This window comes from Miscanthus floridulus, chromosome 2 (assembly GCF_019320115.1).
Source record: "Miscanthus floridulus cultivar M001 chromosome 2, ASM1932011v1, whole genome shotgun sequence".
In the NCBI taxonomy this organism is placed as follows: Eukaryota; Viridiplantae; Streptophyta; class Magnoliopsida; order Poales; family Poaceae; genus Miscanthus; species Miscanthus floridulus.
In genome coordinates, this window is record NC_089581.1 from 162,253,226 (window position 1) to 162,391,824 (window position 138,599).

Below are 138,599 nucleotides of genomic sequence, written 5' to 3' on the forward strand. Positions count from 1 at the left end.
CCGTACACCACATCAGGGGCAGCCTGTGCTTCCTCGGCGTCCAGATGGTTGAGATGTCCATAGGTAGCAGATCACTTGAACTAAGACTTCTGAGCAGCTGAGTTCTGTGGGCACTCAGTGGCTTTATGACCTGGTTGGCCACAAGCGAAGTAGGTGAAAGGTGTACCGCCTGTAGGGGTTGGCGCGGGTGCCTTCTAGTTTCCAGTGCTTGGTGTAGAGCGGTTCTGTGCTGGGCGTTCATTCACAAAGCAAGGACGGTTGAAATGATCCTAAGTGTTGCGGTCCTGAGCATAACGGTCCCAGGTGTAACGATCCTAAGCAGGGCAGGAGTATTTAGCGGTGTAGCCCCCACTACCCCTACTCGATCCAGGGTTGTCATCCCTATTGTAGCGAGAGCGTTCCCTAGATGGTGCATCTCTGTGGAACCTCTTGCGATCACATCCATAGAAGGACTCCTCAGGCTTACACTTCCTCTCCCTGTACTCTTCTCCAGCTTCAGCATGGTCCTTTTCAATCTGGATGCAGTGATCCACCGAAGCACGCAATGTGTTGCTCTCAATACCGCCAAACTTCAACTTGATGTGCGAGTTAAGTCCCTTGCGGTAATAGTATAGCTTCTCCTTCTTAGAGTTCATAACATAGGAAGGTGCATAGCGCAGAAGGTTGGTGAAATGGGTAGTGTACTCAGTCACCTTGTCCTTTCCCATCTTGATGTTGCAGAACTCCTCGGCTTTGGCCTCCATGATACCCTTGGGAATGTGATACTCAGTGAATGCTTTGGTGAACTCTTCCCATGAGATGTTGGTAGGGTCCTCAAGGGAATCACTAAAACTATCCCACCAGGCACGTGCTGCTCCTATGAGCTAGTGTGCAGCTGCTCCAACACACTCATCATCAGTGAAAGTAGTGAGGTCAAGCTTCTTCTCCATCTCCTTATGCCAGTCAATGGCTACAAGCAGGTCAGGGTCGGTGCCATCATAGGTAGGTGGCCTTAGCTTCAGAAATCCTTCTAGCTTCCTTTGGAAGTCATTCTGCTGACCTCCTTGGCGACAGTTTGCTCCTTCAACAAGAGCTACAAGAAGCTGGGTCTGTTGTACCATCACTTCTGCTAGGTTCGGTGGTGGTGGTGGTGGAATGTTCTCCTCAGGTGGTAGAGTATTCTCCAGGTGGAAGGGTATCCCTCCATGTCCATGGCCATGGCCATGGCCACGGTTGTTGCCACCATGTCCCCCATTTGGTTCAACTGGTTCAGGGGTGGGTGCACGTCCATGGTTCATTAGGCGATTAGATCGGCGGTTCAGCATATGCATCATGGATCATAGTGAATTTAGTGCTTGTGCCATAAGTGCTTATAATTTAATATGATTACATGATTTTGACGATTTAAAGAAAAACATTTATACTACCCAACACTCATTACAAAGAAGCAATAAGATCCATAAAATGCAATAAGATCCAAAAACATTCATTATATGGGTTTTATTACATAGCATCATCTCCCGTAGCTACACTAGAAGATGTGCGAGAATCGTACTATGCATAATGTCTCAAAATACATCTCATAAGGGGTACATCATGGGGTACAACTTACGGAAGCTACTAACATGACTCATGACCACGCAGGGTCATTCTACTCTAACTCGTACACCATAGCTGGGATACGACTGTTCTCAATTTCGATCTCCTCATCAGACTTGTGAAGTCGGGACACGTATTTCAAGGCCTCAGCGAGCTCCTTAGTAGGCTTGGCTCCCAGTAAGGTAGGGCAGGCGTCTAGGTTAAGGCGAGTCGGGGCTAATTCAAACTCCTCTATCCTAGGCTTCATCTTGCTGTGAATCACATTGGGTAGTTGATCCCACATACCCTTCATCTCCCTGAGGCGCTTCTTGTCAGACTTCTGCCAAGCCTGCCATGTCCTTTCACACTTGTCCTGTAGGTACTCGGTCTACCTAAGTGCCTCAATCAGGTGACCCTAGTTACAAATGACCTTCTTCTTGAACTCCTCTAGCTCCTAAGTCAGGGTCTTGTTCTAAGATTGGATCTTCAGCATATCAATCCCCTTGGATCTCTCTCTGTCTCCTCTGCGGTTGAACTCGGCCTTCTTGTCATCCAACTCTCTCTACAACTCCAAGACCTTGCTGTTGAGGTAGTAGTTCCTGTTGCAAAGGTTGGCTATTTTGTCCTATAAGTCAGTGACCTTGGCTCTGTGGACTTCCTCACGACGGTTGAGCTCATCCTGTAGCTTGGCAACTGTCTCAAGTAGACTAGCTTGCTCCTATGCTCTCTGTGAGTCTCGCTCCTAGTACTCCCATCGGAGGGCCTGGTCCTAACGTCTCCTCTGCTCTAGCTGGGTCATGTACCTATCCTGCTCTAGTAGGTGGATAGCCAAGACATGAAGGCACCTATCCTCCTCGGTAAGGATAACTCTGCCGGCTATGAAACTTTGCTCACTAGGGGTAAGGCTAAGGTCGAGGACCTAGGGAAGTAGACGGAACTCTATCATCTTCAGGTGCTCGTAGTGGTCCCTCATCACTCTATGAAGTGCCTTGTGTGAGATAGCTCATAGTCCCTCCTCGACTATGTCCTCTATAGTCAACTCAGTGAAAGTTGGGATAGAAGGTACGGTAGTGCTAGCTGGGAACTCGACTGAGGTGACAATCGGTCCTTCAATTCCTCCTTCCTGAGCTGGCTTCCCAGTGCAGGTGACCTTGACAAGCTCGTTGGGGACTCCTAACATGACGAGAACTCGACAGAGGGTCTGTGCAAAACCCCTGAGCTCACGTAGGTCGAAGGTAAGCTTGGCGTGGTCCAGAGGTAGCGGTCCTAGAGGTGGCCAGTCGTCGTTCATTGCCATCTGCATGTTTTAAGGAATTAGGTGTTAGCAGGTCCATATTAGATAAGCCTTGCATAAAAGTAAATGCAGGGTCGGTATATAACCGAAAGAAGGGTTGTCCACGTCCTATTCTATTGTCCATTTCTAAGGGTTTCATCCTATGGTCAAGTATGGCTCTGATACCAACTAAAACGACCCCGAATTCCATGAAGAGAAATCCACAGCATCGAAGTGTAATAAGACCATTGTAGATCATATTACCCAAATTCTAGTCGAATATCACATCCATACAATGATGATATCATAGTACAAATAGTGCAGAATTACATAAATTATTACATCGCCTAATTGGTGGAATCAAAAGTAGCATTCATTCAGAACAGCTTGTAGATAAGATCGCCAAACTCGAGCGTAGGCACGAACCCCTCATCTATCAAACTCCTCGGAGCTATACTCCTCAGCAGAACCTGTGTGCCAAAATTTATCAATACGATTTGTACTAGCCACTCCCAACCCTATGAGCATTGCTTTGTGGAAATTGGATGCAAGTTGGATATATTCAAAGGAATCTATAAGGCTGGGGTTTCCTATGCAGTAGCATATCAAGTATATAATAATAGTTGATCAAGTGTTAACTCCATTCCCATACACGTTCCACCCCATTCCCTTCCTAGAGCCAGGTTTTGATCCTAGGATCGATATACCACTATCTCCACACCATCGCCATACCATAACCATACCCTCGCTCAGTCGATAGGCCAACTCCCTCTTGGCACTGTCTCAAGGCCCGTAGCCCTTGGCTACGACCGACACTCTCTCACGGGGGAAGAAGAGAATGACTCATCTCACTATCTAGTTTAAGCAAAACCCAAGAAAGGTCCATAGCCAACAAGTCGGCACATGTATCGATCGATCAACCATACACTCTATAGAGGTTTTACATAACCATAAGATCTGCCTTCCTTGCTGACCGTCATCAACTAGGCTGATTCCAGCCGCTTGCTCACCTAGGATAATGCCACTCTACCATTCAGCCCTGGTTCACCCCAAGTCTAGTCTGGGGTGGCTGAAACTGAGTCATGAGCCGGGTCCATAAGGTCTCCATGAAGTCTTGGAAGGGTGTGGGGGAAATCCTCTGCGCCTCATACCTCCTTACACTGTCCGCTATCAACCTAGCAGTAGTTGCAATATCCTACCAAGTAGTCTGGCTATCCCGCACCATATAGGGCGAGTGGTACGTAAGGCTTCCCGATGAATCTGAGTACTAGTAAGTCCTTAGGGATGACCAAGCCAGAATGTCTCCATCAGGGTTTCCATTTACCGTGCCACCACAGCACCTCCATCCTGGGCTCCACCCATCATAGGTTCACCCCCAGGTCCACCTTATATACCATTTTACCCACCACAGGTATCCATTCTAGGGGTGCCCAGGTAGCACCCCATGGCAAGACTTGCCCTAGGCTCATCGTATACTCCAACTTGGTTGACACAACCCTCACCCTTCACACACCCAAGTCACGCACGATGTACTCTCCCCACAGTTTAGTTATCACCCGTTTCCACCACGCATCAATGTAGTATAAGCATAGTAGAAGTGCAAGTAATGAAATGTAGCAGTAAGCATGTGTCTAGCCTAATAGCAGGGTATGCAGGGGTAAGGTTGCGTCAAGGTAAAGGCCATCAAATAAGCATTCTACCATGCAAATCCTATCATAGTATGATTATAACCGTAAAGTAAAGCAATAGCAGTTCTATATTAGCCATGCATAATAGGTGCTACGAGATTGGGTGGGATGTGGCACCTTCAGTTAGTCATCTCCGTTCTCCTCACGGTACTCACGGTACTCATCTGTCAGGTTCTCCTCTGAGTCTGCATCGTTCGCATTATAGTCGCGTTAGCGACGTCTATAGAATAGCACAAAGAAGCAATGGAAATTCAAAAGAGCCAAATGCACTGAAACATGGGTTCATTGCATAGAGCTTGATTTTAGATGAATTTTGGTCCTAGTCTCATATTTTTCCGAGGTCGTATGAATTAGTTATGAATTTCCGAAGTTTAAATCATTTCTAAAAATGAAAAAATGCTAAATTAATCCTGGGCTAACACGTGTCACGCTGTGATTGGTCCACGTGGCATGCTAACGTCAGCATGACATCATCGTCCCAAATCTGGTACTGACAGGTGGAGTTCAGCTGACGTCAGCATGACGTCATCAACATCGTCAGTTCCGACAGGTGGGTCCAGGGGCTATTGGGTCACCGACATGTGGGTCCGATCAAAGTCAACATTAGTCAATGGTGGGTCAACGGTCAACAGTTTTCGGTCAACGGTCAGGGTCACTGACGTGTGGGTACCGCGTGACGTCATCATAATGTCAACGTCTGACGTGTGGGTCCAGAGTGCCTGTGCCACTGACATGTGGGGCCAGGTCAACAGTCAACGTTGATCGGTCAATGGTCAATACGGGCCAGGTCTCAACTAGGCTTGGACAGGGCTAGATCTAGGCCGAGCTTGGCCCGCCATGTGGCAAGCTGTGACGCTACCATGTCATAGTCGTGGGCTTCTACTGGGCTTCATCCACATTGCTGGCTTACGGTGCGTGGTTCATGGTGGACGTAGGTTCATGGTCCATGGACCTAAGACAGGGTCCATGGTGGACCGAGTCCACCATCTTTTCTCATGGCTCAGCTCACGTGCACCGAGTGCAGGCGCAGACGGCCGGCGAGGGAAGTCTCCCCTATTTTCTCCTGTAGCTACGCTCCCACCAGCAGCATGCTCGCCGGTGAGCCTCCATGGTGGCACTGGTGTGCAATTGGCGCGGGTGGAAGCTCCACCGTGCCTTGGTGTCTTCATTGGTGGGGTTACCATGGTGTGTGGGGTCCCGTGGTGTGCTAGCCACGACGGCAGCCTTCTAGGCACGACGGCGGCGCTGGTGAGGTGGCTACGGCCACGGTGAAGTGCCCTGATGGGACGTGTAAGCTTCTACGGCTCCACAGGGACACGGCGTGGGTGTCCAGGGCTCAAGGCGGGGCTTCATGCTTCCAGGTGGCCGGTAGTGGCTCCTCGGCGGCCATGGCGACATGGTGACGACGGCGAGGCGCACGGTGAACTACGGGGCTCCAGCGAGGTGGTCACGGTGTGGTCATGGGTGTTTCCCGTGGCTCCGGTGAATAGGGCGGGCGAGTCAGGAAGGCGCCAGGCGCTCCCAGCGGTACTGGCCATGGTGGTCAGCGGCTCTGGCCGGTGGTCTGGTGCTCAGGCTAGTGGTCTGGTGCTCGGGCCGGTGGTCTAGTGCTCGGGCCGGTGGTCTGGTGCTCGGAGGTGGTCGGGTGCTCAAAGGTGGTCCAGTGCTCGGAGGTGGTCGAGTGCACCAGCGGTGGCCACGCCACGATGGTGGTGTTGCGAGCGCGGCGAGTGAGTGCTCTGCTTCAGTGTCCGTGGGGCTTGGGGGTCTACAGCGTCCAAGGGCTTGGAGGTGGTCGCGGTGCGCGCGTGAGTGTGCTGTGCTTGTGTGCCTTGAGACCGGAGATGGTCTTGGCCTACGCGCTCATGGTATGGAGCGCCATGGCCGGAGTAGCAAGGTCCGGCGGCGAGCAGGGGAAGGAACCGGGGGCTCACCGTAGGTGTTGTGGAAGAGGGGATGGTGGTGCAGTGACGTGTTATGGCCATGTAGCTCCAGAAGTCGTGCAGTGCTGACCCGCGACCGTGATGACGACGACAGCATCACCCTCGGCTCCGGCGACTTCGGTAGCGCGCGGGGGTTCCGATCCTCTTCTCATGATCTCCTTCTCGGCCCTCTACTCTCGGTACGGTGCAGCTGCTGGGCCACCAAGCGGCAGTGGAGGCTGAGGGAGAGGCTAAGGCGCCGGGCGTGAGCGGCGTGCGGGCTGGCTTTATAGCCGAGCACCATGCCTCTCATGGCGGCTAGCATCGTGTGGAGGAGGCGTGTGCATCGCATCAGACGGTGGTGTGGGGTTGCGTGGGCGCGGCGCAAGGGGGACAGGGTCATGCCCCGAGTGTGACCCCTAGGCCCGCCCCTGCCACCGCGGTCGGCTCTTGGTCGCGCGAGCGATTGAGCATGGCGTGGAGAAGATGAACAAGAGGGCTGACATGCGGGGCCTGCGTGGCAGTGGCAGCAGGCGAGCGGAGGGCGTGCGGGCTTGCTGGGCCGGCTCGTGGGCCACGCGCGTGTGCTGGAAGACAGAATGGGGTTGGCAGGCCAGTTGGGCTGGCTGGCTGGCGCGAGCCGAGTAGGCCGAGCCTGCGAGGCCTTCTTCTTCCCTTTTTCTTTTTCTATTTTCTTTTTCTTCTTCCTTGATTTGAATTCAAATTTGGTTTTTAAATTTGGATTCCAAATTAGTGCATCATATTCATTGGAGTTGTTAAGCATATCATAACTCAAATGGAAATCCAAATCACATTTTTAATCATCGATGTATGCAACACTTTATTTGTTAGAATTTAAATAAACACAATTAACTAATGACATGCCATGCTTATGTGTTAACTTTGGTTGGGGTTAGACCTAATGCATCTCTTAGGTTGGGTTACTATACATGACACTCATCATCGCATGGGAGTTTATAAGAAAAATTTTGTAGTTGGTATTTTTAGTGTGTGGATTTTTGGGTTGTTACAATTGTCATCCGAGCACCTAGGGTGGAAAACTTTAATGAAGAGCAGGCCGTAGCTGTTCGGATAGAGGCCGTCGATAGGGCTGAGGAGTTACGCCTAATCACCTACATCCACATAGCCAAGTATCTAGAAAGCTTGCGGAGGTACTACAACCGCAATATCAAAGGTCATTCATTTGCTGTCAGCGACCTCGTTCTCCGCCAAAAACAAAAAAACTAAAGGGATGCACAAGCTCTCCTCCCCTTGGGAAGGGCCTTACGTCGTCAAAGAAGTCACCCGACTAGGGTCTTATCGTCTATGTGACTTAGACAGAATCGATGTTCCTAACTCATGGCACATCGAGCACCTTATACGTTTCTATCCTTAAAACGCTCCAGATATGTACTCTCCACTTTATGTTGAACAAAGTTTTGATCTCCATAAATTATCTCCACTTTTTCTCCATTGTGGTTTAACCCCCATTTACGGTCGTTGAGCACTATGCTACACCATAATGAACTCCAATACGAAATAGACATAACTGCACCGACCACGATTCTCCAATGTTAGCGACGAACGGTTTCCTCCAATATCGCTGAATGATTTCTCCAAATTGTCGACACATTTTTGCCAAAAATAGCCAAATAAGTCTTCTCCAAATCGCCGAACACTTTGCTCCAACTCTCCAAGATATTTCGTCGATCAGTAAGCAGCATACTTTCTTTTCTGTTCTCTTTGGAAAAGACCCAGTCTCCGGTCTCTCCCTACACATGCCATGGGCTCTGTGCTCTGTGTTATGGGTGGTCGGCTGTGGTTCCTTGGTCATGCCTATTCATCCTACACATCCATGGGCTCCGCGCTCGATGTTATGGACTATGGGCTAGCCAAGGCCAAGAGTTTAGTACAGAGCTAATTGCTCGGTCGCCGCTTATACTATCTATATCTCCAAGTTATTTCAATAATTGCCAAGCAGCATGTGTTTCGCTCTATTCTCTATGGAGAAAACCCAGTCTCTGATCTCTCCCTACATGTGCTATGGGCTCCGTGCTCTACGTTACGGGTGGTCGGCTGTGGTTCCTTGGTCACGCCTATTCCTCCTACACAAGCATGGGCTCCGCGCTCGATGTTATGGACTATGGGCTAGCTGAGGCCATAGGGGTCAGTATCGAACTAACTGCTCGGACTCTACTTATACTCTGCATAAATACATCATGGTCAACACTACAAGGATTTTTTTTTCATCAAAAATACAAGCAAACTGCATATACATGCACCTCGCAACATTCCTCACATACATAAATGTTTTTGTGCTTTCATGCGTTCTAACTACACTATCAGGATATTACAGATGATGATCTTCGAGCAGATCACTGAGCTCCACCATCACCATTAGTCTCACTAAACATGTCTATGTTGCTGGCCAATTTCTTCGCAGAGTATTCTACCTGATCCTCTAGCTGCTGGGTCTCCGCATCGCTCAGTCCTTCAGTGAACCCACCCCCAATCGCCTGAAGGTTGATAGCCGGGTAATAGGACTGAACCACCGCAAGGATGTGAGTAGCGACAGATAGTATGGCATCGCGATTGAAGCTTTTGAAGTTCTCCCACGTTGTCTTGCACCTCTAGATGACGGTGTCCGATCATTGCTGCCTGTCGTCGAGCTGAATACCTGTTTCCAGGTCGACGCAGTCAAGCACTGGTTTAATTGTGGCGACTATAGCGTCGAAGTTCTCCCTTTGGGTCCTAGCTTCCTACACCAGCACATCAAACTGTGCCTTAGCTTTATGACGGAAGCTTGCAAGCGTTACAATGTTCCATCATACAAGGAAACTAATTCAACAGTAATTCCGACCAGGAGGTATTCACCTTTCAGTTCCTTGGCCAGTTTGTCTGCTCGCTCAGACTCCTTCGCCTTCTCCTGATGAAGTTGTTTGATGGCTTGGCATAGTTGGTTGAGCTCCACATCTTGCTCTACAGGCACAATAGTTACCACTAAAAATATGTCTACTCATCAATACCAAGTGCATTCGCCAATATAATCTACCTGCTTTCTGTTTGGATACACTTTTGAGCTCGGATTTCTGTTCCAACTGCTCAGAGATGCTCCTCAGTTGTCCGAAGACAATAGCCAGCTGCACGGGCTGGCTCTGCATCTATGCAGACTGGCTCCATAGTTGCTCGGACGCAGCCACCAACCGCTCAGATAGGACCCCCTTCTAGTATTCTAGGTCTCGCGCGTTGGACTCTGCAAGGTCTCATTCACGTCGGGTCCTCTAGATGTTTCTCTCCAAGATGTTCACCGCCTCTTTGAGTTTTTTGTTCTCCTCGGCAAGGGGCTCCATCCTCTTTATCAGCTGGCGGCGCTGCTCGGTAGTCCGTGTTATCTCCTACGAATGCATAATGATAATGTCGAAATACGGTTACAAAAGTCAAAGGGGAGCATTTTAGACGTTGTACTAACCTTGATTTGCTTCATCACCCCAGTAAGGGTAGTTTTTAGTCTCCTAAACTCCCTGGTAGTGTCCTCCTCTTTGATAATTACTATGTCATCACCGTGCTTTCGGAGGATTCAGATAGCTTGGGGTCGAGGCTCCTCACACTCAATCTCCTCCACCTCGTCCTCCTCTACTGCTGCTAGAGGCACCACCTAGGGACTCAGTGGTCAGATAGCAGGTCCAACCATTCCCTTCGACACCTTGCGGAGCGTCGTCTGCTCCTTTGGCACCGCAAGATTCTTCGCCCTAGATTCCGATGCGATGTTGGTAACTATAGTTTCTACTCCAGAGGGCCCAGCGGCATCTGCTATTGTTGAGGGCGCTGTCGCCAACTCGTTCACTATCGATGATAACTGTTCGCCGTCATCTAGTCTACCAACGGGGGCAATTGTCTCCCCGTGTGCTGATGAGTACCCAAGGACTCCAAGATGGGATCCATTGGCATTCCCTCCATCCCAGAGCCAGCCTTCGGCTGCTCGTTAGTTTGGATGGGCGGGATTGGATCCATCGTACAGCTTGCCCTGTATCAAGTCAGCTTGTTAGTCACAACAAAAGTTAAGAAACTCTAGCAAAGAAAATCCAATACAAGAATACTTACGGTTTGGTCTGCTAGCTCAATTTCTTGAACCGACGGTGCCTACCTGAGCCCCCAGGTGTAGTCGTGGGGTAGACTCCTATGCTCTATGGGGGAGGTCTCGGCTCCTCCACAGTCGACCTCTTTTCTGTCTGCTGCTCTAGGGCTCTCTCCGCCTGTTGCTCAGGGACTTCCATCACTTGCCCCATAGGGACTCCCATCGTCTACTGTACGAGGACTCCCATCACCTGCTGTATGAGAACTTCCCTTGTCCGCTGCTCGGGGACTTCCCTTATCTGTGGATCAAGGACTTCTTCACCTCCCCTTGATTGACTCCCCATGAGAGTGCTGCATGGAGGCTCCTTCATGCTCGGTGGAGGATCCCTTAGAACTTCGTTGTCATCCGACTAGTCGAACATAGCGGTCCTCCACGTTCGACTAGTCTGATCATCGCCAAGCGAGATGCCGCCTAGTTTGATGGAAGCAGAACCTGCTGTCTTCCCCCTCTTCTAGGCTGGCTCATCTGCCGCTGCCATCTTCCCTTGGGCTTTCTCTGACACCGGGGGAGAACTCTCATCCGACCAACAACCGTGCCTTCAGAGTCCGACGAGATATCGATGGCACTTCCTTCAGGTTAAGTTGGTGGTCATGCATCCACAGTGGGTGGCCAATTGCCCTTTGGCACACTTGAAAAGTACACCGCCATATCCTATGAATGGATCTTTGCATAGGTAAATCAGTCTGCTGCTCGGCAATGAAGAAGGATAAAATGCATTAGGAATACACAACTGAGATATTTACCTGAGGAGGCAGATTTTTGTAGTTGAAGGGCCTCATATACCCTAACATGTTAAAAGAGGAAAACGAAGTGAATAGTTCTATAGCCCGCTCTTCACAAACGTTCCTCGATAGCATCTCCGGCCTCTCCTGGGTACCGTCGGTTTCCCCCTTGAACTTGAATGCTAGATGCGCTCTCTCCTTACAAGGCTGCACGCGGTGTACTATAAAGCTTACCGCTACTAATCCACCATTGGTTCTCATGCCCTTTATCAAGGCAAGAAGCTCCTTCACTTGCTCCATGTCAGCGCTGTTCGGCATTTCTGACCAGCTCCTCTGGTTCTCCGGTCGGCATCGCAGCAGACGGCTAGGTGGCTCTGTTTCATATAGAACCACCTAGCGTTCCACCCATTCAAAGATGTGTTCAGTAGTATAGTAAGGTACTCGCTCGCCATCCCATCGCGCAGCTGAAGGTACACCCCGCCGACCACTTTAGAACCACCGCTGCCTCTCTTTTTCAGCCAAAACAAGTAACGGAAGAGATTGAAATAGGGAGGACACCGAGATATGCCTCACAAAAATGGATGAAGATTGAGATGTGTAGAATGGTATTGGGATGGAGGTTGCACAGACTAACCACCCAAAACTCCAATAGATCCCTCAGGAACGAGTGAACCAGAAATCCCAACCCGCGCTAGAAATAATCCTCGAATACCACCACTTCATTGGTATGCGAGGTTGGGAAGGACTCACCGAGGGCTGGCCACCATCCGACGATAGCACGATCAGGAAGAACGCCAGCCTCGACCAATATGTTAAGCTTCGCCTCTCCCATTCGCGATGGCACCCACTCTTCGTCCCGCCGGGCGCCAGCGCTCGCCTTCTTGGGGCTTGTTTTCTTTGCTTTGGTAGTTCCTTTCTTCGGCACCACCTCTCCGATGTGATTGGGGTTTAGCGGAGGACACAAATGTGGAAGCGAATCTAGAAACACGAGGATTGAGGATGAGGACGGGGTGGCAGAGTGGCAAAGGTATGAATGTGGGCTGCGGCGGCGTAGTTATAAAGCACTTTCCCCACCCTCTCGCATTCAAGGGTTTTTGGAAAACCATTCCCGTAGTTTGCGCCCTTCCAGCTTCTCCAACATAGATTAATGGGCCGCAGCCTAGGCTTTTGCATAACTGCAGCCCACGCTGCTCATTTATCACCGTTGTTGGTTATTACTCGCCGAATAATCGTCGACTTCTCTGCCATTTATTGAGGCTCAGTAACGATTACTGTATAGCCATTACTCTAGTTTTTTCTCCAGGGTGGAGTTTTTCAGAAATCTCCATACATGACTAATGGACTGGTTCCCTGCTCAGTCAATCTTTTTAATATTTTTCTATTTCTGACCCTAGCACCACGTGACTGCGTCACCTACTGTCAGGCTCAAGGACTACATGGGCACACTTCACCTTATGGTGAATATGCTTTATCTCATTTAAGGGTTGCGCTCAAGGACTGTCTGCCTGCTCAGCTAGTCTTTTGCTATTTTTTTACCTTGGACCCTGGCACCATATGACTACGTCATCTACTGTCAGGCTTGGGGACTAAGTGGGCACACTTCACCTTGTGGTGAATGTGCTTGCTTTATTCTGCAAGACTCTGCACCTCTCCATGCTGAGGAAGACTATCTCCCCTCCTTGTGGTCGGACTCTAAGTGGGCACACTTCATCCACTATGAAGAAATTTTCAATTCTGAACTTAAGCTCCTTACACCCTTATGGCAAGCCGTGCTTGGAATATGCTGCTCGGCTATGATTCATGCTGCTCGGAAATAGTACACGCTGATTGGCAACTCATCATGGTGGTTAGACCATGAGTTTGACTGCTCAGCTTTGTTTGCACCTGCTCGGACAAGCTCAAGACAGCATCGCACAACGGGTACAAGGCGCTTGGGGACTAGCTATGGGGGTATGATCCTAGATACCTATGGTAGACCACATGGGCTGCGCCCTCAGGGGTGGCCTAGCCCATAAGATGAAGCCTTGTGGGGGCATGACTCTGGTCGATGCCTTTCGCAAGACATCTAGAAGATATCCCAAAGATACTATAAGATCTATTAGGATATGTATGATCCCAAGATTCCTATAATCAATTATTACTTTCTGGTTATCTCTTAGATCTAACCGACTTATAACCCTGCTCCCTAGACTATATAAGGCGGGCAGGGACCCCCTCTAAAGATATGCAATATCATACGATAGCTAATACAAACCAATAGACCATAGGAGTAGGGTATTACGTTATACTGATGACCTGAACCTGTCTAACTCATGTGTCTCTATTGCCTTCTTGTTTTTGATCTCATGCTCCTCTACTGATCAATCTACCTTCGTGTGATACCCCTCGGAGGACTGCCGACGATATTCTGTCGACACCTTCTTTGCACTCCCTAAACTCGTGCAAGTGTTCTATTCTCACTTCATCTGGAATCGACGTTTACCTAGCTTGACAGGCGACAATAGGTTGTTTGGTATGCTCATCCAGTAGTAGGGATTATATAGGGTCATGTTCTATTAATTGACTGACAACATGAGGTGATTAATGTTGGCAATGGAAAAACTACCATCTCATGTTTAGAAAGTCTAAACGGTGGGCATACAACCAATCGAAAGCTATGTTGATTTAAAAAAAATCAGTGAGCTTCCCATGAGCACCACAGCCACAAACTAAACAGATCAAAATGATACTATGTAACACCTGAATCAACAACCTCAATCTGATAACACAATGCCATGGGTGACCATATGAAATACTACATGATCTAACTATCAAAGAATTAAACTATATTTGCATACACATAGTATTAAATACACTGAGTGTTAAATAATTATAATACAATGCCATGGGTGGTATTAGTTGTAAGAAAATAATCATAATAAGTACTTCCAAGTATTAAATACACATAGTGTTTGTTTTCTGCAAGTAATACAACTCTGCAGTGAAGGAAAAACTGAGGGATCTCGACTGCATTTGCATACAATGAATCAAGATAAAATAGATCAAAAAGCATCGCCCCTAGACGTGGTAAACCAGCACAAATAAATCATAAGAGAAACTAAGATTTTGCATACCTTCTTTTGTACAATAGCTGATGGATGTTTTTTTTAATGCTTGACTTTCAGAGTAAGTTGCTCAACTGTAAACAAAATATGGACATATCAGTTCTACATCTTATTATGGTTGTTAATCAAAGAGGCAAAACAAACTCAGTAAATTCAGCGAGTGCATGATAAAAATAATTACTTGACATCACCTTATGGCGTGGGGAAGGGATGAGAGATGGATGGATAGATAATGTTAAACACAATAAAAAATATCTAATGGTATAAAAGATGACTCCAGACATTTCACAACAACTAAGAAAAGAGAGAAGTATGCTAGAAACAGCCATTCCTGAAATTGGCATCATCTAATGGTATAAAACTATTATAAAAGCATAGTCTACCCCCTCCAGGCTTATGTAAACTCAAGAAAAACTACCGTAAAGAAGACAGAAGTCATGTTATAATACAAGAGATGCGAAAAGACCAAATATTTCATTTTATAAGAATGGTCAAGTATTAACACATGAACTGTGAGCTGTGACATGGATTAAAATCACTAATTAGTAAAATTACTCACTGTATGGCTCACTGTGCAGCAGCAGGGGGCAACCGAGCAAGGGCAGAACCGCAGAAGGGCTAGGCTGCAGCCTGCAGGGGGCACTGCTCGTCCGCTTGGTGGCTGGGCGCCTAACACTTGATGCTCTGGTTGACTGGGTCGCTGCAGGCTTGGTGCCTGACGCCCAAGCCAACTGAGGCACTACGGAGAATGGCGAGGGCAGCCACGGCGTGCGATGCCAAGAATGAGGGTGAGGGCAATGGTGCAGGTGTGATGGCGAGGACAAAGAACAGCGGCGCGCGAGGAGTGAGGCCAGTGGGAGAGAACATCGGAGGAAGACAAGTCCACCGCCCTGGTTGACTGGCTCCCCTCGGCTTGGCGAGAGCGGTCGCGACGCTCGACGGCGACGGCGTGGGTGTGAGGGCAAGTGCGGAGAACAGCGGCGCGCGAGGAGTGAGGCCGGTGGGCAATGGCGGCGCGACCTCTAGCTACCGAAGGGGAGGAGATATTGCGGCACGGGAAGGAAGGTTCTGGAGTGCGCGGAATGGGATTCGGGATTGCTGTGATTGAGGGCTTTCCTTTTCTGCTGGATGACACGGGAGCGAGCGATAGGCCGAGGGGAGCACCGGGCGGTCTCGCGTGCGAGACTGTGAGGGAGCCTGCGAAGCCGGGCGGTCATTCGAGCGAGCGAGTGATCAAGGTTTTGTTTCGCACGAAGGGAGCGGGGGCGAGTGATGATTTGTTTCGCACGCCTGTCAACGATTCTCTTATGAATATTTTAGTTGTAGAGATAAAAATATTATGACTTTTATTTTTTGCTTTTAATGTTTTGCTCTGATAGTGCAACAGCCTGAATCAAAGATTGATAACTAGAGCAATTTATATTCTAAAAGCAAAATAGTAATTTAAATTGACTAGCAATTTCAGTCGTATGGATATGACCATACATGGACATTTTGTAGAAACAAGGAGGGATAATATCGGACGGATTATATGTATATTATATATAAATTTTAAAAGTTACAAAGAGAAATAGTGAGCTCAATCTTGACATGTAGGTGTTGTGTTATCTCGTTAGTTTTATTTGGAACAAGTTAATTTCCATTACTTTCTAAATTGGAGAGCTCGGTTTGTTCTAAAAGAATGCTTTGATTTGAACTGACCAGGGGTTCTGACTTGGCATCTTGTGTGGAGTGGTGGTTTAGATATTCTGTTCGTCAACTGCAACAAAGAAGTAACATAATTTTAGAGCTTCTTCAGTGCATTTGATTAAGTACCTCAGTGAATTTGTGTGCAAATTTTACGCCTCCAGTTATTGGCTGTGTGGCTATGTTTTGTTGGTGAACTGAACAAGCTTTGGAAATATTGCTATTTGCTTCTTCTCAATTATTAATATGGAGAGAAATGGTTTATTGCCCTTGTGATGCATAAGAATTATTTGTTATATTAAATATATGTAGTTATGTACCATGCTCAAGTCACGGTTTATTCTATATATTTCCCTGAAATTAAACTATTTCTTTCCATTTCATTTTTCTAATATATGATAGAATCTATAAAATCAAGGTATTTTGAGATGTAACTTAGATGGTTAATATGAGAAATAATTCTATTATACTTTCTTATGCAAAAGTGTTTCCCGGATTGTATACATGCTCAAATACAATTGTGTAAAAGTTGAACTATGAAAAAAAATATTGATTATTTTCATGTGCATCCCTAAGATAAAACCGTGACGTTAGCACGGGCATTATACTAGTTACATAAATACATTTGTTTAGATTTCATTAGTCAATAATCTGACCAAGATTCTGGTTCAAAAAATAATTAGTTGTACCATTGACTAATCCATATTTTAATAAAAATAAGTTTTGTTTTTTATCAAAACTACATCAGATAGTATAAATCTTTCTCCTCATCAAAACTTAATGCGCAAACAAACATAATAAGTGCTGAAAATTAGGGGTTATGCACCGGGGCTTGCCTTAGGCAGGAACCGGACAGCGGAAAGTTAGTGAAGGCTTTGGAACATCGGCAACGAGGACATCCTCCTCATACTCCTCGGCCACCTCCGCGTATTTTGGGTCTACCTCTAGCACGTTTTCAGTCATCGCCGAACTTATATGCATGCAATATATGCAAGGATGATTTAATACACCTATAGACAAAGCACAATCTAACAAGATTCATAACATCTATGGATAGATCACATTTTTATGAAGCTAACAAAATTGGTTTAGAATTTTTCTATTTTTTCTATGATTTTTTGTGATTTTGGTGAGATCTATCTTTTTATAGAAAAAGAGAAAAATGAAAGAAAAGAAAAAGGCTTGCATGGGCTTGGTCCAGCCCACAACGAAGCCAGCCTATTTGCAAAGATTGGGTCCAAGTCAAAAAAAAAAGAAGCACACTCGAATTTGGACATTTTGCATTAGAAACCTCGATCTATTTCAAAAACTATTAAGACCCTCGTACCTTTCTTTCTCTCTGATATCTTTACATCTAAAACCCTGTATTTCTTTCTATTCTCTTTCCCACTCCTAATCCCTCCTAATCTTCGTTTGCAACCGATGAACCGACGTAGAAACGGATAAAAAATTTGATGGCAGAAATTTTGCATCTTTAGTATAGTCCAACCCACAACAAAGCCAGCCTAACTGTAAGGATTCGGCCCAAGTTAAAAAAGAAGCCCACTCGAATTTAGATATTTTGCATCAGGAATCCCGATCTATTTCAAAAACTATTTGTTTACACCAAAATTTAGAAGAAGATATTACAGGGATCCGAAAGCTTCCAAGATTATGTCACCAAGGAATCAATTACGTGCAGATCAGGACCAGCTGATTCAGATGCAGAAAATGAAATCGGCTTTCCACAGATAGCGCCAGCAGATAACAATAGAGGCTACGTTTGGCGCCAGGACGAAGCATGCCGAACTCTACAAAAAGAGAAAGATTAGAGTCCAAGTTATCTTAAATTAAGAATGTTTTCTCTAGAGTCAAAAATTATAATAAGTCGTGCTTAGACATGAGTCATGCACAGGGCCCGGGTATAAATACCAAACCCTAGCTATTGTAAAAAGGAATCAATCAATCCAAATACAAGTCAATTACTTTTTTCGGCTCTGGCCACCCCTTAGGAGTAGTAGAGTAGATCTCGGCAAGTTTTTCAGCGAGTACGGCTGCATCGATCCGGTCGACCTCCATTGCTTGTCTATAAGTACAGTCATAGTTTATACCTCTATTCGTATGGCTGCATCAATCCGGTTGACCCCCACTGCGGCTCTGGTATAAGCTAGTTATCGACTCTTGTTTAATTCAAGTATGGCCTGTGTGATTCTGCCTCACACCCTACTGCTTGAATTAGATCAAAGTCAAGTTATCGGCTCTACCTTAGAATGGTAGTCTTTGGTAGATTCATTAAGTTACCGATATTGCTTATTGCTTTTATTATTTATCTAATTACATCAATATTATTCTGCCCGATTGAGATTGATTTAGATCGACCTTATATCTTATTTGACCCATCGTTTGCTAACCTAAAACTGATCCAATCTACACCTTAAACGATGAGTTATGTCTTATCGGTTGTTTTACATCAATCTTGATCGTGCATAACGTGCGGTTAAGACATGTTGCGTCTTGAGTAGATCTATTGGCTAGAGAGAACCGTTCCATGTCCTGTTATCATGGTCTGTGTGATTCTGTCTCACACCCCACTGTTAGCACCGTGGAGTGGAGATCGATATTTAGTAGATCTATTCCTGGTAAGGCATGACTTTAACTGTGCGTTATGCCTGAATCGGTTGTTTTGGCCGATATTGAGCACTTTCACGAACAGTTCGCATCACAAGACCATTGAAGTAAAGATAGATTGAAAGATATGTTAGCCCCATGATCTTATTATTGTATTACGGCCTGCATGATTCTGCCTCATGTCCCACTGATATTAGTAATGAGTTAGGGTCATCGAGTCTATTGTTATTTCTACGGCCTGTATGATTCTGCCTCATGCCCCACTAATCATGATGATAGATGAGATCTAACATGTTCATTAGATTTATCTTTATTAAACGGTTAAGTGGTGTTGAATTGTTTCTTTATATAAAAAGGGGTTCGATTAATTATAATCATTGGCTCAGCACAAATCGATCATTATTGATATCTTATTGCCATTGATTAATATATGTTCGATCAATGATATTTATCCTGAGTGATAACCGATTCTTCTTACACAACCCCATGAGCTCTAATTGATTTATTCTCATGAATATACTGGAATCGACTATTTAGTCGATCTTCTTTCATATCGGCTCTCATAGCCGCATATTCGGGACTGTCTGGCAACACCGGCAAGTTTCGCTCTTAATTACTGATGAACTTTCTCTCCTTAACAATTGCAAGATCAAATTGACTGACACGTCTTAGGAGGATCGCGCAGGATCGACCATTCCTGCGCTGAAGCTAGACGAATCTGCTCCATCGAGCGGACCCTTTCGGCTTGCTGCGTGTGTCCTCGGCACGGAGCGAAAATTCTGTGTCGACACTATTAAGGCATTCCCACCTTATCTTTCTCTTTGATATCTTTACATCTAGAACCATGTATTTCTTTCTATTTTTTCGCTCCTAATCCCTCCTAATCTCCGCGGACCGACGTAGAAACGAATACGGGTGGACAGGGCTGGACGGAAAAAAAATGATGGCAGAAATTTTAGCTCTTTAGTATTAGGTATAGATTATTATTATTATTATTAGGTATAGGTATATATAGATTATTATTAGGTATATAGATATAGATACATATAGATATAGAAATCCCTATCTTCCACTAAAAAAAGTTGTAACCGGTGGACCTGTTCCTGGCTTTAATTTAGGGTCTGTTTGGTTCCAAATAAGTCACCTACTTATAAGTTAAAAAATAAAATAAGTGACTTATTTTGTCAAACACCATCAACTTATAAGTCAACCCTGCTTATAAGTTTTAAGTTGGTTCATCCCTGCTTAAAACTTATAAGTCACCCTTTTCTATATGAGGCCCACACCTTTAATAAGCTTATAAGTTATTAATTTTCAGTCACCTGACTTAATAAGTTATCTAACTTATAGAAAGCAAACAGCCCCTCAGGCAAACAAACGGGCCCTCGTGACCCAATCCAATCTCCACCTGCACTGCAGGAGTCGAAGGCCGACCCATCGACCCCTCCCTTCCCTCTCAGGCCTGCTCGCGGCTCTCACGTAGCAGTGTCGCCGCCTCGACGGGGACAACGGATATCGCGGCGCGGCACCCCGTTCCCGTCCTTGTCCGCTTGTCAGATCAGATCCCCATCTGGCCGTTGGTACCCCCCCTCTCACGCAGCCCAGCCGAGCTCGCACGCAGGCAGTGGCTGGGAGAACCGGACAAGTCGGAAATGTCCACGCGCGACCGCGACCGCGACCCGCAAGGCGGGCGAACCCACCGAGGCGGAAGGCGCCTCGAGATCTCCTCCGCGCGGCTCGCGGGTCAGAAGCAGCAAGTCGCATTTGTAAATTCACCATCGTCCCCGCCTGCAAAAAATCTGCCGTGGCCTCCTCGTTTGCCTTCCATGCTCTGAAATCCCAATTCGGCAGTGTCCCCAAATCGCACGCCCCCGCTGCTAGATTCCCCCTTCGCGCGCGCCCCCAGTTAACCCCGTCCGCGTCCGCGGGTTGACTCGCAATCGCAAGCGTCCAGGTCCGGCTTCCCACCTCCGATGACCACCGCGCAGAAAACAATTCCGGCCAAGGCGGAAACCCCGCGATAAAACGCTGTCCCCATCCTTTGCTGTCCCCCACACCACCGAATTCACCGGGGCTGGAGGAAGCGTCTGAAAGGTGAGAGAGTTTCTATCATCTGCTTTCTCTAGGGTTTTCGACCCGTTTCTGCTTCAGTGCAGGTACCAGAAGAACCCTAACTTGAGGCGACGCCACTGGCGCTTTGATGGACACCACTTGGGAGGTTTCTCGGCGACGCCTCCGTGGGTAGATGTGGTGCTAATCAATAATGTCCTGCCATGTTCAGGCTGCGCACGAAACTGCTACTATGCGAAGTGGCTGTCATTGGTCCTGACGGGATGCCCTCACCTAACAATTGACGTTTTCTTTTCTTCTGTCATGGCGGCGTTTAGTTCGTGCAGTGACTTCTTGCGCTAGCATACGACGCATGCTTCGGCGAGGTGGCTAACTAATTCCATTGTTTTTCTTTGTTTTTTTTTTTATAAACAGATTCGGCAACACTTCATGTGCCTGATTGGTTGGTTGCGCCGGCTCGCGAGGCCCTAGCACCGAGTTCAGGGAGCACTTCGTGAGCTTACAGTGACTTGTTCATTCGTCTTGAGGTGCTGGAGCTGTCACGTCGTGGTTGTTGAGAGGGATCTGTCCAATTTGCATAGTTGCGAGGAAAGGTTCCTGAGGTATGCTGTACTTGTTTTCTCATCAGAAACTAGCACACCCCATTATTGTGACCTCGTCCTCCTTGACTTGGACAAGTGCTTAGGTGGTAGAATAGGTCCCGTTGATATTTCTACCATATCCTGTCATCCTAGCAACCTAACATGCTTGTGACGTGCCCCAAGCTTGTTTGACTTCCCTTCCCTGGCTGTCATGGACTAACGCATTATATTCCCACGAGATTAGTTGATAGGGCTAGCTGCTCGGTGGCTGTTGCATACCGGTCTTCCCTCTTTCTCTTGCCACCTCGGGCATCCTCAGCTGCCTTAAAAAGATACATGCTTCATATCTAGATCATTTGGTGTTCAATTTTGGTTTTAAGGCATGGCGAATTCCCGGATTGGACGTTACAAGGTATTTGTGGATCTTTGCTTGGATACTTTAGTTCTTTATAGGTGGCATAGTTTGATCTTCTTCTGATTCTTTGATGAAGTCCTGCTGCCTCATTTTGTGCCTTTGATTTTGTCGTGCGATTTATTTTAAGTACCTGTTGTCTGTCTTTTGCTGTTTGTTTTATCTTGTTTTGTCTTTGTTTGACCTTCTTGATCCTTTACCATGCTTGCTGGTTTTGTATCAGAAAATTTGGATTGGGTATATGCTTGCTACAGAAGATAAACAGGATGGCTTAACACATGAAGCAGAGATTTAATTTCTTTCTATTAAGTTTCTCAGAGTTGTAAAGTTACTCAATATTGGATTATTTGTTAGCACCATTTGATAAACGCTGTTTCTTTTATTCAGTAAATGAGCACCTAGCGCCTACAGCTATAAGCTTCTTAATACTTAGAGTTGATTTCTTATTTGGCATATATGTGTTGGAAGTGCATTCTTAGAAGTTCATACCAATCCCAGCTAGGAGTGCATGAAAATATGCTTTGATCTTTAATATGTGATGGTGATGAACTCTTTATAGCACAAATTAATGAGTAGTACAACTAATTCTGGCAGGCATGAATATATTTGTGAGGAGTGCTGATAATCTCAATTATTACTGTGTGAAATTTGATTGGAAGATGTTGATCTGGGGGCTGGGCCAAATTTGGTGGAGTTACAAAATGTCAAGGCTCTGTATATTTTGTATTGTGCATAGTTTTTGGGCATTCTTCTGGATAGTCCATTACTGCATTAGTATGTTGTCAGATTTACATAGATAGAGGTTTTAAGTTCCAGTTGGTATCATCAGACGTCAAAATATGTGTTACCCTTGGCATTATATGAATGACAAGGTTGGTTAAAGAATTATCTGGGTTGGCAAACAATTGAAATTTCATGGGTGAAAGGTGGGCGATCCTATTTAAAGGACAGCAATTTCTGACCCACCCTCCCCCCCTCGTGCCAATTTGTTTGCTCTATGTTATGGTACAGTTACATATTGTAATGGAATAGAATATGTGAGAGAGTTCACTAGCAATATGGCATGCATATTACTATCTTCATGTGTATTTGTGGTTTTCAAATGCTGTTGACCTACCTGTTCCCTTTACCTTGGTTGCAGCCTTGTTTATTAGGAGTTAAAACTCCTACATAAGCAAGCAATGTGATGAACAATGTCTGTTGTCTAATATTTAAAACCAAATGCAGTTGAAGAATTCAGTGTCTCATAACTAGAGTACTAGGAGTTTTTTTTTTCTCGAATGCACAGGAGAACTACTCATGATTGCGTTAAGAAGGATATAAAATATTTACAAGACAATACGCTGCACTAGCTCAGATTATGAACTGGGATCTCTATTTGTAATGGTCAATAATTCATTTTATTGTATCATATAATATGGTATTATGATATGAACTGATGATACAGTGAACACAGAAACAGATTTGTACCCTCTTATCCTTTTACCCTTCATCAAATTCTTCTAGGATGGTCACATACTTTCTTTACATTCTAGTACATGGAAACCTATCCTTAAAATCTTGACTCTCTGCTGCATTGATTTTAGTGTGTTTTCCTTGAACATGCATGCGCGCCATAGTTTGTTCCATATGCTATAGTAGCTATTCATGAATCTTTTTGAAGCTTTAGTAATTGTAGTTTGCATGTTGCAGATGTCTAATCTCTCAGACCCCTCAAAAGAAGATACTTCTTCACCTGAGGGTTCAGGTACTACCCAGAGAACTGGAGCCTGGAGTAACACATTGAACACTCTTATGCAGCAAGCCTCAGTCTATGGTGTGGCTGCTGGGTATTGTTTATCAGCGTCGCTGCTCTCCATCATCAACAAATGGGCAATCATGAAATTTCCATATCCTGGAGCCCTGACAGCTCTGCAGTACTTCACTAGTGTTGCTGGAGTTCTCCTATGTGGACAGTTCAAGCTCATTGAGCACGACGGCCTTAATTTGAGGACAATGTGGAAGTTCTTACCTGCTGCTGTGATGTTCTATATCTCCATCTTCACAAATAGTGAGCTCCTGCTTCATGCCAATGTGGATACTTTCATTGTGTTCCGCTCTGCTGTGCCCATATTTGTCGCGATCGGAGAGACGCTATATCTTCATCAGCCATGGCCATCACTCAAGACATGGCTTTCACTTTCCACAATACTTGGTGGAAGTGTGATCTATGTTTTCACAGACAACCAATTCACTGTGACTGCTTACACCTGGGCAGTGGCCTACCTAGCAAGCATGTCCATTGATTTTGTGTACATCAAGCATGTCGTAATGACCATTGGGCTGAACACATGGGGCCTTGTGCTATACAACAACCTTGAGGCTTTGATGCTGTTCCCCCTTGAGCTCCTTATAATGGGAGAATTTGATCAGATGAAGGTCGACAGCTCCAAAGTGTCAAACTGGCTTTCATTTGATGTTGTCCTCCCTGTTGCTCTCTCATGCCTGTTTGGACTGTCAATATCCTTCTTTGGATTCTCCTGCAGAAGGGCTATCTCTGCTACTGGGTTCACAGTGCTTGGCATAGTGAACAAGCTCCTGACTGTTGTGATTAATTTGCTTATCTGGGACAAGCATGCTTCTTTTGTGGGTACCATTGGGCTCCTGATATGCATGTCAGGTGGTGTGCTCTACCAGCAATCCACCACTAAACCGAAGGCACCCAAGGTTGAGCCTAAGGAAGAGAACGATGAGGAGCAGCAGAAGTTGTTGCAGATGCGGGGAGTGCAAGAGAGCAATTCAACTCAAAAGTAAAGCTATTCATAAACCTGACAAGGAAGTTCACCTTTAATGCATTCTCTCCTTTGCAACAGCCTTGCTTGAACGTTTTTGTATCGGTTAATACATGGAAAGAAGCATATGGATTAATGTCATCCTGAACTAGGAGCTACAGAATCTCATGTTTTAGATATTAGAAGTCACGGAGGGGGACCTAATTATCACTATCCAATTCTTTATTACTATATTACTACTTTCATTTGTAGCACAATTGTTATGATAGGATACCAGGTACTTGGCAAATATACCTGCATTGAATACTTCCTATACGAAAGCATCCATACAGTTTGGTGACAGTATGATCTGTGTTTAGTCCTCGGCAAATATACCTGCATTGAATACTTCCTATACGAAAGCATCTATCTCATACAGTTTGCTGATAGTATGATCATTTAGTCATTTGTCTGCTGGAGTTTGCCTATTTGTACTTCATTGTTGGTGATGAAGCCATTGGTTCTTGTGCTAAAAAGAGTTTTCTTATAATCGCTGTTGGTGATAAGGGCAGCTCCATTATGTATTCTAAGCCGGTGCAAAGAGCACAGAGGTTTTTGGCCTAACTTTAGTATGTGCATTAAGTTTACACATTGGAGAACTTTTTGCTAACAAAGCACATTTTGACGCCTCAATTTTTGTACCTTGCTTACAAACCTCCCGAAGCTTACCGCACGGGAGCTTCATGGGCGACGCCTAGCTGGTTATTAGGGGCAAAGCCCAAGAGTAACAAACATGAACCACACCAGCTTGACAGAGAAATCTAAGTGCTCAAGGTGAATCACAACTTCTCTCACCAGATTCCTTCCCTTCACTCTAGCAAAATCTCACCAAGGAATCAAAGGGGAGAGAGAGGGATTTGAATGCTCTCTATAGCTCTTGTCTGAAGGTTGGTCGAAGTAAACGAAGTGGTATTTGTTGAGAGGAAGCAGTATCCTGCTAACTACCCATTTTTCTAAGACCTCTCGAAGAATCAGCATCCATGGAGTCAGAATAGCTCTGCCCAACAGGCCCTATAAGCGCGTGTTCAGTTCCACCCCAAAATCTTAAAAAGTGCTACAGTACCTATCACATCGAATGGTTACGGAACGTTTTGAGTCTAATTAGTCCATGTTTAAACACTAATTGCCAAATAAAAACGAAAATATTACTGTAGCCTAAAATTCCAACTTTCTGGAATTAAACACGCTGTAACTACCGGCGCCTCTCCCTCCACCCTCGTCCATAGACCACACCACGACACTGGGATTCTATTGGACCTGGAGCGATAGAGCACGTTTGGTCGCCGCTCGCCGGGGCGGTATATTCCATCCCTGCTCGGTTGGCCGTCATCTTTCTTTATACAAAAACAAAGCCCGCCTGGCTCTGTCGTCCACTCCCATCCGTCCAAACGCTTCGGTGTGGCCCAGATCAACCTACCGCGACACAGACGGTCCGCGGCTTGCCCCCTTTCCCCTCTCTCTCCGCTCTCACCCTAGCCGGTTGCCGCCACCCTCCTCTAGCTGCCGGCGTCGCCGCCAGCCCACTGAAGCCTCTCGCGTGAGGCGCGACCCTTCTAGAACTTGGCCTCGATCTCCCCCTGGTCCGGCCTCTTACCGCCCCGCTTCCTCCTACACCGTAGATTTGGGTTTATTGGTAAGCTCTCGAACCCCCTTGTGTTTCCCCTAATTCTCAGCGGAGGATGGGATTTCCCGCACATGGTCAGTCACTAATTAGCCCGCGGCCGGAATGCTCCGTCCATAGCTCGCTTTTATGCAGCTGATTTCTTTGGCTGCTGCAAATCCGCTTACGCACCTTTCTGTAGGCTGTAGCTCGATAGGAAGGAAATCTATTTGCTCAGCTGGTAATACTCATTCTGTGCTTTGCTTGATTCATTGGTCTGTGATTTACAGACGGAAATGTGCTAGGAGAACAAATTTGGGTGGCACGCGAGTGGTGATCCGTTGACCTCCCTGAGATATATACGCTATGTCGACGAGGAGGCATTTTGCGATATTCACCACCGCAAGCCTCCCATGGATGACGGGAACAGCCATCAACCCTTTGTTCCGGGCTACTTACCTGGCAAAAAATGGTGATAAGGATGTCTCGCTAGTGATCCCCTGGCTTTGTCTAACGGACCAAGAGTTGGTTTACCCTAGCAATATTGTATTTGACTCGCCTTTGGAGCATGAGAACTATGTTCGTCACTGGATCGAGGAGAGGATTGACTTCAGGCCATCCTTCAGCATCAAATTCTACCCAGGGAAGGTATAGTAGTTCTGCACCTTGTAATTTCTATGTCAAACCGAGAGGATATCAACACAAATTAGTGACTTGAATTATCTTGTCTACTCTTCTGTTCCACTTTGCATTTTTTTTTCCCGCTCCAGTATGACCTGAACGGGGTTTGTTTCAAACTGATCGTTTTATCCAATGTGAGCCATGGGGTTATCTAGCACTTCATTCAATTTCTTTGACAAGTTCTGCTCCTTTCCTGTAGCTAACCTAAGCATTTAAGCGAAACTTTGTTCAGTGTCTGATGCATGCAGACCTTGCTTCTGTTAGCTGTTAGCTCCATCCGACAATGTTCATGTCTCGCATCTCATTTTTGTACTTATTGCTTTGCTACTTAAGATAATAAGATAACCTGACTCCTTTTTTATGATGCAGTTTTCTAAAGAAATGAGAAGCATTCTCCCTGTTGGAGATATTACAGAATGCATTCCAGATGAAGTTGCTGACATTGCTGTGTTGGAAGAGCCTGAGCATCTGAATTGGTACCACCATGGGCGAAGATGGAAAAATAAGTTCCGGCGAGTTATAGGAATTGTTCATACAAATTATCTAGCATATGTAAGGAGAGAAAAGAATGGTCAAGTTATTGCTTGTTTCCTCAAGTATGCTAACACTTGGGTAACTCGAATCTATTGCCACAAGGTAATCACATGAGTATGCAACTATGCATATGTACACTGGATCATTTGTTTAAATGAAATTTTCTCTGGTAAACCTTATGTCTAAGATGGCACTTCTTTCTTGAAATAAGTTGACAATCTATAATTTTGTGTTTTGTGATTATAAATAGAAATATGTGAATAAATGTGTTTACTTGCTATTCATAATTATGCATGCTTGCATGCCAAAAGTATATTCTTCATATATAGTATCAATATTCTTTCTAGTCATAACCCTGTCTGTCTCCTGGTCTTATGTTCTGAATACAATAGGTGCCTTTCCCTCAAAAAATAGTTGGTACTGTGTATAACTTATAAGCAAGACAGGTGAATGAGAAAAGCTGCTTAATTTTGGGGCCGTCTACACAGTGTTCAAGTGTTTTTAGGAGAAAAAACATGACTTTTTACCGTAGATCATTTATCCAATGATCATTGCATCTTCTTCTTCCTCAGTATTTATTCTACCTTGGCCAGCTTCACAGCTTGCACAGACGTAAACCCCTTCGCTATCTGCTCACCAGCAAGCTCATCTAGCTCATGATGCCCCCATCCCATACTCCTCCCATCACAAGCAGCTCCTGCTGCCAAATTCGTGACCGCAGCTCGCCACCATGCTAACATCCCTTGGTTTTACGCCACTGCCCCGACCCTGCCCATCGGCTCTCCTCCTCCACCCTGGTGGCGCCCTCGCCGCTTGCTGTCCCACCCATCCACCGCCTCCACCACCGTGCTGGCCTTCCTTCTATTGTCGGGTAACTATGAAATCCCTAGCCTCCAAACCCCCAAATCCCTAACCCAAACCCACAGACTCTCACTGGAGATTGGAGAAGCCTCCTCCTTGAACCCTTAAAGAAAAATCATGTGTTGGGGTCCCATGAAACACTCTGAGTTTAGGATAGAGCTTAGCACAGTGATTATTTTAATGGATTGGTAATTATGGAAGCTCCAAAATGACTGTTTTTAATGACGCCTCCCCAGATTTGATTTGGCTGGTTCATTCTATTCCGGAGGATCTTTGTGGTGTGTTTCTGGGGCTAAAAGCTTCAGAATTTGGTTGTAGGGAAGGCTAGACGTGTTTTAATCTAGTTGCTGTCCTTTCTGGTCGTTTTGCACTCCTGTTTTACGAACTGGTGTTGGGGGTGTTGAACTGTTGATGTATGCAGCGTTGTGTTGCAAATGTGGGTTTCCTTTGTGTTTGTCTTTTTTTTTCTCCTTAAATGAAATGATCCATGGCATATTCGAGAAAAAAAAATCCTTAAAAAAGTATGTAGAGTTGAATTGAGAAATGCAAGTAAAACCATCTAACTAGTTTATTAGACAATTTCTGCAGTAGCGAGAGAATCCAGCACTGCGAAACTTGTCAATGATTTTGTAAGATCTGGTATGCTGCTCTACCACTGGAACTTGAACATTGTGCATTGGTCTTTTGCTTTGTATGAACATATGCAATCAGTATAGATTTGGTTAAGGATGATTTGTTTTAGTTCTAAATACAAAGGGCGAGCAAGAGTGTGGATTTCGACATATGATTTTTTTTTTAATTTCAATCATGATGGGATATGCTAGGAATAGGCATACTTTCTTGTTAAGTAGCTAACCTTACTGTAGAAGTGCAATTAGATACTTATATGTACAACAAACATTCTAGAAGAGTTTTATGGTGGTACCCAGTCACGGTCGCCTCTTGCTTATTTAATGAACTTATAACAATGTTCAGTATTTGCATGCAATGTTATCTTGTATTGCTAAAATGAGATTCAAGAGATATGTCACTTATGTACCTTGTAGTTTTCTCATATGAATGCATTTGCTCATTTTCCTTCTCCTATATAAATTGTTGAATTTGAAAAACTGAACACCCAGTTGTTATCATCTTGATTGAGCCATGTACTAAATTATCCTGATCTTAATGCAGATTATCAGATTGTCAGGTGCCACCCAAGATCTGCCCAGGTCTGTTATATGCAATGTCCATGGCGTTAATCCAAAATTTCTTGAGGTAGGCAAGCTAAAGTTGAGGCAGCTGCAGAATGGGGAGAAAGCCTTCACAAAAGGGGCATACTACATCGGGAAGATGGTATGGAGTAAGGGATACAGGGAGCTTCTTGATCTGCTGTCCAAATATCAGAGCAAGTTGGTTGGTCTTGAAGTGGATTTATATGGCAGCGGAGAAGATTCTGACGAGGTCTGTGAATCTGCCAAACGTTTAAGTTTGTCTGTCAATGTTCGTCCTGGTCGTGATCATGCAGATCCCTTGTTCCATGAGTAAGTTTCTTATGTCTTATTCTGTTAACATTTGTACATGTGTAACATGCCTAACACATCCCTCAGTTCTAAGTTGGTATTGCCATTGTCAAGAGTCAAGACAGTAAAAGCAATTTCTTCTTCAGTTTTTTGTCAACATTATTAGATAAATATGTAAAGTTGTGTGATCTTAGTGAACTGAAACACAGGTTACACAAAGCTATGTAAACGAGATTAGGGAATGAGTGGTAATGTTAGATGACCTGGTAGTTTCGTAATAAGATTTAACATTTCTGATGTACTTAGGATACACCAACTGTTTGTGCTGGACTGAAAGTTTAAAACACTGATTCTCCAACAGGTATAAAGTGTTCATCAATCCCAGCACCACAGATGTGGTCTGTACGACCACCGCTGAAGCCCTGGCAATGGGAAAGATAGTTATATGTGCCAATCACCCGTCAAATGAGTTCTTCAAGCAATTCCCCAACTGCCGTATCTATGACAACGAAGACGAGTTTGTACAACTAACACTGAATGCTCTATCAGAGCAACCTGCTCCATTGACAGACATGCAGAGGTACGAGTTGTCATGGGAGGCTGCGACTGAGAGATTCATTGAGGCTGCTGATATAAATCCTCATGTGCTGGAGTCCAGGACCCATCAAAGCTCGAGGGCTTTGTTGCCTGCTTTTCTGAGAACTCGTAAACTGAAACAGAACTTAGAGGACGCGTCAGTTTACCTGCACCAAGCCCTCTCAGGTCTGGAAGTCACTCGTAGTGCGTTTGGTGCTGTTCCTAAGACGCTGCAGCCTGACGAGCACCTCTGTAAAGACCTTGGTTTGGCTCCTCCGGTAAAGAGGAAAAGGCTGAAATTTAAGATGACGTAATGTTTGTGACTTCTATCAACTAGTACTTCATGTTTGCGTTGCTTCGCTTCATGTACAGCACACTGTAGACTGTAGTAGACATTTACTATTTTTCTTCTCAAAAGGGACATTACCAGACAATCCGGAGGGATTCTTTTTTACTATTAATTACTGGGACGTGTGAACTGGATTAGGACGTTGTAAATTCGTCTGCTAGCTTTGAGGGCCAAGGATTCTTTGAACAGTGCTATAATTCTGTGAGTCTATTAAACTGTGAGGTCTGGTGTACTAGCGCTACCAACCGTACGGTTATTTATGGTTATATAAAGCGCGCTGATCACTTGATTATTCACGTCCGTGTATATTGGTATTTACAGTTGTTGATCATTTAGACCCTTTTTTGAATGCTGGGATTATTTAGTTTCCTGTTTTTTTCTATGAAAATCAGCTGGTTCTTATAAAATTTCTGTAAAATTTCTACAAAATTCCTGCGTTCTAAAGGCCTCAGTTATTTGAGTCTGTCAGCATCAGTATCGAGTGATCAGCAAAAGCAGGCAAGCTTTTTATTTGCCGTCATGTATCAGAAACGTAGGAGTGCCGATACGAGCAGTGAGGTCACATATACTTCCAGTATAATTAGCTAACCATCCCATGAGCCCATGGGCCATGGTAGATCCACAAACAAGCAGCTCATTAAAAACTTAAACTAAGCCCGGACTCATTAATTAGAGAGGCCACTTGTCTTCCCTGAAAAGCGATCATTGCCAGCTTACACAGACCACCTGGTTTAATTAGCCACTGTCACCATCCATCGATGTGGAGACAGCTAGCTCTGAGCTCTCTTTCGGTTCCGGCCGTCCCTTCCTTCGAGCCCGCACGATCCTGGCCGTCCGTCCAATCACGCCGCGGCCCGCGCGGCCGGGGCGTGAGCACCCCCGCCCCACACTTTTGCGAAACAGCGACAGCGCGAACCACGGGCCCACGGCCCGCGTGAGTCGCGTAGCGTATCTCCCGTGCGGAGATCCTGCTGTCCCAGCGGGCCCCACGCCAACAACACCCTTCACGCGCCCGGGCCCGATACGTGTCCGGTGCACCAGCCGCCTGACGTCACTGCGGGCGGGCGACGCGTCCGCTCCCACCGGCCACCGCCCTCGTACGACAGAGGCGCTGACGCGGCAGCGCCCGCGGCCGGGCGACACGTGGTCGCGGCCGGCGGCCCATGTGAGCAAGTTGGGCCACTTGCTGGTGGGGTCACGCCGAGGAAGGACTGCGCCTTTCGTATTTGCGGCGCCCACCGGTGTCGCGGTCAGAGGGCCGCGCTCACGTGGCGCGCGATGCGGCGCGGTCGCGTCCTCGCGATCGCGTCGCGAGAGTGGCGGCCGCTAGGTCGCTAGCGCGCTGCTCCAAAGAGTCCCAAGCCGGCAACGGCGTTAACTCCGTTAGGCAACCTTCCTCTTAAAATGTAGCCAGCGTAGAGATTTTTTCCATGCCGAGTGAAATTAAACAGATATTTTTCAAATATTTCAACAAGATCCTTAAAGATTAGGATTTTAGAGAATAACTTGCTACTCTAATATTGAAATGGAAAATAACTTGAATATGTCAACAATAGCTTTCTTATATAATAAAATTTGAACTTCGTTATTTTGTTTTCGTGACAGTCCACACAATGGCTTTCTTTTTCTTTCTTTTTTTTTTTTGAACATGGAAGGATTTTCCATTACTCATAAACTAACATTAGAAGCGTTTTTACACCCATTCAAAGCCTTACATAATATTTAGTATTTTAGTTAGTTAATTATATATTTCTAAGACAATTTAATAAAAAAATACTTTCATAATATTTAAGTGTTTTAGTTAATTATATATTTTGTCAGATGTCACCGGTCAATAATTTAATACAACAGAGTTTTCTTTTTAGTGAAACTCATATTTATAGTTAGGGGAAATATGGAACAGTTAACTAAAGTAATTTTATTTTCTAGCAAGCATATAACATGTAATTGGTTAAAAGTTTCCAAATATGTAGAAAAAAAACCTTAAGTTATACTTGCGTCTTCAATAAATTAATAGGACAAAAGAAATGTAAATATGGTTTATATGAACAAAAGATACGATAGCTAGTGAATATATTGCACTCAAATAATTTTAGGTTAAAAAATAAAATCTATAATGTACATGAAAGTTTCTCTCCTCTCACATGTGACACGGCTTGACTTTTTCGCCGCAACATCTTCTTCGACTAGTGTTATTCTATCTTAAATCTCTCATATGATACAACATTCTGAGTGTGACGAGTGTGACGTATGACTCTTCTTCTTCTTCCTCCTCCTCCTATTTAGGCAGCTCCCGATGGATATATCGCCTCCCCCCGACATGTTACTCTGTTGGCCGCCACGGACTACGACCGGAGGAGATTATCCCCCTTCCTATCGAGCCCGGACCGGCCGCCAAGCGACAGCCCGAGGCTGAGTTCCACCTCCTCCATCTCCTCCCGCAGCTGCCCCCGCCTCTGCTCCGGTGGCGGCACGTCTCCCTTGCCAATCCCGCACAACAAGTCCCTCAAAAAACCCTCCATCGCACGCAAGCTTGTCTCAGGGAGCCTCAGCATCCAAGAAGCGCTTGCAAGATGTAAACTCACTCCAACAAATTAACGTGGCCCCTTGCTTCTTGTTGGCCGGGAATGGTTACTCCTGGGGCGTCCCTTACCTCTTTCCCATCTTGCAGGCGCTTCTTGGATGCTGAGGCTCCATGAGACAAGCTTGCACGCGCGATGGAGGGCTTTTCCGAGGGACTTGCTGTGCAGATTGGCAAGGGATACGCGTTGTCACCGGAACAGAGATCGGGGCAGCTACGGGAGGAGATGGAGGAGGTGGAGCTCAGCCTCGGGCTCTCGCTTGGCAGCCAGTTCGGGCTCGATAAGAAGGGGGATACTCTCCCCCGGTTGTAGTCCGTGGCAGCCAATAGAGTAACATGGCGGGGGAGGCGATAGATCCATCGGGAGCTGCCTAAATAGGAGGACAAAAAGGAAGAAGAAAGGGAGGAAGAAGAAGAGTCATACGTCACACTTAGAATGATGTATCTTACGAGAGATTTAAGAAAGAATTCCCGGCCAACAAGAGGCGAGGTGCCATATTAATCTGTTGCGGTGAGTTTAACCCCCTCCCACCCACCCCACCCTCTCCTCTCCTCGTCGTCGTCGTCGTCGCCGGCGCCGGCATACCTTAACTTCAACCCTTCCACGGACCATCAACTGTCAGCTTGCCAGCGACATCCTGCGGTTCACTCAACTATCGTCTCAGATACCTTACTAGCATCCTTCCCAACTCCTTTGGTCCTATCTCTAAACCCAAAAACATCTAGAATCAAACAAATCCCAAATATATCGTCAGAACAAAGAAGGGGACCTAGAGTATCTTTTCCACACACAAAAAATTGCCATGATGGCAATAGGAGGTCCTCGGATCTCCTACAATCTACCGAGGGATCGGCCTGCCGCCTAGGCTGTTGGAGTGTTGGCATCCACCGGTCACGGCGCGCGTCCACGACTCGACCGGCTCAGCTCCAACCGAGGCTGGCGAGCCCACCGCATCCCGCTCGGCTCCCGCCGCGGCTGCGCGGTGCCGCGCAAGCTCGCACCACGCGTCGGGCGCCGTATCAACACGCGTCACGCCGGAGGCAAGCCCGCCCGCCCGTCTTCGCCATCCCCAGCGGAACAGCATGCCCCAAAAGCGAAACCAACCAGCCCAAAAAGGAGCAGAAAGATTTGCCTCCTCTCTCTCTCTCTCTTCTCTCCTGTTCCCCGCGAGAGTCGCTCAAGGCCGCGGCGAGGAGAAGCGGCAGCGCCTCACCTCTCCAATGGCGGCCTCCTCCCTCCTCCGTGCAACCTGTGTAAGTCGCCTCTCATCCCGTGTTCTCTGCTCCGGCCCCTCGCCTCTTGTTCTCCGGGAATGGTTGCTCCTGTGGCCTCGCTCAGCTCTTGCCCGTCTTGCAGGCGCTTCTCGTTTGCTGAGGCTCCCTTAGACAAGCTTGCGCGCGCGATGGAGGGTTTTTCGCGGGACTTGCTGTGCGGGATTGGGAAGGGAGACGAGCCGCCACGGCAGCTGCGCGAGCAGATGGAGGAGGTCGAACTCAGCCTCGGGCTGTCGCTCGGCGGCCGGTTCGGGCTAGACAGAAAGGGGGACAAGCTCCCCCGGTCGTCATCCGTGGCGGCCATGCTGACGCCGCCGGTGGAGGTGCCGGCGCCGCGCGCGCTCCCGCGGACGAGCTCGCTGCCGGTCCTGGCCGAGGCGTCGGAGGTTGGGAGGCAGCAGGGGCAGGCTGGATGGGGTTCTTGCCTTGATGGCGGGGGTCTCGGCGTGGAACACGCGGCGAGGCTGCCGGCGAGCGGGAGCCCTTCCTCTGCCTCTTCGGGATGTGATGGGCAGAGATTGCAAGGTGCGTGCGGCTTCTCTTTGTGGGGTTTATACTATCTTTAGTATTTCCTACCCTTGATAGTTAATTTGGCTTTTAGATTCCGTGCTTAGCAGTGCCGATTGTGATCGCTTTGGTAAATGGTGGTAGTTGTGAATTATTTTGCAAAACTGTGTTAAGTAGCCGGCATAATATTTTATTGCATAAAACTCTGTTGATTCAGTCATTCTGTTATAGGTGTGTATTTCTTCATCAGATATCTCTGAGAAAATATCAGTAGTAAACTGCGTGATGTAACAGTTTGAAGTTTAGTATTTGATATTTCCATGAATACTTAAAGAGTGTATGTACAGAAGCAATACACACAGATGTGTGTGTAAAGTACTTTCAAAACATTGTAGTTTTTATAATTGGTTTTTAGTTAATATATAGATTTGTTAAAGCATAATGCCAATGTAAACGAAAGAATACATGTTTTAATGTAACAGTCATATGTTGAGAAATCGAATATCTCAGTGTTTCTTGAAATAAACATCAACAGCTTTCCGCAAATTCACAATATCTGTAAATACTTACTGAATATTGCAGGCACACTCATGAGGACTAGTTCACTCCCTGCTGTCATTGAGGCTGCTGACAATGATGAATGGAAGAAACGTAAGGAAGCACAGAGTCTGAAGAGACTCGAGGTTAAGAAGAAAAGGATTGTGAGGAGGAACTCTCTCACTTGCAACACTTCAAAAGAAGCGGCTGGGCAGATTCCAGAAGAGATGAATGCACACGCTGACAAATTAGTAAGTTCAGATGAAGCTCTTGTGATGAATAACGAAAATCAAAGCAGTGGCAAGCATCTGGTGAAGGGGCTTCCCCCAAAGTACCAGGCTACAATTGCATCGCAAGATAGTTTGTCAGCAGTGGGAAAGAAGCCAAACTCAGCCTTCAAAGGTATCCCCTTTTGTTTGTTAAGTACACTGTTTAGGTATTCTCAGTATCCATTTCCCATGCTTCCAAAAACATGAATCTTGCCAATGCACCACAGGTGTAATACATGAATGAACTGGATTGATATTTGCCCTTAAATTAGGACTTTGGGCCCAAAGATCAATGCTATTTAGTATTTGCGTCTACGATCTTTTAAGTTAAGAACTTACTATATGTCTGATACATCGAGAGTTTTTACATTTGATATTAGTGGTTATTAGCTAAACAAAGGCTATGTTGTGTTACAATCTCTGTTGCGTCCTTTCAATAGTCACAAGACATTTCATGGCAGAAGTGAATCTGGAAGATTCAAAATTCTATAATGTTCAGCTCTTATAGATGGGGACTGGATTCTTATATTGTTCAGTTATTATAGGTGTGAGCTATTTGTTTGTGCATGATTGAACACTTTCTATTCTAGTGGTTCTTCCCTTCAATGGATTTTTTTTTTTTGTTATCATTAAGCTCTATATCATACTCATTCCTGATTTTTTTAGGAACAACCATCACTAAGGAGCACAGCCCGTCATCATCCGTTCCTTCCTCTGATGAAGCTATAAGTAACGTGACGGCAGCAAGTCCACCGCCTTCGTCTTTGCCTCCCAGAACAGCAACCCTTGGTTCCAGGGGAGATCAAAGCATTTTAGGCAGGGCTGCTTCAAGAGCCAACAGCATGGGGGACGTGGAAAGGAGGATAATGCAGGAGATGCCGGGCGTGTTCACCAAGGGGCTGCCCAACGGCAACAGGGTTGAAGGCTTCCTGTATAAATACAAGAAAGGAGAAGATGTGAGAATCGTATGCATCTGCCATGGAAGCTTCCTTACTCCTTCGGAGTTCGTGGAGCATGCTGGAGCCGGCAAGGTGGATAACCCGCTGCGACACATTGTCATCAGCCCTACCCCGAACCTGTGAACCCTTCGCCAGCAGACCGGTGCAAGTGTTCTGTAGAGTCAGCCCTCAGCCTAGCGTCAGGCTAGTCTCATCGTCAGATTGTGTTTGTGGCACAGTGCTTACTTCTGCCCGATTGAATTGGTGGGCGTTATGGTAATATAACCTGTTGATAATGTTCTGATCCTTTCTAAGCGTGATTTAGTCCTGCAACTTCTTTTTTTTCTTGTATAGGTCCAGAAAACGGAGCTCACGATAGCGAGTGTTAGCGGCCACGATTTCACGTAGGCACATAGCTCCCAATCACTTTACTGCCTGAGTAACTTAGATCAGTAGTTAAAAAAGGGTGCACCATCCATATGTATTTGAGCTGTAGAGGCTGGAGCGCGTTAAGCTTATTCCGCTAGCTAAAGAAAGTATGAATCCACGATAAGCTGACACTAGCAATTCCCGGAAACATGTCTGACAAAAGACTGAATAGATGGCACAATGATGTAGAACGCGCACTTTATCATACGACTTGGAGCAGGGAAGGGTTTCTACATCTGATTGCTGACACATACACAACGAACTTGGCCGCAGCGACCTGACATCATCCATTAGTCCTAATAGCTCTCGCTATTTGCTCAAAGTTGCAGAGACGCGGAAATTTGGAACTGCAATTCTGCAAAGGCTTCATGCATCGGGGCTGTTCGGCTGGTGCAAAAATTGCACAAAAATTGTACTGTTCACGGCTGAAAGTTACTGTTTACAGCACAAATTCCTCCAGATTCATGCTTGAACTGTCATAGCATCTGTTTGCTTGACATCAAGGTGAACAAACATCTACATATATCTTACAGAAGTGCTAAAGACCAATGAGAGCAACACAGAACAGTAATAAAGTTACTACAGCTCAAAACCCTTGCGAGGGAAACATCTCGGGGGCCAGTCCTCCTTCACGAACCACCAGAAAGATTGCATCTTCTAGCAAGCAGTGAGCTTCGCGATCTCTTCAAGCAGGTACTTGGATTCAGCTGCGTAGTCGACCGGTGCTTCAGTCCTCACGGTGATCCTCTGCCTTTTCTCGTTCATGTATTCATGCTGTGTGACACTGACGCGGAACAGGTGAGGAACCCAGGTGGCTTCCTTGAGCTTGAGAACGTAACTGTCCTCCCCCTCCTGCAACAATGGCGAACCCACTATCAGGGATAAGACAAACAAGGAAACATCAGAAATTCAATGCTGTCAAGCCAGAGTATTTGCCCTACTCAGATTGCAGAATTTACCTCTACCCTGATCCGATCAAGCTCGTCAGCACTGCAGCCAATGATCTTCTCGGCATGCTCATTGAACACGGACACCCATGCCTCACCAGTGGGATCAGAGACCTTGAGGACCATGATGTATCTGAAGGATACAGGGAAACAATCATATTTGGCACCAAATAGATAACAGTAGCAGGCTTCTGCTAACAAATTTTACCTCAGTGAGCATTCAGAGTCGTTCTTTTGGCATCCCTCACACCAGTATCCAGATCCAAAAGCTTCAGTCACCTTCTTGTTGCAGGTCTTACAAGCACGGTACCACATATTCTGGTCAGGCTTGATGTGGCTTATGATGGCATTCAAACTGAAGAAAACAGGCTGCAAAGCAAAAACAAGTCAAACTGGGCCATAGCAGTGAATAGTATCATATTTCAGTGAATATTCAGGATCATACCTTTTCCTGGCCCATAGCAGGATCACTGGTGATGTGGGACAGAAAAACTCTATCAGAATACATGGACTTCAAGCCACCAGCACGTGCAGCACCCATTTCTGCACCAACTGGTGCCAGTGAAGTATCTTTGCCTTCAGAGTCATACCTATTTGACAAATTATGTACAAGTCTAAGCATACTATACTGATTAAAAACATACAGCAAGCTCACATCATTCAGGAGAGAAGTACATACCATGATTTCAGATACTGAGCCTCAGGTAGGTCTGGATTAATAGCGAGCATACTTTTGCCTATAGTTGAAAGAGACACACCTACAAGACAAATTTCAGCACCACAGTTATCACGACGCACTTTCAGTAACTTACTGATTTCCAGGAAGAAGATTGAACAGAGATTAGATGACATACCTTGGAAATCAGATACTTTTAGGCTCTTTATCGCAACAACAGGAGAACTGTCAACCATGTCCAAAAGCTCTTGGCCAGTCATAGTAGCAAGATCATTCCAGAGAGAAATATTAACAGTTTTGCCACTGCAAAGAAATGAAATGAGTCAATTAGGAACAGATAATTTCTTTATTAGAAATGATATCTATAAAAAAAATAATCTTAAATAGAAAGGATTATAGATTATGAAATTATTATTATTATTTCCATCATTAATCTAGTAGTGCCAATTTTGTTTCATTAATCTATGTTAAATTCAGATCACAAAAATATAAAGTTTAGATAGATATGGCAAAATTGAATAGACTTATATCTGTGATTAGGGAGATTATAAGCAACGTCACTGAATGATTGTATTCTGATCTATTAACAAGGTAAAAGATCAAGTGATACTTACGAGTCATCTGCTACAACAATGTCACGCTTTGGTATTGTCTCATTGTCAATCTTTCTTCTAACGCTGAGTGTTGGAGATACACTCTGAACCACAACAACAATATCTGAAGTAATACATAAAACAGTGAGACACTACATTGAACCTGAAGAAGTAAAACCAACTTAATTCCAATAATTCTGACATACCTACAAGCTCCCTGCCACCAACATATGATCCTAGCTGATCAATCTTGACAAAGTTGTATTGCACTTGCGGAATGAAAGTTTCCCCCTCTGCTTCTTCAATAATAGCATTTTCGTTTAGTGACATCTCATAGTCATTTTGGACAGTCTTGAACTGCTTGTTGGCAATTCTAAGAGATCCTTTTGAGACATAATAGACCTTTCCCAGCTCAAAAATTGGATAGAACTTCTTTGCAGCCTCATTAAACATGGTGGCCTGGATCTGGGTGCCCTGTGCATACACAAATTCAGAGGACATCAGCTCATGAACGCACGACAACTCACAAAAATGCACTTAAACATGAGAAAAATGCCATCAGAGCACTTACATCCTCATCAGTGAGCTCTACATTGAAGACACAGCCTTCTCCACGAGCATTCCTGTAGGTTCTCAGGTTGCCTTTGCTCGTGACCCGCACCTTGATGACCCAGTTACCCTGATAGGGATTCAGAGTGATCAAGGGATGGACCCTCCTTGTCATGGAAAGGCGCGCAGCAGGAGCAGCACTGCACGCACAGAAGTACAATGATGAACTGTAAATCTAAATCCTCGAGAGACTCAACCAGAACATCAAAGGACAGGGACTGCAATTGCAAGCACTTACTTTCCACGCTGCTCATTCACAATCTGGGACGCGGACTTCACCTCCTGCTTGGGCTTCATCACGAGTGGGGGAGCATTTGCTTGCTCAGCCACGACCACGCCTTCGTCCTTAGGCTTCAGCACAATTGGAGGCTCCTCTTTCTTGGCCTCGCCGTTGATCTCGGCGTCGAGCGCTTGGCACACAAGCTGGCATTTGACGACAATCAAGACTCTGGTAAACAAAGCACATGATTCAGGAAACCGAGGGAAACGCTGAATACAGGAACAGTTGCCAACATTAGTCCGCTCATGGTGACGAAAGAAGATGGAGAACACTTACTTGTCATTGTTGCCTTTGACGAGGTTGCAAGTGTAGTCGAGGATGCGGATGAGACCGAGGTTCTTCAGATTGCCGGAGTGGACCTCCGACGCGAAGTTGGTGGGGAGCATCGCCTTGATCTTATCCTTCCCGTCGGTTGCCATGAAACTGCAAGGCAACAACAGATCCCAACAAGGGGAGGCTCGTCAGACCGGCTGAAAAGGTCTATAAGAACTGCGCTAAGAACAGAACAGATCCCCCGCCCCACGGAACGAAAACTAGCAAAGATTATAGATCTAGCGCGGCCAGGGAAGGGAGGAGGTGAGAACTGACCTGAACCGGCTGCCCGTGCCAATGGACTTGAGGTCGAGGACCTGGACGACGAGATCCGGCACGGCGCCGTCGGAGCCCGTCGACGGATGCGCCAGGATGTGGGACACGGCGCCCGGCGTTACCGACTTGGCAGCGTCCATGGCTCCTCTTGCCTTTTTCCCCTCCCTGTCGAATCGTCTCCCGGAGGAAGGAAGGTAGGTTTCGCGTGGATCAGTGGGAGCGTGGTTGAGCCCTGAGCGGCGGCGAAGATGCGTCGAGCTGCCAAGGCTGCGCGCGCTTATAAGGCAGATTTGGGAAGGAAATGGCGGGAGGCGAGCGGCGCTCGGGGTTTTGCGCCTTTTTTAGCCTTGCCGCCGCGGGGTTCGCTGCTAGTTTCGTTTTGGCTCCGGTTTGGCGCTCGCGCGGGAGAAATTTGAGAAGTTTTGGCGCCGGGGAAGCCGGGAAGGAGGCGGGCGCGGGCGCCGTCGCGCGGGTGAGTAAACGGGTGGGCGGTGGGCCGGCTGGGCTGCATGCAGGCCTGTTTGGCATAATGGTGTTTTGTAAAAACAAATATATTTTACCTTCTTTAATTATCATTATGGTCTAATTTTCCTCGTCAAACTCCAAAACCGGATATCTTGCCCATCAACTCTCAAAACCGTTTCCTATAAAAAAAACTCTCAAAACCGTTTAAGTTACCTACCTGTGTGTCGATTAGAGGTAGTTTTCAATGCAATTTTATCTTTTTTAATTCAAAAAATCAATAAATACCCATTAAGGTTTCTAAACCATGAAAATATCTCTAAGTGTCGGTGTTTCGTAAACCGGCTAGTGAATTTATACGTGTGTCGTGCTGCTCTAGGAAGACAATAATAGCAATAAAAAACACAAGGAAATTATACTGGTTCAAGCCAGAGCCCTACGTCTAGTCTTAGAGATAAGTTCGTGTTCCTCGGTTCAAGTGCTATGAAGTCTTACAATGAGGTGTGTAAGCTAAGAGAAATAGGTAAGAGGAGTGAGGTGAACGAATGCCCGAATGAAGTCTTTGAGAGTTCGTCCCCCTAGAAGGGAGGCCTGGCCGCCTTTATATAGAGTTCGGGGGGCCAGATTACATATAGAGAGAGGTTCTCCCGACTGAATGGTCATGAGCCCGAGAGAGGGAGAAAGAAGTAAGCTTGGCCTGCAAGCAAGCCTGTCTTGTCCTAGCATCATCGCTCGTCCAGGTATATCATCGTCGTGGTCTTGCTCCCACGTCACGACGTGGCATGGCGTGATGCTACAGTGTCGGTCGTGCCGCCATTGTTGGCACGATGGTGGTTCACCAACTGTCCTGCACGACGTGGTCTTGCCATGGCCTTTGTCATCATCTCCTATTCTCCTGGTAGCGTCATGGCGACAAGACGGGAGCAGGTAGCCGCTCTCGGGTCGTCGGTCGTCTTTGTTGGTTGTGATGCCGGTGACCTCGACCCTGGATTGCGAGGTCGTGGTTCTTGGTGGCCTGGCCGGTCTTGAAAGTCAAGGTCGGGGTCATGCGCCCCATCCCGTAGCGGGCGAGGCCGTACGACCATCTTGTCGGGCTAGATTTGAACGGTGCGGTGCCGTACCCATCGTCACCGCCTTGTGGTATTGTCTTGTCCGTGCAGGGGCGCGCAGGGATGGTGTCTGCCCCGAGATGGTTGTCCTTTCAATCCTAGAGGAATGAGTGGAGCGTGCCTGTCTTTGTCAGGGCAGGCGTACTTGACCATGCCTGACCTCTCCTTGTCCCTTCCCAGGGGTTGAGACGAGGGAGAGATCGAGTGCGACTGCGTAGCTTGTAGTGGAAGGAGAAGGGAGAGGTCGTGGTGGACCACTTGTCTCGGTGTGTGGCCCAGGACCCATGTGGCTTAAATGGGCTTCTATTAGTTTGGACCGCTCGAGCGGCTAACTAATCAGTATCTTGAGATACCCGGGTATCTTGACCCCGACACAAAGTTTCTACAACTTTTGATAAAAATCCTAGAGATATATTGGTACATGAACAATCCAAATATAATATTTAGAGGTTGTGAAAGTATGTCTAGAAGCTTCCAAAAATTATATTTAACTCTAAGACAATGGAAAAATATTTAGGACAACTTAAAAATTTCTCAAACCATTCTAGCCAATGTCTAAACACGTTTTGAAAAACTGAACAATATAAACATTACATGGAACTAGCACAATTGCACTCAGCATAAAATGTGTGCTGCATTCTTGATGGTTCATCTTGTATTTTTTATGTGTAGAGTTTTTAAAATGCATTTAGACATTAGTAAGAATGTTTTAGGATTTTTTTAGATTTTATGGATATTTTTTTCATTTTTTCCTAGAACTAAATCTATCTTATGGAAACTTGTAGAGGTATTTTCACGAGCTCTAAATACTTTAACTAGATTTGTTGTGTCTTAATATATCTCTAGGATGTTTCTCAAAATTTTCTATCTTAGAGACATTTTTGTGGTTTAAATCCGTGTTTGGTATTTAATGGATTCTTTCAACTATAAAAAATGATGAACCGCCTTAAAAGCACTTCTAGTCCAATGCAGAAAGGTAATTTAAATAGTTTTGAGAGTTGAGGGGTAATGATTCTAGTTTTAAAGTTTGCTTGAAAGTGTTGTAAGGAAAATGGACTCTTGACCCATTTAGTTTGGATTTTGGTGTTTGATGATCAACATGACCGAGTTGAACTAATGTATTTGCAAATGTTTAGTTTTTAGTTTAATAGGTTGCAAAAGTGGCATGGACTTAGGCGATGTGGTGATCCGTATGACAGAAGACATGTTGTAGACATAAAACTCAAGCACAAGTCCAAGACATAAGATGGAACCAAGCAGGACGTCGGACTATCCGACTTAACTAGGTGTAGGCGTCAGACGACATGCCTGCACTGTTCACTCAGTGTCGGACTTAGTGAACAGTCCAAGCATCGGACCAATTTAGGCACGAACCGACGAGCAACACAAAGTGTAAAACCCTTGGTGTTACTCCCTAAACAATTACTAAAACATGTCATAAGCATCATGTCTATGTGATAATGCATGTGGTGGAATGTGTGGATAAAATTTTTAACCTAAGATGATAAGTAAAAACTATTAAATGAGAAGCTATTCAATAATGCATGTATATTAAGTAGGGCTTAAAACCAATTTTTATTGAACAAAAATACTATAGAACATATATGTGGCACTTAAATAAAGTTTGGAATATGAACTTGGTAGATGACAATGAAATCCTTGCTGTTGAAAAATAACATTGCTAGCTAATATTTTTAATAGCCTAGAAATGCAATTTGGAATCAAGTTCAGCTATAAAAACTTAGAATATTTTCAAGTATGTTGACAGCTAGACAATGCTATGTTTGGCAATTTATTTTGTGAAATCGAGTTAAGAAGTGGTGTCGTGTTTTAGCTCGGGTTGGTAGCCTCATATCCCCCCTGGAGCATGGTGAAGATAGTTTAGGTTCCAGAGCAACTGTTTAGTTTTTATAGGTGCTTTAAAATTCATGCAAGACATGATTTCGGGCTAGTTCACCGGGTGACCGCGGTCACCACACCTTGGGGGTGTGACGTCGCCACAGCAGCTCGCTCTGCGTGCGCACGCGTGCTGCCACGCATGTCCATCTGTGACTGCCCTGGCCTGACCGCCACTGGCTCTACCGCGTGGAGCCACCGCTGCTGCTTGCATGGATAGGTGGCGTTGCAGCATGCCTCGCCGTGCTACCGCACCACCGACCTGCCTCGTGCCGCAACACAGCCGCTGCCGGTGTCGTCGCATCACCATCGCGTCCACACCTGTCCCTTGTGCCTATACCCCGCTGCTGGCCCGATTAGATGCCACGTACACGTGGCCAAGCTTGTCGTCGCCTTGCCATTAATGGCACTACGCCCACGCAGGTCATGCGGTCGATGGACGCACGCGCCTGTCCAATTGTGTCTGCACGCATAACACCTAGATCACACCGGCCACGTCCCGCCAAGGCAAGACTGAGATGAGCCCACTTGCCACCTCGTCTCTCTCTCTCCCTCTGCTGCCGTCGTCGAGCTACGCCATCAAATTGGCCACCAAGTGATCACTTCCATTTAATTCAGCACGTCTATGGCTTCACCATCAAGTTCTCTCGCTGCCTGACCCCACCCAGACATGAAGAAGGCACTGCCAAGCTCCAATTTGGCGCTTTTCCCGCCATCGTGCCGATAAGGCCGTGTTTGGACATGGATGAGGGTAGCCATCATACCATCCCTCCTGAGCTAATTCACCTTCACCACTAGCTTCGCCTTGTCTCCCTCTCCACCTTGCGCATGCCAGTGGAACTGCTACCACCTCCTCGTCGCCGTTGACGCGATCGTGCCACCACACGGCTCGACCATATGTGGCCACACCTCCTCCATCATCCTCCACCCCAACCGTCACCTCGGTTAGGTCACAGTAGTCTACTAATGCTCCCTCGCTAGCCAATTATGTTCTTACGTGCTCTGGATCGCTAGGTCAACCGCGCCACGGTCGTGGATGGCCGCACGCTACCGCAGCTGGCTCCAGCGAGTCCTACCGCCCTGTGTTGCCGCTTAGCGTAGCCACTCATGCTGGGGATGGTGACCGACCCGATAGGTGGGCCGACGCATGTCCTAGGTGGTTGGTGCGACCATGCTGCGTCGTCGTCCGCCACGCCGACGTGCACTGAGTCACCGGAGGTGCGCGCGGGTGAATTAGGGAAAGGACAGGGGGTTAAGTGAGAAGGTCTGAGAGAGAGGAAATATTGTTAGCACTTAGTTATGATTTGGGAGAAGTGTGAGGCCTCTTTTGCAAAAGCACCAACATGCGTAGGACTCCCCCATCGTGGGCCGCCTCACGAGCGAGATAGCCACGCCAGCGGGCCGCTGCGCGCGTGCTACGCTGCGTGTACCACGCGGGAGATTGGTTTTTCTTTTTCTAGGAATTAGTGAATAGTTTTCTAATTTAATTTCTGAACTGATCTTTGGTAATTAATATGAAATCATGTAGGTGTCTAAAAATTATGAAACCAATTTTGTTAGGTTCCTAAAATTATGATCTATCCGTTGGTGTATTTAGTTCATATTTATATTTGTTGACACTAGAAGTTATTAAATCATTTGAAAGTGCTTCATATTATTAAGTTAATCATTGTAAGAATTTTTATGGTAAATTGGTGATAGCTTTAGTCCTAAAATATTTATGGTAGTTTCATTGTATTATTATGTGCTCACTGTAATTTTTGTGACCTTAGAATAGACTAAACATTGGGGTAGTTAAATGTTCTTTGTTTCAAAATACATTAAATCTTTAGTAGAAATAAAAATATACCTTGAATTTGCAAAGCTAAGTGTTTGTTTGTGAACCGAACATTTTGCTTGGTGAAGATGATAGTTAGCTTAGTATCTTAGTCATTAGAGCTAGCTTAGTAGCTTGATTGGTGTATTCTTATTTTAAGAGTTGTTGTTGCCTAAATACTAAATAATTGCATTACTATAATCGCATGCATATAATGAATGAGTCGGCGGAGATTGTGACCACCAGCGAGCACGAGTTAGAGGAGATCATCGAGGAGTATGAGGAGGAGGTCCCGGAGCTGCCACTGACTGACTCAGCTGACACCGCGCCTACCCAAGGCAAGCCTCGGTACATAACCTCTATTTTATAATTCATCGTGTATATATATATATATATATATATATATATATATATATATATATATGTGTGTGTGTGTGTGTGTGTGTGTGTGTGTTGTGCATTTATGTTACAAGAATTTTGTGAAAACCACATGCATAGATATACATGTCCTAAGAGTCTTACTAGCGCATGTTCGAGTAGATGCTATGTGTCGGTGTTTCAAGTAAACACCAACGAGTAAATTTGTGTTATTGCATGTCTGACCCGGATGGTGTGCTAGATGGGCACAAGGTTTATACTGGTTCAGGCAGAATGTCCTTATGTCTAGTTCATGGCTGTTGCTCGTGTTATTAGCACCAAAAAGTTCATAGTAGGAGTTATAAACGGACAAGAGAGGGAAAGGTCCTAAGTCTCTGATGGAAAGGTCGAATGGGTGCTGAGAGCTTGGTTGCTGCTCAGCTATATGTGATGTGATGCGTGGTGTGTTGAATCATTCCTCTAGTGGGGTTCCCTACCGTCCCTTTTATAGGCTAAGGGAGAGCAGGAATTACAGATAGGAGAAAGAAGAAAAACCAGTGGCAAAGGAGGTCCTTCAAAGATACCGGGTCTTCCTTTTCCTCTGTGTGAGCCCCGGTGACATGGCAGGCGATGCTAGGGATAGCCCCACGTTGGGAGCACGTCTGCTGATCCTGTCATGTCCTAGCATGGTCAACAAGTTGTCATGTCCTATCCCATCTCGGCATATGGCATGGCAGACCAGGGTGCTGATCCATGGCTATATAGGGAGTAGACAGTGCAGAGACTGTATGTCCGTTACTGTAGGTGATGCGAGTTTCCTTCTAGACCGTAGCGGTTGTCGTGAGCTTCCATCAGGATCCGTGCCCGAGGGTAAATGGTGGCGCCCACAACACTGTAAGACAAATATCGGCGCCTACAACATTGTTTGGGCTCTAACATGCTTGGAAGGGCTTAAAGTGCATGTCTTGTCACATCCTGATGGTACTTTCCTACAAGCGTGCATGGTATGATCCTCAGTATTGTGGTTGACTTGAGTGCTCTGCCTTATCTGCGTGAGTAGTTATGAAGGAGCAGCGCATAGACGTCGACGCGAGGTGGAGCCTACCCTCAGGCATCAGGCGAGGTGGAGCCAGCTCTCCGACGTCAGGCGAGGCAGAGCCAGCCCTCAGATGTCAGGTGAGGCGAAGCCAGCACTCAAGAGTTGGTTGAGACAGAGTTTGCCCTTAGACATTGGGTGAGGCGGAGCCAGCCCTCAGACATCAGGTGAGGTAGAGCCAGGCCTCAAGGGTCGGGCGAGATGGAGTTTGCCCTTAGATGTTGGGTGAGGTGGAGCTAGCCCTCGGGGGTCGAGCGAGACGAAGTTTGCCCTTAGACATTGGGCGAGGCAGAGCCAGTCCTCAGACATCAAGTGAGACGGAGCCAGCCCTCGGGGTTGGGCGAGACGGAGTTTGTCCTCAGACATTGGGTAAGGCAGAGCCAGCCCTCGGATGTCGGACAAAATGGACCCCACAACCTTGGTGGTTTGGACGAGGCAAGACCCATTGGGAAATGTAGTTGCATTCTTGATCGCTCTGATGAATTAGCATTGATGGGTATCAACTCCTCTTCTTTGGGTACGCTACTTTGGTCCCCGATAGTAGCCCCTGAGCCCTCGGGCGATTTGAGTAGAATCGTCTAGAGGATGTTTTGACTTACCAGCGGGTGCGTGCGAGCGCACCCGGTGGGTGTAGCCCCTGAGCCTATGGAGGAGTAGAATACTCCTTCGAAGGTTTTTTCGACTTGCCAGCAGGTGTGCACGAGCGCATCCAGTGGGTGTAGCCCCTGAGCCTGCGGAGGAGTAGAATGCTCCTTTGGAGTTTTTTTTGAAAGGGAGGACTCTACGAGCCTTGGCTTTCTCTTATCGCCCACGGCGTGCCCTAGGGATGGTGATTCCCCTTTTGCCAAGGTCAGACCCTTCATGGGTGTGGTCGTGGTTTTGATGGTTTTTATCTGGATAGTTCGATTGGGGTCCCGAAATCCTGTTCGTGGGGATTCGGCCATGGTAAGCTTTACTAAGACTCAATCATGGGCCGATATGCCCATGGCGCTCGTGCACCTGGACGCTGGCCGTTTGCGGGGCCTAGCTCTTTCCACCCTTTGTAGGGGTGTTTGGAGCGGCTGTTGAACCCGTTGATGGGCCAACCGTCGGACTCCTAGGCCCAGATGGGTCATAGATGCACTTTTGATCTATATTCCTTTTACTCATAATGAGTCCCAGTCCACCCGAGGAGGCGAAACGTCCAGCGATTTTTCATGCAGGAAAGGATAGGGATTGCATACACATATCCCGCAGCGTGACGTTGTGGCAGATCATGGCAGGTATAGAGATCTAGGCAGACAGTTGGTTTCCTCGCATCCGTCACCCCTATAAAACCAAAGGGTTCGCCCCTAGGGTTTCGTACTTTGCCTCCTTACCTTCGCATCTGCAACCTCCACCGCCAATCGCCTAAGCTCCCTACATCCGCATCTTTGCCGCCATTGAGTTTGAATCCTTCCACCCCCATCTTCTAATGGAGCCATGGTGCCGCTCTGACATCACCCTCCAGCACATGGAAGGCCTTGTCCTTCGCTCACTTCCATGAGCAGGGATTCACCACCCCTGCCCACAAGTTCGTTCAGGGGCTGTTGCACTACTACAAGGTAGAGCTACAGCACCTTAAGCCCAACAAAATCCAGCACATTGCAGCATTCGTTGCCCTATGTGAGGGATTCTTAGGGATTAGTCCTCGCTTTTGCGATTGCTTGTTCGCATTACACGGACAACATTGACTTGGAGACGATGAGCCTTGGTTTCGCACCTAGCTACAAAGCCTCTGAGCTAGACAAGATAGAGATAGCGGTGGCTCCTCTTGCATGGGACCTGGCAGACAGAGTTGAAGACATAGTTCTCCCCCTCCGAGGGGCTAGTTAGTCATATAGGTCGAATGAATTTAGATGAACATTATTGTAATTTGTGGACAATTGCTGACCCTTATGCATCATAAAAATAAATTTGTAACTTCATTTTGCTTGATTGAACTTATTTCCTTCCCTTTTTGTATGTGAAAAAGGGGCTCACGTATTCCGACCCTTCTGTTTGTTAAGACCATAGGGCCCGTGGTGTCGGAGGAGAACTTCGATCACGCTAGTGAGCAAAGACACCGTGGTCGCTGAGGCATAGGCCTTTTGCAGTCTGACCAAGGATGCTTAGTTGTTCATTTCCACAAACCTTGCCGCTAGGCTTAGCATGAGGAAGAGGTCTGACGCGGTGACTATTTCAGAAAAAGTGTACTTATACCTTTATTAGCCCCTGATTGAGATTCGACCATTTGCCGTTGCTGGGGTCAGATGTCACTAGAAATCGAGGAGAGGATAGCAAAACTTAGTAAGAGAAAGCATCTCTTGTATTCGCATTTACCCCCTCCCTAGGATCTTATCTATCGTTCTATGACCGTGCGTTAGGTCTCCTCGCAAGTCCAACTTTCCTTGAGCCCCTACGCGCAGCGGGGATTCAGTCGAGGGTTGGCTCATTTTTGTGACTGTCGCATTGTCCAAAGTTTTCACAACCAGAGGGGTTGAGTTAACGTTACTTGCCTCGATGGCTTGAGTGACGTGTTCGGTGAGCTTGCTAATGGGCATGTTCAAATGGAATCCAGTTCCATCGCTTGTGATGGGTCGACAAAGCCATCGTGTGGCATTCCATTGCTCCTTAGCCCGCCTTCCAACAGATTCCCCCTTAATGGGGATTCTATGGGCACGACTTGAGGTTTGGATCAAACAAGAAGGTTGGGATGACCTTGTCCGCTTCTAGGCGGGATGAGCAAAGGCCGTTGGGGCTCATCTGCATTTTCCCCCTGGCATTTGTTCGACGCGAGATGGCCTCAGGCTCTTCATGAGCTGGCCTTCGAATCTTGGTCTCTCGATCTAGCATCGTGCAGCTCGAGCCCTCGAGCCCCGTGGGGTTCGGTAGGGGTCGGCTGTGTTTCATGCGTTACCCTATCCTTGGTTTTCGCAATCAGAGGGGCTGAGCTAACGACACTTGCCTTGATGGCTCGAGTGTCACACTCGATGAGCTTGGTAACGGGCACGTTCATGTGGAATCTAGGTCCGTCATCCGCTGATGGGGTTGGTAAAGCCCTCATGTGGCATTCCACTACTTAACCTGCCTCCCGGTAGATGCCTAAGCCATTCGGTAGGCTTGGGTGGCCCATTGACTTCTCCTCGATGGAGATTCTATGGGCTTGGCTCGAGGTTAGTATCGAACGAGAAAGGTCAAGATGTCCCTATCCACTTCTGAGCGAGGTCGGGCAAGGCCGCTGGGGTGGATCTCGGTTTTTCTCCCTTGGCTCTGTTTGACATGAGGCGGCCTCGAGCCCTTCATGGGCCTACCTTTGAACCTTGGTCGGTTGCCGCTCATATCGAATGAGACGACTACCGCTTCGTGACACGATGCGAAGCGTTATGATGCAGCAATCGCATATGTGATGCTTGGATGTGTGAGATAAATATATGAATGATTATATAAAGAAATAATGGGGTTGGTAATGTTACCTTAATGGCATGAGTGATGGGTTCTGGGAGTTCTTACCAGATATGTCCACGCGGGGTCCAGGTCCGACGTTCTGCGGGAATGGCGCGGTGGCCGCGGCGAGGGTGAGAGAGCGAGCTCGGTGCGGGCGAAGAAGAGAGGCAGCGTGGGAGAAGAAGCGAGCACGGGAGAGCGAGAGAGCGGGCGGGATGGAGTGGAGAGGGGCGCAGCGCGGTCGGCAGGTGTAGGCGGGCACGTGGGAGCGGACGTAGGCTGGCTACGACGCGCGGCGGCGTCGATGGCGCATGGCCGCCATGCGGCGGGCGTGCTCTGCCATGGTCGGGACGCGGTGCGGCGCGGTGAGCTAGCGAGTGGGCGAGCGCGGAGGCAGGCCAGGCGCGGCGCTGGGCTAGGCTGGGCCGAGGCGAGGAGCGCGGCGCTGGCGCAGGAGGCTCGCTGCTGCAGGCCGGGCCGGCTTCGGCCGTGGGCCGAGAAACGAGGCGGCGGCCCGCGAAATAAGAAAAGCCTTTTTCAAATTATGTTTTCAAGAGATTTTCAAATACCAGTTTTCAAATATCATTTTGAGCAAGAAAATGGCATCTTTTGAAAATGTACCGAAAATGAAAGTTGATTAGAATTTAATTCTCTACAACTTTGCTTTTATAACCAAAGTCGAATTTTATCTAGATTTTGAATTATAAAATCAAAGTCAAATTTTTAACTCAAAACCCTAATTTTGGGGAATTATTTTTAAAGCAAAATTTTGAAATAATTTGAATACAAACTTTGCTCCAAAAATTGAACTAAATAATCTTAGATGATTTACAAGCATAGCCAAACATGTTTTACTAACCTAGCAAGCATAATTTGGGCAAAACAACTCTTAAACAGATGTATGCAATATTTACGTTTCACGAACATGTTTCGTATGTTTCGAAGCAGTGTTTCCGTTATTATTTACATGATTAGGCATGTATGATTAGGATGCTTGATGATGCATGATATGCATGATTTGCAGTGCCTAAATGTTGGCATAACACCGGGGTGTTACAGCTCCTTACCCGTTTCTTGTTAGTGGCCAAGCCATTCGATCGACTCGTGTTACCTATTGAGACAAGTTTTTCCTACGGAAATAGGGAAAGAGGACATCCTATGCAAGAATTTAGTTAAGCAGATAAGCCAAGTGGAGAAAAACTTGTCGCAACTAGACAAGCTTTTGAATTTTGGTCTAGCAAACGATCTCTTAGCTCTTCTCCCCTTTTTGCATAAAGAGTTAGTGCATTATGACCCTTCTCATTTGTTAAGCTCTTAAAAGCTTAAAGTGTGGGCGAACCAATTCTGATTATGCTGGTGAGCAAAGGCACTATAGCCGCTAGGGCGTAGGTATCTCGCAGTCTGACCAGTTATACTCAGAGCTTATTCCTATAAACCTAGCTCCTAGGTCCTAATGTCAAAGGGGAAGAGCTCAGAAAATGTTTACCGAATAGAAATGGGTTGGATGTTACTGAAAAATCAAGGAGTTGGATAATAAAACTGATAAGAGAAAGTGTGTGTTTATTAAGGGTAAAAATGATGTAGCTGCTCACTGTTCCAGGCATTGGTGAAGATTTCACCGTCGATGGACTTGAGCTTGTAGGCGCCTAGATGAAGTATCTCTGCAACTATGTATGGTCCCTCCCACAGCGGAGAGAGCTTGTGATGGCCCTTGATCCTTAGTGCTCCATATCATGGTCGGGTTGGGAGGATGGACTCAGAACCGTAGACCATGAAGAAGAGTGTGTAGCCGGTGGCTCCACTAGGGGTTGTCCTCAGGCTCTAGAGCACCAAGAGAAGCTTGGCAACCCATCTTACGCCAAACTTGTTCAACTAGTTGAAGATCCTAGGCTTAAGGCCCTGTAGAACCATGCCATTTGCGCGCTCGACCTGCCCGTTCATTTGAGGGTGCGTGATGGCGACCCAATCGACCCGGATGTGGTATTCATCATAGAATCGAAGGAACTTCTTTCTAGTGAACTACGTGTTGTTGTCCATGATGATGGAGTTTGGGACTCCAAAGTGATGGATGATGTTAAGGAAGAATAGCACGGCTTGCTTGGACTTGATCGCAGAGATCGGACGAGCTTCTATCTACTTTGTAAACTTGTCTACGGTGACAAGCAAGTGGGTGTAGCCCCCGGGTACTTTTTGAGAGGTCCAACCAGATTGAGCCCCAGACTACGAACGACCAAGTGATGGGGATCGTTTGGAGTGCTTGGGCCGGTAGGTGAGTTTGCCAAGCGAAGTACTAGCACCCTTTGTAGGTGCATACGATCTATTTTGGTGTCAGCTAGCGTGGTAGGCCAGTAGAAGCCCTGTCGAAATGTGTTTCCGACTAGGGCTCTAGGCATGGCATGGTGACTGCAGACCCCACCATGGATGTCACCTAGCAAATTATTTCCCTATTCGACGGTGATGCAACTTTGGAGGATCCTAGTGTGGCTTCGTTTATAGAGTTCGCCCTCTATAAGAACGAAGGACTTGGGGTGACGTGTGAGCCATTGAGCCTCTGTCTTGTCCATTACTAGCATGTCATGGAGGAGGTAGTCGAGGTAGGGTGTCCTCCAGTCGACCAGAGGGTCAGGCTCTGTCGTTGGGTCCTCTTCAAGCTCCATGACTTTAGGGCCGGATGGAGCCGATGTTTGGTCAGCCCCCGAGCCTAGAATGGGTGGATCGTCACCGGCCTATTCCAACCCCTCGTAGCGAACCAAGGGCTTGTGCTGGTCACTGGCGAAGATGCCCGTTGACACCAGCTCTCGGCCGGATGCTGCTTTCACAAGTGCGTCGGCCACCTCGTTGAGGCGCCTCAGGATGTGATTGAGCTCGAGGCCATCAAACTTGTCCTCCAATTAGCAGACTTCTCAGTAGTATGCATACATATTCATGACTTGGTCGACGACCATCTAGGAATCGCCTTGAACGTCGAGGCATCAGATGCCCAACTTGATGGCAATGCGTAGGCCGTTGATGAGCGCCTCATATTCGACCACATTTTTGGAGGAGGGGAAATGGAGATGGACCATATACCTCATGAGTACCCCGAGGGGTGATGCGAAGACCAGCCCTGTGCCGGCGCCCTTCTTCATTAGCGATCCATCGAAGTACATCATCTAGTACTCTTGATCGATGACTACCGGTGGCATTTGGACATCGGCCCATTCCACGACAAAATCAGCCAACACCTAGGACTTGATGGCCGTCCAGGAGGCATACATAATGCCCTAACCCATCAGCTCGAGTGCCCATTTTGTAGTCCTTCCCATGGCATTCTGGTTTTGGACGACCTCATCGAGGGGGAAGGATGTCACGACTGTCACTGGATGTGACTGGAAGTAGTGGCGTAGTTTCCTCTTGGTGATGAGGACGGTGTACAAAAGCTTCTAGATTTGGGGGTAGCGGGCCTTTGAGTCAGATAGGACCTCGCTAATGAAGTACATAAGGCGTTGTACTTTGAGGGCGTGCCCCTCTTCTTCCCGCTCTACTACTAGGGCGACGCTGACCACTTGTGTGGTGGCCACAATGTAGAGCAGAAGGGTTGTCCATCGGTAGGAGGAACTAGGATCGAAGCCTTCGTCAGAAGTAGTTTGACCATGTCAAGTGCCTCTTAGGCCTCAGATGTCCATTCGAACTGGTCAACCTTTAGCGGCCGAGTGTGGTGAGACACCCCATAACTCGTTGTACTCCCTTTATGTTCTGAATCAGGCCAATCCTAGTGATGGCTGAGATCTTCTCTGGGTTGGCCTTGATGCCACACTCGGAGATGATGAAACCAAGCAGCATGCCCCTCGGGACCCCAAAACGCACTTCTCAGGATTGAGTTTGATGCCGTTTGCTTAGAATTTTGAAATGGTCTGCTCAAGATCGGCAACGAGGTGGTCAGCCTATTGGACTTGACCACAATGTCGTCAACATAGGCCTCAACGGTCTGCCCGATGAGGTCCCCGAAACACTTAAGCATACAACACTGGTATGTCGCCCCAGCATTCTTCAGACCGAACAGCATTGTGACGTAGCAAAACAATCCAAAGGGGGTGATGAAAGATGTCACGAGCTAGTCAGACTCTTTCAACATGATTTGATGGTACCCAGAGTACGCATCAAGGAAGCAGAGTCAACTATCACATCCTGAGGTAGAGTCAACTATCTGGTCTATGCATGGCAAAGGAAATAGATCCTTTGGGCATGCTATGTTGAGACCCGTATAGTCAACACACATCCTCCATTTCCCACTCTTCTTTCGTACAAAAACGGGATTGGCTAACCACTCTAGGTGGTACACTTCCTTGATGAATCTGACCGCCAAAAGTTTTGCGATCTCCTCGCTAATGGCCCTGCGTTTCCCCTCATCGAAGCGACGTAGGCGTTGTTTCACCGGCTTGGAGCCTAGGTAGATCTTTAAGGCATGCTTGACGACTTCCCTTGGAATGCCTAGCATGTCCGAGGGTTTCCACGCAAAGATGTCTCTGTTGGCGTGGAGGAAGCTAACGAGTGCACTTTCCTATTCGAAGGAAAGCGCAGTACCAACATGCACCGTTTTTCCCTCGATGCTCCCGGGGTCTATGAGAACCTCCTTAGAGCCTTCCGCTGGCTCGAAGGACCCGGTCGACCTTTTGGGTTGGGCTCTTCTTCGGTGACCTCTTTTCTAATGTTCGTGAGCTCTCCAGAGGTGATGATTGCCACAGCGTGATAGCAGCACTTGACCTCACACTCATAGGCGTGCTGGAAGGATGTGCCAATGGTGATGACCCTACTAGGGCCTAACATCTTTAGCTTGGGGTAGGTGTAGTTAGGGATGACCATGAACTTCACGTAAAATGGTCGTCCTAGGATGGCGTGGTAAGTTCTATGGAATCCAACCACTTCAAAGGTGAGGGTCTCCATCCTATAGTTGGACAAACCTAAAAGATCCTAATGGCTAGAGGGGGGTGAATAGCCTATTAAAAATTTCTACAACAACACTTAGCAAACCAGTTAGACAATTATAAGGTGTAGCAAGTGTTGCGCTAGCCTACTAAAAATGTAAGTCACCTACCACAAATCTAGTTTCTATAGATTCTAACCACACAATAACTATGGCACTACATTAAGTTAGTGTACTCTCAAAGGCTAACTAAAGAGCCACACTAAGAAACTAACAAGCTCTCACAACTAGCTACACTAAAGAGCTTGATAACTAGTTTACAGTAATGTAAAGAAAGAGAACAAGATAGTTATACCGCTGTGTCGAGGAATGAACCAATCAATCACAAGTATGAAAACCAATGAAGACCAATCACCTCGGAATCAAATGATGAACACAATGATTTTTTATCGAGGTTCACTTGCTTGCCGACAAGCTACTCCTCGTTGTGACGATTCACTCACTTGGAGGTTCACGTGCTAATTGGCATCACACGCCAAACCCTCAATAGGGTGCCGCACAACCAACACAAGATGAGGATCACACAAGCCACGAGCAATCCACTAGAGTATCTTATGGCTCTCCACCGGGGAAAGGTCAAGAACCTCTCACAATCACCACGATCGAAGCTGAAGACAATCACCAACCTCTGCTCGATGATCATCGCTGCTCCAAGCCATCTAGGTGGCAACAACCACCAAGAGTAATAAGCGAATCCTGCAGCGAAACATGAACACCAAGTGCCTCTAGATGCAAACACTCAAGTAATGCACTTGGATTCTCTCGCAATCTCACAAAGATGACGAATCAATGATGGAGATGAGTGGGAGGGCTTTGGCTAAGCTTACAAGGTTGCTATGTCAATGTAAATGACCAAGGGGGTGAGCTTGAGCCGGCCATGAGGCTTAAATAGAAGCCCCAATGAAATAGAGTCGTTGTACCCCTTCACTGGGCACAACATGGGGTGACCGAAAGCTCTGATCATATTGACTGTACGCTGCACCCCAGTGTCTGATTGTGCGATGCACGCCATGTGTCCCCTCTCTTCAAATATTAAGTGCTCGATCACAATAGTTAAGTGATGTCTAAACGCAGGAGCTCAAAGTGACCGGACGCTGAGCCCCAGCGTTCGGTCGTTTCCAGTAAGCATCCAAAAATGATTTTTCATGATTGGACACGTCTGGTCATGCACGACCGGACTCACCCAGCGTCCGGTCACACGGTGACTCTTCTGTGCGCTGCCACATCAGTCGGACCGGACATACCCTATCAGCGTCCGGTCACCAAGTGACCCAGCATCCGGTCAAAGACCGACGCCAGCGTCTTTGCTATATAATTGACCGGACACACCGGTCCCACTAAGACTAGCGTTCGGTCACTTCGTGACCAGTATGACTAACTTCTTTTCAACTCTATCTTCTTCACCCTTGCTCAAATGTGCCAACCACCAAGTGTATCACCTTGTGCACATGTATTAGCATTTTTTCATAAACATTTTCAAGGGTGTTAGCACTCCACTAGATCCTAAATGCATATGCAATGAGTTAGAGCATCTAGTGGCACTTTGATAACCACATTTCGATATGAGTTTCACCCCTCTTAATAGTACATCTATCGATCCTAAATATGATCACACTCACTAAGTGTCTTGATCACCAAAACAAAATGGCTCCTATAATTTATACCTTTGCCTTGAGCCTTTTGTTTTTCTCTTTCTTCTTTTCAATTCTAAGCACTTGATCATCACCATGGCATCATCATCTTCATGTCATGATCTTCATTTGCTTCACCACTTGGAATGTGCTACCTATCTTATGATCACTTGATAAACTAGGTTAGCACATAGAGTTTTATCAATTCACCAAAACCAAACTAGAGCTTTCAGAACCTCCGAAGGTGATGGGCAGATCGATCTACCCAAGAGGCATGGCTGGGCCGGATGCGTGCTCGGTGAACACCCATAGCGTCGAGTGTCTCAGCATACATGATGTTGAGGTCGCTGCCTCCATCCATCAGTACTTTGGTGAGCCACTTTGTGCCAATGATTGGGTCGACCATGAGCGGGTATCTCCCTGGCTGCGGGATGCTCTCCGGGTGGTTGGCCCGATGAAAGCTCTAGTTTGGTTTTGGTTAATTGATGAAACCCTAAGTGCTAACCTAGTTTATCAAAGTGATTATGAGATAGGTAGCACTACTCCAAGTGATGAAGCAATGATGAAGATCATGACAAAGGTGATAGCATGGTGATGATCAAATGCTTGAACTTGGAAAAGAAGAAAGAGAAAAACAAAAGGCTCAAGGCAAAGGTATAAAATATAGGAGCCATTTTGTTTTAGTGATCAAGACACTTAGTGAGTGTGATCACATTTAGGATAGATAGCCGTACTATTAAGAGTGAAACTCGTATCGGAATGCGGTTATCAAAGTGCCACTAGATGCTCTAACTCATTGCATATGCATTTAGGATCTAGTGGAGTGCTAACATCCTTGAAAATATTTATGAAAATATGCTAACACATGTGCACAAGGTGTTTGTAGGGTTGAGATGGGTTTGGGTCCCTCTCTCCCTCCCGCCGAGCTTGCTCGGCGGGATTCGGCGCTTTCGGGAAAATGAAATGTCTATTTTCTATTGCGCCGGATGCAAAATTCTTGGTGGTTGGCACACTTGAGCAAGGGTGAAGAAGTTAGAGTTGAAATGGAGTTGGTCGAAATGATGCTGGCGTCGGTCTACTGACCGGACGCTGGGTCACTCAGCGACCGGACGCTGAAGGGCTGCGTCCGGTCGAGCTGTCAGACGGCACAGTCGCTAGGGTTGAGCACCGGACGCTGGTCTGTGTCCGGTCAAGGTGGACCGGACGCGTCCGGTCAGAAAAATATGCCTCGGGGAGCTTACTGGAAACGACCGGACGCTGGGGCTTCAGCGTCCGGTCAGTTTTGAACGGAGCGTCCGGTCAGCTTTGTAGCCGTTGAAATCTGACGAACAGCGTTTGAAGCTGGTGACGCGTGGCGTCCATCGGGCGACCGGACGCTGAGGGCCAGCGTCCGGTCGGTATGACCGGAGCGTCCGGTCAGAGCGTGTTTTGCCCAGTGAAGAGGTACAACGGCTCTATTTGATGGGGGCTCTATTTATAGCCCCATGGCCGGCTCAAAGGAGTACTCTTGCACATTTTCATTGACATAACAACCTTGTGAGCTTAGCCAAAGTCCTCCCACTCATCTCCATCATTGATCCATCATCATTATGAGATTGGGAGAGAATCCAAGTACATTGCTTGAGTGATTGCATCTAGAGGCACTTGGTATTCGTGTTGCGCTGCGGATTTCGCTTGTTTCTCTTGGTGGTTGCCACCACCTAGACGGTTGGAGCAGCGGTGAAGGATCGGCACGAGTTGGTGATTGTTCGTGGCCGCCTTCGGTGATTGTGAGGGGAGTTGTACCTTCCCCTGTGGAGTGCCGAAAGGTAACTCTAGTAAATTGCTCATGTCATTGAGTTACCTCACTTGTGGGTCGGTTCTTACGGTGTCCTATCGTGTGGACGAGGTTTGTGAAACACCTCTTAGCCGCCGAACCACCAAGTGTTGGTCGACACAACGGGGACTAGCGTGTTGGCAAGCACGTGAACCTCGGGAGAAAAATCGGTTGTCTCTTGTCATTTGCATTCTCCCGGTGATTGGCTTGATCTTCATCTTGTGATTGGTTCATCCCCTACACGGCGGTATAATCACCCTACTTACTTGTTTACATTCTTGCAAACTAGTTGATATAAGCTCTTTAGTGTAATTAGAATTGAGAGCTTGCTTTATTATTTACATTCATCTAGTTGAGCTCTTTGGAGTAGCAAGTTTGTGTGCCTAAGTAATCATTGCAACTAGAATTGTTGGATAGGTGGCTTGCAACCCTTGTAGAGCTAGAGCAAGTTTGCATTACGCTATTTGTCATACTAATCAAATTGCTCTAGTTAATTTGTAGATTTTTAAATAGGCTATTCACCCCCCCCCTCTAGCCATATTAGGACCTTTCACCCGATCGAAGGTTATAGCGGACTCTGACCACTGGAGGAAGGCAGGCATGGCTGGTTTGGTCGCATAGACCTTGCGGCGCGCAATCTTCTAGCGACGCTTGGAGTCATAGGCCTCCGATCCTCTAAAGATCATGAGGCAGCCATCCGGTGTTGGAAAGCCATCGTCCTTCCCTTCGGCGTCGTCCGTGGTAGGGTCGACGTCCTTCTCATGCTCCCTTTGTTGGAGCCTTCGGACAAGAACCATTTCATGTGGGCGCAGTTCTTATACAGATGCTTGATGGGGAAGGCATGGTTTGGGCATGGCCCCTTGAATAGTTTTTCGAAGTGGTTTGGAGTGCCCTCCATGGGCTTCCGACCACCCCTATGGTCAGCGACGGCTATGAGAGAGCCCTCACGCTGTTGCTTCTTGTTCTTCTTTTTAGCAGGACAGTTGGAGGCACCTTCACCAATGTCCTTGTCCCACCTCACCTTGCCATTGAGGCGATCGAAGATTGCTCTGACCACTTCTTCGCTCGAGGCATGACTGGTGTCGATGTCAAGGAGTTCCTTGGTAGTTCATGGACCCTTGCGTCCCAGCTTGTGAATCAGAGACTCACAGGTGGTCCCAGATAGGAAAGCCCCTATAACATCGGTGTTGGTGACATTAGGTAGCTCGTTGCATTGTCGGGAGAAACGTCGGATGTTCCCATGAAGGGTCTCACCGGCCTTCTATCAATAGTTTTTGAGGTCCCATGGGTTCCTAGGGCGCTTGTATGTGCCCTGGAAGTTATCCACGAAGATCTCCTTTAGGTCCGCCCAACACTAGATTATGTTGGACGACTGGTCTTCTAACCATGTTTGTGCCAAATCGGCTAAGAATAGTGGAAGGTTGTGGATAATGAAATCGTCATTATCTGCACCACCGGCTTGGTAGGCAAGCCGATAATCCTTAAGCCATAGTCCAGGGTTCATCTCCCCAGAGTACTTTGGGATGTTGGTTGGTGGCTAGTATCTTGGTGGGAAGGCCGTGTTGAGGATGTGTTGGCCAAAGGCCTAAGGCCCCGGCAGGCCGAGGCTCGGGCTTTGGTCCTCGCTGCTGTCATAGCATCCACCACGGCGAGGGTGATAGCCATGGCTAGCTCCCTCTCTCAGATCGTCATGAGTACACCTACGAGCATCAAGGGTGTTGCATGCGTCATGGTTGCGGTCGAGACGCTGATACACCAGGACCACAGTGCGCTGCCCACCGCTTTGTGGTGCCTGGTGGACCGATGTGTCCCTGCCAGGACATTCTAAGAGCATGTTCTGGCTGGCGTCGAGCTTGCGTCACCAAGACAATGAGCTCTTCGCCTACTGTGTCGCTGCACGCTCGAGCAACCTCAGGCATTGCATCCGCTAGAAGGCCATGGAGCAAGGCCGCTGCGGCGGTGATGTTCTGGCTTGCCCGGGCAAAGCAAGGGAGGGCTTCATTGTCTACAATGATCCTCTGGTTCACATCACGGACAATGGTGCATGCGCGCCCACCATATCTACGGTGCTCTATCTCGTGATCGAGCTCCGCGCATTCCTGCTCGAGCTGGAGTCACGCTTCCTTGATCTCTCGGTGTCAGGCTTTCAGCTACTCCACTAGCATGCATGGCAGGGCCGCTATCTCCCTCTCGGCCTCATCATCGAGGTCATTTATTGGGGTAGGCTCCCCCTCATGGATGCCTTCGTCGTGCTACTCTAGGGTACCCATCATGAAGCATTCACGAGATGGGTGATGGCTTCCCCTGCTGGAGTCAAAGCTAGAGGGTGACTCTAGCTCCTCTGCCAAGAGGTCATGGAAAGATCCCATGACGTGTTCGATCACCCCCATGAATTCATCATTCATGGGAGGTGGAACCATGCGTTGTGCGACAAGGTGGCTAACGGTCACCACAGCGTTGTGGAGACCGAACGGAAGCACTATCAGGGCACTCCGAATGAGGTGTTTCGGAGAGAGGGGTTCCCCTCTGGCGAGCCACGCCATGTTGTTGGTGTTAGAGAAGGTGAGGTAGCTCAGGTCCTCCCTGGACGGCTAGGGTCCTAGGGAGACGCCGAGCTAGCGCTCAAGCCTCTCGTAGTCAAGGCCGATGGAGGAGAGAGGTTGGATGGTGGCATGAGCCAATGCCAACTCTCCTCCCGCCATGATGATAAAGTCTAGGTCCCCAAAGTGCACATGTGCGCCTAGGACCCAGCTGATACTATGGCTAGCCATCCATGGCCTAATGTTAATGTTGAAACGCGTAGTCCCCTACCTAGTGCGCCAACTGTCGGTGTTTCGAGTAAACACCATAGAGTAAATTTGTGTTATTGCGCATCTGACCCGGATGGTATGCTAAATGGACACAAGGTTTATACTGGTTCATGTAGAATGTCCCTATATCTAGTTCGTGGCTGCAGCTCATGTTATTAGCACCAAAAAGTTTGTAGTAGGGGTTATAAATGGGCACGAGAGGGAAAGGTCCCAAGTCTCTGATGGAAAGGTTGAATGGGTGCTGAGAACTTGGTTGCTACTCAGTTATGTGTGATGTGATGCGTGGTGTGTTGAATCGATCCCCTAGTGGGGTTACCTACCATCCCTTTTATAGGCCAAGGAAGTGCAGGGATTACATATAGGAGAAAGAAAAAAAACCAGAGGCAAAGGAGGTCCATCAAAGATACTAGGTCTTCCTTTTCCTCTGTGCGAGCCCTGGTGACATGGCAGGTGGTTCTAGGGATAGCCCCATGCTGGGAGCACGTCCGCTGATCCTGTCATGTCTTGGCATGGTCAGCAAGTTGTCACGTCCCATCCCATCCTGACGAGCGGCATAGTGGACTAGGGTGCTAATCCGTGGCCATACAGGGAGCAGACAATGCAGAGACCGCATGTCTGTTATTGAGGTGATGCGAGTTTCCTCCTGAACCATAGCGGTTGTCGTGAGCTTCCGTTAGGATCCGTGCCCGAGGGCAAATGGCGGCGCCCACAACACTATAAGACAACTGTCGGCGCCTACAACACTATTTGGGCTTTGACATGCCTGGAAGGGCTTAAAGTGTCCATCTTGTCACATCCTAACGGTACTTTCCTATAGGCATGTAGGGTATGGTCCTTGGTATTGTGGTTGACTTGAGTGCCCTGCCTTATCTACGCGCATAGTTATGAAGGAGCAGTGCTCAGATGTCGGGCAAGGTAGAGCCTATCCCTAGACATCGGGTGAGGCGAAGCCTGCCCTCGGGTGTTGGGCGAGGTGGAGCCAGCCCTCAGACATCGAGCGAGGTGGAGCTAGCCCTCGGGGGTTAGTCGAGACAGAGTTTGCCCTCAGATGTCGGGTGAGGCGGAGCCAGCCCTTAGACGTCGAGTGAGGCAGAGCCAGCCCTCAAGGGTCGAGCGAGACGGAGTTTGCCCTCAGACATTGGACGAGGCAGAGCCAGCCCTCAGACATTAGGCGAGGCGAAGCTAGCGCTCAGACATTGGGCGAGGCGGAGCCAGCCCTCAGGGGTCAGGCGAGATGGAGTTTGCCCTCAGATGTCGGGTGAGACGGAGCCAACCCTTAGACGTTAGGTCAGGCGGAGCCAACCCTTTGACGTTGGGTCAGGCAGAGCCAACCCTTGGGGGTAGGGCGAGACAGAGTTTGTCCTCAGAAGTCGGACAAAATGGAGCCCACAGCCTTGGTGGTTTGAACAAGGTAGGACCCACTGGGAAACATAGCTGCGTTATTGATCGCTCTGATGAATTAGCGTTGATGGGTATCAACTCCTCTTCTTTGGGTACCCTACTTTTGGTCCCCGACACTATGCTTAGGTCATCGATAGCGTGAGTAACCTGCCGTTACTCACAATAGGTAACTATTATAATTATTCTCATGATAAAATGATGAAAGAAAAAATGGAGACCGGGTAGGGATATGGTATAGGTATTGGTGGGTGTAACAAGTTATATCCTATGGCCAATAGGACTTACCTTGGTTACACTATTTTTCTTGTCCGTGTCGATTGAGGACCATCCATTGCTGTGGATGGTAGTTAGGTCATAGACTTATTATCCTGAGCACATACTTGCTTATGGGAGCAGGAAGGCTCGTTGCGCTCTTGTCATGGGTTCTGGCTCTTTCTGGACTGACTGATTGGAGGTGAGGAAAGGTGGAGGTCTAAGCACCATACCAAGACCGGGTCTCAAGTGTGGGGGCTTGGAGTCCAAGTTTGGATGGGAACCTAGACCCCTCGACAGGAGTGGAGTGGGTTGGTCTCGTTTGTGCCTAGAGTACAAGTGGGGCGTGTGTTTTGGGGTACCCAACTAGGATACATTGGTTTATGAATCACCATTTCCGTACAACTTGGCTATGGTCTAGCACTGTAGTAAGAACTAGAAGAGAAAAGATGGTGACATAATTCTAATTACTCAACCCTTGCTTAAAAGTAGAACAGGTGCTTACCTAGAATGTTTAGCTAATGAAGTAATCATGAATGCCAATAAAACTTGACTTAAGGACTTACTATTAGTAATGCTTTTCGTAAACAAAAAGAAAACAATAAACCATATTGCCTATCATACCCCTTGGAGTTAGGAAACTATTCCCTCTAGTCGGGTAAGTCTTGCGAGTACATTGTGTACTCAGGGTTTATTCTACCCTATTGCAGGTGTAGCTTGAGGAGTTAGCTCTTGTGTGGAGGAGTTTATCCGCTAGATGATTATTATATTTTGCTATTTAATTATCGCACTCTGAACTCTAGTATTATAATAAATAATTTTCAAGACTCTATGTTGTAAGAAATGGATTAAGTGATGTAAGCTCGTACTCATTATTGGATTCTGACGGTAAAATGTGGATTGTTTCGAGTTCTCCCTTGGGGTGGGCTCAATAGAACTGTTCGGTTTAGCCACTTCTAGGGTGCTTACTATCTAGAGGAAGACAAGCGCCTCTGAAAGTGTGTTATTTTGGGTGGTTCTGCCATAGGTTCCTAAGAGGCTTTTGTGTGTCAGACCTAGTCCGAGGGGTAGTCGTTGGATCGTCCAACGGGTGGCCCACAAGTCAACCATAGCAGTGTGGCAACAATCGGCTCAACGGTCGAATTTAGAGTACAACAATGGTCCGACGGTCCGGCTAGTTTGGTCCGACGGTGCGTAGAAATGCACAACCAAGGGACCAACAGCTAGTTTGGACTTGGGGCTTAGAAATACCACCATGCCTAGGCAAATGAGGTGTGTGTGGGAGCTCAAGGAACAATATGTATGAGCCGAGGTTCATCTCTAGGAGCTTTAGACACCAAAGTGCTTAAATAATCACTCAATGATTAGCGTAGGTGCTTTGTGAAGTGCTTAGGTTAATTAGACCATGGCTTATGTGCTCGCTCTAGGCTTAGGCTTAGTGTTTAGCGAGGTTTGCATACCTTGCAAGAAGAAGGTGCTTGCGCACACTATTGTTGTACTTAGTGGGGATTGTAGTCTTATGAGACCACATCAACCGCGTTTGTGGTAGGTCATCACAGTGTACTGGAGAGAACAAGGTCCATGGCATTTTAGCCAAAAGCTTGATAGTGAAGAGGGCAGGGACCATCCGGGAGAGGATTGTCGGAAGGCACATCGGAGACCCACTTGCATGTAGGGAAGGCCTGGAGTATCCACGAAATTACCCGGCTGGGAGCTTGGCCCTAACGTGGGCTTCCTTACGAGGGGTTCAATGAGGACTAGGGGGAAGCTTACACACTTCTCGATATCTCAGTAAAAATACCAGAGTCGTCGACGGGAGTTTGCATCTCTACCTCACTTAAGTTTTCGTATTTACATTGCTACCTTAGTTGTGTGCTTTACCTTTCCTGGTTCAATTGATAGGATTGGAACCTAGTTTGCATAACTCTTTTGCAGCAGAGATAGCAACACACCTAGCAAAATTGTAGTTGCATATTTAGATAGTTTACTTAATTGCATAGGTTTCGCTAAGGTTGGAAAATAGAGTTTTAACTTGCCTAATTCACACCCCTCTTAGGCGTTATGGTCCCTTCAATTGGTTTCAGATCTGGCCAGCTCATTTTTGGACATTTAGCTACACCATTGTTGAGCCGACGCCATTTAGAGAGGGAAGGATAGATACCTCTAGGCCTTCAGACTTTGACAGCACTAATTTCCCCTATTATAATGCTAGAATGCTTGCTACCTTGATGCGGTAGATTTGAGTGTTTGAAGAGTTACTCATGACGGGGTGAAACCCCTGAAGAATCCCAAGAAACCAACTGCGAGTGATGAAAAAGAAATTCATCTTAATGCTAGAACTAATAATTACTTGTTTAAATCTTTAAGCATGGAATTTTTTAACCAAGTGTTCACCTTAAAAAGTGTTAATGAAATTTGGTTAAATTGCATGAGCTCCACAACGGAACAAGCAATGTCCGTGAACAAAAAAAAACATTGCCACGCAGCTATCGCTGACTTGTGGGACACTCCATGATGAAACAAGCAATATTTTTTAATGAGATCTTTTACAATGGTTGGAATCGCTTCCTATCGCCTCCGATCGCCTCTATAAAATAGCCATTTTTGTTGATTTTATTCATCCAAGGGTAACATGGTCATTGCGCACACACCTCTCACTCCCCACCCCCACCCTCCCTCCCCCGCCCCCACGCCGAACTCGCTAGCACACACGTCGTTCTCACCCTCGCCAAAGCCACCGCCGCCACCACTGCCCTGCTCTCTCCCTCCCTCTAGCCACCGCCGGAGGCCCTGCCCTGCTACCACCCTTGCCCCCAGCACGAGGGCCACGGTGGTCACCTCCGTCGCCGCCTTCCTTGATTCTGCCGGGTTCCCACGCACCCTCGCCGCCCTCCAGTCTGAGGCCGGCCTCGAGGTAACCTCTCCCCTTCACGGTGAGCACTCAAACCCACACCAATGGCTGCACTCTCCACTCTCCCTCTTAGATCTGGATGTGTAGTTGTGGCAAATTAGTACATGTATAGCTCATATTTGATTTGATTATTCCAAAATTAGGCTTCTGTAGATGGATAATTGGTGCTCCTGTTCCAGAATGTTTGCATTACTGAAGCATCACAAAATTCTAATGATTTGAAATTTGGAATGTCTCTGCTGCAACATTATGCTACTAAGGTGCTACTAGTAAGGACATGTTATTAATGTATAAAAGGTTTAGAAATATTCAAGAATGTCCAACAAGCATTTGTCAAATATCTATCCCCACGAGAAAAATAAATTTGATTAATAGCTCCCTTTTCTTTTACTCAAGAGCTCTATGTCAGTTAGTACTCAGTACTTTGTATGATAGTAACCTACAACCAAGTCTTATAAAGATATATAATTACGGTATTTTAGTTAAGACCATAACACTTTCTGGGTTGTCCCTGCTAGAAGAAAAATGTGCTTGTTGCATCCAAGCAGGGATCATTGCAGCTATCAGGCTGTTGATGTTGTGTTAGACAAGTCCTGTTTATTTTCACGTAACGAAGCTTCTGATGCAAGGTCTGGAAGTGGCCTGTTTTCAAGATTTTCTTATAGGAATGGATTATCTCTTGTTGTGATTCTAAATTTCTCAGAGAATATATTGATGCAGTGCAACAAATACATCAAGTAGGAAAAGATTTCAGATGAGTATGCGTTTAATCAGTAGAGTCATTGTGATTGCCGTAGAGATGTTGTTGGTCTGACTGTGATTAGTTTCAGAGGTCGCTTGGTTTAGTTTTTAGAGTAAGCAGCTAGCTGTTGGGTGAAATTTTGTAATACATTGAAGTAACATGTCCTTACTATAAGAACATCTTGTAATTAATAGATTTTCTTATAGGAATGGATTCTCTCTTGTTGTATGATGATGCAACTATTTGCATTACAGACACCATAAGAGCAGATGTTAATATTTGTATGTGACATATTTATTTACCAAATATGATAGCATGATGAATTCTATGATCATGTTTCAAAGAAAAAGGAACCTGCCTATGGTTATGATCCTAAACTTTTATAGTATTACAGTTAGTTATGGTTGTATTAGTTTAGTTTTCCTTCTCTGTATTAATTACAAGATGTTCTAAATTGTATGATTGTTTAGACATGTATGTTAAAGCCCTTCACTTGTATGACTATCTTTACTAGAACTAGAAGTAAGATGATCCTATCAAATCCTGAACTAGTATTTGCGTTAACTGACAAGAGCTTACAGAGGAAAAGCTATGGCTTGTCTTGTGCTGACTTATGAAGGTATGCCTTGTCTTGTGCTGGCATATCAGAATCCAACTTAACTATGGATGGAACTTGACTTCCAAACTAGATGTGCATTCTATTAAAGGTTTTGTTGATATCAGGTTGTCAGAATCTGTTTAGAAATTCTGGAAATCCTATCTACTATTATAATTAAGAGAGCCATTTGATCTACAAGTTCCTGTTATCACTTGATATATTTTTTAAGATTTTATCTTAAGAAAACTTGAATTTTTCCGATGATTCACTGGGCAGAGTACCGTTTGTTAGTAGTCAATACCTGCAAATTTAGCTTCTTGTTGCAAACAGCCCAAGATTCCAACATGTATAGAGTTTGGCTATTTCTAAACCTTACTGTTAATTACAATCCTCAAATGTACATAACTAAATGGATGCAGCTGTTGTATAACTTTTCCTTTTGCAATGGAAGAATGTACCTCTTAGGCACCTACTATCTCAAAGAAATAGAGAAGCACTTGATACTTTAGGAGAACAGCATTTTCTAGCACATTATGTACTCACTAATCTTCTATTGCAAATGCAACTATTTCGGCGTGGCATACTTATGTATTTTTTTTGAATTGAAAATGTTAACATGGACATGAGGCTTTATGCTACGCCGCTATGGCCATGTCTTTTTATATATTTTTTAATTTGTTCTATGGAGTTTTAATTAATTTAATGTTGTTGATTGATGCAGGAGGAAATGTCGGGTCTTGATTCTTTGATGGAGTACAATGAAATTGTCAGGAAGATATTTCGTAGTGAAACAAAAGGATATCTGTTTTATAACAAATACGCTAAGGGAAAAAGATTTAGTGTTAGGAAAAGCTATTGTGAGTGGGGCAACGACCACAATGAGAGGACCCTTCGGAAGTTTGTTTGCAGTTGTGAAGGTTTCTGCGAAGAGGAGCTAAAGAGGGAGATTAAGAAGCGGAAGCCACGGAATACTACTCGTGTTGGATGCCCTGCTAAATTTGTGATTGCATGGGATCATAACACAAGGCAGTGGTATGTGAAGGATTTCATATATGAACACAACCATCCAATGGCGGAACGAGACCTTGCTTGTCTTGTGCGTTCACATAGAAGAATCAGCGATGAGCAAAAAGCTAATATTGTGGCGATGCAGATTTCTGGGATCTGCAAACACCAGATAATGGATATTATAGAAATGCAGTACGGTGAGTATGATAAGGTTGGATTTACAATTGCTGTCGGTGATGCTCAAACAGTCATTAGTTACCTGATAGAGTGCAGACGTAGGGATCCTGGTTTCTTCTTCGACTACAAGACTGATGGGAAAAGGCACCTCAAGGAACTGCTCTGGTGTGATAGTCAATGTCGGCTTGATTATGTAGCATTTGGTGATGTCATCGTATTTGATAGCACGTACAAAATGAATCGGTACAACCTGCCCCTTGTTCCTTTTGTTGGGGTGAATCACCATGGTAGCATAGTTCTTTTTGCACATGGAATTATTTCCCAGGAGACAATTGAGTCATATGTGTGGATTCTTAGCACATTCTCTGATGCCATGGTTCAGAAGCATCCGGTTTCTGTGATCACTGATGGAGACCTTGCTATGCAGAGAGCAATCGGGCTAGTGTGGCCGAATTCATCGTATAGGCTATGCATATGGCATATTGAGCAGAACATTGTGCGTAATCTTCACGATGATGGTGTGAAGGCTGATTTCAGGTATTTCCTTTATGATTGTTGCTCCATAGAAGAGATTGAGAGGAAATGGCTAGAATTATTGGATAAGCATAACGTTATAGATAAGAAGTCGTGGCTGTATCAGATGTATGAGAGGAGGGAAATCTAGTGTGTTGCGTACCATGCTGATAAGTGCTATTTAGGACTGAGGCGCAACCAGCGGAGTGAGAGCCTAAACTCTAGGCTTTAGGTAAACCTAGATAGTAAAATGACTTTGTTCGAGCTGGTTGAGCACTTTGACCACTGCCTTTCGTGGCTGCGCAGTAATGAAGTGAATCTGGACTTTGAAGCATAGAATTCTTTGCCATGCTTAGAACTAGATGCTTCAATTATTGAGAAAGAGGCTGCGAAATCGGTCACACCAAGAATTTTTGCCACGGCGTAGTTCAGCATAAAAGCAGCCAAAAAGTGTTTTACGAGAGAGATTCTAGATGACTATGATGCGATTAAGTATATTGTTGGCAGGGAGGATAAGGTTGCGTGAAACTCAATAACAAGAGATTGGGCCATAAGTCCTTGAGAAAACTTGTGTGTATGAAACCAGGATCACGCCAACCAACTGTCCTTGCAGGAGGACCTGACATAGGGCCATAAAGGTATATAGTAATGATAATGTTCTTATTAGATTCCATAGCAACATTAATGACTCATCGGGTTTCATAAAAAGTGAAAACATCAGCACACTTAGCTTCGGAACATGGAAACACTAAATTCAATGCAAAGCATAGGAACTGTTGGACATTGTAATTTTATCGTAAGATAGATCCCTACATTTCAGATAAAAATTGAGGATATTACTCTTTATTTTTGCAGGATATAGTATGAAAATTACTAACCACACATGGTGTTGTGACTGAAAGTAAGGGTGCCTGCAGGAGAAAGGAGTTGGATTTGCCCTTGTATGCCCCATCGGACAAATGGTGTAGCCTCATTGGTACCACAGCCACTTGTCCATGTCACTGTCATCTAGAGTCACTAAAGAACAGTAAAAATCTTGAAGATATGATGCAATTTCATTCCCGAAAGCAGTTATGTTCACTTTTCCTTTAAAAACCTTGATAACTAGAACAAATTCTAAAGGTAAACGGTAAACTAAGAAGTACTCATCTAAATAATAACTAACTGAAATATCCAAGTTCTTGTTTTGTGTTACTTTAAATTTTTTTGCAAATTATAATTCGATCAAAAGAAAATGTTACTTACAGCTACGAAAAAAGTGCATTAGAGAAATGGCCAAAATCTATCACCTATTTGCATTCAATATATTTTCTTTCGTGAGTCATATAAAACAATGTTACTTGATGTTCCCTTCATTACTTACAAGAAAAAACAAACGAAAATGATACTTACTTCATTCCAGGATTTTCCCTGTGCTAAGCGTGGGTACACTGGAGCCTTTGGGTTGATGAAAGTAACACTCTTTGAGTGGGTGATGAGCTTCGGCTGTATTATTACACAAAAAATGCAGACGGTCATGCCAAAGCACATACTAGTTATCCATCGTGGTATGCAGAGGAAACTGAGAATGGTAAAACAACTGGCAGCGATATTAGTGACCCCAAAATATAAAACACAATGGTACTAGTGTCCCTATTCGTATTTTCTATCTTACAATGACATGCAGCTCTCCTGTGTGGTGTGTTTGAGTTAAAAAAACAACCTAAACTCTAAATCAAAATGGTTCTCTTTGGTTATAAAGAGACGACAAGGTGCTCATTGCTAAAAATCTAGGCGAGAGACTTTTACTAGTGCACCATGTTTAGTGGTGTACTGGTGTGTGACTGATACAGCGTGGCCTGTGAGGGGTGTGCAAGGGAGAATGGAGGAGTGATTGGGACTGAGGGTTGGAGCGAAGGGGATAGCGAGGCAATGCCGCAGTGGGGAGTTCGGCGGCGGCAGCGGCTGAACCGCGCGCAGCCACCGTCGAAGAGAAACCCCCACCACTTGGGAGGTCTATTCTTCTTCGATGATTCCTTATTACACTCTCTAAGTGCCACTTATAGAGCTGCAACACTTCCTAACTACGCACCTCGTGGAGGACGCTTGGTCCGGCGCCTATAGTGGCGGCCTAGGAAGGAGTCCACAACAGTGACATCTAAATCTAAAATTCTATAGTTGGAATTTGACTGTAGAGGTTGTACATGGCCCGGATATTGTGACAACTGACAAGGAAATTATTAATAATATTTATATAAACAAAAAGACCCCAGCATATGTCATGCTTAGTTAATCATTGTGTTGAAGGTGGCCAGGTGGGCCACAATTGTCTATCAGGAGAAAAGATAAATTTGATTAGGTTGTATGTATAGTACTGATAGCTTACATATACCAAATAAAAAGGTCTAAATTTTTTAAACCCTGCAGTTCAATAGATTGATTCACAAAAAGAAAGCATTTCGCACATACATTCGACAGGCCTCCAGAGAACAATGCAAATGAGAAACCCTCTCTCTGATTTATCAGCTGAAGCCTCAAGGATCCCTTTCCAGTGTTTCCATAATCACGATTAGTGTAGTTTGCAAATTGGAACTGCCGAAATATGAAGCCTCCTTCAGTGTTATGTTCAGATAAGAGTTATGAAGTCACCTAAACTTCACATGAAGAAAACTCACAGGAAACTAACCCAACCTTGATAGGAGCTGTACATAAAAGAGGGGACTCCACCCATTCGTTCTCTTGTGGACAAATGGAATCACTGACAAACCCAAGGAAACAAAATACACCAGATCAGTCCAGCTTTCCATTTAGCAAGAAGCATGCAGTATTCTACCAAAGCAAATAGCAGATAGTGTATCAGTTTATGCTTGAAATTAGCAGGAGAGAATACTCCAATCCAGTCATCCTTCGAAGGCCTGGGGTTACTATATGTGACGGTCACCCATTCTCTGTCCTTCCCTGCAACAAATAAAGCAGCCGATAATCTGATTGCAGCAGAGGGAACCATTAGAGAGGGCAATGGCACAACACATAACCCTTGTGCTACAAATTTAAGCCCTATTTGGACATTCGAGTATTGAGCGCCCATATTTCTAATGATGAATTGCAAAATTTCAGCCCCGGATTGCGACAAAGCTCTTAAACTACTGTGCACTCATACTCGGAAGAGCTTAGAGCACCTCGAGCCCACGAACTGATGCGCCCACTCGAATTAGCGTGAGGCGCCAGCGTTTCAGAGGGCTCACCTCCAGGCCGAGAAGGGCCGGCAACGCGTCGACGAAGGCACCCGGCTGGGGCGCAGCGGTGGTGCGGTGGATGGCGATCCTCGACAGCGGCTGCTCGCCACCTCCCGCCACGGCGGCGCCGGCGCCTGCGATAAGAGCGACCAGCGCATACACCGTCACCGCTGCCGCCGTTCTGGGCAATGACAGCCTCGGTTGTAACCAGCAGACGAACTCCTCCCGCTCTCTGTATACCATTTTGTGGAATAAAAGGGAGCCAATAGGTTATGGAATAGTCGGCATTCGGAAATCCATCGTCCACCTCTATTTCCATTTCTAAAAAGGAATATTTTATCCTAGTTATTGAGATTTTCTACTCTATACCTATTTCTTCCGCACCTGTGTTATCTCTATCACATACTCTATATCAATTTTTTCATATTTTATTCATCTCTCTCTCCCTTTCTCTCTCACCAACTCTCTCTCTCTCCTCGCTATAGTCCATTTAGCGTGCACACAGTGGTCCTCCAGGAGTAGCGTTCGACCGGCCGGCAGATAGCGTAGCGCGGGGTTTCCAGGCGAGCGGTGCGGGCTTTAGCGGTGCAGCCGCAGCGTAGCGCATGCTTTAGAGGCGAGCGGTGCGGACAGCCTAAGCCGCCCGTTGGCTTTTTGGTTTTTTTTAGTTGATAAGCCCCCTGGTTTGGTGTGAGAGAAAAAACATAGTTGGCTGATTGATAAATCCTAACTGAAACCAACAAACAAACAGATCAAGATAAGGGAGAGCCTGACCTGACGTGCGAGTTGTGCAACCTTTTACAAACAGAAATGCTATACAACACACATGTGTTTTAGCACAAAAAAATACATAGATTTTTTTATATCTATGACGTATGGGGCCCACATGTCATAACGAACACATAAACGTCTCTGCGATCTGTGATTTGTCCTTCTACGGAAGAAAAAATATATTTCTTGTGATCTGTGATCTTGTAATTATCTAGATGTAAAAGAAGGTTAGAGGTAGAAGAATAGTGGAGGTTGTTGGATCTTAATCCTATGGTGCTAAAAATTTTATGTGTTGAAACTGCATAAAACACGTGGTTGTGTGGTCTTACAAAAGTAATGGCGAATCTGAAGGCCCTTCTGAAAAGCAAATTTCAGAAACCCGAGCTAACTGATGGCATGTTTGAAACACAATACAATCGCAAATGCCAACAACCTCGATGTCAACGGACATGCCTATTAAAGTCTTCATCACAAAGATAACCTTCATTTGAATGGATCTCCAGTTTCATATTCGGGATAGGCGTCTATGCGTCATACTCAGTTAAGCAACGGAATATCAAGGGTATTTGGATCTGATCTAGGCTAGTCTGGTGATTACTGGAGGTTCAACCGAATATCCAAAGTATTTGGATCCGATCTAGGCCAGTCTGGTGATCCAAAGTCTGGTGATTACTGCAGGAGATCTCCACCTTAGACTTCCTATATTAATAACTTGAATTTGAACATGTCAAGGAGAAGCCGAATTGAAAATTACCATAGCACATGTCCTGCCATTTTCCTTCAATTAAGAAAAGTGCTTCCACGCGATGTCTGACCTTATTACAGAAATTAAATTTGCATGATAGTGGATACAAAAATGACAGGCTCGAACAATTATATGATACTGACATTAAAATGTTACGAGTTCAGCAACCAACGTCCAATCTAAAAACAAAAAATCATCATATCTGAGCCAAAACAACATACGGTTCATTTTGACTACGCCACAATGAATACAAGTTCAAAGAAATCTCATTGCCCATTAGAATTACTACGGAACAAGAACAAGGAGCTCGATTGCCTCTTTGATTCAGAAGATGCACCAAGGCAGCAAGCATCCTTATCAGCAATTCTGGTTTCACACTAGACTACGTTAGCAGACCCAGTTTTAAACAGCTCAAAATGGTTTCTGCTCTGAACCAGGAGTTGGATTGCCCTTAGGTATGTTGTCTGTCACATCAATATCGTCGTCATCGTCATCATCTCCATAATCAATAAGTTTCAGCAAAGTATCTATAAATGAACACCAAAGATAATATGTAAATTAGTGAAGTTAAATCATATCCTATGCACAAAGGAAATTATTGTGTGAAATATTACCAGACACAGGTGTGGCTTTTGTTTGTTCCTCAGGCTCCTTTGGTTGTCGTTGAGATGGCAAGACTGATCTTGCATCCAAGGGCCTTGGAGGTGCTGTCAGCTCCTTTAAAGCAAAAGTCTTGTTCTCATTTCTTGACAATAACTCATCTGAAGGGAATTTTGGTGGCGGCGGAGGCATGCTCTTAGACGGTGGTGGTAGCATGCTTTTGGGCGGTGACGGCGGAGGCATGCTCTTGGGCGGTGGCGGTGGCGGTGGCGGTGGCATGTTTTTGGGTGGCGGCGGCAGCATGCTCTTCAGGGGTGGTGGTGGCATCTTTGTGGATATAGAGAGATGTGATGACATGTCCGCTTCTTCTGGCAGAAGCATTCCATTTGATCCAGGATGAACTATCTTTGGAGGTGCAATTGATGAGCTCCCAATGTTACCTAAACTATCTAAACCTGTCTTAACAAATTTGGACCCCAGTTGTGAGTTCTGGAAAGATGAAAGAAAACAAGAACACTCATCCATCAAATTCCTGTGTGAGTAGGTAATGCACAATGGCATGCATAAGAATGAAATCAGAAACAATTTTGCATACGCAGCATAAATATGAGCATATTTCATATGGAAGCACAATACTAGTTAGCATGACTCTTGACAGGTTCATAATGTTATCTTAATTTTGAAAAGATAGAAGCAGATATGCTGTAAATATAATTTTCATATTGGGAGAGTCTATAATAACATAACAAAGATATACACATAAGTGTAGGAGACAATGCAGGAAATTAACAACACCCTGAGTCTCTGAGTCTGCTTAACTAAGTGAAGTTTCATATGGAAGGACCTTTTGTAATTTGTATATTTATATTGCTTGGAACTTCCAATGAACGAGAAGATTTTGCAAATGCAAAACTTTCTCCAAAGAGTGTGAAGAAATAAAATGTATCAAAACCTACTAACAAGACTAAACCAAACAACCAATTTCAAAACTTAAGGCATGCTAGCAATGTTAATCAACACTAGTGAACTCTGTAAGCGAACAGAAACAGATCAAACGCAAAGGTTAAATTTCTATGTGCTGAAAAAAGTAACAAGATATTTGAAGAGCTCTGCATCTTGTCAGTTACACTCCACAGCTAATGCAAACTCCAACTTGTTACAAGCCTGTGAAAAAACCCACATGTATTGCCACCTGTGAGCTTCAGACAAGGTCAGAGAAAATACCTGGAATGAAATGAGATGTTAGAACTTAGAAGCAGATAAAAGAATACAACAAAAAACGATGATGCCAATCTGGCAATCCAACTATTGCTTTTAATAGTACTGTTAAATTTGGATTGTAGTCTCCGTTAAGAGAACTGCAAGAACTACAGGAGCAAGCAAAGTTCCTTTCCTTCAAAACAAGTCAGATTTATAGTAGTTATTAATTGCATGTGGAATATTTGCTGTGTTGCATCAAATCTCTCGGTTAATCAAAAGTGCTTCCCTTGTTTCAAGGAGGCATCATAAACAAAAGGGCAATATTTTTATGCAGAACATTTTGATGTTAATAGATGTCACAATGTCATACAAAGTTTTTCTTGTAGTTAAAAGAGCAACAGTGTACATCAAAGATACAAACAAAAGCAAATATGCCAGGAATTCCAAATCCTGATATTGAAATCACCTTGGAAGTTGTGCTGATAAGAGTCAATGGGCTACAAAAGATGGCACAAGCCAAGCTAAGAAAGGAGAGAACAAACAAGGATGAGAGAGTAGGGAAGATGTCGTCAAATCAGGATAGGCGGTGGCCATGGAATTTAGATTAATCACATGAAAGGTAATACAGAGAAAAGGAGGTGAATAGAGGGGACAGCAGAACAAGTATATACAAAAGAAGAGCTTAAAAAGGCTGTTTTAGCTCCTGTAGTTAAGAATTAAGTGAGGCTATATCAGAAAGAAAAACAGAACTAATTGTACCTGACTTTCTGTTGCTGGACCCTTTGAGACTGGTAGTTCCTGGAATTTTCTTCGGGAACGTTTATCCATCTCCACATCCCAGGTTGAGTTCTCCTTTGTCGCCATGATTGTTGGTGTGGACGTCACTGGAACAGCCTGAGCTGCCGACGACAAGGCATGCTTGAGTGTGAATGCCACCTGCTGCAATGGAGTTGCTTGGGGATAAATGTCCCCATAACCGCTGTAAAATGCCCCACCATTTACTGGTGGAATAGGATAGGCCATGTTACTGGGTGGTGGAACCCCAGAATATGTTGGAGCCCCTGATTGCACTGCCACTGCAGGAGCAACAACAGGAGCAATAACTGCAGTAGATGCAGAGGAATGTGGAGCTCTTGATAACACATTGGGCCCTAAAGTATAGTGAACATCTGATTTCGCTCCTGAGGTGTCGGTACCAGCTAACAACTGCTGAGGAGGTGGAACAGCACCATATACGTTTGAACAAGAAATTCTGTCGAAAAAATGTATTAATAAAATGAAAATGATAAGACTTCTGTTGTAGGATCCAATATCAAAAATAAGAATCTGTACATGCTTTGATGTTGGGGAGAAAAGAAAAAGACACAAAAACATAAAACAATGGGCTGCGATTTGAACATGATACTAAGAGTCAGTAAGCTTGTATGCTTCATACAATCATTTCCTTAAGAAAATAAGTATTTTCAAAGGACAAAGCTGATAAAATCAAGATGAGTTAATGACTAAGTAAAGCAAATACTTAACCAAGAAGGTGAGAATGCAGATGCAAAGGTTGTATTTCTCATAAAATGGAAAACGTGCAAGCAAAAAATAAATAATCATTTAATTCAACGTTAGCAAATTTACGTACCTGGAAGCACCGAATTCTGCTGCTATTGTATCAAGGAGGTTGTCTGCCAAAACTTTTGCAGCTTCTAGGTTCTTTAAATGCATACTTGCGAGGTATAGGTGTAGAGGTTGTTGTGAGGCTACAAAGGATGTTATAGAAATAATAGAATAAAATGTAAGCCTACAAATTATAGAATAAAATGTAAGCCTACAAATCAGGAGTTCCTAAAAGCTATCAAAATAATCACCAACCTTCACCATGACAACTGCCAAGATTCTCTGAACCTTTCCCTCTTAGTACAACAGTGACCCCTGTTTCTCCCATGATATGATTTATGTACTGATCCTATAATAACAAAAGAGCACAAGCACCAACAGCACAAAAGCAGTTTCTCCCATCCAAATTGGGATGTCAGAGAAAGCTTTATGATTAGATCTTTCCAAAAAAAAAATGAAAGAAAACAGCACATAAATTGAGTAATTAACAAAATTAAACTGAGATATGCTAATAACAAAATGATCAAATAAAACCAGGATCACATATAGTTCTACAAAAAACATACATTTGGACCACGGATTCGAGCTGCAATATTCAATGATGGATCTGCATCAAAATCCAAAAATATCGAGGCACTAAAAGGACGAACAGCCTGTGAAAGATGAATAGAGATGAAGTTAAATTTCTCGAGCAGAATTTGTTATATAGTAGTACAACAAACATACTACACTGATCCCCATTCGCTCCCAAAAATGGGTAAATTTGCTCATGATCTGGAGATATAGAGGATTACCTGTCCACCACTAGAGGAGAAAGGGACCGATATAGACTCTGAGATTGTTCCTTGTTTCAATATTTCCTCAATCATTGAAGCTGCACGGTCAACTGCCTTAATGCGCTCAGCGGTATCTTTCAACTATTGAGAGGCCAAATGCATATTATTATCTTATCACTACTATTATAAGGAATGTTTATACAGGATTGAATATAGACTAGAAAAAATAGTGGCATGCTGCTACTTATGACAATGGCCTTGGCACTGATATCATGCAATTTTTTGTTATAATATGGATGGATGATTCAAAATAAAAAAAATTAAAGAGGAATATCATCACAATTAGATTGCATTACGCCTAACAAGCAGATATGTTAAATCCCAGTTTCCACAAAAAGCAAAACTAGTGTATGACCTACTATATGCATTGGCACAATCACTGTTTTACAGCATTTATAGGCTGTTTGGTTTGAGGAGTGAGTTAGTTCATCATCTTCTCAATCCTAACTTTTTTGTTTGGTTTGTCGAATGGAATGGGCTGATCCATCATCGCCTCATTGCTCACAAGCTAATAATTAGTACTAGTATGAGGATTGAGGAATGGAGCCATTCTACCAAATTTTAGGAATGGACTCATGATGCACCACTCCATCTAGAATGGAGTGATTCCTCAAACCAAACACCCTAGTAAGGCAGGAAAGTCCATTCCCTTTTAGCCTCCCTGACTCCCTGTTTACTAGAAAACTTCAGTCATGGGTTGAGATCTTTAAGATCTTCAAAGGTAGTTTTAAAATGCATACTCCTAAGGTCCTTAGTTCACAGTTTAACGCCCTTATAAGCAGTAGCAGTTAAACAATCAATAGTCAACTCAAGGCAGACATGACAGTTCTGTGACTTTAACATGGTGATCAAGTCAGTAAGTTGTATTTGACATAGTATTAAAAACAAAAGAACAATAAGCGGCTTGTTCGGTTGGCTGGTTCGTGTCGTTGCTGGTTCGTGAAGAAGTACTGCTGGCTGGTTTATGTGAGAGAAAAATACTGTTCCGGCTGGAAATTTACGATCGTTTACGACAAGCCACAGCCAAACGAACAGGCTGAAGATAATTGGCACCATCATCATGGTTAAAAACAAGAAAGGACAAGATGGAAAACACAATGAGATCTTCTAGTAACAGTTAATGCATGCAGGGCGTACCCAGTGCAGAGAGCTCCCGCTCTGTGCGGGGTCTGGGGAAGAGTGTCAGTGGCAAGCCTTACCCTCGCCTGTGCAATGCGAGGAGACCGCGACTCGAACCCGGGATCTTCCGGTCATAGGCGGTAAGACTCTACCGCTTGCACCAGGCCCGCCCTTCAACAGTTAATGCATGCAGACAGCCATAAAATGGTCCATTATATAGTTATACAACTGATTAAATAACTGTTGCAGTGCAGAAATTTCAGGTATATATCACCAAAGTTATTATGGTCACAATAAAATGAAGGAAACGGAATTCAATGGAAAGAATAATATTTACCTGAGATCCAGCAGAGATATGTAGATAGAGTGGCTTCTCACCATCAGGATGTTCATTTGGAGGGTGGTATTTTCCCCTTACAAGGTAAAACAAGTAGTCTCAGGAATGGACCGTCAAAACCAAGAGGGCATGTCAGATTATACCTGGTAATGATGACAGTGTTTGTGCATCTCTGAATCTGTTAAGTATCAGGAACATCATAAGTACCTTATTTGACCTTAACGTATGCGAATACAATGTTTTAGAAGGAACAGAGTCCACCAGTAACCTAGACTTGTCTGGTTAAGGATTTACCTCTTCTTGTGTTTGTCGTTTTGTAAGCTTATATCGCACAGATGGATCTGCATCGTTTATAACAATTTCGCGTGCAATGACCTCATCTGGTATTTTTGCCTAATAGTAAAAAAAGACATACATAAGTAGTGACAGATGCACTCCGATAACCCTAGATTATAATTGTCCACATAGTACCTCTCAGAGCTTAAAAAACAGTATGGTATGAGAAACTAAATCAACCTGACTCAATTTCTGAACTGCAACAGCAGCATTCTGGAGCACCGATGGTGCAATACGGGGCGGCACCGATGGCGCAATATGGGGCGGCAACGAATATGGAACAGGGACTACACTCGGCAATGTAGCAGCTCCATACGCAGTGACGCCAGGAAGAGCACCGAAATTCATCACAGGAATCCCCGCCACGGCAGCAGCCTTCACCGCCGCGGAGACCAAGTCCTCCGCGGGCTGATCCCACTTCCTCTTCTTCCTAAAGAAGAAGCGCACATGTTTCAGCGACTCGGCATCCCCAACCCCCGTCTCAACCGCGAGGGCGGCGGGCAGGGCACTAGGTTTCGCAAATCGATGGCCGTAACGGATAGGAGAGCGAGGGAGGGAGGGGGGCTGGGTACCTTTCAGGTCTTTGCCTGCCTGCGGCGGCGGGCTCATCGGCGACCTTGTGCGATCGGTCCGCCGTCATGGGCGCTCGCTGACGGGTGGGCTCGCGGATGAATCAGGGGAAGGAGACGGGCACAGCCGTCAGCCGGGATGGGAGGCTAGGGCGATGAGCCGGTGAGGCCTGGCTGCCTGGATTGGATGCGTTGTCCGGTCGCCCCTTGCCCGCGTAACCGTGTGTGGTGTTTCTTTTCTTTTCTTTCTTTTTTCAGCTCAAGTCACAACTCACAGGACGAGTACGTGAAGATAACATTTCAGAAATCCAGTTTTCAGTCTCGAGTTTTATAGCCTGTTCACTATAGTTTTTCAAATGGGCCGACACGGGCACGGCACTAGCCCGGCCCGGCCCGCTAGGCATCATGCCCTGTGCTTGGCACGGCCCGCAGCCGTGCCTGTGCTTGGGCCGCACATTCGGCCCATGGGTCAGCACGAGGCACGGCACGAAAAAAGGCTTGGCCCGGCATCGGCACAGCTTCGAGCCATCATGGTCGTTGGATCCCCCGACCCCTACGATTCTAGCCGTTTGGATTCCGCCGTTGGGGTGGGGGTGTATATAAGCAGCGTCATCGGCCGGCTCCCCCTCGCACCCGAAACCCTAAATCATTCTCGCCCTCCCCCGCCGCGCTCTCATCTCGCTCTCTCTGGCTCTCCTCTCCGATTCCGATGGCGCGGGATGACTCCGACGGGCGACGGCGACCCGCCGCCGCCCCCACCTCTTCTTCTTGCCCTACGGCAGCTCCGGGGCTCCGAAGATGTAGGTAAGAGCACTCATCTTCTTCTTCTTCTTCTCGCCCTCCGGCAGCTCCGGCACGGAAGATGCTTTCTCTTCCTTATCTTTTTCTTCTTCTTTCTTCAGATCCGCTGATTCACAGCTGCTCCGAGCTCCGTCTACGTCGCCGACGTCGTTGAGGTAAGAATCCGCAGTAAACCCTAACCCTAACCGTTCTTGTTCTTTCTTTAGTTCTTCATCTTGACCGTCTTCTTCTTCTTGTTCTTGAATCTTGATCTAATGATCTACTTCTTCTTGCTCATGTGCACTTGTGCAGCCGAGGCCAGTGGCGATGCCTCCCCGGCCCCCCTCTAAAGAGACAGTCGAGGTTGTCTTGTCTGCGTACCATGAGGAGTCCGAGAGGTTGCGCGAGCTCCCTGGAGAAGACGAAGACGACGACATGCGTACCATGACTAGTTGAGTTGTGCACTTGTGCTGATGAACTTGGGTTAAAAATGTGCTAGTGCCTGGGCCGGCACGGGCACTGGCGTGCCACCATGCCTGCTGGCACGGCACGGTTTCCCCTCCATAGTGCCGTGCCTGGGCTGCCACTTAGGCACGGTGGCACTAACAGGCACGGCACGGCGGGCCGCCGTGCCGCATAGTGCCGTGTCGTATAGTGCCGTGCCTCGCCGTGCCCGTGCCGTGCCGTGCCGGGCGGCTCATTTGGAAAAGATTACTGTTCACCACTCCCTTTCATATAAAATAAAACGTTACGTCTTATAATTCAGAAGAAAGAAAATATTTTTTATCTAGCTTATTGATTTTCTAGTTTGCTATCCATGTCGTCTCCAATTCGGATGAGCTCATATCTCCACATAATCTTCAAGTTTCTAAGGACATCCAGAGTCCGAAAAAGGATCCTAAGACATTCTTCACGTCTCCACGTAACCCCTAATGATGTGTTTGATTCGTATTTAAAATCGAGCCTGCCTAGCCAACTAAGATTGGGTATTACCTTTGCTAATGCAAGCAAGATGCACTTGTTTGGTTGCCAAACACATTATGTTTCTAAGCACATTTAGAGTGTGGAGAAAAGAGGCGGCTCCAAGACTTTGGTGGCGATCTTATGCACACAATCGAATGTTCTAAGGACACTCCGGACCCATAAACTGAGATATTCACTGTGTTTCAATTTATAGGTCGTTTTGGATTTTCTAGTTAGACATATCGTATATCTAGGTGCATGACAAAAACTATGTACCTATAAAAGTTAAAACGACTTATAATTTGAGACAGAGAGTGGTAGTTTCTATGTTTGCTAAATGATATAGACACTAGAAATAGAAGTAGTATTCTCAATGGATAGTTTCTTAAAATAATTGTTTATCCAACATATATCTGCTCTCTTTATCTACCTATCACATCTCTTAATATCTTGGTTCAGTATAGATATAGTTTCTTATCTAAGAAATTATTTCTCGTCTCTCTTCTTTGGTCCAGTAGCTTTAGGTACCGGTGAGCGGATGCCGATGGCCTCTCGCCACCGTTGGCGCTTGTCTTTGTTCTGTGTACTATGAACTCCTTTTTCTCTTAATGAAATACGGGTTGTGAGCCCCGTTCGCGAAAGAAAAATGTCACCATTTTACTTAATTGACACATGATTAATGAACATAATAGAAACTATCTAGTTTTTGAGTTGAGTGCCCCGAGGAAGTATTAAGAAAGCTTAGGGCTCGACCCGGACTCAGGTAATAAAAAAAAATCGCAACCATTGCTGGAGGCAGAGGGAGGAGGGGGGGATGTCCAATGAAGAAGGGTTGAGGCGATTTCGCCAAAAGAGGAGAGGTGGGTAGAATAGGAGTGTCAGGTTTGACCGGTAAATATATAGAAGAATAGTTTAAGAGAATAAAGTTTAGGAAATATTTGAAACTGTATGGGAATTTTACAGGAATCAATTTAACTTAAAAAATGCAACAACATAAGAGGTTTCCACAGTGCATTTGTACGGCATATGTTTAAGAACGGTTTTAGTGTTAGCAGCATGTCGCATGCACACAATTTGAGAAGGTAGATCTAGTCATCGTGATTTGGCAATTGCATCAGGGATTGTACATGAAGGTCCAAGAGAATAGAAGCAGTCGAAAAGTGAAAAGACTGAAAATAGATGTTCTAGCATATATCATCAAAATTAAAAATAGATTCTCGAACTGGAAAAATGATGAAGGCGCAGATTGAACAAATGTCATTAATGACGCATTATATATCGTTAATTCGTTATATCGCTCAATTAGGCAGGCATTAGTCACCCCACCAATACAACATGAACTTGCTAAATCATGTGCAAAAATACATATATTGATCGTCATAATTTATGAAACCAGCCATTCACCATAGCTGTTAAACACTCTTTCTGCAATGTGCCAGGGGCGCACGGCACCATCATTGTCGTTGGCCTAATTATTGCAACAAAGTATGAGTACGTTTCTCAAGGAAAAGTAAAATGAAAAGGGTTGAAACTGGGGCTCCAGAAGAAAAGAAGCCTTCATGCAAGAGGAACACAAACGGGAGAAGGAAAAGGTCCAGTCTCTTCACTTTCCTTCAAGGGCCGATGCACCAGATATAATTTCAGTAAGCTCAGTGGTGATGGATGCTTGGCGTGTCCTGAATATAGAAATTGAGGGATCAGTATTCTTCTAAAATCCTGTTTTTTGCTATTGCTAATGCATGAAATACTTCACAATATGCTTGCATAAAAAGGTGCTAGTTGGTTAAAACAAACCTGTTGTAAGTGAGAGTGAGACGATCAAGCATATCGCCAGCATTTCTGCTAGAGCTGTCCATGGCAGACATACGGGCTCCAAGCTCACTGCATGCATTCTCTAGGGCACCATTGTACAGGACCTGCAGTAAGCCAGGCATTGCAATATATATTACAATAAGGGAGACAAAATTATCTAGTCTTAAACCCAAAAATAAATTCATGGAAATGTTACACATTTTTCTGTATATTTACACAACACAAACTGCTAAAGCAATCATAAAATTGTTGCTTTGAACCATAAGCATAGTTAGTTCTCCCCAGATAATAGACGAGCTACACGTAGCTCCTTAGTGATCACAAAAGACTTACACAAGAAAACTGGAACTCAGCTAGATTCTGCAATATCTCTGATTTTGTCTCGCCGCCTTCAATCTCATAAGAATCTAGGTCACCCATCTTCCCGCCAACTTCTGATTCTTTTTCTGCAACCTACTCAAGGAAAGAGCAGTAAACAATGAACAAAATAATATGATGCTTTGGATGGTCTCTAGTGATTAGAGCACTAGTTCACAAGCCTCAGGGTTTCTTACCTCAGGGGACAGTATTGTTACCACTGTGGGCTTAAATGATATAACAGAATGGAACTTGTTGAAAATAACCCTCAGAGCATCATATTCCACATTTTTCAATATGTCATCGGCGAGCACAGCAATCTGAAATTCGTTGAATTGAAAGCATTAAATTTCAGAGCAACAAAGGAAATTATATTTATAAAAAAGGTACTAATGTGAATGTATTCCTAAATTTCATCACAAAAACAAGATATTCTCGACATCTAAGGAAGCTAGAGTTAGAACCCAACGACATGCTAAGACATGTTTTCATAATTCAAGTGCTACCCCAAAAAAGATTGGAAGCATACAAGTGGTCAACTTTTCCTAGCATTAGTGTATCATGTACTCAATAGTTTGATGTCACAAAGACTCAGCTGCTTTGCAAAGAGGATGATTAATTTTTATACTCTGATACTCAATTCACAGCTCTTTTACGTGAGCAATAGCAAACAATAAAATAGGTAAAGGAACCATCAGTAGCTGAACCAGTCATCCATAAGTTGTCTGGTCATTTGTGGCCATGACTGTTACAGCAGACAATTTCATTTGGGCCTAGAAGAGTCCAGAATTGCACCGAGTAAGTTAACCAGTAGCTATACTAGACATCCTTTTCTGCGCATTCAGATTAATTGTCTTGCAAATTAGTCAAGGAATTCAATAGCCTAGAGAACAAACACCATAGCATGATTCTATGAAGACAATCAGGCATTAAGAAAACAAACAGATGCAAATCTTTTTTTTTTTTGAACTAAAACAGATCAAAATATTGATCTAGAAACTAATAAAAACAGACCTGTGTATAGTTGATAGGGTTCTTCTGTAGTTCAGTTACAGTCATTTCAATGCTGTTCCTTGAGTCACGCACCAGCTGAACTTTTCCCTTTTCTCCTAATATAACATACTTGCTTTCTTTTTCTGGACCTGGAAACAGGAACATAAGCATTAAATTCGCAGACTTAGAACAATACACAAGGATTATATTCATGTCAACCAAGTGAATAAACTACCAGATGTCAATTTGTGAAGGGCCCGGCTAACTTTCACTGATGTTGAATTAATACCACCACAGAGTCCCTTATCAGAGGTAATGGCCACAATCACATTCTTCTTGACATCAACGCCTGCCAAGTCAAAGCAGAAAAGTTGAAGATCAACATGAGAAAACTTAAGTAAACTTCAAACCTCTGCAGAGTAACGCAACTGCACATGACCAAAAAGTTTGAAAGAATACTACGAGCAAAGGCCATCTGTGTCACACACTTGCACTACAATTTTTTCTTGAAGTGGAAATTTGCTCGCAATAAGAAATCTTCATCTCATAAACATGAAAAGGATACTAGTATATATGCTGATTTTGATGAACATTATATCTCCAGAAGTATCACACTGTATCTTTTAGTTTCTAATAAAAGCATACAAGAAACATGATACTGGGTTCAAGTTACTTATGAGGCTACTGACGCCGATATTTCAACTGATCAACTTAAAATGTACTTCCAAGTACATATTGCAGGAAAGATGCCCCTTACAGGTAGAAAAAAAACTTGTTAAAGAAGCATAGCTTGAACATTTCATGATACTACTAGTAAACCCTAGAACGACCAACCTCAATTGAATAAATCTAACTTAAATCTTACAGTATGTTACTGAACATTATGGGTGACAGATCAAACAATACTAAAGAAGCATAACATCATACGAACTATACATAGAAGGGCAGAACAGATGAAAGTAACTAGACAGGAGGCTAATCCAGTGGCTTTTGGAACGCCATATATATACATACTAGGAGCGTCCCCAAGAAGGGCGGTGAACGGCTGCCACAAGCCACGTGAATTTTCAGTCCTCGTCTGAACAGCCCGAAGCTTTGATGCTGCAACCATCTTCATAGCCTTTGTGATCTTCTGGATGTTCTTAACACTCTTCATCCGGTTCCTCACTGCAGATCATAACAGAAGAATACTAGTGATTAGGAACCTTTTCCAATCAATATAAGTGAGCGAAGGAACCAGACTGCAAGAACCCTTACCGATTTGAGTTGAAATGGAGCGTGCACCAAGTGGAGCCATCTCCCTGTTAATGTAGTGTGCAGTCAGCACAAACCCATATAGACAAAAAGTTATATATGAACAAAAAGATGCAGAGTATAGGGCTGCTTGAGATTGTTAGCATTTCAACAAATACACGCTTATAGAGATGTGTTGTAGTGAGAGAAAAAAAATCATTCCACACATAAAATTTCCAGTTCCTGAGTGCATGTTAAACAAATGCATATGCCAGCACTAAACCAACATAATCTTATCATATGAAATGCGATGCTATGGCTTTGGTCTATATACGAATCTTAGTTGCGGGCTTGCGCTGGTCACCTACAGACAAATCAAACGCTGGCATACTGTACCCCCGGATGTACGAAACAAACCCCGTGCCCCCCTCCCGCGTCCCAGATCGAGCACGAGAGAGATCTGAGAGTGAGGGAAGGTCATAGCCTTACGGTTGCGAGATGGCGGAGGATCGCGTCACCGCAGCGGAAGCGGCCGCCGGAGACGGGTTGGGGACGGTGGGGGAGAGAAGGATGCGCCTCCCCTCGCGTCGCAGCGCCGCCATCGCCATCGCCATCGCGTCGCCTGAGTTGCCCTCGCCTCTCTCTCGCACAGGCCTGGTTTTTTCCCCTTGTCAAATCCACTCTCACCTTCTCTCTCTTTCCCCTTCTACCGGACCGTGTTATAAGGAGTCGAGGAGAAAAATGGGCTGCGAATCGTGCAAACATATGGGCCAGGCGCCTTGAATTCTTCACCTTCTGGGCTTCTTATGGGCCTGTGTTCCAGACTGGCGGGGTACAGTTGCCTTTTTTCTTTTGCTCAAAAAAAAAAGTTGCCTTTTTTCTACCAGCACATTTCTGAATGCTTCTTATCTTATGGATGGACAGAGTTTAGCTTGGCTTGCTGCCAGCCTGGCACGTCATTAGTTTGATTATATTTTCCAAATTGTTTGGTGTCCATATATTTGCTCTGTTCGTTTGGCTGATAAGTCATGGCTGAAAGTACTGTTGGCTGATTTGTTATGAGAGAAAAATATTGTTCGTTGGCTGAAAAAGTATGGCTTATAAGTCAAGTGAATAGGGCGATTAGCTGTAGTACTGATAGTAGTTTGGTTCTAGCAATTCGGATAGAATGTTGCAACGAAGTTGTTGACAACCAATTTCACTTAGAAGCTCAGGACTTCAGGCTCTTACGGTCTTACCTCATTTTTTATGAGAAGATTGAGGCCCCGTTTGGTAGGGCTTCTCTATCAGCTTCAGGAGCCGTTTGGAGCCGTTTTCTACCAAACGGGGTAAAGTAAAATAGCTTCACTTGTGAAGCCCCTAAAAACATGCTCTCACAGTAATTTGGGGTGGAATGGAGCCAAAAAAAAGTTGCTTCTCCCGGCTCCTCCTCCATGCCCCTAAAAACATGCTCTCACAAGAAAGTCATTTTACCAAACGGTTTACCAAAACCGCTTCAGCTCCACCGGTGAAACTGTTCGTGGAGCTGAAGAAAAAAAAAATGGCTTCACTAATGAAGTGAAGCCCTGCCAGGCCTGAGTCTCACCCTTCGGCTCTTTGTTGGTTGTTGCGTGACACCAAACTACTGAAGTGTCATTTTTGCTAGAGAGGGGCAGAGAGAAGATGGATAATTTCGTAAATTTTCTGTGTGGCTCTTCATGCGAGAGGTTAGTAACGAGAGGATCATTAATCGACTGCATCGTTTTGCCAGCTTAGCTCAGGTAGCTGTCCATACGAGAGTGTGAGATACCAGTGAGATTCAGATGCCGAGTTCCCGACTCAGAGCCGAGTTTGATACTTTGGGCCAGTTTGGTATACCAGTGTTGCTTCGACTCCTGTGCACAAATAGATACGACTCCTACCAAAACAGAATGAGGCATTGAAACTACGTTATTTGACCTCCATCGGCGCTATATTACTGGAGCCGAATAGAACCACACCCAAAAAAAGCCTGTTTGATTCAAAGGCATCATTGGCTCATTGCATAGTTTCTCTTACGTTTTGAAGGCATGGCCATGTCAGTTCGTTCACCATTCAGACAACAGCTCCGCAACTGAAATATGGAATGGAACACTATGAATGGACTTGGATCTGCTTTACCTGCAGAAAAGAAATGGCTTTTGCTTTCCAAAATGGCTCCGAAACCTCTGGACCCTAACTATGGCTTCTCGCGAACGAGTTTTGAAGCTGTTCGGCTAGTGCTCTATTGTGGCCTCCCCCCGCAACATGACGCTTGTTTCTGTTGTGTGCAAAAATCATTTATTTTCAGAGAAATCTGTGCAAGATTCTACTGCAACATCAAGGTCCCCAACATCAAAGGACAGCTCTTTGATGGGATAATCCCATGCCAGGCGTGCTAATAACAATAAAATTCGAGAACATTGGCAGTTGTTTCAGAGTTCAGACGAACATGACCTAAAGTAATTGCAATGGGGAATTCCATCTAACTAGCTCCTCCGAGATCTACAACAACAGCTCCAATCAATCACAATGGCCTAGCTGAAACACGAGAATGAGAAGCACTCGCGCGCGTAGCAGCAGCGGCGGCGGCCATCTTGGCTAGCTCTTCCTCCAGGGCGAAAATTTCCGCCTTCAGCGCGGTGATCTCCTCCGCGAGCTCGGCTTTCTCCGCCTCGCGCCTGGCGCGCGCCTCCTCCTCCGCCGCCGTTGTCTGACCAGTGGGTGGTGGTCCGGGTCTTGGGCCGGACGAGGGTACTCCAACGGCCACCGCGACATCGCGTCGAACGCCGCCGCCGGCCGTCGAGGCTTTGCCCTTCGAGGCGAGGGTGGAGCCCTGGTGTGACATGGTCAGTACTGCTGCTCTGCTTCGTGCCTGGGCCGGTGGGCCCAGGGTAATCGGGTCGTGCCGTGCTGTCCCGATCCGAGGCTCAGAAATACATCGAGCTCGAGCCTGAGCCGACGCCCGACGGCTCGCGAGGCCCTGTACGCTTGAGCTAAGTAGCCATAATCATTTTTACTATTTCTTTTAGTATGGACTAGGTAAATGTCCGTGCGTTGCAACGGAAACACATAATACCATAACAATATATGTATGAGCGTGTGTTATACTATTATCTAAAATAGATGCCACAATCATAATGTTCCAATCAATATGTATAATGTTCCAATCAATATTACATAAGTCTTCATGAAAAATAGATAGTTAAAATATAACTGTAAATTTGAATGCAAAACTAAAACATCAACTTTAATTGTCGCATCACTTTATGCCTATAATACGCGAAAGATAAGCTTGTACTTTTTTAGGAATCAAGTGCTATGGAAAGATAATCACATATGGCACATAGATGGCATCATGATTTTATTGTTGTTTTTTTCATGTGATTTGTCCGATTTTTCTTGAAAGGAAAAAAAATGTCATAGATCTTGGAGCGTTGGAGTGCACGCAATTGGGCACAACAACATCCTGCCGGTGGACGTTAACATTTTACTTATTGTTGATTTTTTTCCGTGATCTGTGCTTTCTGGATTTGCCGAAAAGATAAGAATACCGCGGCTGTATGTTGGAGCGAGATGCACGTGCATGCATCCATGCATGGAAAGACCCGAAGGAACCTGCGAGGGAGGAGCGCGGGATAGAGCGGGGCAGAGCCGCCATGCAGAGGTTGGGGGAATTTTCTTTTCTGCGTCGGGTAGTCATGGATCACAAGAAGATTTTGGTCCTGCCAGGTAGACAGTGACAATCCGTATGTTTTAGTTGTAGTTCTTGAAAGAAAAAATACCGTAGATCTTGGAGCGTTGGGGTGCATGCAATCGGGTATAACAACATTCTGCCGGTGGATGTTAACATTTTCCTTATTGTTGATTTTTTTTCGTGATCTGTGCTTTCTGGATTTACCAAAAAGATAAGAATATCGCTGCTGTATGTTGAAGCGGGGTGCACGTGCATACATCCACACATGGAAAGACCCGAAGAACCTGCGAGGGAGGAGCGCGGGATAGAGCCGGGCAGAGCAGCCATGCAGCGGATGGGGGAATTTCCTTTTCTGCGTCGGGTAGTCATGGATCACAAGAAAATTTTGGTCCAGCCGGATAGACGTCGACAATCCGTATATTTTAGTTATAGAGAATAAAGATAGAGAAAAGATAGAGATATGTAATAGTGTTTTTTCTCTTGCAATAAATAAGTTGGCAGAACCTAATTTTTTACTATTTAACCTTTTTTGAATAAAATTTACATTTGGCCTCATTAGAGACTTAAACTTATCTTTGGACCCTGGGGGTCGGCGCCATGAGTCATGGCGCCGAGGTAACACGTCTCGGCGCCACAGATCTTGACGTCGAGGTACCTAGCCATGCATAGAAGAAAATTCTACGTGGCCGGTAGCTCGGCGCCATAATACATGACGCCGAGGTTGGCGCCGACCTCGGACACACTGATGACCCTGGGGCGGTCAGTGCTACCGTGTTTCGCTGCTTTTCCCTACCTAGTGTTTCGCTATAGTGCTTCTCCTAGAATTGGGAATGGCAGCTTTGCTCGCCCATGCCCCTGAGCAGTAGCAGGCACAGTGACAACGTGACCGATTATCCATGAAAGAGGTATTTACAGAAACAAGACGGGCTCTACCCAAGGATGCATGTAGTTGGCCAGTAGCACCACATTGTCAGTGTTTGTGTCAGTGCTTAATGACGTATCCACACATTTTAGTCCAGATAATGAAGGATTGGGTACGATAGCATCTGGACCCCTTTCTGCTTTACAGTTCGGCCAAGTTCGGAGTACAACTGCGCAACTATATAACTCTGTGTATAGTACTCCCTCCGTCTAATAAATATTTGCACGTTTGGGATTCAAAAAATTTCCCGAAATAAGTGAACACTTTCATGGAGTGCAACAGCAGAGCACAGTATACTTACAGGCACGTGAACCAGCCGAAAACCGACGGAAGGTTACAGGATACAGATGTGAAAGGATCAAGATGCCTAAGAGAAGGGTGAATTGGGCTAATTCTAAATTTCTTTGCAATAATTAAATCATATGGTTAGCCCAATTAACCCCTTGTGCCTAGAAAGTGTTTCTAATTGTTCTACCGCACAAAATACTTGCAACATAAGTTTCAATCCTACTCTAGCATGACAATTCTAAGAATGTAAAGACATGAAATGAATTGCTCAAAGTAAATAGAAAGGAAGAAACGCGGCGATGTTTTGCCGAGGTATCGGAGAATCGTCACTCCTCACTAGTCCTCGTTGGAGCACCCGCGCAAGGGTGTAGCTCCCCTTTAATCCGCGCAAAGATCAAGTACTCTCTACGGGTTGATTCTTCGACACTCTGTCGCGGTGAATCACCCACAACCACTCACAACTTGAGTTGGGTCACCCACAAGCTCTGCTGGGTGATCACCGAACTCCAAATCACCACCAAGCCGTTTAGGTGATGGCGATTACCAAGAGCAACAAGCACAAACTCTCACTTGACCACGACAAGCCTAATGAGAATATGGATGCACACTTTGCTACTCTTGATCTTCACTAATGAGGGCTCTCTTTAGGATTCTCAAATCTCAATCATCTCACTAGGACCTTGCTCTTTTTGGCACTCTCTAAGGTGTTTCTCAGCTGTTGCAATGAGCAAAAGTGACTCCACACACGAGTGGAGCTTCTATTTATAACATGGGCTGAAAAATAAACCGTTATGTATCTCTATGGGGTGATCGGACGCTCCGGTCAGTATACCCTGAACTCCAGTGTTTACAGTGTGACCGAACACGTTCGGTCACGTTTTCCCTTTTTAGAACCTTACTGGAGTTGACCGGACGCTGGCCCTCAACGTCCGGTCACTCGACCACTCAGTGTCCGGTCGCGCCAGACGCAATCTCCTTGATCAAATGAACTGACCGGATCCTGCAGCCAGCGTCCGGTCCGACCGAAGCCAGCGTCCGGTCCGCATTTGACCCTCCATTTAGTTCTAACTCTCGATCATATGTGAATAAAGTTTGCTCTATTGGATCATAGGGCTGTTGTGGAGCTACCTAGTGCTAGTTTTAACAAATGTGCACCACACCTAACTCACTAGACTCACCTAAGTCAAGCTACCCGTCTATACCCCCCTTAATAGTTGTAACACCCTGGTGTTACATTGTAATGTTTTGCTGAAACATTTCGTAAGCATCAGATTTATGTGTATTTGTGTATGATAGGCTCTTTAATCAATGTTTGGCATTGAAACATTTTTACGAAACGGGAAAGAAAAAGGTTATGTTTCATGTCACATAACGCGTTTATTATCTTAATCGAATTCTTGTTAAAACAAAATGTTATAAAACGTTTTGTGAACGGCGATAAAAAGGTGCGGTCAAAGACATGGAGGCCTAGCGAGTACGTCCTGGGGGTCGAGTTTGGGATTCGTCGTGAAACCATTCGGATCGACGTCCTCCGCGTAAGTCTTTGAAGTGGTCGACGAAGCCACCTTTGGCATTAGTTGTAGAACAATTGGCTTAAGAAGTAGCGCAATGTCGCGACTGAGGGTGATGGCTCGGTGTACTCCTTTTCGCATCGAGCAATTGGATTAGCGTTTGGAGCGCGGCGTACACATTTTCTAGCTGCTTTAAGAATCGTGCACGCCACCCAGCTGAGCTCTAGGCGTGGTCACCACCCCGGTTGGCTTGCTAGCATGCTCTGCCGCGTGGGCCAGAGCCACTGCCACGCCCGGCTGCGCTCGCTGCACCGTGCACGAGCACGACCCGCGCGTCCTGGCCACCCGCTCGCTGCTGTGCGCCTGTGCGCTCTGCCCCACTGCTGCTCGCCTCGCCAGCCGACGCGTTGCGCCCTGACCACCGCCGTGCTCTGCCAGTACCTTGCCCTGCCTCGCTGTGGCCGTGGTTGCGCTGGGTCCCGCGTCTGCGTCGCCAGCGGCTACGCTCGGCACCGCTCCAGTAACTCCCTTGGCCGCTTGTGCGTTAGAAGACTACCTGCTTCACAGTCACCTCGGCGTCGCGTCTGCCGTGTCATTGCCTGGCGCTGTCCGCAGACGAGCCTTTCCGAGTCTCGTCGTTTGCTGCAGCGCCCGTGCAGATGGCTGTCTGGAGCACGCCCTGAGGTTCCCTATGGCCAGGCACGGCGGTACCTTGCGTTGACATCCACAGACGAGCCATGCCACGCCGTGAGCTCCTCTGTCCCCGTTGTCCCCTTGCCGCCGTGACGTTTTCTTCCAATTCACCGTAGTGGTTGCACCCCGTTCCAATTGGCCTTGCCCGCAGCTTCGTTGGGCAGCCGATCACCCATCCTACCCCCATAGAGCTGCCTGTAGCTCAGTCCTATGCGCTAATTTTGAAGGGCCAAGCTTTTGGGCCATTAAGACCCAGAGTGCCTGCGCCGTCGGCTTTCATCGCCACCAAAGCAGCTCGGTCAAATTCCTCGCGCCACTAGCCTCCCCTTCCATCGGTTGTCACCATGCTCACTATATCCTAGACCCTACCGCCGTAGTGCATCCCGTGGCATGGCCGTGCCATTGCCGTGCTCCGCTGCACTCATCACGCGCACATGGTCGGCTTGGCCTGAGACAGCTCCGATCGTTTCTTCACGTCTCCCAGTTCCGTGGTGAGTCACTGGTACTCGTCCACTCCTTGTTTTGTCATGGCAGTGCTGATGTTCACCGAAATGGCATCGCCGTCCCTGCAGGTTGCCCACCGTCGTGGTCCAAGCTCACTATGACGTCTCGGCGCGTGTGTCTCCGCCCTGTGGTTTGCATTCACACGTAGGTGAGTATCGGCTCTTGATTTTAGTAAGGAGAGGGCCAAGGTGGCCGACGTGGACGTCTAGTGCCACACCGTCGTGCCGGTGCGTGCTCTAGATGGTCAGGGACTTCACCGCGGTGAAGACGTAGTATTCGGAGGGTGCTGTTGTAAAGGCGCTGACTGATTCAATAGTGGCTTAGGGTTTGCTGTGATTTCATTGTAGTTTGGGGGTGCTCGTGCATAATTGCCTCCGCGTGTAGGACGTCACCATCGCGGGCCACTGGCCCACTGGGCCGCGCCTCCACGTGGGCCGCGCGCTGGCCTTCCATCACGCGTGGGTAGGGTGACGCATTGGATCGGGCCGCGCGTTGTGGGCCGGCCAAGGAGGTTTCGGTTTTCATTAATTCCTGGAATTTGAAATGCTTATTTATTTCTAGTTATGAATCCAACTTCAATAAATCATAGTAAATTGTATGGTTGTCCAAAAATAGCGAAACTAAGTTTGTTAGGTTCGCAAAAATGTCGTCTACCTGTTAGTACAGTTAGTTCACCATTAGCTGTTAGGATGGTAGGCTCATAAGCTTGAAGTAGAGAGCTTAGCGGTATATTGATCTTTAATTGCAGGATTTGTTATGGTAAACCGACAATAACTTTAGCTTTGAAATCGTTACCGTAGGTTCCTTAGACATTTATATACTTGCTGTAAAAATGGTAACCATAGAACGAGTCATTTAATGACGTAGTTATTATCCGTGCTTTATCGTAAACTGGCATTAGGCGTATGAATATCCGTAGTCATCGTAAGAATGTAGGACACGGTCATACTTGTTAGTAGTACTGGTATGTAGCTTAGACTTTAGTAGGTAGACCTCACTTAGTAATGTAATAGAGGTACTTTTGCATTGAGAATTGTTGTTGCCATAGTGTAATAATTGCATCGTCATTTCATGTAGATCACGAACAGGTAGACTTCATACCCGTCGGTGATCCGGAGTACGATGAGGTGATCGAGGAGTACGAGGAGGAGCTTTTCACATAGGAGGGAGCCCAGGAGCCTGTTGGTACTAACTTTGCTAACCCGGCACCTGCCCAAGGCAAGTCCTGGTGCATAACCCCTATTTTTAAATGATCACTGAATATATTTATATGATATGCATTTACATTACAGGCATTTTATGGAAACTACATGAATAGATATAGCCACCCTGAGTCCTACTAGTGTAGGTCGAGTAACTGCTATGCTCAAGATGTCGGTAGCGTGAGTAACCTGACGTTACTCACAAATAGGTGATTACACTATAATATCATGATGAAATAATGGGAAGGAAAAAAATGGTGACCAGACAGGGATGTGGATTTGGTACTGATGGGTGTGAGGGGTTGTGTCCTACGGCCAACAAGGCATAGCCTGGTTACATTTTTTCCCTGTCTGTGTCGATTAAGGACCGGTCGTTGCATATGACTCTAGGCAAGTCACAGACTATTGTCTCGAGCACATACTTAGGTATGGGCGCAGGGAAGACTTGCTGCTCTCTTGTCGCGAATCTGGCTTTTTTCGGACCGACTGATGGAAAGAGGAGGTGGTGGAGGTCCTTGCGCCACACTGAGTCCGGGATTCAGAGGCGGGGGCTTGGAGTCCAAGTTTGGATAGGGACCTAGACACCCGGGACATGAGAGTGGTGGGTTAGTCCTGCTTGTGCCTGGGATACAAGCGGGGCGTGTGTCTTCGAGGCACCCAGCTGGGTACATTGATTCGCGAATCGCCAGGTTATCTGGTACGGCTTGTCTGCAGTTTAGCACCATAGTAAGAACTGGAAGTGGAAAGGAGAAGGAACAGTATCGATTGCTCAACCCTTGCTTGAAAGTAGCACAGGTGCTTATATAGATTGACTAGATAAAAACTTAATACGGCTGATGATAATAATGTATAAATAAGGACCCACTATTAGTACTGCTTTTGGCTAAAAGAGAACCAGTAACCATAAAGCCTAGCATATTCCTTAGAGTCGGGAAAGTATTCCCACTAACGGATAAGTCTTGTGAGTACATTGTGTACTCAGGGTTTATTTACCCCTGTTGCAGGTGACGCTTGAGGAGTTTTCTTATGTGGAGGATCCATCTGGTGGGCTCAGACAGAATCCTCGTTATCTTATCGCTAGATGTTATCTTTTAATATTCTGCTATTTATCATTCCGAACTCTGTATTTGGTATTGTAATAATGTACTTTTAAGAAACTGTATGGTATGAGATGGACTTGTGTTGTAACTCGTTTTCATTATTGGATCCTTGGGAGAAAATGTGGATCTCTCGGGTTCTCCCTCGGGGTGTGCCCGACGGATACCGCTCGTGGTAGTTGCTTCCAGGGTGCTTAGTGTCTAGTGGAAGACGAACGCCTCCGTAAGTATGCTATTCTGGGTGGTTCTGCCACAATAGTACGTCCAAAGGAAAAACAGTGTCTCTCCAACTCCAATCAATACTTAGAACTGGTCCATCCTTAACCTTGTCGTCCATCCTTTGAAAACCGAAATGATTTTCATCATAGGGGCATGACCACCTCGATTGCCCAATCGATCTCTATTACCATGACCTAACTTAATTGCCTCTGCAAAACACACATTAGTCATAGCAATCTTGTATTGTCATTATTCACCGAAACTCTACTATGGGCCTAGATACTTTCAATCTCTTCCTTTTTGGTGATTGATGACAACACCACCTCAAGTATGTGAAAGAGTTGAGGTTTTTAACATGCTTAGATCATATAAGCTTTTGTCAATAAGAACAAAAGGGTTAGGCAAGCTTATATGAACCAAGCCAACATGATGTACTTAAAAGATATGAATTAAGCATGAGTACAAGTAATAAAGCCCATTTGCTTCGGAGTAAAACGCGGAAGCAAAGGCAAATGAGCATTGCACAAGTGATATGACATATAAATAATTTAAAGTAGAGAGCACACATGTCATATATCATGATCACATAGATATCACTATCACATATATATGGTTCAATGCATGAAAGTAAACACACGATGAATGCATAATAGTGTATCATACATAAAAACTCCAAATGTAATATATAAGCTAATATAATAACTAAGCTCCCCCTAAATAGTCACTCCCCCTAAGACTATCATACTCGAACCCTCTCCCCCTTTGACATCAAACACCAAAACCTAAGAGTCGGTCGGTGGGGCTGCAGTGGATGAGCTAGATGTTGAGGTACGAGGAGCGAGCTAGAACTGGTCACCATCATCGTCTGATCTGGAACTCTGAGCTATCTGACCCTCTATGGTTGGTAGTGAAGCTATAGCAGTCTAGGTTGAATAAAAAATTAGAGCTGTTGTAGACTGAGCTAGTATGACTATAGTAGGCTCTGATGATGCCACTGAGGAAGGGAGTGTCTCTATAGTCCCGGTAATAGGTACAACTATAGAAGGACCTAGGACATGTAGATATGGGAGAGTGGGCATCCCTATCAACTCACTGAATGAAGCACTAAGGCTCCTAGACACGGTGGCCTCTGGCACAAGCAGCAAAGACGTCCTAGCCAGTGTGAAGCCCGTCTAAAAAGGTGTGAACTACAGGGCTAGTGCTGGCGAAGCAAAGTACTGGGACACCTGCTTTGTAGGAGAAGCAAACGGCACTAGTGGTTGTCCCTGACTCTAAAGTCCACTGGGCTATAACACTAGAGTCATCGAAGGAGTGGCTGCCTAACCAAACTAGGGCGAAGGTTATGTCGGTGGAGCCCCAATGGCTATCACTGCATGCTGCATAAATCCAAGGAGCTGCTGATGCATGAGTATCTGCTGCTGATGCATGGCCTACTGCTACTACTGTAGAGCCTGAGTCTACTACTAAATAGCTAGCTGCTACTGCTAGATTGCCTATTGCTGCTGCTAGAACTCATCCTATTGAGTCTGAAACTGTGCAAATGTAGCAGCTGTCTCGTGAGCTTGACATGCCTAGTCCTGCCTCATCTGCTCAGGTATAGCAAGGAGAGCAAGGTCTGTCTATGAGGTAGGTGGTGCTAAGCTGGAACTGCCGGCCTCATGATCATGTCACTGTGGAGGCATCCGAGGAATGGGCTGGTAGTCATCATCAGAACTATCACTGGGGTCGCTCACGACTACACCCTCCTGCTGAGCAAGCTCCTCCTCCTTAGTAGCTGCTATGCCCCTGATAATATCATCCTACTGGGCTATAGACTCTGGCACCTCAGGATGTCAATGCGGCTGACTGGGTGCTATAGGTGTACTATGCCTGATCATCTGTGTCATGTTATAGGTAGGAAACTCTGTCGTAGCACCACTATACTCAGCAAGCATCTCTAGGGCCTCACTGCGACTGCCCTATGGATAAGCCATGTGAGCATAAGGTAGCTGCATGTGTCCTCTGAAGCCCTTAGCTATAGTGTCCTATATCTCTAACAGAATAAGATCCCAAATATCAAAGATTGTCTGCTACATCAGAGAGTTGATCAGCCACAACTGTATCCATGTCAAGCCCTCTCTGTATCTCATCCTAGGAAGTAGTGTTCTCCTCATAATAGCCTCAATTATGCGAGTAGTAGGATTTAGGTCACTAGAGTTCCTACATGATCCCTCTCCAAAGGGCTCAGCGAAGCAGTGGCGAACCAAGCCTGTAGGGGGCACATTGCCACCATGAGGGCATCTAGGTGGTGCTGTCTGGCCATAGCACACCTTGTGAAGTCTGATTGGCTGCTCCTAAAGCCTTAGTATCTCCCTAACCCTCTGGCTTGTCAGGCGGTAGTCTCTTCCTCTAAATGCGAAGTAAATATATCTATGCTATGGGCCAATCCAGAGGAAAGCATAGAACTACCAAACCCAAGATGGAACATATAGTCCGGTCCGTCCAATCAAACTTGATAGCCCTAGCAGATATGTAAGGTAGGGGCAAATGTGCTCTCTAGCTACGGCAACTATAGAGTCAATGTGGCACACCCTCTGAGATCTAAAAATTGCCCCACTATTGAGATAGGCATTGTAGAAATCCTCCTGTAGTGGAGTGTAGAAGCCCTCTGAAGCTCTCTCATCCCTCCTCGGTGGAAACCATACCTCAAAATCAACAAATCTTAGCTACTGAACCTGCTTGGCCGTGGCGGCCCTCAAGTTAATATGGGTCACTAGAGGCGGACCCTATGGTCTGAGCGGTGGACGAGAACCCCTCCGCTGTGTGTTAGCCCTCGGTGTAACTAGGACACGAGTACGACCAGAGCGGCGAAGCTGAGGTTGAGGTGCCTACTCTGTCTTCTTGGCCTACTGGCCCTCCTGAGTCTGCTCTGTCGGCTCTACTGGCGGGGGCTACTGCTGTGGCTCCTGCTGTGACTCCCCTTGAGGCTGAGGCTCCTCAATGGCAAGACGTCGTCCTGCCATCATGACAGTCCTAGGTGGACCACCATGAAGACGCTCAATACGCTCAAGTCTGCCCTACGCTTCTAGTGATAGATGATCTGCAATAACAACTCCACTACGTGCACCTCCTCTCTCAGCACACTCTATGGCCTCAGCGACTGCAGCTGCTCTGGCTGTCTCTGCATCAGGGTACTTGTGTTTCTTTGATGCAAACTTGCGCTTCTTTGATGCAACCTTCTTTGTCACCTTGCCTTTAGGATCTACAGGCAAGCGAGGTGGATGCCTCGGATCCTCATCTTCTAGACCACCACTAACATTCTTCGTGTGAGCCATCTGATGAATCTGAAGAGAATCAACTGCCGCTGACAAAGAAACAACTGCCTTTGTCAAAGATCAACTGCCACTGACACTTTCGAGGCTTAGCCTCGATCCTTACTCGTGAGCTTGGCCCCAAGTTAACTGACAACTGCCACATGATCTCAACGACACCGACTCGCTGCACGATGAAATAGATAGGATATACAATAAATACAATGTATCTAATAGATGCAAAATCCTAAGAAGCAAGCAATTTAGATACGAAATTGAGATGCGGGACTTGCTACCTGATGAACCAACGATCCGATGAGATAAGAGATGACGCATGGGGAACCACCGAATCGCGAGGCTAGGGTTGGCAGTGGTGGATCGGCGATCCGATATGGTGAATCGATGGCCCTAGATTGCAATGGGTGCTAGGGCACTACAGCGCTGGAAGCTCGTCGATGGTGGTGGCTCTGTAGTGGGTCGTCGGCGTAGTGGTGCTTGGCAGGGCACGGGCAAGGAAGAGCTACACCTAGCGCGGTGGTGCTCCGGTGCAGGACAGGCGGCGCGCACGGCGAGCTACGGTGTCACGTGGACAACAGGGAGGCGACAGCGGCATGAGGGCAAGTGGTGGCGTGCGTGCAAGCAGCAACGGTGTGCATGCTAGCGGCGGCGGTGCGTGGATCCGATGACCTGGGACACAGCTATCGTGGCGGCGTGAAAAGCGGTGGCGGATGCAAGCTAGGCAAATTAGGGTAGGGTCGGCGGTGTGGATTTGGTTATAAGGTGGGCCCCCATGAGTTAGATAAGGAAACGGAGAAAAGAAATCTGATGCCGCACGTTTTTTACTGACCGGACGCTCTAGTGGTAGCGATCGGACGCTACCACCTAGCGTCCGATCGATTCCAGAGAGGTCCAAATCCTCTAGAATCGCAACCGGATGCGTCTGGTGGACACCGACCGGACGTAGCCAGAGTCCGGTCACCTAGCCTTAACGTCTTCATCATTGATCGGACGCTGTAGCTCCTTCTGACCGGACACTGGAAAACACTATTTCAGCGTTCGGTCACTCCTTCAGCAGTAGGTTCACCTCCTGTGAACTGACCGGACACTGAACAACAGAGTCCGGTGCAACATCTGATCACTCCTTCTTCAGCGAATCTTCAAATTCCTTCGTGCTACCTATTCCCAATCAAGTCCCAACTCTAATAAGATCCAAATAAACACCAATTAGGACTGATGTGAGTGACCTCTCTCAAACCCTCAAGTTTTTCAAAATATTTTGTCTTAGGCTATAATTCTTTTTAAGAAATTAGGCAATAAGAGGGCAATTTAAGATAAACGACAAAACAATATTCATGCATATGCAATACTTGAATGTAAATCTAGTTGCTTGTCAAGTTTGATCCAAGGTTAAGCTTCTTCACACATTTTTTGACGGTTATCTTAACCATGTTAGACAAGCTTTATATGCATTATAAAGCACTAAACATGTTGTATATTATAATGCAATGCAAGGGACAACACAAGCTCAATTTTTAGTGAAGTTGCTAAAATCAAGCACATTGAGTTCATTCCGCAATCTACAAAATATTGCCTCATCTAGCGGTTTAGTGAAGATATCCGCCAATTGATCCTCGGTTCTTACACCTTCTAGTGATATATCATTTTTAGCAATATAATCTCTAAGAAAGTGATGGCGGATATCTATGTGCTTGGTGTAAGATGTTGAACCAGATTATTTGCAAGTTTTACCACACTTTCATTATCGCACAAAAGAGGTACTTTCTCTAGAACTACACTATAGTCTAGCAAAGTTTATTTTATGTAAAGTATTTGTGCACAACAAGCACACGCGGTAATGTATTTCGCTTCGGCGGTGGACAAAGCCATACTATTTTATTTCTTGGAGGACCAAGACATAAGTGATCTACCAAGCAAATGGCACCCTTCGGATGTGCTTTTTCTATTAACTTTACAACCGGCATAATCTGAATCGGAATAGCCAACTAATTCAAATATAGCTCCTTTGGGATACCAAAGACCAATACTTGGTGTGTGTTTAAGATACCTAAGGATTCTTTTTGTAGCAATTAAATGAGTTTCCTTAGGATTAGTTTGAAACCTAGCACACATACACACACTAAATATGATGTTGGGCCTAGATACGGTTAAATATAACAAGCTACCAATCATAGAACGGTAGAGAATTTGATCAACCTTGTTACCTCTCTCATCTAGGTCGAGATGTCTATTGGTTGGCATTGATGTCTTGTATAACACCCTGGTGTTATGCCAGCATTTAGGCACTGTAAATCATGCATATTATGCATCATCAAACATCCTAATTATACATGCCTAATCATGTAAATAATAACTGAAACCTTGCTTCGTAACATATGAAACATGCTCGTGAAACATGAATGTTGCATACACTTTTTTAGAGTTTTTTTGTCCTAATTATGTTTGCTAGGTTAGTAAAACATGTTTGGCTATGATTGTAAATCATCTAGAATTATTTAGCACAATTTTTGGAGCAAAGTTTGTATTCAAATTATTGCCAAATTTTGATTTAAAAATAATTCTCCAAAATTAGGATTTTGAGTTAAAATTTACTTTAATTTTATAATTCAAAATCTATCAAGAATTGGACTTTGGTCATATGAGCAAAGTTGTAGAGGATTAAATTCTAAGCAATTTTATTTCTGGGCCATTTTCAAAAGAAAGTCATTTTCTTGCTCAAAATGTTATTTGAAAACTGATATTTGAAATTTCCTTGAAAATCAAAAATCGAAAAATGCTTTTCTCCTTTCATGGGCCGTCGCCTCCCTTCTCGGCCCTCGGCCGAAGCCGGCCTGCCTCCGCGCCGCTTGCCCATGCGCGTCTAGCCCAGCAGCCCGCCGCTCGCCCGTGCGCTTCTAGCCCAGCAGGCCGTCGCCTCGGCCTAGCCCCGTGCCGTGTCTGGCCTGCCTCCGCGCTGCGCCACGCCGTTCCCGCGCGCCGCGCCCGACCGCGTCAGGCGACGCCCGCCACATGGCGACCATGCGCTGGTGACGCCCATCACGCGGCAGCCACGGCCTGACTCCGCCTCCACGCGCGCGCCTTCTTCTGCCTGGTAATGCCGCGTTCCTCACTCGCCTCCCTACTCAGCCAGCCACAGCAGCCTCAGCTCCCGCGCGTAGCGAGCTCTACCACCGAGCGCCGCAGTCGCTCCACCGGTGACGTGCTCCTCCTCCCACGCCTCATTCCTCGATTCCTCCCGCCAGCAGCTCCACCTCGTCAATCTCCTTCGGTGGCGCCCGCGTGTGTCTGCCGTGGGCGAAGTGAGAGGCTGTGGTGGCCGACTTTCTTCTCTGCACCGCCATGGCTAAGCTCGCCAGAGCTCGTGCCTACATAGGTGACCTGCTCCACCTCTATCCTCCTTTTCTCGTGCATCAACACCGCTTTGCCCCCGCGACCCTTGTGCGCGCCTCCCCGTGGCTTGCTGTGGCTAGGAGTGCCCGCCCGCGGGTATGCCACGCCGCCGTGTCGCCATGTGCGTCGGCGAGCTCACGTCTGAGCTACTCCAATGCCGCTCTTGGCATCTCGGGTCCGCCTCGATGCGGGGAAGCCGCTGGTGGTGACCTCACCGCCAGCAAGCTCACCAGCGGCGAGAGCCGGTCGGTCAACGACGACCTCTGCTTCGGCTCCGGCTGACGCGTGGGTCCGGCTTGACCACGAGTCCTATGTGGCAGCCTCTCTAGGTGCACTGCACCGGGTGTACCTAGCCTATTTAGGTTGCTGGATTTTTGTTTTAAAGAAAGGGATTTCTAAAATTGTTTCAAAAATTGATTAAAATGCTTGGAAAATGTATATCTCGAGTTATAGTGCTCCAAAATGGATGAAACAAATTTTGTTGTGTTTCTTGTGACTAGATCTATCTGTTAAAAATATTGCATGTCGTTTTTGAGATACTTTTCTGTAGAGCTTTATTTAATTCTTGATATTGCTGATATCTTATAAAATAGTTAGTAAATCCTATATGTATCAGAAAAATATGATTCCAAGTGTGTTACTCTTCTTATGTAATGTACTTCCTAGGAAAAATATGTGTCATGCATATACTATAGAAAAATTATGAGGTGTAGTTCAAGTGCCTTTAATGGCTGATTTTTGTTATTTTTGCTAGAGAGCAAAATTTGTATAAAACATGCATGTGAAAATTTTTGTACAGTGATTATTTGTTGTGTAGAACATAGGAAAAATATTTCATCTGGTGTTTGACACTTTTCATAGTACAAAGTATTTTCATGTTCATGATCATGCCATATCTTGTTATTTTTGTGTAGACTAATCCACTTATTCAAATGCCATAAAAATCTGATGGTAGACTACTTAGGGTAGTACTGTGCTATGGTAATTTTCTAAGATTTTTCTAAGCAATAAAAATAAATATTGCTATTCAAACTTATTATTAATTAGGGTTTAATCAAGTGTTGCTTTATGTGTGATTAAGAAATTAGTGAAGCTTTGGTGTATCTTTGAAGCATTTAATGAGATGTGTTAACTTAGCATATTAGTAGTAGAAGAGAATGCAGTAGATGGCATGTGCTTGTAGTATATGTTCTTGGATGATGTTGACTACCTTGCATTCAAGCATATCCATTGTATTCATTTCATCCGATACACTTTTTGCATAAGCACTTACGCATATGCATCATACAGGATCGCAAACCGAGAACCCAGTCATCATACCCAAGGAGCTTGAGGAGCAGCTTGAGGTGCAGCCATAGGAAGTGCCCGAAGCCGACGAGGAGGACGTTGAGGAACTCCCGGAGTGCCCCGAGCTCCTTTGAGAGAGGCAAGCCCTAGAGTATTTTCTCCCTAGTTTGCAATTGCTAATTAAATACTTTACTTTCATTGATGCATTATGTTCAGGAGTTGTTTGCAACCATTGCTGCAATTATACCTTATCTACCTTTGTTATACTATATCCTTGTTACCCTAGTATCCGCAGTCGAGTCAATGCTTAGCTGGCTTAGACTGGTAGAAGTCGGGTGATTTCCTATCACCTGCGAGCTATAGGTGGTTACCTAGATCTGCCTGGATGACTATGAAGTCATGGTATAACTAAGTGTTAAATGAAGTTAAGATCGGATGGAGACTTACAGAGTTTTGACTGTAGTGTTTTCCGTCTATGTCGATTAAGGACCGACCGTTGTTGGGCCTCGAGTCATGTTGAACACATACCTTACATTTAGCTGACCGGATAAAGTACCTTCCAACAGCGCAGCTGGGAGATTATTTGGGCCGAGTAGATTGCCCACAGCGCACTATGCCGGAGCAGGTGTGGTAGGACACGGGGGCGAGATGATAAGACCAAAGTGCAGTCGGTCGGCCCCCAGGTACATGTGGTTTCTGGCAAACTCAAGATTTCTAGATAGTTGACTTGGTGACCAATACCTCACTTTAGCGAGTGAGTGAGGTTTGTGTTAGGAATAAATCATCAGCTGGTTAGGAATCGATTCGAATCTCCATCGCTCCTGGATAGTGAGCACTTGACTTGAGTTACTTCATCGTAGTAATGTTAATGGAACACTTGGACAGTTATAATGAATATGACATTATGGAAGTTGTTAATGATCATTGGTTATCATTATTAGCTTAATCACATGCTTGATCTAGTATAGGTGTAAATCTAGTAGACAGGTTAATAATAATTAACTTGACAATAATGCTTTTGGAAAGGTTCTTGAAATGCTAAAAATACTTCTTTTTGCAAAAGAGTCAGCTACCCTACTATAAATCCTTCATAATCCTTGGTGTCACTTTATTTTCGGTTATGTCGGGTAAGTCTAGCTGAGTACCTTCTCATACTCAGGGTTTTATTCCCACTTGTTGTAGATGGGCAGATGTATTATGGCTACTGTATCAACTGCCTTTATCCTGCGATGGGTGATGCTTAGGACCATGGGTATGGTCATTCCATATGTCTTGTCTAATGCTTTTGTTGGAGATGATCATCCGCTGGCACTGTATTTGAACTCCATATGAGTGTGTGTGGTTTTAAACAAATGGCTTCCGCTACTTTTATTCGAACTTGTTTTGTAATAACTATGTTTAAACTCTAATGTATTTGAGATACGAACTTTTATATAATATGTGATGGTGACCGCTAAACTTATTACGATCTTGGCTAGGATGTGAGTTGGTTTGAAATCCTTCATGATTTCACGGACTACCGGGTTATACGGGCTTAAGTTTGCTAAATCGTCTACTCTGGCGGATGATTTTCTTACTTAATTTCGTATAATTGGTCGGTTCTGCTACATCTTGATTGGCTTACATTCATCCATCTTGAATCTTTTAAGAAAATCTTTTGTATATTTCTCTTGAGAGATGAAGATCCCTTTTCTCATTTGCTTGACTTGAAAACCAAGAAAGAATATAAGCTCACCAATCATGGACATCTCGAACTCCTTCGACATTAATTCATCAAATTCTTTACAAGAGTCTTCATTTGATGATCCAAAGATGATATCATCAACATATACTTGACAAATGAAGATATGTCCATCAAGCTTCTTGGTGAATAGTGTGGTGTCGACATTTTTAATGGTGAAGCCCTTCTCAATGAGGAAGTCCCAAAGACGCTTATACCAAGCTCTTGGGACTTGCTTAAGCCCATATAATGCATTGGACAACCTATAAACATGATTAGGATATCTAGGGTCTTCAAACCTGGGAGGTTGATCAACATAGACTAGTTCATTAATAAAGCATTTAAAAATGCACTTTTTACATCCATTTGATATAATTTCATCTCATGATGTGATGCATATGCAAGGAGGATACGAATGGCTTCTAATCTTGCAACTAGTGCAAAGGTCTCTTCAAAATCCAAACCTTCAACTTGAGAGAACCCCTTTGCAACAGTCTTGCCTTGTTCCTCACAACAACACCTTGATCATCTTACTTATTTTGGAACACCCACTTTGTTCTAATGACTCTTGCTCCTTTTGGCCGCTCTTTAAGAGTCCACACCTCATTGCGAGTGAAGTTGTTCAACTCTTCATGCATGGCATTTATCCAATTTAGATCTTGAAGAGCTTTTTCAACTTTAGTAGGCTCAAAGCAAGAGACAAAAGAGTGATGAGCAATAAATAAAGCAAGTTTTTGTGAATAAGTCATTACACCCTTTGATGGACTCCCTATGATAAGATCTTATGGATGATCTTGTAGTAGAGATGTATTTCTTCTATTGACCACTTGAGGAGGAGGTTGTGGAGTATCAACATCTTGTGCTTGTACCACCATTTGCTTGTGGGAGATATAAGTGTCTTTATTTTCTACTCTCCCATCTTTTTCACAATCTTGTGGTACACTTGATGAAGAGGATGGATCAATCACTTGTACATCATCTTTAGGCTTGATGTCTCCAACTGAAATGTTCTTCAAAGCCTCTCTCAATGGTTCATCACCTACATCATCAAGATTCTCATGTGCTCCTTGGGAGCCGTTAGATTCATCAAATTCCACATCATATGTTTCTTCAACCAAGCCGGTGGCATGATTAAATACTCTATATACTTTGGACTTTGATGAGTAATCAACAAAAAAACTAATATCACAACGTCTTTGGAACTTCCCTAGGTGTTGCCGCTTCTTGTAGATGTAGCATTTGCAACCAAACATCCTAAAGAAGGAGATGTCTGGCTTCTTCCCATTGAGCAACTCGTAAGGTGTCTCGCCAAGAAACTTTTGAAGGAATAGGTGGTTGGATACATAGCATGCGGTGTTGATTGCTTCCGCCCATAGAGCTTCGAGGGTGTTGTACTCATTAAGCATTGTTCTTGCAAGAGTGATCAATGTCCGGTTCTTTCTCTCAACTATACCATTTTGTTGAGAAGTATAAGTTGCGAAGACTTCATGTTTGATTCTAACTTCATCACAATAAGCTTATATGTTTGTGTTGTCAAATTCTTTCCCATTGTCACTTCTTATCTTCTTGAGCTTCACTTCAAATTTATTTTGTGCTCTCTTGGCAAACTTCTTGAAGTAAGATGCTACTTCAGATTTGTCATGAAGGAATAATACCCATGTATATCTTGAATAATAACAACAATCATAAGATAATAAAGATTTCCTCCCAAACTCTTATACGTTGTTGGTCCAAATAAATCCATGTGAAGGAGTTCTAGCACTCTTGTGGTTGACATGAAAGCTTTGGTTGGATGAGTATTTACAACTTGCTTGCCGGCTTGACATGCACTACAAAGCTTATCCTTCTCAAACTTCACATCCTTCAACCCTCTCACCAAATCATTCTTCATTAGCTTCTTGAGTGAGTTCATCCCAATATGAGCAAGTCTTCTATGTCATAGCCAACCAAGTGTTGTTTTGGTAAATAGGCAAGTCTTCAAGTTTGTATCTTCGGAGGTAAAGTCCACTAGATATAGGTTATTGTATCTAAATCCTTTGAATATCACTTGTTTATTATCCTTCTTAGATACAACAACTTCTTTCTCGGTAAACAAGCATTAGAAGCCAAGATCACACAATTGCCCAACGAATAGCAAATTGAAGCTCAATGAAGCAACATATAGCACATTGGAGATTGAATGGTCATTTGATATTGCCACTTTGCCTAATCCTTTAACCTTGCCCTTTGAATTATCCCTAAATGTGATTCTTTCTTATCTATCTACTTCTTCATCTAGTGAGGTGAACATACGAGGATCACCGGTCATATATTATGTGTAACCACTATCAATAACCTAATGACTTCTATCGGTCTTGTAGTTCACCTACACATAAGAGATCAAGCTTTAGGAACTTAAACTTGTTGAGGGCCCTTCACCTTCTCAACAAATGACTTTGCAACCCAAATTTTTTTGGCCTATTTTTATTTATAGGTCCTAAAAATATCACTTTCATCTTTCCACTAGAATCTTTTTAAGTATGTAGTAAGCATTAAAGGCAAAAGGTCTAGCATGCTTGGGCAAGGGTTATGGTGGTGGAGTTTGGCACTCATGAGCAAAGTGGCCTTCTTGTCCACACTCAAAGCATCTCTTTGGCTTTGGCTTTAATTGTTGTTGTTAAGCTTGAGCCTTCTTCTTTTCTTGATTTGCCATATACCCAATGCCACTTCTATCCATTTTCATGACGGAGTTCATTAGGAGATCACTTTGGAGATACTTGCCTCTAGTGAACTTGCTTAATTCAATCTTGAGATGCTCTTTTTCCAACTTGAGTTTCTTGTTCTCTTCCTTGAGTGCATCACTACTTTTATATTTCTTGAGTGCAACATTGTTTCTCTCTTCCTTGAGTTTCTTGTTTTTTTCTTTTAGCTTCTCATTCTTAAGAATCAAGTCACCATCATGATCAAGAGTTTTTAGCACAATGGTGTTGTGGATTTTGAACTCTTCAAACTCTTTCTTGAGCTTTTCATTGTCATGCTTAAGCTTGACATACTCATCATAGTCATTGCACTCAACCACTTGCTTGCCTTTGCCACTAGATCCTTGCTCAATGCTCTCATCAATTAAATTATCACATGATATAGCTATATCAATCTTAACAACATCGTTAGTAGCATCATGTGGCTCATTAGGTAAAAATTTTTGAGCAATAACAAGATTGTCATGATTAATCTTGAGAGTAGTATATTCATCTTTTAGCTTGTTATGGCTAGTGATGAGCTCTTTGTTCACCCACTCAAGTTTATCATGTTTATCTTTAAGCTCTTTCTTAGAAGATTTGAGCTCCTTGAGTTTGGATGACATAGCTTCATTTGCTTCTCTAAGCTCAACACTAGCCTTTTCGGCTATGTCACATTTAGCTAAAAGAGAATTATTTTAATCTCAAGCTTTTTATTTTTAGCTCTAGTCTTTATAATTATCTTAGTGTATTTCTTTAGCAATTTAGCAATATCATCATAAGTAAGTGACTCATATTCATCATCATCGCTATTACTATCATTATCATCATTATGAGCATGATCATCACCACTACTATCATCATCATGTGATACCTTTCATTCACCTTTGGCCATAAGGCATAGGTGTGTAGAGGGTGATGGCGATGGTGGTGGTGAAGATGATGAAGAATCAATAGCAATAACGGCCACCTTCTTGTCGTTACTATCATCATCGGATGATCCACTAGATGAATCAATGTCTATGAGTCAATCACCAACAATGTAAGCCTTTCCACTCTTCTTCTTATGGAAGTCCTTTTTCTTGTCATCTCTCTTCTTGTATGGCTTGTTCTTTTTCTTCTCATCTTCATCTTCATTGCTTGAGTCATCTTTCTTGTCCTTATTCTTATTCTTGAACTTGTCTTTCTTGGGCTTTGTGTATTGGTGAGCTAGATGACCAAGTTCATCACAATTGTAGCAATCCATCTCGGAGATTGGCTTTCTTCTTAAGCTTGTGAAGAACTTCTTTTTCTTGCCATCGAGCTTGATGCCACTCTTGTTGAGCTTCTTTAGCATCTTTGCGGTTTTCTTCACCATGAGAGCAAGGCTTTCATCATCAACTTCATCATCACTTGAGCTCTCATACTCAAGACTTGCTTTGCCCTTCTCTTGGCTAGCTTTGAATATTAAGTCTTTTTCTTTCTTTATAGAGGATGAGCCATCTTGAGGTGTGATATACATGCACATCTCATGAGTATTGATCTTTCCTAATATTTGTGTTGATGTAGCGGTGGAAAGATTACCTTGATGTAGCACGGTCATAATATACCCATATTTGTCAATGGGGAGGACACTTAATATCTGTCTTACAACATTGGATGGTTGTATTTGAGTGAGTCTAAGCCCATTAACTTCCTCTATAAGAACGTTCAAACATGAATACATCTCATTAGTACATTCTTTAGAAAGCATTTCAAAAGAGTTGAGCTTCTTCAAGACAAGATGATAGCGTTCCTCACGCTCACACTTTGTTCCCTCATGGAGCGTACAAATGTCCGACCATAGTCCATGGGCGTCTTTGTGGTTCCTCACCCGATTGAACACATCTTTGCAAAGGCCTCTAAAAATGGTGTTTTGAGCCTTTGCATTCCACTTCTCGTAATTCACCTCATCGCCTTATAGGTGAGTAGTATCCCGAGGTTTTGGGAAACCTTGTGAGATGGCTCTAAGAATACCAATATCTAGAGCTTCCAAATACGCCTCCATGCGAATTTTTCAAGAAGGAAAATTATCTCCTTCAAAGATAGGAGGAGGTCCATCCCCGTGAGACATCTTGCTCTAGACGGTAAAGCCTAAAAATATGAGCACAAGGCTCTGATACCAATTGAAAGGATCAAGATACCCAAGAGGGGGGGGGGTGAATTGGGCTAGTTCTAATTTTTCTTTGCAATAATTAAATTATATGGTTAGTCCAATTAACCCCTTGTGCCTAGAAAGTGTTTCTAATTATTCTACCACATAAAAGACTTACAACATAAGTTCTAATCCTACTCTAGTATGACAATTCTAAGAATGTAAAGACATAAAATAAATTGCTTAAAATAAATGCTCAAAGTAAATAGAGAGAAAGGAACGCGGCGATGTTTTACCGAGGTATCAGAGAGTTGCCACTTCCCATTAGTCCTTGTTGGAGCACCCGCGCAAGGGTGTAGCTCTCTCTTGATCCGCGCAAGGATCAAGTGCTCTCTACGGGTTGATTCTTCGACACTCCATCGCGGTGAATCACCCATAACCACTCATAACTTGAGTTGGGTCACCCACAAGCTCCGTCGGGTGATCACCGAACTCCTAATCACCACCAAGCCGTCTAGGTGATGGCGATCACCAAAAGTAACAAGCACGAACTCTCATTTGACCATGACAAGCCTAATGAGAAGGTGGATGCATACTTTGCTACTCTTGATCTTCACTAATGAGGGCTCTCTTTGGGATTCTCAAATCTCAATCATCTCACTAGGACCTTGCTTTTCTTAGCACTCTCTAAGGTGTTTCTCAACTGTTGAAATGAGCAAAAGTGACTCCACACACGAGTGGAGCTTCTATTTATAACATGGGCTGAAAAACGAACCGTTATGTGCCTCTGCGGGGTGATCGGATGCTCCGATCATGTTGATCGAACGGTCCGGTCAGTATACCCCGAACTCCAGTGTTTACAGTGTGATCGGACGCTGGCAGCGTCCGATCAACACTGACCAGACGCGTCCGGTCATGTTTTTCCCTTTCTGGAATCTTACTAGAGTCGACCGGGCGCTGGCCCTCATCGTTTGGTCACTCGACCACTCAGCGTCCAGTCGCGCCAGACGCAATTTCCTTGATCAAATGAACTGACCGGACCCTGTAGCCAGCGTCCGGTCCGACCGGAGCCAGCGTTCGATCCGCATTTGACCCTACATTCACTTCCAACTCTCGATCATATGTGAATGAAGTTTGCTCCATTTGATAATAGGGCTGTTGTAGAGCTACCTAGTGCTAGTTTTAACAAGTGTGTACCACACCTAACTCACTAGACTCACCTAGGTCAAGCTACCCATTCATACCCCCCTTAATAGTATGGCCAAAGGAAAACAATGTCTCTCCAACTCCAATCGACACTTAGAACTAGTCCATCCTTAACCTTGTCGTCCATCCTTTAAAAACCGAAACGATTTCTATCGTAGGGGCATGACCACCTCGATTGCCCAATCGATCTCCATTACCATGACCTAACTTAATTGCCTCTGCAAAATACACGTTAGTTATAGTAATCTTGTATTATCATTAATCACCGAAACTCTATTAGGGGCCTAGATGCTTTTAAGATGCTCTCTTGTCCACACACTTATCCCTGGACTGTATCAAAAGAAAAGAAAAAAACCAACATAGATATCTACCCGAAGCTCTCGAGATGCTTCTTATCCACTCATGCATATGCCTCAGCACCGCACGAACCTGTGCATGCCACTCTTTCCCCTTCCCTTCCATCCCCATGCACGCGCCATACCGCCATCGCAAGGAGTCTCCAGCAGCCACTTGTGTAGAGGGTGACTGCAGCAGCGACAGACTGACATGGTGGGCGAGCACGCGCGGTGGGCGTGCACCCGCGGCAGCGGCGTCGATTGCTCGGACACCCGGCGACATGGACAAGGGCATCAACGGCGGCCAATGGGAGCCATAGCAATGCTGCAGGTGTGCCCGGGCGGTAAGAGCTCGTCCTCATCGGCGTAGAAGACGGAGGCAAGGTCTGGCGGCTGTTGCGGCCGAAGCACGCTATGAGGAGCCGAGGCGGCGAAAGCGAGTGGCCGAGGTCGGACGTGGCTACAACGTCGTGTGCTGGGCGAGCTCGACCGAGACAGCGGCTTCCGCTTGGCTGCCGGTGTACGTTGGATGTGTGGGTTGACTAGAACTGTAGTTGTACAGCATCGATCGCCGCTCGGCACAGACAGTCTCTGGCGCTTTATCTCTCGTCAGTACAGATAATAGTACTTAACAATAAAAATCTTTCTTCGTACGCGTACGCCCAGCGCAACAGGGGTCGTGGAGCAGAGCAGAGTAGCGCTATCCAAGGTCAAAGTTTCGCTTTGGCACGTAAATGCTGGCGTCTGCGCGCATGCTGCTGTTGGTAGCAGGAGTCAGATCCTCAGCAGGACGTCCGGTCACGTCGTCACTGTGCCTGCTACTGCTCAGGGGCGTGGGCGAGCAAGGCTGCCATTCCTAATTCCAGGAGAAGCACTATAGCAAAACAATGTGCAGGAAAAAGCAACGAAACACTGTAGCACTGACGGCCACGCAGCTAAACACGGTAGCACTGAACGCGTCGGGGTCATCAGTGTGTCTGAGGTCGGCGCCAAGATATGTGGCGCCGACCTCGACGCCATATATTATGGCGTCGAGGTACCGGCCACGTATGATTTGCTTCTATGTATGGCTAGGTATCTCGGTGTCAAGATCTGTGGCGTCGAGACGTGTTACCTCAACGTCATGACTCATGGCATCAAACCACAGGATCCAAAGAGTTTAAGTCTTTCAGGAGACTAAATATAAATTTTATTAAAAAAAAGGTTAAATAGTAAAAAATTAGGTCGGCAGAACCGCACCCGTGTTTTTCTCACGACGAATCAATCCTGCGAATCAGCCGCGAGTACCAAACGGGACCGCGCCAGAAGCAGTGTCCATGGCACGCCGTTCTAAACCCTAAACCCCTGGCCCTGCTTTACTAAACCTCACCGAGAATCGCACGCGTCGGCGACCATGGCGGCGTCTCCGTCTTCTTCCCCTGCCGCCGCCGGAGTTGGTGGCCAGAGCCTGACCCCCTTAGCGCCGTCTCCCCACCTCACCAACTTCTTCGGTAAGTGCCTATTTTTCTTTCTCCGCCACAGACAGATTCAGAACGACCCGAGTTATATGTTTGTCTTGCACAAACTTGGGGAATACGAGACAGTGGGAGGGTTGATAAAGTGTGAGGCTGAGACTTAGGATTTGGATCTGATTATTGTTAAATTGTGATTAACTGATTACTTGTTGGAAAATGAGTAATCATTTGTCCGTGCCTACTTTTTTTTTTGTTAGAAAAAGGAATTGTTTCTGGCATCTGCGACTGCACACAGCCAACTTGTTCGTGCCTATTATATTTCCCCCCTTTGTATTGGGTGATGATGGAGTGGGATGCTTTTATGAACGAAACCTCTTTTATGATTTCTGCTATGACAATTGATGTATCATATAAATTTAGTTCGCTCTGTTAATTTAATGGTAGCTAATTGTTTTGATGATGGATTGTCCATTTCATTCTCAAAAGTAAGGGTGAAAGTGCTGTCATTTTCCATTTTCGCTAAAATTTTACTGCTATTCAACAACGAAGTACTTTGCATGATGGGAGCTGTTATTGGATTAGTTCTCTGTAACTTTTACTTGCATGTCCAAAGCATGCACAAAATCTTTTATTTTCCCCGCTTATGCTTTTCTGTTCCAACCTTGGATTGGTGGTAAGATTCAGCTAATACTCAGCTTTGCAAATTTGGTTGATGGCAAGGTACAGTGGGAAATTGAGTGTTCTCATGGTGAGAGGTTGAAGGTTTGAAGCATACTGGAGCTTAATGCTTTGGCCTCGTGAGTTTAAATGTTGATTGAACTAGATCTGGGATTTTCTTGATGCAAAAGAGATTACTTGTGCATATTTATTATGTTTTGTTTTCCATTGGGTGGTTATTCAGTAAAATGCTCTTCAACAAATACATTGAAGATATCTGTTTTGAGATTGGGCTATCTATTTCACTCTCAAACGATGAGGACAAAATTGTCTGTATTTTCCAATATTAGTTTTACCAGAAAATCAACAAGGTAGACCGTACAATAGGGATCTGCATTTGTATCAGTTATCAGGAAGTATACACACTTTCCAGAATATGCACTTAAATAGTACTGAGATCTAACTTATGGTGCAGTGTGGAGGGAATTTGTCTGGGGAGGAATTGCAGGCGCATTTGGGGAAGGCATGATGCATCCAGTTGACACTCTGAAAACAAGGCTTCAGAGTCAGGCTATAATGACAGGGGCTAAGGCGTGAGATTGTTTCAACTTTGCTTGTTCACATAAAGTTTAACACTTACAATCATAATGCACGATTTTGATACATGGGTGCTGAACTTTTCTTCATCTCTTCCTAATAGGCTCAGAAGAATATATTCCAGATGGTCAGGACAGTTTGGGCTTCTGATGGTCTAAGAGGTTAGTGAATGAAAATTAAAAAGGGAAAGTAGACTCATGCTGTCTTTTTTAATTAAAAAAACAAGCTAAAAAGTTTAAATGTCAAAGCACATTAGCTCCATAACTGCCAAAAAATACACTGTTCCTCACTAATAAGCATCAATAGTGATCTTGATAAATGTTGCGGTTGACCTCTTTTCAGGTTTTTACAGAGGAATCAGCCCAGGTGTTACTGGATCTCTTGCAACTGGCGCTACATACTTTGGTGTTATTGAATCAACTAAGACATGGTTGGAGATTGCTAATCCTAATCTAATTGGACACTGGTCACATTTTATTGCTGGAGCGATTGGTAAGCACTCTATTTTCTGTTTTTTCTGTATTTTACTTTTTGAAAATTTTCAGGACGCTGCTTAATGTAGTTAGATTTGTACTTTGTTTTTTTACTGAGCATGGGGACTTTATATCTGCAATCTGCACCAACAAACTTTTTCTAGCACCCCCTTTTGTTAGTTATGATACTTTGCTGGTGTAGGTTCTGTTGGAATGCATGATGTCTCAAGATAATTTCCTATGCTGCTTCCTGGATACCACATATATGTTTCATTCTTGATTCCAGGTGATACACTTGGATCCTTTGTCTATGTGCCTTGCGAAGTCATGAAACAAAGAATGCAAGTCCAAGGCACCCAAAAATCTTGGGCATCAGCTGTAGCTAAAGGAAGTATTTCTCAAACTCATGGGACTCAGATGTATGGGTACTACAATGGAATGTTCCACGCTGGCTGTTCTATCTGGAGAGATCATGGCTTGAAGGGGCTTTATGCAGGGTATTGGCACTGATTTCTTCTTACTAGCCTGCCTATCATTATCAATAGTGCCTTTCATTGTTTTTTATTGGATTACATAAGATCACCTTAAAGGAAAACCTAGACCTATAATACCTTTTATATTTGATTTGACTCTTTGCACAAGTTGATCACTTAGCTCTGTTCTTTCTGCAACCTCTGAAGCTTATCTATTTTAGGCCAGAAATAAAATCTTATCATACAAAATAAGTGTCTATGTGCACATTATGGATGTGTAATGTATGTGTTGATGGAACAAACATGTATCTGCCAATTTGTTTGTGAAAAAAAAACTGATAACAGTATTCATGATGGTGTAATGGTCATACTTGAGTTTTGTTTCAACAGATAACACTTTATCGTGACAATTTAGTTGTCATTACGCGTTGTTTTGTCCGAAATGACAGCCTTTTCTTCCTTGCAGATACTGGTCTACTCTTGCTAGAGATGTCCCTTTTGCTGGTCTAATGGTAAGTTAATTAATTTAACATATACTCTTGTTTTCTTTGTCCTAACGTTTTTTAGTAAACTTGCTCACTTTCCAGAAGCAATGCCGGTGAGTTTAAGCTAGCTCCTATAAGAAGTCGATACTGCTAAGATTTAACGGAAGCAATAGCCCCCATATTCATTATATATTGACAGGAGTTACAATACCGTGCAACGTTTACAAGCCCAAGACGATCATGCTTACAGAGACCTTGCCAGTCATGACTAGAAGAATAATTCGATCTACCACTATGTTCATGTAGGAGTCCTAGTAGTACAATATTAGCCATACTCTGAGACTTCACGTACATGGCAGCCTGATAGTAATCTGTCAGTCACCACCATAACCATTTTGATTGACATGCCTTTGACTACTGGATAATTCCCAACTCAAGCAATAGCCTTTGGTTCCTGGTCTCATGCTACATAACCGTGATTTGCAAGGGCATTCCTCAGTAGGCAGTACTGCAGTAGCACTGATTATTGGACTCAGGAGATAAAACCTAAGTGCATGTAGCCCTTCTAGTCTCTATACTATACATGATTTTTCCCCCTTCCTTTTGGAGTACACCTCTAACACTTCTGTTGTGGATATCGAGTTTGTCTGATAGATTTGTGTCTTTACTAGATTTGTTATTTAGGTTTTTTTTGGGTGTATTCTAAGCTTACTAATGCTGTGGACAGTAATAGAGATTTACTTTTTAAAAGAATCTATTAATGAGCAAATATATGGCTTTCCAGGTCACTTTCTATGAAGCAATGAAAGAGATGACTGAGTATGGGAAAACGAAGTATTTGCCACACAGTGATTTGGATATCAGCAACTCCTTTGAAGGACTTGTTCTAGGAGGATTGGCAGGCGGTATGTCTCTAATATATATATATATATATATATATATATAAAATAAACCATGTATCTGTTACCTTATCACTTGAGAATCTCAAGTTTTCTGCCTCTTGGTAGCTCTTATGAGTTTGCTGTTGCAGGCTGTAGTGCATACTTGACTACCCCCTTGGATGTGATCAAGACAAGACTGCAAGTACAAGGATCAACGTCTAAGTACGTGTCAAATCTGGTTCTGTGACTGCTCCCTCTCTCCCTCCCTCCCTCCCTCATATCTACCATGGAAATCTAAAGTTCTGTCCCTGAATGTTACACACAAACGTGTCTGTTGGTGATACATGAACTGTGTAAGTTACAAAATTCTTTTTCATAATTATCAGGTACAATGGGTGGCTGGATGCTATAACAAAGACGTGGGCTTCCGAGGGGGTGGGCGGCTTGTTCAAGGGAAGTGTTCCAAGAATAATATGGTATATCCCGGCATCAGCATTCACATTCATGGCAGTGGAATTCCTAAGGGATCATTTCAACGACAAGGTTGATGCCGATGCCCATGAACTAACCTCCCTGTCAATCGACACAAGATCAGAAGTTGAGAAATCAGCTTAATGTTCCTTTTCCTATGAAGCGTCCTGATATTCCTGCCTGGTGGAATTTATCTGGCGGAATCTTTTTTTCTTTGGCAACAAAGTAGGTTTCAGTCATGTAAACACGGAGGACATTCACTGTCAGTTGGGTGAAAACGTTTTTGTGTACCAGAAATTAAGGAACTGATAACATCACGATCATATTAGGGCAGCAGTTTTTTGAGTTAGAAACTGGTGGGTGGATGGAATTAGAGACGTGAACATGTAATGTTGACCAATGCACCCAGTGGACTGGGGCTTCTGAATCTTTGTTGCAAATGTTATTGCCATTGTTGCGTATTGAAATCATTGTATTGATTTGGCAGCTTTGCCATAAATCGTATTTGCGCAGCGCAGTCTAATCGGTTGCAAAATTCATCCATCAAGCTATGGGAAGTACTTGTACTTTCCTAGATCCGGGTGTCGACCCCTGCCTTCAGCCGTTCAGTAAGCTGCCGTGGCTGTAATGACTAATGACTGATGGTAGTCCAACTGAGTACTGATCACACCCCCAACTCCCAAGTCAAACTTTCAAAAAAAAAAAAAAAAAACTCCCAAGTCAACTCCACCGGCCGCAGCGCTGCTCTTCTGAGTTCTGAGTAGTGCGCGCGGCGTGGTCTCCGTTCGAACCGAGGCCCAGCTGCTGGATCGGATCGGCATCGGCCGCCACGGCTCGCGGGTGAGACGTTGCGCTGCCTACCTGTTTGAATGGAGATATTTCTTGATTATGTGAAATTAAGCTGATTCCTGTAAATTTCCTGTCTGATCCTATGAAATTCATGTGTCCAAACAGCGCCTGAAGGTCGTCTGAGGCGTGAACGTCCTGGAGGCAGCCAACCTACCCCACCCGGTCCAGCGATCCCGGCGCCGGCAGCGCACGAGAGGAATGGACGCGTCGCACCCGGAGGGCGAGGCCGCGGCGGGGTGGGTGACGATCGAGGAGTGGAGCGGCTCGTCAGCCTCCGCGCTCTCCCGCACCGCCGTCCTCACCGCCTCCGCCTCCTCTCTCACCGCACACAGGTGGCCTCTCCCTCCCTCCCTCTGCTTCGTCCCGAGCTTCGCTCCCTTCCCCAGTCATCTGACGTGCGCACGTGCTTGTGTTGCTCGCTTGGGCTACCGCAGGTTCGGCAGCCGGTGGGGGCGGATCGGCAGCCGCATGCTCGCCGCCTTCGTGCCTGAGGTGAGTGACTGGCACGCGCCGCCTCCCAAGCCCCACTCCAGCTGTACCAATCTACGCAACACCGTATACTACTACTGATAAGCACGTCGTAATTCCTTTTAACTTCGTGTTGTCGTCGGCAGCAGCTGTATCTGTTCGAAATGAAGCTTCGCTGCTCAGTGCTCTTCTCCATTGTTTTTGCTTGGGCCGGTCACTGTGACTGATGAGCGAGCCTTTGTATTGCCTTGCCAGGGATTTCCTGGGAGCGTGACTCCGGATTATGTCCCGTTCCAGATGTGGGATACGTTGCAGGTAAGATTACCTGCACGACGTGAGCTGTCTCTGGAATCATGCTGTTGTATTCACACCTGATTACCATGGTAAAAACTAATGCTACCCTGTGCTTGGTTATCGACTGTCGGCCTGTGCGCTGTATCTTGCTCTAGGGGCTCTCCACATATATCCGTGCAATGTTGTCTACACAAGTAAAATTTTCTATTCTGTCTTTACAATCTCCTGACTCGCTCTGTATCTACACGCATATTGTTTGGTTTGTGCATTTCTAAATTTGCTGTCTTCTGGAATGAACTGCTCCAGGCCCTTCTAGGTGCAATTGGAGTGGGAGAACAGTCCGCAACTGTCATAGGTGCTACTTTTCAGGTAGATGTTGGGCAAATCCATTAAGCATTCAAATCTATGCACACTCATCTGATGGTAGGGCAGATTAGACAAACTTATTCAACACATAGTCCAGTTGCATCAAATTTTTCTGATATATAGTATCCAACATGACAAGGATTATTTTCGATCTAATGCCATTTTGATATCTAGCAACCTTCCAAGGAATCATGTTTCGCTGTGGGTTACTCGGCACAAACTTGACTCTATAGATTATAAAATTCCAAATTCCCCTGGCCTTTGTGAAAGTTCTCTTCCTTTTGTTAGGCTAATGTTGTAATGTTGGTTTTTTTTCCCTTATTTTCCCCCTAACATATGCAATTCTGGCAGTGGTTTCTGAGGGACTTGACAGGAATGCTTGGAGGGATATTGTTCACCTTTTATCAGGTATTCAGTTTTCTGATGTATTACGATAAACGCTGATCTTGTTACTGAAGCTTTGATCAGACGCCATTGCTCCTTCAAGGCATCCTTGTGAATATTAGTTCTGAACTTCTGATATACTTTGTCCAGCCAGCATATCAGACTCTGTATTCATTTTCTGTGCCTTCTTTCCCACCAGGGATCTAATCTTGATAGCAACGCTAAAATGTGGCGTCTAGTTGCAGACTTTACGAATGACCTTGGTAATGTTCAATTGAAACCACTAAATTCAGTTACTTTGCCCTTTTCATTTCACTCCCATGGCACAATTATTACATTCATGCCAAGTTAGATTGTTCTGTTTTTCTCTTAATTTATTGTACTAATTGTTCTTGAAAGTTCAAGTTACATATAATCTGGAATATCAGGAGAACATCTCTCCCTTATTTGCTTAGTGTCAGTGAATCATTTACATTTTGTTACCTGTGCAGGAATGTTGATGGATCTCTTAAGCCCTCTGTTTCCTTCATCGTTGATAGTTATAATGTGCCTAGGCAGCCTATCTAGGTCATTCAGTAAGTTTCTTAATTCCAGAAGTCAGAACTCATGATGGGGAACTTTCTGAGTTTTGGGGGCTAATTTGGCATTTCTATCTTCTAGCTGGTGTTGCTAGTGGAGCAACTAGAGCAGCACTAACACAGCATTTTGCACTTGCAAAGAACGCAGCTGATATTTCTGCAAAGGTAACCTAGGATATTCTTCAGAAATTTGTAGATTCCTTTTGGTATTATTTTCTTTAATGAAGCAGCACAAGTATACTCAACTTTTCAGGAGGGCAGTCAGGAAACACTCGCTACAATGTTAGGGATGGGATTGGGGATGCTGTTAGCTCACATTACTAGAGGGCATGCTTTGAGTGTATGGACATCTTTTCTTTCTCTCACGGTGTTCCATATGTATGGTGAGTACTCTTTTATTCTTCCATATGTTTAAAACCGAAACAGATTTTGAACTTTCCTACTTATTATCTCCTTGTCTGGCTTCTAAATTCTTGTGGCGCTGAAGCATAGCCAATTTGCTACAACAACAACAACAAAGTCTTTAAGTCCCAAACAAGTTGGGGTAGGCTAGAGTTGAAACCCAGCAGAAGCAATCAAGGTTCAGGCACGTGAATAGCTGTCTTCCAAGCACTCCTATCTAAGGCTAAGTCTTTGGGTATATTCCATCCTTTCAAGTCTCCTTTTATTGCCTCCACCCAAGTCAACTTCGGTCTTCCTGTGCCTCTCTTCACGTTACTATCCTGGCTTAGGATTCCACTACGCACCGGTGCCTCTGGAGGTCTCCGTTGGACATGTCCAAACCATCTCAACCGGCGTTGGACAAGCTTTTCTTCAATTGGTGCTACCCCTAATCTATCACGTATATCATCGTTCCGAACTCGATCCCTTCTTGTATGACCGCAACTCCAACGCAACATACGCATTTCCGCGACACTTATCTGTTGAACATGTCGTCTTTTCGTAGGCCAACATTCTGCACCATACAACATAGCAGGTCTAATCGCCGTCCTATAAAACTTGTCTTTTAGCTTCTGTGGTACCCTTTTGTCACATAGGACACCAGATGCTTGGCGCCACTTCATCCACTCTGCTTTGATTCTATGGCTAACATCTTCATCAATATCCCCGTCTCTCTGTAGCACTAATCCTAAATATCGAAAGGTATCCTTTCTAGGCACTACTTGACCCTCCAAACTAATATCTTCCTCCTCCCGAGTAGTAGTGCCGAAGCATAGCCTATTTGCTAACACAGTCTAAATCTGCCCCTACATGCAAAGGTCAGGAAACAGACATTAGAAAGTCTTGCAGAAGCAAATGGAAAACAACCATACAATATTTTGTCGATTGCATGAATTATAGAGTGAATATGTTCGCTGGATTCTTTCAATTAAAATGCAAGAAATTTCTCTTAGAGCTTGAATTTCGTTGGCATGTTGTGCTTTGGATTCTAGACCTTGACTCCTAAACACTTCCACTGGGCTGTGCTTTCATTAAATTAAATTTTAACTCCATATACAAAGAAAAAAACGTTCATCCCATGGTTATACCTGCACCTATCCGACTATCCCATACTTCTGTGTGAATTTTTTTCCTTAGTATATCATGTTTGTTGATGCTTCAGGGATTTAGTTTTGAGAAGCATTTCTTGACATACTTCCACTTGTTTTGTTTTTGATGACCCAGCAAATTACAAGGCAGTGCAGTCACTTTCACTCACTACGCTAAACTATGAGAGAGCTTCCATCTTGCTACAGTACTTCAAGGAATGTGGTGAAGGTGAGTGAGCTCCTTTCCTTGCGGTCATTATTGGTATTGTTTAGTACTTATCAAGCATGTGATGTATCTTTATGATTGTTGAATGATAATTTTTTGTGGCAATCTGTTAAAATATTCATGCAAAATGTTCCATGATTTTATTCCTTTTCTTGATTGCACTTTTCCTAGTTCTTGCACCGCAAAAGGTTTCTCAGCTGGAACATATTCTTCCTTTTTGGTCAACCTGGAGGAAATTAAACAAAATTAAACTGCCACATGAGCGTGTGCACTTAGGTGCTAAAGCCTCGATGCTTACACACAGTGACATGTGAGTTCTATGTTTTGGTAGGTTATATGTTATTCAATAGTCAATATTTGGGGATCGAAGACAGATTTTTCACACGGTTTGTCACATTTGATAGGTTGGTGATTGCAAAAACAAGATCCCACTATGAAAACAGTAAGTTTATGCCTTGGTTAATGTAACACAGTATAGAACTTTGCTGACTCTTTTTCTGCTTCCCTAATTTATGCAGCAAACTACCTTTTGCTGGATAAACAAGGCAGTGTTTACGTTTTCATCCACAAGCAGGCAACACCAGCTGATGTTTTAAGGTCCTTCGTACATGGGCTCGTGTTAGCAAGTTCCACGCAGACCAGCAAATCCCAGCACTTAGAGGCCCGTCGATGGATGGACGAGATGTATACCAATTTTATCTCGAAGGTAAAGAGCATTGTGCATCTGAGATGTTCGAGTTCAGCATTTTTGTGATATCTTGCATGCGGCTTTTCACACAAAGAAATCTTCATTTTCTTTTGTTGTAACAGCTGCAGAGTGAAGGTTACTCAACAGAACGCCTTTTGTCGCATTCGATTCTTTGGAGGGCACACTGGCTTCACGGCCGGCATGATGAGAAGCTCAAGTAGGGGAACACAACACGATCAACTAGGGTGAGGGTGAGAACGTGTTAAATGTTGCTCGAGCATGACATGATGAAAGAGAGATGTATGAGTTTCACCAAAACAACTAAATATCGTTAACCGTTCGAGAATGTAGCACGGACTTCACGATAGAAGTGCTTGGCTGTACGCTCAAGTTCAGCATGCTAATGGTTCACACTACGTACATCCTTACCGCCCGCCTAACAGGAAATCCAAAGCAGCATTAATCACTACACACAGACCAGTCTAGTACCGTTTGTTGAAGCAATCCTAGAAATCACTGTGCGGGGAACTCTTCACCACATACAACGCACCTACAGGAGATGCTCTAGTTATCGAGATGACCACCTGGCGATGCTGCTAACGGCCCTTTCGTAGGCATCGCCGCCCGACCTCCGATGGATGCACAGACGCATCTCGCCTCACCATTCCCATGACCTGCGCCTTTGTTCAAGGCAATTCGACCATTCACATTCGACTTTTTTATGGCGGTTTCTGCAGGAGAAGGCCCTTGACACTCTCTCTTTCTCTCATGCATCTGTTTCTCGGGTGTCTGCTCCTGAAACTTGTCGGGCAAATGTGCAGACATAGGCCTGGAAATTTCAGTGCTGTCTGAAGGCCCACGGTACAGGTCTGAAAGCCGCCTGATCTTTGGAAACTCTCCCTCCTCTGAATTTTCATCTTGTTCAATTTTCACCTGTACATATGAAAGGGTAATTCTGATTTAACGACGAAAACAAATGTATGATTGGGGGATTTCAGACCTCAACACTCAACAGAGCATACGCAAGCACAGAGCACCATTGAAAACTTGTATGCATAGACAGCACCCATCTCGGATACATCAAGAAATCATGTCAGCCCTGAATGTAAGTCAATGTATAGAAATGCAGCCACTTAAAACACTGGCCAATTAATATAATACTAACATGAGACAAATAGACAGTGGCTACCACGACAAATTTGAGTAAGAAGAATACAATACTATTAGCAGCATTTTTTTTCTCGAACACGCAAGAGAGCTGCGTCCATTATTTAAGAAGAAGAAACTATTAGCAACACATGTACTACATCCAATAAAAAATATTTTTACATATTTAATGCTTGTAGTGTTTAAGGCTTGACTAAATCTTGTCCTAAATGACAAGTTTTTTGTGGCTGGAGGACAAAATATTATAAGAATTCAATAAACAAAAAAATTTGGTGAAGTACAGGTATTTGGTGAAAAACACAGGGTAAACAAATGCGTACCTCATTGTCTGCGATTTTCATTTCATCTCCTTTCCCAGACTTTACCACTGCAGATGCAGCAGCTGCCAAAGAATATAGTGTGGGCTTATCTGTGGACTCGTCGACAGCAGGCAGCCCAGGCTCTTTCTTCACTGCATGTAGTGGAGTAAATCCAAGTGGAACTCCCATTTTAACAGGCCTTGGGGCATTAAGAGAGAACCTAACGAAGGGCTTCTTTTGAGTCCCAGGGGTCGAAACACAAGCTGGTCCAGCAGGTGAAATTGCAGGAGGGAGTCCACGATGAGCTTCAGTAAAGCCTGGAGGAATATCTGTAGGAAATCCTGGAGGAACATCAGCATAAGTCAGAGCAGCAGTACTGATCTGAAGCTGACAGTGAGCTTTTGTGAAGCCAGGAGGTACAGGAGAAAATTCAGGAGGTATGTCCAGAATGAGGTCAGGGCTAACCAAAGATCTGTCAGCAGGCTGACATGCAGAATCTGTAAAAAAAAAAGTAAAAGTCAGAAAAAGCTAACAAGATAATGAACGTTGGTCAAAAAAGAACTTAGAGCAACCAGTGGGATAGTGTGACCTTCTAAGATAGAAGTGCTATTTTTTGCAGAGTCATGACGGCAACATCCGTAAGAAGTAGCAGGAACTGAGCAACTGGATGCAGGGTTTGAATCAGGAGTTCCTAGCACTGCCATGCAGTCATTGACCCTATCAGAATCCTCGCCTCCTGTTAAATCCAATACCTTGGCAACACCCTCATAATTGTCCCTAACTGTCTCTCTATTTCCTGTGACATCTGTTGGATTGCCTCCATTTGCACCCAATGTCATGCCAATATCAGATTCAGCACTCTCTTTTTCTTTGCCTTTTGTCACATCCAATTTCATGCCTACCTCCTCATATTTATTACATGAGTCATTTGTTTGACTGGGATTGCTGATCTCCACATTTTTTATATGACTGTTTGGCTGGCATGTCTTCTTCCTGATACACTTCCCAAAAACACCCCAAAAATATAATTTGCCATTTTTTCCTGTTATATGATAATAATAGTTCATAAGTTAGATGATAAATTTACCCTTGCAGACCCCCAATTTTTCAAAGATATTAGCAACTCTTTAGTTTTTCCTAACATGTCCATGCAAACTCAATGTGCTCAAAGCTATCTGACTGTATAAGTCCACAATAGCAACAAAACCATCAAGTGACTATTAAAAATTAAAAAAAGGATTGGTAAAAGAGAACGTAAGCTTACAAAAAACACTAGTCTATGTCAATCACGGTGAAATTCGTAAAGCAGGTTATCCTTTTTTGTCGGGAAACAGATTATTCTTGTTAGAACAGTAAAAGGATGAGTAATAGAAACAAAACTTTGCACGAAAATGAGAACGTACTCTGATCTTGTGGTGTAAGCAACTTCGACGAAAACACTGCCAATTCAGTATCACCAATTTTGGTGAACAGGCCAAGGCCATGTGAACAAACTTTTTCAAGAAGCTGATCGAAACTCCAGTGCGGTCTGTAATAAGAAATTGTTAAGCTAACCAGAGAGTGCATGCATGGAGCAGAGATACTAATAAATAACAAGGGTTTAAATGTACACAAGCATCTGCATGATTTCAAGAACAGACGGAACGTTTTAACATTTATGTGATAGCAAGTTAGAGACATAGCAGTCAATACAAGTGTAATTGACATACATGCAACTTGGAAGTTACTTGACCAGAACCACTACAGGTGCTTCTTACAAATTTAAAAGCTACACCTATTAGAGTAAACGTACCTTTCATGACTGCTTACAAACCATAGTCCAATATCCTTACTGTCGGGGGGTACCATCTTGAATTTTTTTGGCCACAGCTGGGAAAGAGGTACTGCCTCTAGATTTAAAATTTCAGGCATTTGGTTTGAAGATTCATAAACTCCGACAGAAATTTCTAAAGGGAAATGGGCTTCAATTCCATCACAAGTATGTATCAGTCCTCCAGTAACATGAAAGTTGCCCCTAAAAGAAAAATGGAAGTCTGATGTTAGTGGTTAATTGAAAGGAAAGTACATGGATACTAAAATAGGAAAACTATTACAGACTACACAACATAGCATTAAAAAGTGGCACTTCCATATTACAGGAGAAGGTATCATTATATTGCTTGAACATTCTGTTTGCTTATTGCATAGATGATTTCTATGATGTACAAAATCAAGGCGTTAAGATTTAGTTTCACTGCCTAATAAAAAACAAGGTTCATGGTTTATAGCACAGTCAATCAGTAACGTTTTCGTTGAAAGGGATGGGCAGTTCATGTCATTAGCATATCAAATGTGGGAAGATGTTAGTGTGATATCTATGAGATTTGGACTTGAGACCAAAATCAACTTCTGTTCAATTCGGTGGCAACAATATTCAGGGAACGGGCAAACTTTGGTGGTAGAGAAATAAAATCTGCCTGTTAGGACGAAGCTGAGAAAAATCCTGTATATACTATCCATAAAATAGGACTGGTTATACCCATACTGCGATACATGCATGCATACAAAAAGAAGAAAAAAATGCACTAGCCTATACTGCTTACTTCCAGCAGGCTTCTGATTGATAATGTTTCTTCTGCAGCTTCGTATGTAAGATTAATGGTGCACCTGTTTCCAGAATATACATGTTATGATGAGATTCTGTAAAGAAAAAATTAACACTAGGAAATGAAAACCATTCACTGTGCTACTGTACATGCTCTATGCACTGAACTTAAATGGCCAAATACTTTCTGTTCTGTAAAATCTTCTTTTCTTATTAATAACAATGGAAAAACAAGCAAGTACTATAACCCTGCATTCCATGAAGGCACACGGAGAAAATTAAAATGACAAACAAAAGGATAAGAGTATAAGACTAAAAAAGAACTGTGGCGAAGGTACTTAAAAAGTATACTTATCGGATACACGCATGAATATTTCAGGCATAAAACACTAATTTGAAGGAAAACAAATGAACTAAAACAACCAATTAGCACTGTTATAATAAAACTGCAGCCTGAGTTGCAGTGTTGTCAGCTGGCTGAATGGCAGCAATATGTTCTTAGGTTTTACCTAAAATAGTAACCCACCTCGTTATAGTCACCCTCCCCCTCCCCCCCCCCCCCCCCCCCCCCAAAAAAAAAAAAAAAAAAAAAACTACCTACTAACAGCCTATAAAGAAATTCACCAGCAAGGTCATGAGTAAGTGAAAGGTAAACTTAGAATGCATGTCTTTCACAAGAATTTTTCCGAGTTGCTATCACATATTAGGATCATCAAATACCTGAAGATCTGCCATGGCTAATTGATGCCCCTGAGTTTCTTTCTTGCGACGATGCACCATGTTGCAGAGAAGCAATGGACTGCGCACTGTGTTTTGAAGGAACCTTTTGGCACTGCAGCATGACCAAATTGCATTATTTTTGTTTAAAAAAACTGATCTAAGATTTGGGCTTGATCTAGTAGTAGTATTATAATATACCTCTGTGGAAGATTCACGGTGCACAGGTATTGGAGTCAGCAACACAGGCTTCACACTAGGTTCCTGTGTTATGGGAGCAGCAGTTCTTGTATCAGGATAAACCTCAACAGACCTTTCACTAAGCACAGATGTTGGGCTTAGCAATGTAGGCTCCACAATAGGAGCTTGCAAGACAGGAACTGTAGTACTTGTTGTAGTTAAATTGATGTCTCTACTGCACAACTTTCCACTCTCAGGTGTGCACACACTCTTAGAAGGTCCTGCCTTTGTAACAAGAGGATTGTCACTTGGATGTGGAGCACCAGTTTGCTTGGGACTAGGAAACATAGGATTTGTCACTACCTCTTTTGGCAAACTACCAGACATTTTTTCACTGTTCTGGCCTTGAGAATGCAAAATACTCAAACTGGAGCTCCTGGCAAGTGCTTGTGTACTGACCATTCTGTCTAGATTTCTAGGAGTAGCATCGGTATTCAAATTAGTACTCGGTTGTGAGGATTTGTAACTTGGTGATGCAAGGTTCTTTAAAGAAGAAATGCAGGGAGTGACAGAGCTACTTATGTGCCCCCCGGCAGATGGGTCCCTATTTTTAGCTGTCTCAAGCCTCTTACAGGGTAAACATGAGTTATAGGATGACTCTGATGGCATAGGATTTTGAGCGAGAGATCTGGATCCCAGAAGAGATACTCTACGTGAACTTGGAGGTGGTGTGACACTTCGTCTGCAATGTCTTTTCTGTGACCCAGCTGACCCAACAGTTCTACCATATAGTTTCCGATGCTGTAAATAGGTAATGTCTTCTGCAGCAATCAGCTTCACTCTTGCATTAGGTTTTGAATATGTACCACCAGAAAATCTAGCCATCTTGAGCTTATCTTGAGAGTTTGGTTCTACAATTCCCTTGGTTGTGGATGTTGCCTCATTACCGTGCTGCATTTGGTTATGTCTGGATCTAAAATAAAAAATAATGTTAGTCAATCGGCAAATCAAATATGGCCAGAATCAACATAAGAAACTGAGATTTGGCACAGAAATGCATTAATTTCACAGAATTCATGTAACAATCTGCCAACAGTCTACACAGACAACAAATATATGCATAATTATATGATGCAATGGTTCCCTGATTCAGTAATTATAGAGAAAATAGGAAGCATAAAAGATAGAACAAGTTAGTACACCGTATGTCAATACATCTTCCAAAATAAGGAGTCAGCTACAGCCGGAGTTTTAGAGATTAGAGAACACTTAACAAAAAGGAAAAAAATAGAAACATGTAAGTGTAGTGCAACTATTTTCTCAGAATCTCAGTATAAAAAAGCAATATCATCAAGCATATATCAATTTCGTATCTTATCATATACAACAGTATTGAACCTTGAACATTTAAATATAGTCCATTCACAATTCCTAGTTTACTTCGGCCAAAACTGATATATGTTTGTTATTTAGGAGTAGTTCTATACAATATGTCAGTGTAACATTTATTCCACCACCACCACCACCCAAAAAAAAAAAATTATGCTAATTGACATGATGAAAGAACAAACTTATATGAGGATCGTTATATGGGTTAATGGAGAACTGAAAATTCATTGGGTCGATCAATTTAAAGACAAAGTTGTAGGCAGTCGATATGTGCTAGCTATCCACAAAATTGTTGAAAGTTTTGCCACAAAAAAGGGCAGAGATGTTAAGAAAGCAGTATAACAGTCCTGCTAACAAGAGCAAATACAAATCACATTGATCAACAGGGTATCTTCAAGAAAATTTTCAAGCTAAAATGCAAACAAGCACAAATGAACCCATTTACATTTTTTTGTGCATAATACAAGCACGAAGTTCAGTAAGGGGGAAGTATACCTTGAGTCTTGCTTGCACTGACAGCGGGCATTATTTCCTGAACCGAAAACACATGTTGCACAAAATGTGCCCTGACCCTGAGTAGAGCAACGCAAATGAAAAGCTGTTTCAAATACAGGATAGGGTACATGTATTCCAAAGCATCATAGAAGACACAAAAAACAACATAAATACTAACAGCGAACATTTGTGTAAGACGGTCAAATCTAATTCAAGAGGTGAATTTAATTTCTTCAGTTATCCGCATGCCAAAAACCAATTGATGGATAAAACAGAGATGCTCTGCTGGAAGCCCGCAAGACAATCATGTACGAAAGCATAACATAAACGTGAGAGCTAAGAGCAGGATCACATCACAGACACTGTCTACCTAATGGAACAGATGATGTCGCACCAGTAAATTTCACGGTAACAAAAATAATCCGCATAAACTACCAATATAAAAGATAAAAAAAAACAGCAACAAATTCGGTGAACCAGTGGCATCAAAACCACATCTGCAGCTACTAGTTACACACAGGACATGACAGCATTACAAAAACAGGCGGCGTTGCGCAATCTATAGGCGAGGGATCATGAGGAACAACAAGATAACTCCTAAAAGGTATAAAATAAAATATTTCCTCATTGTTCCCCGCACCACGCACACGCAAGCGCGAACACAAAACCCTCGCACGGAAAACAGAAAGCAAGAGCATCTCAAGCAAAAAAACATCTCATTTCACTCCACCCCAACAAAACCCCACCGAAGGGAACCGCGATCGGCAGGACGATTTGAGGAAAAGCAGCGCGGTCGCGCAGAGAGGAGGGAGTGGGGTCCGATCACCTGTGCGGCCTTCCGTGGCGTACCGGGGCGGCGAGCAGCCGGCGTCGTCGGAGGCGGGGGCGGCGCCGGCGCCGGCGCCGGGTGGGAGGTGGGGGCGAGCCTACTAGGGTTCGGTGGCTGCCTCTCCACGTGACCCATTGGTGGATTCCTCCCTCGATCGCAAGTTCGCCGCGGTGAGGGGCGGAGAAAGAGGGTTTTGCTCGCGTGGTGGGGGTGTGCAGAGTGCAGTGCACAAGGAGCATGAAAGCAGTTTTCAGCAGCAGACGACGGGGTGGCTCGCAACAGAGAGGAATGGGCGTTTCGTCTGCCTCCGGAGGGACGTGATGGGTCCGCAAGGCGTGGGTCCATCTGTCAGTGAAATGTGTTCGTTGCGGAAGGCGTGCGTGCCCGCATTTCCTGATCGAGAAGCGGGCCCCACGTCCCTCGCGGGCTCGTCGGGCCTTCTTCGGCATCGGGGCATCGGGCGCTACATCTGCAGATCCACGGCTGGTGATTAGCATGCATGCGAGACAGAGGGCGCTGACGGTAGTGTGACCAGCTGTCATCCGAAGTACAACGCGGGTAGAAACGCTTGCTGGCTGCTTTGATCGGAAGCGGAAGGGCCGCCGCGTGACACGCGGCAGGATTGTTGGAATGGACGATCAACAGCACACTTGCAGGTAGAACCCCTTTCGTTGATGAATTATTTGAGGCCCCATTAAAGGGCGAAATTTTATAAGAATGGTACAGAAAAGTTTTATCAGTTCGTTTTCTTAAGAAAGAATAGGATAGAAAAGAATTTCACGTTCCAAATGGGACCTAAGCAGGCAAAGTTTACTGAGGCCGCGTTTAGTTCGGCTCCGAATTCGGCGCCGCCGGAATCACAGGAACTGTAGCAGCCACTGTGTGTGCACTGTAGCATTTTGTTTTTATTTGATAATAATTGTTTTATCGTTGACTAATTAGACTCAAAACGTTCATCTCGCAAAGTACAACCAAACTGTGCAATTAGTTTTTGATTTCGTTAATACTTAGTACTCCATGCATGTACCGCAAGTTTGATGTGACGGAAAATCTTTTTTTTTATAGTACCAAATTCTGGAATTTGGAGAACTAAACAGGGCCTGATTGTGATTGAACGATCAATGAGGAAACTGAGGTGGTAAATAGAGTGATAAAATACTGGCTATTGGGAACATTTACTCGTGAGTGAGCCAGTTCAGGCGTTCACACCTAGTACGCTAGTGGGTACTGTGCCATCACACCAATCAAATCAAAAGAACTAGAAACCGCAAAGGTGCTATCACTCTCGAGGGTAACATGGAACAAAGGTAGCTGAAGTCTGGGTAGGAGGAAAGAGAAGATGATTAAGAGTAACCGTGACGTAGAGTAGATATATACGATTTCTTATGGTTTGGACATCAAGCATACTACTTTGTTTTTTTCAGACAATGATATACTACTTTAGCCGTTAACTAAAATTATAAATTGCATGTAAAATACAATAATATTATGTTTAAAGTGCTTTAAAAACTGAATCTGGCTATGCTATTTTTACAAGCCGAATCATATATAAATATATGTTCGTGGTCAAAGTTACTTTGATATTAATACTAGTTACTAGAGTTAGTTATACCTACCACAATAAATTATATATGTGGTTGTATCAATTTAATTCAACAAGTTAAAATGTGTAAATGGACTTGTTAAATGTCTGAAGTTGCTATGTCATGGATTTTTTTCTTTGCGGCCGGCAGTTGACGCGAACTAATTATGTATGTAGCCCCTCCCCTCCCTCCCTCCCCCCCCCCCCCCCCCCCCCCCCCTCATCCAACCTAACGAGGCATGCAATTTCGTAAAATTCAAAGAACGATGGACGGAAAGCACTACAATGTTAACTCAAATGACAACACAGGTTTGTAAATGTTAACTCTTGTCTCCACCTTCATAATTGAGAACTTGTTGATTGAAACAATTACCTTCCATTAGGAATGTGAAAGGCACCATGTTGTGTAGCCTCAAGGCTCTTTACTAGATTGTGCTTTCATCATGGGCAATCAACTGCTACCAAGGCTTTGTTTCCACTAACAGGAAAATCAGCAACAACGAAGAAGAAAAAGGCCTCCACAAGTCTTTCTGCTCCTACAATGAAGAAGAGGAAGGACTGCACCTGCAATGAACAAGAGGAAGGCCTCTAAAGATGTTGTCAACAAGATGAAGGACATGATCAAGGAGTCCCCTTGTCTGCAAGGTGTGTTCTTTTGTCAAATTATGTTCCTTTGTAGCAGTCTCAATGTAGGCTAAAGCGGTGATCTTTTGCGCTAAGTAAGCATCTAGACAATATGGATGCAATACTGTATTCTGAGATGCATCAATCTTGTGGTCTTGCAACATGAAAATGCTGCCACTTAATAGCTTTAAATCCTCCATGAAAAACAAGTCTCTCTCTCTCTCTCTCTCTCTCTCTCTCTCTCTCTCTCTCTCTCTCTCTATATATATATATATATATATATATATATATATATATATATATATATATATATATATATATATGGAACTACTATCCTGTAGCTGGCTGCAGAATAACTTATTCTGTAGCCACTTTGAGTTACGATAATTACTATGTTATTTTACGAGATTATAGTAACTCCTTACTAAGTGGTTTAATATAACGTTATGGTAAATATCCCCATGTGTTATAGTAACCCAACTATCGTAAATATGTATTTATATTATGGTAAATTAGTATATAAAATTATAGTAAATGGAGGTGGCTACAGAATAACTTATTTTGTAGCCGGCTACTGAATAGCCACCTGGGGAGAGGCTATTCAGTAGCCGGCTACAAAATAAGTTATTCTGTAGCCACCTCCATTTACTATAATTTTATATACTAATTTACCATAATATAAATACATATTTACGATAGTTGGGTTACTATAACACATGGGGATATTTACCATAACGTTATATTAAACCACTTAGTAAGGAGTTACTATAATCTCGTAAAATAACATAGTAATTATCGTAACTCAAAGTGGCTACAGAATAAGTTATTCTGTAGCCAGCTACAGGATAGTAGTTATATATATATATATATATATATATATATATATATATATATATATATATATATCTTTAAATCCTTTGTTATACAAGTGGTGTTCTTAACTATTTTCATGCAATAACTATGCATGGACACATGTACCAAAAATAATGCACTATGTCTCAAAATTTCCCGGTTCACACACAAGACAACACAATTTTGTGCATACGTCTCAAACTTCACATCCTCATCACAGCATACACATTCCACATTACAGTTACACACACAAATCAGAATGGGAAACTTCAAAAGCACAATTATTTGGTTTCCAAATCCTTCTAAAGCAGTGATAGGAAGACCTGTTTGAGTGTTCTTCTTTCCTTTTTCTTGGTTCTGCTCCACCTCCGCAGGTGTCTTTCTTTCCATCGTCTTTTTTCTCCTTGTCCTTAGGGTCTGCAAGCACCTCCAAGTTCTCTTCTTCGCACTTCCAGAATGGGCAACCACTCCCATCACGCTGCACGACACAAATCAAACTCAAGACATCCAAATTTGAATCAAATAAAAAAGGATCTGAGTTGGTCACAAGCTCTTTGGAGCGAGGCAAGCGTAGAAGATGCGACAATAGTTCCATTCTCATCATTTTGCGCCGCTAGCTCTCGGACCTCGAAGCACCCGCAGTCCGAGCACATAATGAGCACTACTACATTGAAAGCATCTAGGCCCTTTGTTGGGTTTTCGGTGATTAATGACAATACAAGATTACTATAACTAACGTGTGTTTTGCAGAGGCAATTAAGTTAGGTCATGGTAATGGAGATCAATTGGGCAATCAAGGTGGTCATGCCCCAACGATGGAAATCGTTTCGGTTTTCAAAGGATGGACGACAAGGTTAAGGATGACTAGTTCTAAGTGTCGATTGGAGTTGGAGTGACACTTAGAGTAGTTTAAGACTTTGTTTTTCCTTTGGCCATACTATTAAGGGGGGATATGGACGGGTAGCTTGACCTAGATGAGTCTAGTGAGTTAGGTGTGGTGCACACTTGTTAAAACTAGCACTAGGTAGCTCCACAACAGCCCTATGATCATATGGAGCAAACTTCATTCACATATGTTCGAGAGTTGGAAGTGAATGGAGGGTCAAATGCTGTAACACCTCGGTGTTAAGTATGCATTAATATTTTGCAAATCATGAGCATAATCACCATCATGCATTCATAAGCATGACATGAAATATAGAATTGAAACATACTAATGAAACATGTATGTTGCATAGTTTTATTTTGATAGATTGTATGCTATATTTCTTTTGCCATGTGTGAACCTTGATTGATCACTTAGACCACTTAGAAGTAATTAGGATGCAATTTGGAGCAAGGTGTATATTCAAAGTTTTCTCAAATTTTGCTTTTAAAAATAATATTCTAAAATAGGGTTTTTGATTTAAATTAACTTTAAATCTATAGTTCAAAATCTAATTGGATTTTGGCCTTACTCCTTTTGGCAAAGTTGTAGAGTATATTTTTCTGAACAACTTTTATTTTGGGTCCAACTTTTGAAATTGCTTTGAAAAGGTTTAAAAATTCATTTGAATGAATTTGGGGAAGAAAATAAAAAGGAAAGATCACATTTTCACTTAATAGACCGCCAGCCTCCCTTCTGACCCGCTCACGGATTCGGCCCGCAGCGCCGCGCGCTCGAGCTCCCGCCCCGCTCCAGCGCCGCGTGCTTCACCCTGGCCCAGCAGCCGCTTTGCCGGCCCAGGCCCACGCCACGCCTCCCGCTTGCCCGCGCCCGCGCGCCTGCGTCCTGACCACGGCAGACGCCCGCCGCCGCGTGGTCGACATGCGCCGGTGACGGCGACACCTAGCCATCCCGGTGGCCCCCGCACCCCACGCGCTCACCTACACCTCCGCACGCGCAACTGACTCCCCTGCGCTCTCTCCCATTTTCCTCTCACGTGCCAGCAGTAGAGCACACGCACGCGCTCGCCTCCGCCACCGCCCACACCAGCGCCTCGCCAGAGTTGGCTCGCCCGACCACCCCAGCTCACCGTCGACCGCTTCGTCTCACCCAAAGCTCCGCCTCCACCTCGCGCATCCCGTGCTCGCATCGGTTCGCCTTGGTAAGCTTTCACCGGCCGTGAATCGCTCACCGGAGTGAGCTCCTCCTCGCCCGAGTGCTCCGCTCCATGGACATTTCCTCTCCGCTTCGCATCCCGCTCTCTTTTCTCGCGCACGAGCACCACACCACGTCACTGAGGCTCCCGATCGCCTCCACTCACCGTGCCGTGGCCAGGGACGCCCCATCGGCGACGACCCGCGCCGCCGCTCCGCCATGCATGGCGGTGGCCGGCTTCCTGAGCTCCTTGGCCCATGCCACAGGCACCGTTGGGTTCGCGCGAGGGTGGGGAGCACGCTGGTCACCTTAGCTGACCGGAGACCTCACCGTCGGTGAGCTCTCGCCGCCGGTGATCTCCTCTGGTTTCTGTTCGACTGACGGGTGGGGCCCAGTCGGCCTTAGGGGCCACTAGTCAGCCGCAGGGGTGCAAGCCTGGGTAGAGATCCGGGTGGATCTAGCGTTTATGCCTCGGTATTCAAAAAGGGTTTTTAAGAAATGATTTCTAGAAAATGTTGTAAAGGCTTCAAAAATCCATAGTTTGCTCATTTTAGCTCCAAATCGAGTGAGACCAATTTTATTGTGTTTCTTAGAAGTAGATCTACAATATAAAAATGTTGCATGTCAGTTTTGGGATACATTTATATAGGGCTTTAGTTAATTCTTGTAATTGCTGTTTTCTTGGAAAATGCTTAATAAATAGAATATACATCAGAAAAATATGATTCTAATTTGGTTGATCTATTCTTGAGATGTACTTTCTGTGAAAAATATATGCCATGCTTGTTCTATAGAAAAATATGGCTATGTGATTTAGGTGCATTTATTTGCTATTTCTTGTAAAATTGCTAGAGCCAAAAATATGAATAAAACATGTAGGTGAAACTTTTGTATAGTGATTGTATGCTATGTAAATCATGGGAAAAATATCAAATCTGTTGTTTGACACTTTTCATAGTACAAAGTATTTTCATGCTTAATTATCAACCATAGCTTGTCATTTTTGTGTAGGCTTGTTATACTTATCCACATGCAATGAAAATTTTATGGTAGACTAATTATTGGCTAAGGAAGCTACTGTAATTTTCTCATAATTTTATGAGCACCAGAAATATATGTTGCTGTTGTAGCCCTAGTTTAAAATGAAATAAAATAATCTTCTTTAATGCATGTTTAGTTAATAATGTTTGCTTTGGTGTATCTTTGAAGCATCTTAGCTTGCGGTGGTGACTTGGCATGTTAGTACAGTGGTTGTAGTAGTAGTATAGTAGTACATGTTCTTGGATAATGTTGGCTACCATGTAGAAGAGCTTTACTTCTACTATGTCCAATAAAGTTAAACATGTTCAT

General features: G+C 44.9%; 11 protein-coding genes and 1 long non-coding RNA gene across 22 annotated transcripts; 7 read left to right on the forward strand and 5 right to left on the reverse strand.

Annotated features, from left to right (window-relative positions):
• The first annotated feature begins 20,294 nt into the window (after nucleotides 1-20,294).
• On the forward strand, nucleotides 20,295-25,614 carry LOC136535507 (GDP-mannose transporter GONST3-like). 2 transcript variants are annotated; one of them, XM_066527769.1, is made up of 3 exons: nucleotides 20,295-20,788; nucleotides 21,179-21,366; nucleotides 23,450-25,614. In XM_066527769.1, exon 3 carries the CDS (start codon nucleotides 23,450-23,452, stop codon nucleotides 24,548-24,550), a length of 1,101 nt encoding a protein of 366 aa, XP_066383866.1. In that variant the 5' UTR covers nucleotides 20,295-20,788; nucleotides 21,179-21,366; the 3' UTR covers nucleotides 24,551-25,614. The 2 variants fall into 2 exon arrangements, with proteins under 2 accessions (XP_066383866.1, XP_066383865.1); XM_066527768.1 differs by lacking the exons at nucleotides 20,295-20,788; nucleotides 21,179-21,366 and adding an exon at nucleotides 21,393-21,757 and having other exon boundaries at nucleotides 23,450-25,613.
• Nucleotides 25,615-25,789: 175 nt separating this feature from the next.
• On the forward strand, nucleotides 25,790-30,964 carry LOC136535506 (digalactosyldiacylglycerol synthase 2, chloroplastic-like). The gene is made up of 5 exons (XM_066527767.1): nucleotides 25,790-26,200; nucleotides 26,458-26,815; nucleotides 27,218-27,484; nucleotides 29,417-29,766; nucleotides 30,107-30,964. The coding sequence occupies exons 2-5, from the start codon at nucleotides 26,534-26,536 to the stop codon at nucleotides 30,633-30,635; spliced, it is 1,428 nt and encodes a 475-aa protein (XP_066383864.1). The 5' UTR covers nucleotides 25,790-26,200; nucleotides 26,458-26,533; the 3' UTR covers nucleotides 30,636-30,964.
• A 2,597-nt stretch (nucleotides 30,965-33,561) lies between these two features.
• On the forward strand, nucleotides 33,562-37,091 carry LOC136535510 (ninja-family protein 1-like). Its single transcript, XM_066527771.1, has 4 exons — nucleotides 33,562-34,505; nucleotides 34,609-35,051; nucleotides 35,616-35,972; nucleotides 36,506-37,091. Exons 2-4 carry the CDS (start codon nucleotides 34,655-34,657, stop codon nucleotides 36,919-36,921), a joined length of 1,170 nt encoding a protein of 389 aa, XP_066383868.1. The 5' UTR covers nucleotides 33,562-34,505; nucleotides 34,609-34,654; the 3' UTR covers nucleotides 36,922-37,091.
• A 129-nt stretch (nucleotides 37,092-37,220) lies between these two features.
• On the reverse strand, nucleotides 37,221-43,863 carry LOC136535509 (replication protein A 70 kDa DNA-binding subunit B-like). Its single transcript, XM_066527770.1, has 12 exons — nucleotides 40,900-43,863; nucleotides 40,588-40,734; nucleotides 40,270-40,479; nucleotides 39,994-40,171; nucleotides 39,629-39,896; nucleotides 39,444-39,546; nucleotides 39,008-39,132; nucleotides 38,833-38,911; nucleotides 38,599-38,743; nucleotides 38,362-38,522; nucleotides 38,166-38,286; nucleotides 37,221-38,058 (listed from the first exon to the last, which is right to left on the reverse strand). Exons 1-12 carry the CDS (start codon nucleotides 41,037-41,039, stop codon nucleotides 37,864-37,866), a joined length of 1,872 nt encoding a protein of 623 aa, XP_066383867.1. The 5' UTR covers nucleotides 41,040-43,863; the 3' UTR covers nucleotides 37,221-37,863.
• A 22,721-nt stretch (nucleotides 43,864-66,584) lies between these two features.
• Nucleotides 66,585-70,052, forward strand: LOC136537365 (protein FAR1-RELATED SEQUENCE 5-like). The gene is made up of 3 exons (XM_066529357.1): nucleotides 66,585-66,866; nucleotides 67,043-67,123; nucleotides 68,925-70,052. The coding sequence occupies exons 1-3, from the start codon at nucleotides 66,585-66,587 to the stop codon at nucleotides 70,050-70,052; spliced, it is 1,491 nt and encodes a 496-aa protein (XP_066385454.1).
• A 336-nt stretch (nucleotides 70,053-70,388) lies between these two features.
• On the reverse strand, nucleotides 70,389-73,337 carry LOC136540390 (probable inactive purple acid phosphatase 1). Of its 7 annotated transcripts, none has more exons than XR_010779940.1 (6): nucleotides 73,126-73,337; nucleotides 72,771-72,838; nucleotides 72,572-72,638; nucleotides 72,350-72,492; nucleotides 71,294-71,386; nucleotides 70,696-70,909 (listed from the first exon to the last, which is right to left on the reverse strand). XR_010779940.1 is itself a non-coding variant. In XM_066532395.1 (5 exons), exons 1-5 carry the CDS (start codon nucleotides 73,272-73,274, stop codon nucleotides 70,431-70,433), a joined length of 522 nt encoding a protein of 173 aa, XP_066388492.1. In that variant the 5' UTR covers nucleotides 73,275-73,337; the 3' UTR covers nucleotides 70,389-70,430. The 7 variants fall into 7 exon arrangements, 3 of the variants coding, with proteins under 3 accessions (XP_066388492.1, XP_066388491.1, XP_066388493.1); XR_010779941.1 differs by having other exon boundaries at nucleotides 72,350-72,472; nucleotides 72,556-72,638; XM_066532395.1 differs by lacking the exons at nucleotides 70,696-70,909; nucleotides 72,771-72,838 and adding an exon at nucleotides 70,389-70,520 and having other exon boundaries at nucleotides 72,350-72,472.
• Nucleotides 73,338-74,752: 1,415 nt separating this feature from the next.
• LOC136535511 (protein RIK-like) lies at nucleotides 74,753-81,498 on the reverse strand. The gene is made up of 12 exons (XM_066527772.1): nucleotides 81,238-81,498; nucleotides 80,846-81,095; nucleotides 80,624-80,722; nucleotides 80,473-80,507; nucleotides 80,330-80,405; nucleotides 78,832-78,954; nucleotides 78,604-78,690; nucleotides 78,293-78,386; nucleotides 78,063-78,180; nucleotides 77,192-77,684; nucleotides 75,247-75,721; nucleotides 74,753-75,159 (listed from the first exon to the last, which is right to left on the reverse strand). Exons 1-12 carry the CDS (start codon nucleotides 81,303-81,305, stop codon nucleotides 75,044-75,046), a joined length of 2,034 nt encoding a protein of 677 aa, XP_066383869.1. The 5' UTR covers nucleotides 81,306-81,498; the 3' UTR covers nucleotides 74,753-75,043.
• A 415-nt stretch (nucleotides 81,499-81,913) lies between these two features.
• On the forward strand, nucleotides 81,914-82,843 carry LOC136540391 (uncharacterized). The gene is made up of 3 exons (XR_010779943.1): nucleotides 81,914-82,038; nucleotides 82,137-82,190; nucleotides 82,327-82,843. It is a non-coding gene; the product is annotated as an uncharacterized lncRNA (long non-coding RNA).
• A 1,380-nt stretch (nucleotides 82,844-84,223) lies between these two features.
• Nucleotides 84,224-88,068, reverse strand: LOC136540392 (ATP synthase subunit gamma, mitochondrial-like). The gene is made up of 9 exons (XM_066532397.1): nucleotides 87,862-88,068; nucleotides 87,397-87,440; nucleotides 87,154-87,306; nucleotides 86,375-86,488; nucleotides 86,161-86,288; nucleotides 85,344-85,466; nucleotides 85,123-85,242; nucleotides 84,772-84,893; nucleotides 84,224-84,653 (listed from the first exon to the last, which is right to left on the reverse strand). The coding sequence occupies exons 1-9, from the start codon at nucleotides 87,984-87,986 to the stop codon at nucleotides 84,581-84,583; spliced, it is 1,002 nt and encodes a 333-aa protein (XP_066388494.1). The 5' UTR covers nucleotides 87,987-88,068; the 3' UTR covers nucleotides 84,224-84,580.
• A 26,763-nt stretch (nucleotides 88,069-114,831) lies between these two features.
• LOC136540393 (uncharacterized) lies at nucleotides 114,832-119,514 on the forward strand. 2 transcript variants are annotated; one of them, XM_066532399.1, is made up of 10 exons: nucleotides 114,937-115,068; nucleotides 115,759-115,829; nucleotides 116,165-116,280; nucleotides 116,390-116,447; nucleotides 116,629-116,778; nucleotides 117,046-117,256; nucleotides 117,699-117,744; nucleotides 118,502-118,622; nucleotides 118,748-118,820; nucleotides 118,985-119,514. In XM_066532399.1, the coding sequence occupies exons 2-10, from the start codon at nucleotides 115,817-115,819 to the stop codon at nucleotides 119,211-119,213; spliced, it is 1,017 nt and encodes a 338-aa protein (XP_066388496.1). In that variant the 5' UTR covers nucleotides 114,937-115,068; nucleotides 115,759-115,816; the 3' UTR covers nucleotides 119,214-119,514. The 2 variants fall into 2 exon arrangements, with proteins under 2 accessions (XP_066388495.1, XP_066388496.1); XM_066532398.1 differs by lacking the exon at nucleotides 115,759-115,829 and having other exon boundaries at nucleotides 114,832-115,068.
• Nucleotides 119,515-119,755: 241 nt separating this feature from the next.
• On the forward strand, nucleotides 119,756-124,797 carry LOC136535513 (protein root UVB sensitive 3-like). Of its 2 annotated transcripts, none has more exons than XM_066527776.1 (16): nucleotides 119,756-119,909; nucleotides 120,024-120,250; nucleotides 120,353-120,410; nucleotides 120,642-120,701; nucleotides 120,836-120,874; nucleotides 120,987-121,049; nucleotides 121,398-121,454; nucleotides 121,630-121,693; nucleotides 121,922-122,005; nucleotides 122,091-122,173; nucleotides 122,262-122,391; nucleotides 123,674-123,766; nucleotides 123,935-124,073; nucleotides 124,168-124,205; nucleotides 124,282-124,469; nucleotides 124,574-124,797. In XM_066527776.1, the coding sequence occupies exons 2-16, from the start codon at nucleotides 120,117-120,119 to the stop codon at nucleotides 124,670-124,672; spliced, it is 1,329 nt and encodes a 442-aa protein (XP_066383873.1). In that variant the 5' UTR covers nucleotides 119,756-119,909; nucleotides 120,024-120,116; the 3' UTR covers nucleotides 124,673-124,797. The 2 variants fall into 2 exon arrangements, with proteins under 2 accessions (XP_066383873.1, XP_066383874.1); XM_066527777.1 differs by having other exon boundaries at nucleotides 124,580-124,797.
• A 207-nt stretch (nucleotides 124,798-125,004) lies between these two features.
• Nucleotides 125,005-132,359, reverse strand: LOC136535512 (uncharacterized). Of its 2 annotated transcripts, none has more exons than XM_066527775.1 (10): nucleotides 132,109-132,359; nucleotides 131,283-131,359; nucleotides 129,420-130,365; nucleotides 129,222-129,333; nucleotides 128,500-128,563; nucleotides 127,710-127,931; nucleotides 127,321-127,445; nucleotides 126,507-126,959; nucleotides 125,939-126,414; nucleotides 125,005-125,384 (listed from the first exon to the last, which is right to left on the reverse strand). In XM_066527775.1, the coding sequence occupies exons 1-10, from the start codon at nucleotides 132,244-132,246 to the stop codon at nucleotides 125,016-125,018; spliced, it is 2,982 nt and encodes a 993-aa protein (XP_066383872.1). In that variant the 5' UTR covers nucleotides 132,247-132,359; the 3' UTR covers nucleotides 125,005-125,015. The 2 variants fall into 2 exon arrangements, with proteins under 2 accessions (XP_066383872.1, XP_066383871.1); XM_066527774.1 differs by having other exon boundaries at nucleotides 129,420-130,371.
• Between the last annotated feature and the right edge of the window lie 6,240 nt (nucleotides 132,360-138,599).

What these genes read in the sequence shown, in the direction of transcription:
- LOC136535510 (XM_066527771.1), top strand. Translation starts at nt 34,655, where the DNA reads ATGGAGGGTTTTTCGCGGGACTTGCTGTGCGGGATTGGGAAGGGAGAC. An exon ending in TGATGGGCAGAGATTGCAAG is followed by an intron (nt 35,052 to 35,615) that starts GTGCGTGCGGCT and finishes TGAATATTGCAG; the next exon opens with GCACACTCATGAGGACTAGT. An exon ending in GCCAAACTCAGCCTTCAAAG is followed by an intron (nt 35,973 to 36,505) that starts GTATCCCCTTTT and finishes TGATTTTTTTAG; the next exon opens with GAACAACCATCACTAAGGAG.
- LOC136535507 (XM_066527768.1), top strand. Translation starts at nt 21,728, where the DNA reads ATGGCGAATTCCCGGATTGGACGTTACAAG. An exon ending in CCCGGATTGGACGTTACAAG is followed by an intron (nt 21,758 to 23,449) that starts GTATTTGTGGAT and finishes TGCATGTTGCAG; the next exon opens with ATGTCTAATCTCTCAGACCC.
- LOC136540390 (XM_066532394.1), bottom strand. Translation starts at nt 73,274, where the DNA reads ATGCGCTGGTCGCTCTTATCGCAGGCGCCGGCGCCGCCGTGGCGGGAG. An exon ending in CGGCCCTTCTCGGCCTGGAG is followed by an intron (nt 72,639 to 73,125) that starts GTGAGCCCTCTG and finishes TGGGTTTGTCAG; the next exon opens with TGATTCCATTTGTCCACAAG. An exon ending in AGGGAAAATCCTGGAATGAA is followed by an intron (nt 70,910 to 71,293) that starts GTAAGTATCATT and finishes TAGTGACTCTAG; the next exon opens with ATGACAGTGACATGGACAAG.
- LOC136535509 (XM_066527770.1), bottom strand. Translation starts at nt 41,039, where the DNA reads ATGGACGCTGCCAAGTCGGTAACGCCGGGCGCCGTGTCCCACATCCTG. An exon ending in TAGAGCTCACTGATGAGGAT is followed by an intron (nt 39,897 to 39,993) that starts GTAAGTGCTCTG and finishes GTGTATGCACAG; the next exon opens with GGCACCCAGATCCAGGCCAC. An exon ending in CTGCTATGGGCCAGGAAAAG is followed by an intron (nt 38,523 to 38,598) that starts GTATGATCCTGA and finishes TTTGCTTTGCAG; the next exon opens with CCTGTTTTCTTCAGTTTGAA.
- LOC136535506 (XM_066527767.1), top strand. Translation starts at nt 26,534, where the DNA reads ATGTCGACGAGGAGGCATTTTGCGATATTCACCACCGCAAGCCTCCCA. An exon ending in TCAAATTCTACCCAGGGAAG is followed by an intron (nt 26,816 to 27,217) that starts GTATAGTAGTTC and finishes TTTATGATGCAG; the next exon opens with TTTTCTAAAGAAATGAGAAG. An exon ending in CTCGAATCTATTGCCACAAG is followed by an intron (nt 27,485 to 29,416) that starts GTAATCACATGA and finishes ATCTTAATGCAG; the next exon opens with ATTATCAGATTGTCAGGTGC.
- LOC136535513 (XM_066527776.1), top strand. Translation starts at nt 120,117, where the DNA reads ATGGACGCGTCGCACCCGGAGGGCGAGGCCGCGGCGGGGTGGGTGACG. An exon ending in AAGATCCCACTATGAAAACA is followed by an intron (nt 124,206 to 124,281) that starts GTAAGTTTATGC and finishes TAATTTATGCAG; the next exon opens with CAAACTACCTTTTGCTGGAT. An exon ending in ATACCAATTTTATCTCGAAG is followed by an intron (nt 124,470 to 124,573) that starts GTAAAGAGCATT and finishes TTGTTGTAACAG; the next exon opens with CTGCAGAGTGAAGGTTACTC.
- LOC136535511 (XM_066527772.1), bottom strand. Translation starts at nt 81,305, where the DNA reads ATGACGGCGGACCGATCGCACAAGGTCGCCGATGAGCCCGCCGCCGCA. An exon ending in CAGTTCAGAAATTGAGTCAG is followed by an intron (nt 80,723 to 80,845) that starts GTTGATTTAGTT and finishes TTTTACTATTAG; the next exon opens with GCAAAAATACCAGATGAGGT. An exon ending in TCTCCTCTAGTGGTGGACAG is followed by an intron (nt 78,691 to 78,831) that starts GTAATCCTCTAT and finishes CATCTTTCACAG; the next exon opens with GCTGTTCGTCCTTTTAGTGC.
- LOC136540393 (XM_066532398.1), top strand. Translation starts at nt 114,972, where the DNA reads ATGGCGGCGTCTCCGTCTTCTTCCCCTGCCGCCGCCGGAGTTGGTGGC. An exon ending in GGCTTCTGATGGTCTAAGAG is followed by an intron (nt 116,448 to 116,628) that starts GTTAGTGAATGA and finishes ACCTCTTTTCAG; the next exon opens with GTTTTTACAGAGGAATCAGC. An exon ending in TTGAAGGGGCTTTATGCAGG is followed by an intron (nt 117,257 to 117,698) that starts GTATTGGCACTG and finishes TCTTCCTTGCAG; the next exon opens with ATACTGGTCTACTCTTGCTA.
- LOC136537365 (XM_066529357.1), top strand. Translation starts at nt 66,585, where the DNA reads ATGGTCATTGCGCACACACCTCTCACTCCCCACCCCCACCCTCCCTCC. An exon ending in AGTCTGAGGCCGGCCTCGAG is followed by an intron (nt 66,867 to 67,042) that starts GTAACCTCTCCC and finishes CTCCTGTTCCAG; the next exon opens with AATGTTTGCATTACTGAAGC. An exon ending in TGCAACATTATGCTACTAAG is followed by an intron (nt 67,124 to 68,924) that starts GTGCTACTAGTA and finishes TGATTGATGCAG; the next exon opens with GAGGAAATGTCGGGTCTTGA.
- LOC136540392 (XM_066532397.1), bottom strand. Translation starts at nt 87,986, where the DNA reads ATGGCGATGGCGATGGCGGCGCTGCGACGCGAGGGGAGGCGCATCCTT. An exon ending in TCCTCCGCCATCTCGCAACC is followed by an intron (nt 87,441 to 87,861) that starts GTAAGGCTATGA and finishes CTACATTAACAG; the next exon opens with GGAGATGGCTCCACTTGGTG. An exon ending in CCTTCACAAATTGACATCTG is followed by an intron (nt 86,289 to 86,374) that starts GTAGTTTATTCA and finishes TCCTGTTTCCAG; the next exon opens with GTCCAGAAAAAGAAAGCAAG.
- LOC136535512 (XM_066527774.1), bottom strand. Translation starts at nt 132,246, where the DNA reads ATGGGTCACGTGGAGAGGCAGCCACCGAACCCTAGTAGGCTCGCCCCC. An exon ending in TTTGTAAGCAGTCATGAAAG is followed by an intron (nt 127,446 to 127,709) that starts GTACGTTTACTC and finishes TTCTTATTACAG; the next exon opens with ACCGCACTGGAGTTTCGATC. An exon ending in GCTTACACCACAAGATCAGA is followed by an intron (nt 126,960 to 127,320) that starts GTACGTTCTCAT and finishes ATCATATAACAG; the next exon opens with GAAAAAATGGCAAATTATAT.